At 48.8% G+C, this 126,735-nt stretch overlaps 1 protein-coding gene and 1 long non-coding RNA gene across 2 annotated transcripts; one reads left to right on the top strand and one right to left on the bottom strand.

Moving 5' to 3' along the window:
* Window positions 1-1,012: 1,012 nt before the first annotated feature.
* GRIK3 (glutamate ionotropic receptor kainate type subunit 3) lies at window positions 1,013-106,785 on the top strand. The gene is made up of 16 exons (XM_005529899.3): window positions 1,013-1,391; window positions 57,907-58,083; window positions 58,839-59,096; window positions 60,643-60,824; window positions 64,645-64,698; window positions 68,453-68,626; window positions 70,410-70,553; window positions 73,745-73,852; window positions 77,446-77,559; window positions 81,155-81,358; window positions 89,971-90,194; window positions 95,260-95,378; window positions 97,306-97,523; window positions 104,568-104,790; window positions 105,004-105,254; window positions 106,588-106,785. Exons 1-16 carry the CDS (start codon window positions 1,277-1,279, stop codon window positions 106,780-106,782), a joined length of 2,760 nt encoding a protein of 919 aa, XP_005529956.2. The 5' UTR covers window positions 1,013-1,276; the 3' UTR covers window positions 106,783-106,785.
* LOC106628531 (uncharacterized) lies at window positions 44,520-50,558 on the bottom strand. The gene is made up of 3 exons (XR_001331943.2): window positions 50,342-50,558; window positions 46,440-46,547; window positions 44,520-45,126 (listed from the first exon to the last, which is right to left on the bottom strand). It is a non-coding gene; the product is annotated as an uncharacterized LOC106628531 (long non-coding RNA).
* Window positions 106,786-126,735: the final 19,950 nt, after the last annotated feature.

Below are 126,735 nucleotides of genomic sequence, written 5' to 3' on the forward strand. Positions count from 1 at the left end.
GAGTTGTACATCAATAATGACTCGCAGCGTTCCTCCTCCAGTCCACACCCCCCCGGCTGCTCAGGGATGGGTCTCTGGAGCAGGATGCAGGACGGCGATCAGCATTTCTCCCAGCACGGAGCACGCCGAGCTTGCTGCTGGGGAAAGCGACGGGCAAGGAAAATTAAAAAGATTAACCGATACAGAGTAATAGTATGTTTGTAAGAAAATTAAATATCTGCTCTTCAGCTGTTCCAGGCTGGACTTAGCAGACAGCTGGCAAATGGGAACAATTGGAAATGATGGAATAGATCAAATTATATAAATGAGGGAAAAAAAAGGGAATTCGCCCTAGCCTGGCCCAGCACATTGACAAAGCAGCTCCCAGTCCGCGGCACGGGCAGCCCTTTGTCTCTGTCACCGAGGTCATTAAACTCCCGGCTGCGAAGCGCGGGCCGGGCGCGGTTCCGCCGCTGCAGCGGCCCCTGCCCCAAACCCCCTGCCCCAGAACCCCCTGCCCCAAACTCCCGTGCCCCAGAACCCCCCTGCCCCAAACCCCCCTGCCGCAAACCCTCCTGCCCCGCCTCTCCCGGAGCCCGCCGGTGGCGACACCGGGACCCCCGAGGTCATACAGAACCCCCGAGAGCTTGGGGGACGCCGGGCTCTCCGCGATCTGCGGGATAAGGGCCCGTCAGGGGCAGAGGGAACAGGAACATCCAGCGCTGTCGGGACCCCCGGGACCCCTGCGCCATCTCCCCCGCCCCGCGGTGCCCTTCGAGGGTCCCCTTGGCGTCCCGCCCCGCGCCCGCCGCCGGCGCTGCCCCGGCCCCGGGGGAGCGGGCGGGTGCCGGTGAGTGCCGGGCTGCTTGTCGGGGTGTCGGCAGTGTGTCGGGGTGTGTGTCGGGGGTGTGTGTCAGGGGGTGTGAGCGTGTCGGTGTGTGCACGCTCCACTCCGGGGCTTTGCGCGAGCAGCGCATCAGCGGTAGGAGGGGACAGAGCCGCTCCTGGGGCGCACCGGCAGCCCCGGCTCTGCAGGTGCCGCCCGACCGGCACCAGCACCGCACGGCTCGGCCCGGAGGGGAACGGCCCGGCTCGGCTCGGCTCGGCTCGGCGCTGAAGGGAGCGGCGGGAGCTGTGGCTGCCACGGGACGGGCCGGAGCGGCCGCTCTAAGATGTGCCATGAGCCGCCCGGCCCCGGCGCCGAGCGGCCGCTCCGCCTGAGCCCCGGGCAGCAGCCGCCCGAGTCCCCGCTGCCCCTGGGGCCCTAGGGCCGCGCCGGCCCGCGCCCTCTCCAACGATGCCCCATCTCTGGCCGGCGCTCCGCCGCGTCCTCTGGGAATACTGGGCAGCGCTCCTGGTCGGCGGCTTCTGGGGACAGGGTTCGCACGGGATGCCGCATGGCATCCGGATCGGTAAGGGCCGCCGCCGGCGGCAGAACTTCGGCGCCGGGGCGGAGAACGCGCTGCCCGGGGCAGCGGCGAGGGATGCGGTACCCGGGGCCGCGGGATGCGCTGTCCGATGCCGGGGCGGAGGTTCCCCCGGCGGAGAGTGCCCTGGCCGGGGTTGGGGACGCGCTCCTGCTGCCGGGGAGGAAGGTGCCGGCGGGGCGGTGAGGCGGGGGCTGTGTCCCGGAACGGAGCGGGCAGCACTCTCGGTGCGAGCAGCCGCCCCGGCCGAAGTGCGGTGGGGGTGTCGGGCACCTTACGAAGAGGAGAAGAGAATGTTGTCCCTCTGGAGAGTGGGGTGCTGATTCCCCGGGGAAGGGGAACGTTTTGCTCCCGGAGAGGACGAATGCTTTTGCCTCTGGAGAGGGAGGATGCTGAGCCCCCAGAGACGGGGGTTGCCGAGTACCCAGACAGGGGGGATGTTGATTCCCTGGAGAAGGAAGATTTTTGCTCACAGAGATGGGGGATGCAGAGACCCCGGAGAGGAGGGATGCTGAGCTTGTGACGACGAGGGCTGCGGTACCCAGTGCGAGGAGGGCTGTGGAGCCTGCGGCAATGGGGTGCTTTGCAGAGGTGTTTTGACCCAGGGCTGGATGTGCCCAGCACAAGGGACAGACAGCCCAGGGGGGCCCGCGGCACCGAGTCCCGCTGCCTGGAGGATGCCAGTGGGCTGGCTCTGCTGCAGCTGCTGCTGAGGACCAGGCGTGTTTCATTAAATTGCTGAGGTTCTGGGGAAAATTAATTTTTAATAATGTTACATAAAGTAATTGCACAGATAACATCCTGGGAATGAGTCTGCGATCTTTCTTTTTCTAATTAAATGAGATACTTGTTTTAATCATGTCATGTAAAACGGCGCTGATTTCTGTTACATCCCATGCACTTTGCTATTGGTATATATTTCTAGGGATTTGCTGTCTGCCCACTAAAAATTACAAGGACGGGTTTACCTGCCTTTTAAAGGTTCAAATTTTTACTCAGAGAAACCAGTGAAAACTGAATAGATTTGTGAATAATTTTAGCTGGAAAAAAAATGGGTCTTACTTATGCCAGTGCAACTGCACAGCAGAAATATGAAAGCCAGAAAGAGAAAAATGCTGGTCTTGAGGGACAGGTGCTTTTTGAAGTGAGACATTGTCACCTCCAGCAGGGCTTGGAGTGGCTGCATGGCCCAGATCTTCTCATGGACAAGGGCTTGATTCCTGCAGGGTGAGCATCTGGTCTCCCCCAGACTTCCGTGAATGGGGCGCTCCACGCCTTTGTTATCCCGTGCACATTGTAGTGCCAGAAATATTGGTGGAAAAGGTTAATGGGTCTGCCTCCGGGGCCTGGGGCCCTGGCGGCTGCTGAACTTTCACCAGACCCAAGCTGCTTAGTATGCTCAGCCTCCGCCTGGAACAGCTGGAAATGTTTTGTGCCAAACAAACCCACTCCCAGGAAGGCTCCGTTGCTGCTGACAGGACGCGCTGGGCTCCGCCAGTCCCACTGCAGGAGCTGGGAGGAGGCGTCCTGCTGGTGTGAGCCCCCCCGGCTGTCAGCAGCCTGTGCCCACCGAGAGCACCGCAGCGCTGTGGCGGAGTTTCCCTCCCCGACGGGTCCCAGGGCTCGGATCCCCTTTGGGACCGGCGGCCGTGTGCGGGGGTGCTGTCGCAGCTGGGCGGCCAGGCTGGCAGCTCCTCCTGCCTTCGGCTTGGCAGCAGCGGGCCTGATTCTTGGTGGCCAGAGCCGGCTGCTGCCAGGCTGCCGCTCCGAGGAGGCGGGCGAGGGGCAGCTGCAGCTGTGGCAGATGCTCGTGTGGGGCTGAACCCGCAGGGGATGGCGGGTGCTGAAACTCCAGGGAATACTCGCATGGCTCATGGGGGATATTCAGGCTCAGGAGTATCCCTGGGGGCTCTGTGGAGATGTTTAGTCTCGACTCTCAGTGCCTCAGTTGTCCTGAAAACGGATTTTCTAGGCTCAAAGCAATTGCGCAAAAGGACAGAGGAGGTTTCAATGCAGATACTGCTGCCGGCCCTCCACGAAAGCATTTGGGTCTGCTGCAGCTCTGCTCCCCTTCACCGGGCAGGCGGCTGGGCAGGCAGGGAGGCAGGGATGGAGGCAGGGATGGAGGCAGGGAGGAAGGGATGGAGGGAGGAAGAAGTGATGGAGGCAGGGATGGAGGCAGGGATGGAGGCAGGCAGGGAAGGATGGAGGCAGGCGGGCAGGAAGGGAGTACAGCTGTGCCACTGCCTGCACTGCCGTCCCTTCCATAGGAACAATCCCTCTTTACCTGCTGAGAAATCCTACTACAGTCAGCCCCTCATCAAGCCACCTTTTTGATCAGTAAAATAAAATAAGAAACTTAGAAGATCAGAAAAAGGCTTTAATCGGGGCTGCAGGGAGATCTATGTTTACTTTCTCTCTCAGCTAAAACTGGCATCATTTTGTGACCTCTTTTTCAGCCCACTGGAAAGCTGCAGCTTCTTGCCCTGCATTAATTTGTGCAAAGCTGCCCTGGCTTTCAAGTAATTATTTTAATTATTAGGTTATGCCAAGAAGTGGAGAATACTTAAGTAACTATTGGTTTAGCACTGAAAATCAAACCAGAGAGAAAGCAGGTAACTTCTGAAAGCTCTCATTTATCCCTGTGAAGCTGACTCTTAAAATAAATACAGGGAGAGATACCTAAGAAAGGGAAGGAAAAGCCAAAAGCACCCTTTTTCTCACCAGTAAAATATAAATATTTAATTTACACATCTAAACATAATCTATACATGCACCCATACAAAGAAAATCCGTGCCTTGTTACTGGATGGGGTTTTTGAAGCAGGAGTTTCTATCTGAAGCTTATTCAACAGCTGCTTGGTTATTACGCAATCTGTTAAATATTTGAAAATGCTGTATCAGAAAACACCATCCAGAGCTGCTCCAAGTGCTCAGTTGAGCTCTGAATGACTCTGGAGTGGAGACAGAGAAGGGTGGCAGTGTGAGGAGCTGTCCCGTGTTTAGCCCCGTTGAGGGATGCTGAGCTGCTGCCAGCCCTCACTGCGGTGAGCTGGAGATCCCACCTGGCACCCAGAGCTGCACGGGGCTCCTGCGGCTTTGCAGCACCGTGCCCCTCGTAGCTAAAAGGAGCGAGAGCTCGCTGGTCACGGTACCGTAGAGATCCCATTTGTCTAACCTTTCACTCGGATTAAAAAGCAGTTTGACGCACCAGGCAAGCGCTCGATGCCATTTTAGAACATGATGATGATGATGATGGCACCAGCGCTGACAAAGCCGGGCGGGATAAGCTAAATGGGTGGCGCAGGTGAAGCAGGACTGGCGGCTCCAGCACACCCGTTCCAGCCGCCTGCTTTGCTGAAGCATCATCAGAAATTCCTCGGAGCGATTATTTTGAGGGATGATGTGTTGGTGAGACACACGTGTGGGTCAGATGCCAAAGGGATCGGTAAATTGTAAAGAACAGAGCCCCCAGCACTGGCAGGCAGCGGAAGCTGCATCTGGGGGTTCCTGAGTGGGTTTGCACCGTGGTGCTGCTGAGAAGGTGACACTGTAACCATGCTGCCATCACTGTCCTTGGCCACCCTGCTCCTGCCAGGAGTGCCCTGGCCAGGGGGAAAGGCAGGGTCCCAGCCCATCCTGCCCTTGGGTCACCCCAACCCCAGCTGTGTGCTCACCCTGCCCCTCTGCAAGACGAGGAATGAGGTCATTTTCCCATGGGCCAGGGAATGGGGTCATTTTCCTTGCTACTTTTTAAAAGGCATTACCTCCACTTCTGGGTCCTCACTCTTCTTTTTTGCCAGATTTTTCACTAAGGTTCTATTCCTGCTGATATTTGTGGTAATAATCCCACTTCAAGCATGTCTGACAGTCCCAGTCCTGTATCTCTGAAGTGGCTGTGAGCAGGAACAATCTCCAGCAAAGCTTTTAAACAAACAACCCCACATGAGGAATTTATTGGATTTTTCTTGTAGTGTCTTTCTAAGCTGTGTTTGCATAGAGAAGGGGTCAGGGCATTGATTGTTTGTATGATTTGCAAGTCATACAGAAAATACAATCAAATTTGAGCCCATGTGAGAAAAATATCATTGATTATTTTATACAAATACATAGAAAACAAGTTCTGTGGATAATTATCCTCCTCTGTGTGATTGGCTTTTCTGAGGCTTATTATGCCTGTCAGGAATTTTATTTTGAAACCACCTTCCCACACTCTGCAAATGAAGTTGTATTTTCAAAAATAAAGGCAGAAACAGGCTTTTCCAGGCTGAAACAGCAGCGCCCGAGGGCTGGGAGCTGCACAATCATGGGGGACATGAATGCTGGAGTGGAGTCCTCAGAAAGGCAGCTTGAGGGTTTTTCTGCTCAGCTTGTGTCTGGTGACCAGAGTGGCCGGTGCTCTTTGGTGATGCTGGCAGGGGATGGCACCAGGGTGTTTTTCAATCACTGTTTCCTTTGTGGCTTCTCCCGCATTCCCTTGGGCACTGCTGTGACTGTGCACCCACTGCTCAAGCATTTAATGGTTGATAAAGTTATTTCAGGTCATGAGACACTTTGTGTGTCAGATAACACATTCTGGTAATTTCAGCAGAATAGGAGGGAGGCAGTGTAAATTGTTTGGTGGTAAATGAATTCTGAATACATTTGAATAACAATGTTAACTCTTTATCACAAAATAGTGTAATTATTTGATCTTGGCATTCTCTCGAGAACTTCATACAGGAAATTAAGATCAAACCACATACCAGAAAAGAATAGACTCCCATTTATCACAAGGCAGAAGAGACACCAAAGCAGACAGCTCAGTGCTGGGCTGCTGCCTCGGGGCACTTGGACAGGCTAGGGCTGGAGGCAGCAGGGCGTGGAGAAGCCTTGTGTAGGCACAGAGAGAGGTGGATGCACACAACCTGACACCGGTACACACAGACACACCCCAGGACACACTGACACACACCCCGGGACACACAGACACGCGCCTGTGGCATGACAACTGCCTCTCGTGCTGCAGTGTCACGTCTGGATTTATCAGATTTATCAGCGGCCAATGCAAACCAGCCCCCTCTGAATCCATCTCACCTGTGCTGTGTTTATTGATGACAGGCAGCGATAGAGACAGGCATTGATTGACAGGTTTATTTATGACAGGCAGCGATAGACAGGCATTTATTGACAGGTTTATTGATGACAGGTAGAGGCTGCTGTTAGCAGAAGCTTCCCGTGAAGCCCGCACGGCGCAGCCACGCACGGAGCGACTTTAGATCCGTTCTGTCTCGGGCAAAGCCGGGTCCCTTTTTCCCCGGGTAAATGAAGCGCTCCTGGGGTACGGAGCAGCAGTTCCAGGGAGTTAGCACTCCTAAAGGAAGCCAGCTCCCCGCCTGTCGAGATATGCCCCGCATCGGCAGAGGGCACTGCCCGGCCGCGGCTCCCGCAGCCTCCAGCACGGAGCTCCCGGCGCTGTCTCGGAGCCGCCGCGTTGCTGGAGCGCCAGGAGAGCGGTGCTGGAGCCTCTCGTGGGGGAGACACGGCATCAAAGGCAGCACGAAGCCCCCTAATCCCGTGCAATGTGCGTCTCCACCAGTTTCGCCATCTCCTTCCCCTCCTCTTGGCTGCAGCTTTAGCGCGACGCTGCCTGGGCGGCTTTTCCCTCTGCACAGCAGAGGACGGGCGGGGAAGTCTCTGGGAAAGGCAGATAGCGAGTTGAAAGCACCAGAAGCACGGGCGAGGATGGATAGAGGCAAATGTTGAGATGAACCGAGGGCTGAACGGGAGGATAAGAGCTGCTGGAGGGAATAGGAGTGGAACGGGAGCACTGTGCCCCTTAGAGAATCCAGCCTGGTTCGCCAGGCAGGGATTGGCGCAGTACGGGCCGATGCAGAGTGGATTCATTTGGGATGGGGGTTGATTCGTTGATATGCTGATTCGTGTTATAAACAGTGAAAACAGGGATGATGTGCTGCTATTTACCACTTGTAATAACGACTGAAATAGATGCAGGTCCTTAGCACAAGCGAGAGCTCTTAAAGCAGGTGGAGGGCTCAGCTCATTGCTTTGTCTTTGCTCCTGCACCAGCTTTTCCTTGTGGTTGCATTTGTTAACCCTTTGTGGCTCCTCTCACCCCCTGTTGCTGGGCTGCCCCTGGGGAAGCCACAGCTTCAGTTCTCGGGTTTGCACTGTGAGGCTCTCACCGCGCCAGCGTTACCTGGCTCCTTGTGCCTTCAATCTGCAGTGAGACACAGAGCATAAATGCACAGATACGGATGTGACTGCTCTGTTATTTCTGGCAGGGAGGATCACCAGGAGAACGTGGTTCAGCTGCAAGCGACTGAGGAGAGCGTGGGGTACCCCTGCGTCAGAGGCAACCCCAGCGCTGCTCTGAGCTTCCCCCACGCTGCTCAGCTCTGCAGCACTGGCAGGAGGAGAGGGAAGCAGACACCAGCCTTGGCCACCACACTGTGTCTGTATCATTTAATACTTTAGTCCAGGGACCTTATTAGACTTCAGCTTTTTTTGCTGTGCCCCAGCCAAGAGGCAGCACAGCCCTGCGTGGGGTCAGATTCATAGAATAAAAATCAAAATTGGGAAGTAGTAGGGGAACAGCTGGCACATTCTGTATCAGCTCGTTGTGCCTGGGACATTCAGCACAGCAGTGTGACCTGGAAAGCAGTAGGAAGGGTTGGGCTTCCAAAGGCACGGACCATGTGGGTACGTTTGGAGAAGTTTTTAAACAGACAGATAAACCAGCTAATGCCAAAGGCACAAACCAAAGACTTAAAATTATGTACACGTACATAAATTCTTGAATCTGGGCCTTGCCCTTTGCACATTGCTCTGTAAACTGGGCACTGGGGATCCCCTCTAAGTGGTACCCAGCTCGCTGGGACTGGAGCACTCAGTGTTACACAGGCTTTTGAGACAGATTCCAATTTCATCTTGCAAGCAGCAACTTCAGGAGCATCAGTGGTGCCCCTGCAACAGCTGGGTGGAAATGGTGGTTCCCACCTCTAGAAAGGACTGGGATGAGGCCACTGACTGCTCTGACAGAGGCCACTGGGCATTCATTAGCTGGCAATGACATCTGATGGCTACGGCATGTCCTTTGTTCACGCTGGGGACTTGGAGGTGAACAGACCAGATCTCTGAACTCACCAGCTCCCAGGTGAGTAGGAACGTACGTCATTCCTAAAATAACAGAGCTGGTACTGCAGAATCCAAACTTGATTAGAGCCGTGGAAGTGTACGGGGAAAGAACCAGCGTTGCCGTGGGCGGCTTCCCCCCACTCTAATGAATAGACGGCTGTCAGCTCGCACTTTTCTCCCAGGATGAAGCAGTAAATAAAATCTGGTATAACCCACAAATTTAGCTGAGTTACGGCTGTCTATTGGGACTGAAGTGTTAGACTTGTTGGTTAGTTTTGCAGTGAATTCAGAGCACTCTGAGGAAAGTCACTGCAGTGATTTTAAATTCCACCCCCTGTGAGATACCATGCCTGCCCAGGCACTTGGGCTGAGGGGGCTTTTTCCTGGCTGCAGCAGAAGTTCTGTGTTGGGAACAGGGTGGATTTTGTTCTGAACGGAACAAACAGCCACAGCACCTTCTCAGCAGAGGATACAAGGCTGGATGTCATAGAATCTCAGAGTGGTGTGGGTTGGAAGGGACATCAAAGCTCATCTCATTCCACCCCTCCTGTCACAAGCAGGGACAACTTCCACTAACCCAGGTTGCTCCAAGCCCTGTCCAACCTGGCCTTGAACACTCCCAGGGATGGAGCTGCTGTAGCCCGGGGGCTCTGTCAGGTCTCCCTGCCCGCTACTGGCACGCAGGAACAGCCCCTCAGCCACTCCAGGGAGGGGACAGACACCAGTCCTTTAGCAGTGCACAACTCCAAGGTGTTCTTTTATCAGATGTGCAGCAAAAGTTACATCATGATTAACCTTAAAAGCTTAAGCTTTTTCTTTGCCTGTGTGAGACAGATTTATAATATTTTCTCTTTCTTTTTTAACACTGGATTCTTAGTGCAGACAGTGATTTATTGAATAATCAATTTCCTTATCTACGTAACACATTCAGGTGATCCATCAGTGCCAGGTAATCAATCCAGCTCAGGATTTTAAGTGTATATATGTATACTTGTATATATATTTTCCTCCTGTACTGTTGTCAGGCCAAGTAACATCTCCCTTTCTTTGCTCCTTTCCCAGTGACTTTTGTTTATGGTGTGTAAAAGAAACCCCCGACGTTATATTACACCTTGTAAGTTTTACGGTACTTGAGAGGTTTATGTGCTATGAATGTAAAGGGCAATGCAATAATGCAAAGGGCAGTGAGACATTTTTAAGCGCAGAAGGATATACACGGAGCTGAGGAGATAAATCTGGGCGGATAATCGTCCCACTGTGTCTTTCCTATTTATGAGAGGAAAAGACATTCATTGCAAATCATGGTTCAGGTCACTCGTGCCCTGGTCTCTGCTCCGTGCTGCATTATTGGCTGCTTTAACTGCTCTTAATCTGCTTTGGGATCCCTGTCCTGGTTTGGAGCCATGGCTGGGCCCAACAGAGGGGGCTCAGCCCATGTGGGATGTGATTCCCCATCACTGGGGTGGTGCATTGGTCCTGTGCAGCTCAAGGACTGCGCTACGTGGAATTTGACGTGTCTGTTGGTGAGTTGGGAAAGGGCTTAGCTAGGGAATGAACCGTAGGAGGAAGTAAGAGGAGTCACAGTTGCCAAGCCTGAAGCTTGTGGGTGATTTAGCTGGGAAAGAGGAGGCTGGGTTCAGCCTCCCACAGTCTGGGTGTTTGCTGCTGGAGTTTGGGCTGGGCAGGAAACTGTTCTGAGAATAGGTCTGGGAACTTCAGCAAACACTTCATATGTGGAGAGAAACTTCTTGGGGGCACTCAGATTTTTGAAACAATCAAGCCATGAATCCTTCTCAAATGTGAATATTCAGAATTCAGCATTTGCAATTAGCAGTAGAATTGGAGACAAAATGCCATTACTTTCAGAGGTCAAGATAAGTTGTATACAAAGGCCATTGTTCCATGTGCTTCGTTCAAAATCCAATTTGTTTTGTGGGCTTATGATGGCAGAAACTCTGATGATTTTTCTATTGCCACATGTTAGGTACTTTATGTGCAGGAAAAGATTTTGCCTTAATTACTTTCAGATTTAACTGTCTGGCACAAAGACAGGATTTTCCTGATTTGAACCATCTCATCAAAAGTTGAGAACTTAACTGGCACTGAAAACCTCGTGATGTGGCAGAGCCCCATGGATTTCCCAGGAGCAGGAGCTGATGGCCAGAGTCCTGCTTCCTGTCGTGACAGCAGCTCTCCAGAATATCCCTGGGATGGGAAGAGGGGAGAAGAAGCTGCAGGAGAATCCTCTGAATCCATGTCCCTCCCATCCAAACAGTTCTGCAGAGCCCAGCACCTCCTACAGCTCCAGGTGCCATTTGTTTCAGCAGTAATGCCATTACCATTTTAAGCTGAACCAGGGACCTGTAAAAAGGAGGTTCTTGGTTTAAATCTCTGATCCATAAAATCTTAAGGACTTGCTCTTTCTTTATAGGGAAAGAAAACCATTTTCTTCCTCATTTTATGCACTTTTCTTCTTGTAAATTCTTATTTCTGCAAAAGCAGCTTTTGTCCTCTTTGCTTAGACAAATTCAAACAAGACCCTGGATGTTTTGCTTCAGGGTGGCATCTCAGCTTGGCTCATAATATTTGAATGGAAATAGGATCTGTAATTTTCTTTCCTATTCATCTACATCATGGCAAAAGGGTTGTCCAGAGCAGGTGTTGCAAGATCTTAGATGAAGCTGATAATATTTTTTAAAATGTAGGGCTTGTTCCTGCACAGTTTATCAAATTCCCTTTAGGTTAAAGTTACAAATAAAGTGTTGAATATGAGAAATGCTCAGTTCTTTGAGCAGCTACCTTCTACCCTGTGGTGTATTCCAATAGCCAGAACTGACTTTGGATGTGTGCCCATAAAGGATCTATAAAAAAAAATAGTTAGAGCCATCTTTACTTAATTTTCTTAGACATTAATGCAGTGGTTTCTATTTGAGTGGTTTTCTTTCCTGCAGTGTAACTTCATCTATGAAATGTGGCAATTTCAGCTGCTGGTTCCATTTCCTCCAGGGAAGGGAGAGCAATGGCACCCAGAATCCAGCCTGAGCTGCAGATCCCCCTCTTTATACTTTGGATTTGCATTTATTTTAGAATTTTTCGGAGGCAATTCTCACCTAGTTGACTGTCACTCTCTTTCCTTCTCTCTCTTACTCCAAGGATCACACACTTGGTGTGAAGAAACAGCTCATCCTTATGGATGAGCCACAGCCAAAGCCCGTGATCCTTCCCCAGGACTGATCCTGGCAGCTGTGACCTGCCCTGGGCTCCCGCCCAAACCCCAGCCCCTGGCACTGCCACTCCCTCTGTGACTTCCATCTCAAATGCTGAACTCCCCTCCTCATCCCCAGGGATCTTCCCATCCAAAGGGAGGGAAGAGATGAACAGAGTTGAAATCCTGAACAAGCTGTACTTCCTGGTATTTTAAGAAAATGCTGAATTTTAAGAAAATTCAGAGTTTCCTCAGCAGCTGGATGGGATTTTTGTTTATCCCCAGTGCTTGGGAGCAGAACTCTCAGAATATTCTTGGCTTCCTAAAGATCCTGTAGGTTCCACACTGACCTCACCACCACATGAGTTAAATGGAAGATTCCGCCCAACCTGGTGACCATCGATATTTAGTGTTGGCCCAGGCACCTGGTCTCTATATTCTGTGTTATTAAGGTCATTCTGTGGGGTTACACGACTCTTTGTGCTTTGTGAATGTTTGTGGGGAAACCAATTTCCATATGAATTATGGAAGTTGATACCAACAGAGCTGTAATTCGTAAATTGTTCTGACAGCAACATTTTGTAACAGAACACAGAGAAACCAGGGTAATAAAACTTGCCATTAAGGGAGTGGACTTGCGAGTCCTAGAAAGAAATCTTGTCCAAAGATTATTTATGATCATTGAACACCGAAATGTGTTTTTTGCATTTTTATTGCTAGCAAATTACTTGTAAACCCACCAGGGAGCTAATGATTTTTCCTCTGAGGCCATGCAACTTTGTTTTTGTTTATATATATCCATTTCTGCAACCAGTTAAGCTGTCACTTTTGATTTATATTGACAATAATTATTTCAAACCAGCCTGGGTGGTAAAGGGTTACCTGTCCTTTGCCTCCAGCTAACAAAATCCACAGGACAGTGATTCCAAAGGAGAAGAGAGGTGCCTGGGCAGGTTTTCCCTGGATCATTGTAGTGGTGCTAACTACCTCTAATGGGGAGCACGGATTATTTATGTTCTTCTGCAGCTTCTCATTAATTTTTCAGAGCACTTGCTTGAAGAGTTCCAACTTCTTGGCTCCTTCATTAGTGTTACCTGTTCAACAGTGTGGAGCACTGGAGGTGACACTTCAGAATGGAGCATTTCAGTTCAGGCTTCTTTACAGGGAGACAAGAGGAGCCAAGTAGCTGCTGGCTTGGCTGCAGCCTGAGTGATTGGGGTAGCTGCTGATTTATCTCCCTGCCCCCCTGCCTCTATCTACAGTATCCAGCTGTGTGTGATAAGCATGCCAGGGCCCGGCTTATTGCAATGATCTTCTCTTTAGAGTCATCATGGCACTTCTCTTTCAGGTATTTCCCCACCTCAGCTGGGTTCTGAATTTGTTTACATTAAAATTCCCAGGCTGGGGGATCAGAAAATTCCTTCAGGGTCCAGCCCATTGTCTCCCATTCTCTGCACGACTCAGAAGCTGCAGACCATATAAAAGAATTACCAGATTAAATACCAGGGTGATGGTATTTAATTCAGGGGAAACTGAACATTCTCCAAAAGTGACATAGCAGGTTCAAAGGAGGAGAAGGAAAGGAAAGGCTGAAAAGCCTCATCCCCTGCTCCTCCCCTGACAAACTGCAATTGGTGCAATTACCAATAAACCCCCCAAACACGCTACTGGGACTGGGATGCAGGGTAGGACGAAGAAACCATAAACCAAACATACCTGGCACAAACTCAAGAGCAGGAAGCTCTGGACAAGAAGATGGGATCAGGGGTAAGATTTTAGCGAAGTTTTCATCTCCCAGCAAGCCTGGCTGGCGCAGGGACTCAGTGGCCTGAGCCTGCCTGGCAGCTCCCATCACCCAGGGACGGTTGCCCATGCTGAGCCATCCAGGACACCCTCCAGGGCAGTGCAGCTGTCCTAGCCCTGCACATGGTGGCTTTTCTAGCATCACTGAGGGGTCCCTGTGCCTGGGTGCAGCCATCCTCCTCCCACCCTGTCAGCTGGACTGAGTTCAGCTGTGCCCCCAAATGGCACAAGGGCCTCTTTGCCACTCTGCAGGACAGCAGCCCTTGGCCACTCGCTCCTCAGGATGCTGCAGTCATTCACAGCAGAAACACCCTGGCTGCAGGGAGCAGTAGGGAGTTCCAGATCAGCCTTACAAAGGTTAAGGGAGCACTAAATTATTCCTTGCCATGTCTCCCAGGGTGATGGCACCTCTTTTTTTGTGATGTGCAACCTTGGATAGATTTTCCTGGTGCAACAGAGGCAAGAGCTGTCTCCAGGCATCACTCAGTGGTGCCCATCCACTGTTGTCAGTCCAGCTGGCGTTCCCCGGTCAAAAGCAGCAAATGGATAGAGATGTTTATTAGGTTCTGGGGGTCATGGGACATTTGTACATTCATTACCAAAATCAGTAATGACTAATTGCGGTTTTGAACGTAACGGAACATTTTGTTAGAGCCACATTTCCTTTACGGATTTTCAAAGCCTTATTTTTAGAGAAATATTTTTTGATCTGTTGTTGGCTCCTGTTCTGCTCTATTACAGACTCCCTGCATGGCTTTGAACAAATGACTTTGCTCTTCTGTGCCTTAATTCTGTACTTGTAAAATAGGGCTGAGCACACTACCAGCTCCTCTGGGCTGTGGGAATGGGAAAGGTTTAAAGCTTGCAGATGTCAGTAGCCAAGCTTGCCACACCCAGCAGGATCTTTGAGGCAGAACAAACAGATATGAGCAGGCACAACCCTATTACCAGTGAAATACTGAGATTATAACCCAGGACTCTCTGACTGGAGCAATTCTGGGGGAAAAAAAAGAGACTATCCTAAATACACTTAACTGCTTATTTAATGTAGATTTTAAAAGTTATTTATCGAAATTTAGCAACTATTTACTCAATCCAGGACTGGAAAGCCTTTAAAACATACTCTTAATAATCCCTTCATATTTAACTAATGTACAATAGTGTGTGCTATTACATTGCAATTACATCCTATTTGAGACACTTAATTAAAAGGGAGGCTGTAATAAGCTCCCAATTGTTTGGCTCCTCAGCCAGACCCACACGATGGAGGATTCTGCCTGTCAGCGGGTGCCAAGCACATCCTGGAATGACACAGTGGCAGCATGGCAGTGTCCATGTGGGGCTGGTTCTGTGTGGGGCTGGGTTTATGTAGGGCTGGGTCTGTGTGGGGCTGGGTCTGTATGGGGCTGGGTTCATGTAGGGCTGGGTCTGTGTGGGGCTGGGTTCATGTAGGGCTGGGTCTGTGTGGGGCTGGGTCTGTGTGGGGCTGGGTTCATGTGGAGCCAGTTCTGTGTGGGCCTGGGTTCATGTAGGGCTGGTTCTGTGTGGGTCTGGGTTCATGTGGGGCTGGGTCTGTGTGGGGCTGGGTTCATGTGGGGCCGGGTCTGTGTGGGGCTGGGTTCATGTGGAGCCAGTTTTGTGTGGGGCTGGGTTCATGTAGGGCTGGTTCTGTGTGGGTCTGGGTTCATGTGGGACCGGGTCTGTGTGGGGCTGGGTTCATGTGGGGCCGGGTCTGTGTGGGGCTGGGTCTGTGTGGGGCTGGGTTCATGTGGGGCCGGGTCTGTGTGGGGCCGGGTCTGTGTGGGGCTGGGTCTGTGTGGGGCTGGGTCTGTGTAGGGCTGGGTTCATGTGGGGCTGGGTCTGTGTGGGGCTGGGTTCATGTGGGGCTGGATGTGTGTGAGGCTGGGGCTGGGTCAGGCTCTGTCTGGGGCTGGGTTCATATGGGGCTGGTTCTGTGTGGGGCTGGGTTCATGTGGGGCTGGGTCTGTGTGGGGCTGGGTCTGTATGAAGCTGGGTCCAAGTGGGGCTGGGACCATGCTAGGCTTGTTCTGTGTGGGCCTGTGTGGGGCTGGTCCATGTGTGGGTCTGTGTGGGGCTGGATCAGCTGGGCCATGACCCTGCAGGGCTCTCAGGCCTTGGGGGTTGCTCCCACTCCGCACGGGATGGCTGCAATCCCGGGATGCTCGGGGAGAGAGCTTGGAGCACGGCAGCTTTGTGCTCCTGTATTCAGAGCTGAATCTCACAGGTCAGAGGTGCTCTTCAGGAGCCCCATCACAGCAGCTCTGGCTTCCTCACTGCCCCAGGACTCAGCACCAGCCCTTTACCTGAAGGAGCACATCCAGCTTTGCCCAGAAGTCCTGGTGTGGAAAAGCAGCCTCGGGAGGTGCACCAAGGCCAAAATGCTGTGTGGTGTTTGTGGGAACCTTGGGAACCCTGCTCTGCTGCCTCCCTGCTGGGTGCCTGAGCAGCCCACGGTCCGTCCTGCTCTCCCTTGGCCTCTCCCACAGCTGGGATCATAAATCTGCCGCACAGTGCTGGTGTGGTTACCCTGTGCCAGGCTGTCACAGGCAGGCTCCCTGGAAGAGCTCTCAGACATCTGTCTGCAGCCAGCTGCTTGCCATCCCACCAAGTGACTGCTCTGCTTCTCTCAAATAAAAAATAATAATCCAAGCCCCCTTTAATTCAAGCCTGATTGAAATCAGAAGTGACAACAGCTTTGTGCTCGCTCCGTGGCAGGATATTAAGTTAATTTGTATAAGTGATTCTTTTGCTTTTAATTTATCAGCCTGAGATTCAAAACTGAGGAACACAGGGACCCCACGAGACATGCCTGAATCTTTCAGGAGTGGAGCTTGTTTATTCAAGTGCTTAAATATAGCTCTTAATTCTGTGGCTGATCCAACAGCACAGTGCAAGGAAGGCAGGATAAGAGATCCCTTTGCTCCCTGGGTCACTGTCCAGGCCCTCATTGTGGTGCCTGTGCAGCCCCTTGGGGTCAAACACAAACCCCAGAGCAAACCAAACGCTTCTACAGAGAACTGATAAAACATGTAGAGAGGGATCTGTGTGTGGCAGCTCTTTGGGTTTTGTACGGGATTTCGAGGCCAGCCTGGGTTCATGAGCTGCTCACGAGCCCAGTGCACAGTGTCTCATAAAAATCCTTTTTCCCCTCTCAGCTCTGCAGTTTTATTGTGTTTGCAGTCTAAATCTAATAAGAGGATCAATGGAGATTTTGGGAATGGTCCCAGTCCCGGGAGTGGTGACTGATGCAGCCACGTCTTGGAAATCCAGATAGCAGCACTTCCCTCCCAGGCATGAGCTGGAGGAGGCTGTTCCCTGGGATTATGGTTAGGAAAGGAAGGATGCTTCAAAGTGAAAGGGAAACAGAAACCTCCAGGTGTTTTTTGTTGTTCCAAGTGCTTTAAAATGATGTTTAGATTTCATGTATCAGTAATTACATATACTTGGGCGGTATTTAATGCCAGGCACTGATGGATGCTCGGTAATCCCATAGAGAGAGAACACATTTGTTTTATGGGGCTAATTGCACACAATCTGTTATTGTGTGGTGTTGAATACTTTGAGGGTTAGTGCCTTTCAGCATTGAGCATAAAAGCCAGGCCTCCCCGACAATAACCTCCATTAATGAGGCTTCCCCAGTCCGCAAACCTCGGAGACCACAACGTCTTCTTTGTAAACCGAAGCTTGCCAGGATTCCACAGTGAAAAACCTCCCACCGATCTCCCACTCTTTCATTTTTTTCTTTATTTGGTTTAAACGGGAAAATAGCTGCCCAGTACAGCTCCCACTCCTTTAGCTGCATCTCCACACATTTCTTTTAAACTAACCAACAGCTTATGGTGGGAAGGAGAAGCAGCTGCAACTTGCTGAGAGCGGGGGAACTTCACTTCCAGAGGATTCAGCTCCTTTTGTTTTCCACAAGAGCTGTTGAGTGCTGGGAGCTTTAAAAAATACAGGCACTCCTTCAGGCTCCTGAAATGTGGATTCAGGGGAGGTGTTCTGCAGGCTCTCCGGAGAGCTGGAAGCAGGAATGAAGATCTCCCAGAGCCACACTGGCTGCTGTGCTTGGCTACACTTCCACTAACTCCCATGGGAACTGAAATTTTGGTGCTTCAGCTCAAGTTTCCATCACTGTTGGAGTCCTCAGCTGTGCTGTTGATATGTCCCAGACTCCTTGACTCCTCTGAGTGGATGGGAATGACAGAGGGAGAGGACACAGTCTTAATCTGCTCCAAGGGAAGTTTAGGTTGGAAAAAAATTCTTCTCTGAAAGAGTGATTGGGCAATGGAATTGTCTGCCCAGGGAGGGATGGAGTCACCATCCCTGGAGATGTTTAAAAACAGACTGGACATGTCAGTGCCATGGCTTAGTTGATGAGGAGGTGTCAGACCATGGGCTGGACTAGGTGATCTCAAAGGTCTGTTGCAACATAGTTTATTCTGTAATTCTGTGATTCTGTGATTCTGTGATTCTGTGATTCTGTGATGCAGGACCACTCCAAAGTGAGCCTGCTTTTCTCGAGGTGCTGAAGTGTGCCAGGGCTTTCAGAGCCACATCCTGAGTGGAATCACTGCAGGGGCAGGGCCGGGCTGAGCTGTGGCACTGAAGGGAACGGGAATTCTGGGCCAGAGGAAACATGACCAGGGGCTGGGGAAGGAGGTGTCGGTCACCTGGCTGAGGAAGGGGGTTTGAGGAGATGGGTGTTCCGGGGTGGCTCATCCTTTTCCTCGAGGGCAGCCCCAATGGGGACGTGCAGCATCCCAGCTGGGCCAACGCAGCACAGCTGAGCCACTGCAGTCAGCCAGCTGGCCAGATGCCCTCAGGGCAGGAGAGGCCACAGGTTTGTGGTGTTCCTTGGGGAGAAGGGCCCTCCACAACAATTTATAGCACTTTGGAAAAAGCCAAAACATGCAAGAAAAGCCAACCAAACTTGGACTGCAGCTGGACACTTTGGTCTTGAGCAGTGTGTAACCCTGACCTCATCCAAGCTGTATTTTCTTCCTGATGTCAGTCCCTGCCTGTCCTTGAGGGAAATTTCTCAATGGAGAAAAGACTCCCCTTAGCTGCCAGCCAAAATAAACCTAATTGTTGCATTGTGTCTGAGCAACTTTGAAAGTTGCCAGTAACAGCTATCTCAGACCATGACAATCAACATAATTTTAGTCTTAATTGCTAAGTATTGCTGTAGAAAGACTGGTTGTCTTTCTGCTCCAAGTCCTCACAGTTGCTCTCCCAGGTTTCAAGATGCAGCGAAAGTTTTTGGGTTGGTTTTATTTTTTTTCACACTACGTTTCAAATGCTTCATTGTCAAACTGGTTAAAAGGCCTTATTTATAAAACGTGTGCGTCTCTTTCAGCTTAACTGAAAAGGCATTAAAATAACTGCAGCTGTGGAAAGAATAATTACAGCGAGATTTTGTCAAGGACTCTCTTGTCTGATGTTGCCATCTGTGACATGGTGAATGCAAAGATCATTTGAAACATAGGCGGTTAATGTAGAGAATAATTTCAGAGCTTTCGATATTTATGGTAAATTATTTAACTTTATTGTTTGGTTTTATGGCCTCATTATTCTGTGTCATAAGGATCTCTGCTTTTTGTGTTGTTCTGCACTTCGATTTCCACTTTGTGAAGAAAAGAACCCTGCACTAAAAGTAACACTTCACACATTTCAGAAATGTTTCAAGGAGACATCATATTAATCAGATTATTTTCATGCACCTCAATATTATCCTTGATGCCTTTTAAAAAAAAATCTGCACAGAAAGATCTTCTTATTGGCTAGGTGTTAATAGTCAGTCCTTCAGGCATGGGCAGTAACAGGGGCTGGTAAACATTACCTCGTTGCATTAATTTTCTCTTGTCTCCTGGAATATTGTTTCTGAGACTCCCTCTGAGAGGACATTGTTGCATTATTTCCTTCAACAAGCCTTGACCGGCCAAATTAGGAGCAGACTGTCGCACTGGAAATGAGTAATTGGCTGCCAGAGACACAGAAAAGGGGACTTGGCTTCCCCGAGACTGGCGGCTCTGTATGCAGGGCTCGTGCTGGAGCCAAGTTCATGAGCTCCTTAATCGAATGAGGGCATGGCCAGGCTATGGGGCAACTCCTGTGTGAGCACTGCCAGGCTCCCCACGCTCCTCCAGATCAGGTTGTCTGTGTCCCATGTCACCTGCACTCCTGCCCCAGAGCAGGATGGGGAAAACACCCCTGGGAGGTTTCCCTCATGTGCCCAGGGTGCAGCTCTTCCACCTGGCTCTGAGCAAGGTGTGAGCAGCTGTGTCCAGGGGGGTAACTCTGATGGGGTGAGGGTTCTGCCTTTCTGGAACTATCTAAAAACAGAGGCCAGACAAAATTCAGGGAATAAAAAGCAGTTCTATTTATTGAAAGGCCTCCAGGGAGATTTCAGGCAGAAAAAGTCCCCCAGGGGCTGCACCCAAAATGGACCACGGGTCAAGGGTTTCACACTTTTATAAGTTTGGGCCATTTGCATATTGGGGTGAATCTCCCAATTCCTGCTTCAGGTAATGAAGTCATTTACCCCAAGTTTGCTGCCCCAACTCACTTTTGTTTCCATCTCTGAGGGCCTGAGGCAGTGAGGTGTCCTTGATTGCCAGGGCTGGAGAGGAATTGCTGTGTCTGACCCAAATGGGAAAGCAGCAGCTCACACTGTGTATAGAGTTTGGAGTTACACACTGAAGAACTGCAAGGTTACAAATAGATGAAAAATAGAAAAGCTAAAATCCTAAGGCATCAGGGTCACCGTGGGTACAGCACTCTCTGTTCCTGTTCCTCACTGTGGCTACTCACTGCAAACCATCCCACAGCCTTACTGTGTAGTCCAGGGGATGGTGCTGCTCACAGAGGATGAGGTTTGCTCTTTCTGGGGAACTTTATGTGGCTCCATCTGAAAAGCATCAATCAGCATTTTCCTTGGAGGTGCTGCACAGCACATCCCTAATGCACTGTGAAGTGCAGCCTGTGCCTCCACCAGCCTTCCCTGCTCCTGCAGTGCTTCCAGAAGCCCAAGGGAGCTGAAATGCTGCAGGAGGTGGGAGAGGAGGGTCAGGAGCTCACGGTATGCAGATGTGCAGCAGCAAGTGTGCAGAAACCTGGGCTTAGTGCAGCCAGCAGGGCAGAGGTGGAAAATCCAGTTGCTGTGGGCTTACTACAAGAGAAACTAAACTGGGAGAAATGTGTGGGTCAGGGACTAGTAGAGAAGAACGAGGTAACATTTATTTTCCTATCTATAATACAGCCCTGGGGCAATTCCCTGTTTGCCATCCAGGGGCAAAAGAATCCCTCAGGAGGTTCTCCTGAGCCTCACTTCCCACCTCAGGCTGTGCAGGAGGCTTTGCCACATTTAGCTCAATCTTTCACATTTCTGTACCTAAAATTAGACACTGTGCTCTGTCCCTGCACTCCTGGAGTTCCCAGCTCAAGGGAGGTCGGTGTGCAAACGTCTGCAAGCACATGAAGAAATATTTAAAGAACAACATTTGCAGACCCCTGGAAGCCAGACATTGCCAGGTGTTCCTTTATTTAAAGGAAAAATAACTTTGTGTACGCAGGTGGTTTATGCTACTTAGTAAATTTTGGTAATTTGTCTGTCCCTGGTAACTTGCTTTGCAAAACAATGCAGCTCATTCTGGAAACAAAGGATGCAAATGGATTCAGAACTGTGCACCTGATGAAGCACAGGCAGTAGTCAGGACAAAACAGTTCCCCACTAGCAACTTTTCCTTCTCCCTGAGCAGTGATGGTTTCTAAACAGTAGCATGTCAGAGAGTGAGAGCTCCCTGTCCAGCTCAGCCCCAGGTGGAGCAGGAACTTGGTCCTGCAGGGCTCACGTCTCACCAGGCTGTGGGGTGGAAGCCAAAAAAGTACCAGTGGGAAAAAACACAAGCCAGCCTCAGGTACTGACAGTAGGAGCATCACCTCTGGGATTCCTGATTCCTCAAAGACTGCTTTAGTGATGGGAATGTAAAGGCCCCAGAAATCTCTCATGCAGTGATGTGCTCATCCAATTTGGATTTTTCTTGCTCTGCATTGTTCAGGACATGTGAGGTGAAAGCCTTCCCCATTTGCAAGCAGTTCTCTGAACAGATGGGCACAGGAGCCAGGAGTCAGCCATGGTTCCTCACCCTGAAAGGCTCTTTCCTGCAGCCTCATGGTCTGTGTATATAAGAAAACTCCTGTGCAGCGTTTGCTTTGGCCCTGACGAGGTGGAGCAGGAGGGACTGTGGTGAATGCAGGCATCAGGTGAAGCTCGTGGTTGCAAGGGCCAGGTTGGCTCTGTCCAACTCCCACACGTAGGAGACAAGGTGGGAAACTTTCCTACACCCTCATTTTGCACCTGAGCTGAGCTTTGTTTACAACCCCTGCCTCAGCCCATGAGGCACCACTGGCTGGTTTTACAGGATGCTGATAAAGCTCTGAGAGGCAAAGCCTTTCCCCAGGGATCCAGAGCCTCCCCTGCCGGTCTCTGCCAGCAGCATCTACTCCCTTTGTCCACACGTTTCTTTTCCCTGTGCATAAAGGCACAGATGGCCAAGCCCTGGAGACGGGCTCCTGAGGTTTGTGAGGGCACGTGTGAGCTGGGTGTGAGTGCACACTTGTCTGAGCACAGCCCCGAGCCTGCGCTAGCTGCTACCCCTGCAGGAGGTTCTACCCAAAGTGCGAGACCTGGGCTAGCCCACAGGGAGCTTTTCAGCTCAGGCTACCCCTGCAGCAGGAGCTGCCCAAAGTGCCAGTGCTGGGCTGGCGCTGACCCACAGCTCAGTACAGCTGCAGTGGAAGGTGTGCGCAGAAATCTCTGTGTATGTAGCCAATACTTATCTCACTCATGGAGGTCCTTGGACCTGAGGGACAGATATGAGGAAAAAGCTACTGCTCTGCAATTCCTGGCTGTGTGCTCTGCCATTCCTGGCTGTGGCTACACACCAGACCTGCTGAAAACAACACTGAAGGAAGTTAAAACTTTCAGGTATTTCACATCTCACATCTCTCGGGGTGTAATGTTGTAGTTTGACAAAATGGGAGCTGTTAGGGCGATGGGATCAGCTCTGAAACAGCCCTTGAAGTACCAGCTGGCCAAAATGAAGCTCTGCACCATATCTATCTGCAGTGGAACACGGAGGTGAAGGAGGACATTTGTGCCACTCGTGGGCTCAGGCTCTGCCCAAGGACATTCACAGCAGGAGCGCAGGGGATGAGCAGAGACATGGGACTGTCAGAAGCCTGTGCCATCTCTGCCTCCCTGCCCCAGCTGCTGCTCAGCCCTCACACACAGACAGAATTCCCAATGCTACACCACAGTCAGGGAATCCATGCCAGCAGAAACTGGGGCTGCTGGCCCAGTTACCACCAAAAACAGGCAGGAAAAGCCCTGCACTCGCTTGTAAGCAAGGAGTCCTCATGCTCTTTGGTTTCTTTTCTTCTGGCTCTCATACTTGTTAACTCAAATTAACATTCATAATGCAGAAGCCATTGGAACATGCCTTCCAGACTCACAGACATTCCTGTTATGGTCAGGATTAATCACAAGGGATAATTAGAGTATTAAATGAAATAATTATAACATTATGACTCTAATAACTAAATTCATGGATATTAGCTTCTGAGAAAAGACAAATAGAGGAACCAGAGAAGTTTTGATGGATGCCTCTGGCTTCATTTTTTCATTTGGCATTTTTGATTTAAAACTCCCAAACATCTCCCACACTGAGACAACTCCCGGTAATCTGAAAGGGTGAGGTAGGGTTGGAGCCATGGGGCTGGTGGCAAGAGGGGCTCCTGCAGAATGTCCACAATGTTTGCAGCGGCAGAAAGCTGAGCATCCCAGGACTGGGGAGTGGTGAGGACCCTGATTGCTCCTGCACCAAAAAGCTCCAGGGCTGGGCATCCTGGAGAGGAGACAGGGCTGCTGCAGTGGTGGAGCTGGTACTCACAGAGTGATTTGCTTGTGTGGCAGTGCCAGTGCTTCTGCTCTGCTTTCCAGGTTCACCACCTCCTGCCAGCTAGGAAATACCTGGCAGGTCCAGCTGGAGGCCAGGTCCAAGCTCAGCCAGCTCAGCTCCGTGGGATACCAGGCTCTGGCAGCATCTCCTGGCCCCAGGCGTTACCTCCTCTGAGAAAATGGAGATTTTCTCTGCCTCAAGGATGTGATTATTGTATCTGACAGAGCCCTGAGTGCAGCCAAGCTTAGCTTCTCCTACAGGACAGCTGCTGTTCTCCAGGGATCCAAACCCTGGTGGTCAGGAGCCCAGGAGGTTTCTGTGGCACTAATGTATGCTCAGCCAATCTCCTGTATTCTGTGTCGTGCTACAGAGGAATAAATGAATTCATTAAAGAATTATGCAATTGCAAATGTTTAAAAATACCAAGTACGTACATTTCTGGGAGCCTACACAGCACAGCCTTGTGAGGGGCTGGATGGGGACTGGCACATGTTCTCAGGGAAAGGAACGGAAAGTGCTGCTGGGAATGCAAACTTGGGTACTCAGAGCTCTGCACACACTCAGCACAGGCAAGGCACTAAAAATGCAGTGAAATCTAAAATACACAGATTAAGCAATTTCATCTTTCCAACAAGCAATATTAATTCTATATAATAAATTGGGATTTTTATCATATGATCCCTGGATGATTTAGAGTACAGCCAGATTTATATTAATATTGAATATTTATATCAATATTGAATATTTTCTCTCTCAGGCAACAAAAGAGAGAGTTCCTTTTGGTACCTGGAATCAGTTCCCATGATCTGGGGAAGGAATAACCCCAGTGTGAACTACTAATGTGCCATACTCCATATGTAACCTGGTATCTGCACTTGCAGTCTACATATGCTAGTCAAAGTTTTAGTATCACTCAGTTCCAAAAAGAGATGAGGTTTGGGGAGCAGTTACACATCCAGGCATGCTGCACAAGTCTGGGCTCCCATGGGCCACACACCCCATGTCCCTGCACACACACAGGCTCAGTGCACACCCCTGCAACAGTGATGTGCCATTCTTGAGACCCCTGCCTGAAGAATACATTACACCACTTTAATTCCAGAATTTCTTGGTAATATTAAATGATAATTTTTTTTTTTTTTGGCAGAGTTCTGACAAAGCAGTCAAAATCCAGTTGCAAATGCTCTGCTGTTTATTGATAGCTCCATAATACAAGCGAGGTAGGATGCCAGACAGCTGCATTTCCTGGCATTTAAAAAGAATTTACTGTAATGTATTGTAATGCATTAGCATAATAATTGGTAAGCATTCGCAGATGAATAGTTTACTGACTGATAGATTTTGTACAGAAACTGTGAAGGTTACACGGAGGGTGAAAACATTCCACTGTGTCAATGAACATACTTAATTTTTCTGGAAGTGCTATTTAAATTGTGCGGCGCTGGGGCATTAGCATAACAAAGACACAACGCGCGAGTTTGTGCCGTAATAGGGAACACTGCCCTGCCGGGCTCCGGCAGGTGACCCGTGAAAGATGCGGCTCGGAGCCTTCCCAAACCTGGCCACCGAAACGGGCAGAGGCTCGGCTGGAGCTGCGGCTCCTCCTGTCCTTGTTCTTCTCCCTCCCGTTCCTGCGCGGGCCCTCTTCTGTCCCTGTCCTTCATTCTCCTGTCCCCGCCCTTCCCACTCCTGTCCCTGCCCTTCCCTCTCCTGTCCCTGTCCTTCCTTCTCCTGTCCCTGCCCTTGTCCCTCTTGTCCCGGTCCTTCCCTCTTCTGTCCCTGCCCTTCCCCCTCCTGTCCCTGCCCTTGTCCCTCCTGTCCCTGTCCTTCCCTCTCCTGTCCCTGCTCTTCCCTCTCCTGTCCCTGCCCTTGTCCCTCCTGTCTCTGCGCGGTTGCTTTCCCCGCCAGCACGGGCCAGCTCCCCTGCCTGCTCTGCTTGCCCGGGTGATAGGGTTTGGATCCTCTGGTTTGCTCTAAGTCTGATGAGCAGCACCGGAGGGAGCTGGGGGGGGCTCAGCCTGGAGAAGAAGAGGCTCAGGGAGTACCTTCCTTCTGTCTAAAACTCCCTGGCAGGAGGGTGGGGCCAGGTGGGGATCAGTCTCTTCTCCAAAGGGACAAGAGACAGGACAAGTGGAAAGGGCCTCAAGCTGCTCCAGGGGAGGGTCAGGTTGAGCATCAGGAAGAATTCCTTCATGGAAAGGGTGATCAAGCATTGGAAGGGGCTGCCCAGGGAAGTGGTGGAGTCCCCATCCCTGGAGGTGTCCAAGAAATGACTGGACATGGCCCTCAGTGCTCTGGGCTGGGTGACAAAGTGGGGATCGGTCACTCGGTGGACTCGAGGTTGGACTTGACACTCTTGGAGGGCTTTTCTACCCTCAGTGATTCTGGGATTCTGTACTGTGGCAGTGGCTGGGCAGTGTCCTGTGCTCAGTGGCAACCTGTGGTCCTGACCCCGTGGGTCACCACAGCTCTTGTCCCGTGTCCCCAGAGCCACCAATACTTGTTCTTCAGAGCTGAGCTGTGGAGCCCTGAAGCAGGGCGGGTGCAGGGCCAGAGTGAGCAGGAGAAGGTGGGCAGCACCAGGAGAGTTTGGGCTCAGGGGAAGAGGAAAGATGCAGAGAAGCAGCTTTTAAATATACACAAGTGCTGTGTGTGCATCCGGCCATTCCTGTCAGGGCACAGGTACAGGGACCTGCTAATGGACAGAATGTCATCTCACACTGGGGCACCTTGGAAGGCTTGCACTGACTCCCAAGTTTTCTCTGGGTCTTCTGAGGTCTTGGGCATGAACAGACGTCACCTGGGTGCCCTGGAGAAATGCACATTTCTGAATAATTCACAGCCTTTGGCCTGCTGCCTCGGTCTCGTCCCTGTTGGACCACGGACTATCACAGTGACAACTCTGTGATTAACTCAGAGAAAACCAAAAAGCCAATTGGAAGGGACAGAGCTGAATTTTTTGGACAGGAAGTTTATGGAAAGCATTTTAAATCAGATTTTCACTTTATTTATAGTTATGCCTTTATTTATAGTTAATCCCACTGTCATTTAGAATACATTGAGGAAAACAGATGGGAGGAGGAATGAGATATTTCAGCATGGGAGAAGACAAAGATTTCATCTCCACTGGTACCAGGTGGCGGGACATCAGACACACATACAGACCTTGCCGGCTGGGGGATCCCAAATTGTTTTACCACAAAGTTAATGTTCATCTCCAGAGCAGTAATATGAAATTTTCTTAGAATCAAAGGAGCTTTTTGTCCAGGTGATAAACCCAAAAAATCTTCTTCATCATAACCATATCACCTGTAGTTTCTACCAGAAATAAACAGATTTTTAAGTGTTTTAGGATTTCATCCGAAAGCCTCGTGGACAGGTACAGTTGTACAGGTACCTCATAAACTGTAGTACAGTTAATTTCTTCCAGAAATGATAGAAAGATGAATCAAACTTTATTTATAGGGATATTTTCTCTTAACATTTGTGGCTTTCATTTTTCCTCCCCAGGAAGTTCCTGTGGCATAAGGGGGGAAGCAGCAAACAGGATTTGTACTTAACTTCAACATTTGCCATCAACAAGATGCCCTTCTGTAGATTTTTAAAACCACCTTAAAACATAAAACACATGGGTTATAAATAATGGATTAAGGAAATCTTCCTAGAGGTAAGAATTTTTAATTTCTAGAAGAGAAAATTACAAGAACAGGAATATTTAGCATTTTGGGGAAAGAAATTATGAGGAGTCTACAGACAGACAGACAGACAAATCCATCCCAACCAGACCCTTCTGTGTCTTCCCTCCAAAAGTCACATTAAACAATTAAACAACTCTTCCTCTTGGTATTTTAACTGGGAATCTTCTTCTTCATGAGCCATACACAAACATGACTTGTTTGACTCCTTGAGTCTAACTCGAAATAAGGAAATGGAAACGCAGTTTATAGTAACAGATTTATTCTGACTTTACAGCTGCAATGTGTTTCATTAACACTTCTGCAGCAATTTGCACTATTAGGGACACATTCGTTTCCAGTAAGAGGAGAGGAAATGTACCGGTGTGGGCTGTAAGGATGGTGTCAGCAGCCACTGCCTCCCACGGGCTGCAGCGGGCCTGGGGAGCTGTGGGATGGAGGCCTCTTGGCAGACACGTCATCACTGTGATCCCTCTGATGCTTTGATATTTTTCATCTGTTTGTAACCCTGCAATTCTTTAGTGTGTAACTCCAAACTCCACACACAGTGTGAGCTGCTGCTTTCCCATTTGGGTCAGACACAGCAATTCCTCTCCAGGCCTGGCAATCAAGGATACCTCACTGCCTCAGGCTCTGAGAGATGGAAACAAAAGTGAGTTGGGGCAGCAAACTTGGGGGAAATTACTTCATTACCTGAAGCTGGAATTGGGAGATTAACCCCCAATATGCAAATGGCCCAAACTTATAAAAGTGTGAAACCTGTGACCCATAGTCCATTTTTGGGTGCAGCCCCTTTGGGGGGTACTTTGTCTGCCTGAAGGCCCCTCAATAAATAGAACTGCTTTTTATTCCTTAAATTTTGTCTGGTCTCTATTTTTTGGTAGTCCCTATCACCAAAAAGGGCAAGAACCTGACAAAATCGGCATGACACTTGCAGGCCAGGTGCAGGATGGAGGTGACACTGAGTCCCACAGGCACACGCCTCAGCAGAGTTATTTTCAGGCAACATTTCTAGGGGCCTGCCAATAATTACTCTGAGGGAAAATGGAATTATTCTCATTCTTTCTTCCACATTTTCTGTATCTGTTGTATAGCACTGTCATTCCTTCATGTTTCTAAATAGTATCACTACATTTTTGATGTGAGGGAAGGAAAGAAAACACCTTCCCCAGAACACTCCAGAGGAGCTCTGCTCCCAGTCCCATCTCTCACAAGACCCAACACTGTTGTGCTTTTACCAGGGCAGCACCAGAGGAACTTCAGGCTCCTTGTGCTCAGTAAAGATTTCCAAGGAGTTCAGACACTAGTAGGAATGAGGCCAGGATCTTTTGGGCTGTTTGGAGCTGCTGCCTTGGCCTTGGCCCTGCCTGTGGCATTAAGTGATGCAATATAAATAATTATACTTAATGCTGCACATCACATTTTGAAAGAAAGGGCATAATATTGTAAGATGATTTGTAACAGAAACACTCCCTTATTCCTGGATATAGCTTCCAGTGAAAGCATGGAATTCATTCACCAGGAAGGGAAATGAGGGAAGCAACTGGAGCTCTTCCAGTCTGGGTTTGCTGAGGCTCTGGGGGGAACTGGGGCCTTCCCAAGGGACAGGAGGGTTTACAGTTTGCTTGAGAATAGCTATAAAATGACATTTTTTAGCTGAGGACTGCCTTTGGGAAAGGGCTTGATGGCAAATGGAAAAGGAACAAAAGCACAGGGCCAAAGGTGTGCTGGAAGCTCAGGATGGCTCAGGATGTGTTCAGGGAACTTCAGAGGGAAAAACACATCCTGACACCAAACACTCATTAAATTTTACTTCTGTTTCTTTAAAGGAAATCTATTATTTATTTCTGTTCAGATATATTTAATAATTAGCTGAAGAGAAAGCTAGCAGCAGATGGAGACATTCCTGGGGACAATTTCAGTGCTGAATGTTTCATGATGTACAAATGGAATTCGCAGCCCTTTGCTTCAGACAGAAGGGGGTTTGCAGAAAATGTGGGAGGTGGCAATATTTTTTTTAAATGCTGTTTGTTTAGCAAATAAATTGTACTTTATTAAAAACACAAATTTTTAAGTCGTTCTGAGGAGTACGCTAAAATCCATGTTAACATCTTCATGTTTTATACCAGATGAAAGCAGATCATTCCAACAAATGAAAATGATGCTAATCCCTGGATAATGCAGACAAAATCCCGAGTGCAGCTGCGAGTGGGCTTGCCTATGACAGCAGCCCTTCCTCCTCGCAGGAAATCCCTGCAATTTCAGAGGAGTTGACACTTCTGCTAATTTTAAACACAAAGCTCATGATATTTTTCACTCAGATAAAGACCCCTGGTGGGGTGGTCTTTGCTCCAGGCTGGACTCATCATTCCTGAACAGAAAATATGATTCCAATTATTTTTTATTAGAGGAGGGTGGACTTTGCACAAGCAAGCCTTAGTAAAGATGTCCCCAAATGTCCTCAAACCTAGAAAAAACCCACTATTTTCAGTTCATTGCTTCAGAGTTACTGGGGAATGATATGAAGAGGGAGCTCAGCCTCCTGCAAACTCCCCTCCACACTTTTTCATGAAAATACATGCTTTCTCCCTCAAAATTTAACAGACTTTCCTTCCTCCCCTGTAGCATTAAAATCCCCTCAAATCTGAATTTTTAAAGCTTGAATTCTGTCAATGTTGTAAACATACTTTGCCAAACCCACTGATGGTCTGTAAATAATACACATAATACGTATATAATATATAATATATAATATAAAATATATAATATATAATATATAATAAAATAGAAATATATTGAGAATAAATAAATACATAAATAAATAATGAAATATAATATCTATGTATAATAAAGTATAAATAAAAGTGAATTGGGGAGGAGGGAGAAAACTGGGGGTATATGACTTCATTACCTGAAGCTGTAATTGGAGGATTAACCCCTGATATGCAAATGGACCAAATTTCTATCTGTGTGAAAAACTTGTGACCATTGTCAATTTTGGGTGTAGCCCCTTGGGGAGGCTCTGTCTGCCCTTAATGTACTTGAAGGCCCTTCATTAAATATATCTGCTTTTATTCTATTAACTTTGTCTGGCCTCTGTTCTAGGTAAACCCCAACAAGGCATCAGCACCATCCTCTCCCCAACACATGCCACACTGGCTGGGGATGAGTTAGTGCCCTCAGCCCTGAGAACATCCTAGAATGGCAGAGTGTGGACTCTGGGAAGCCGTATCGATGCTGGATGCTCCACACAGCACACTTCGTTGCCCCCATATAAACTGGGTAATAAATGCCCCCTTGGTAGGAGGAGATGGTATTTCATTGCAAAAGTTAAAAATAATAACAAGGGAAAGTGCTATCTCAGCTTGCTGCATAAACAGCTCAAATAAGCAATATGCAGGCATATCATTTGGAACCCAGATTAGTAATTTCTGTTCTGAGTGGTGGTAGCTGGCCTGATTTATCATGGTGATGGTGTTACGGCCTCAGACTTTATTGTCCTTTAAATTATACTGCAGTCTATACAGAAGGCAGACAGGGATCTAAATCAAGTGTTATTGCCTGTAAATTTGGAAACAAATAGTAGTTTTTCCCCCTTTAAATCACAGAGTTTGTGTGTTTTATAAAGTGAACGTTACGACTTTTTATGGGACCAAAGTTTTTGTTTCCCTGCCTCTCCCTCCTGGAGCGTGGAGCCCATCCCTGGCTCTGGGGGATTTGCAGCCACTGCAACTCTGCCTCCTCTGCATTTCTCTGCACAGCTCTGAGAGGGGCTGAGTTCTGCATTTTTGGGATTTCTGCTAGAGGAGGTGCTTTTCTTCCAGCTCAAAGCCACACACCCACCATGGGCTGGTCGGGTGCTCACTGTGGCTCTCCTGCTGGCAGGTGGCAGAGACCCAGCCTCAGCAGCCAGGCATATTAATATTAACACTGATTTTGCATAAAGCAGACCAACTGTGGGTGCCTGCTGGCAGCATGGGCTCGGGGTGCTTGGGGATGCAGCAGCCCAATGAGGAGGTAACTGGGAAGCAGGTGGGTGAAGCTGAGCCCCCTCAAGCCCCACAATTCTCTCCCAGGCACTGCTGGATGGTTTTGTCACCTCACAGCTGGATGTCAGATCAGACTGTTTCTGCCATGCCTTTGGTCCTGCTAGGTGCACTCAGTGTCCCTGTCTGTTTGCTCCCTGGGAGCACAGAGCAGGGGGGACAGACAGGGACCACCACAGAGACAGTCACTACTCCCAGCACAGGGACCGTGGGAGGCTCTGACAGCAAAAGGACCCTGTCACAGAGGGGCTCTACAAACCCAGGCAAAAGGCAGCCATGGCTGTGAAGAGCTTCTTCTGTGAGTAGCTGAGAGAGAGGAAGGAGGGACAGGCAAGGAGAGGGAGGGTGGGAGCCTGGTGATGCAGATGAAGAGTGGCTGGAGTGTGGTTACCAAGGGACAGCATATGGCACATTACAAATCCCTGCTTCCCAAAGCACAGCATCCCAGCTCTCAGTTCAGCACAGAAGGAACTGGGCAGATCCATCCTTTCTCACCAAGGGACTGAGAGCCCTCTGCTCTGTCCTGTGTGGCAGGAGCCTTGGACAGTTACAGGAACAGGCAAGGCAGGGACACTCGTAGTCCCCAGCCTGTGGCTGGAGCCATGGGCAGAGGATTAAGAGCATTTTCACACATCATTTATGGCTGTGATGCTGCTTGCAGACCTGGTGATGATGTATTGGCCTGGTCTCCTCTCAGGCAAGAAGAAAAATGGAGTAGGCAAAATGTTTCTGTATCTGTAGGCTTGGAACAAATCACTTTAATGTTACCAGAGCAGCTGTAACCATTAGGGAATCCTGGTGGCCTGAAAGAGCCGCTAAAGGGAAACCTTCCCAAGATCCCGTGACACCTTGGTGGAGGTGCTGGGTCTGGCCACGGGCTGGCTGGAGTGTTGGGGTCTATCCAGTGGCTATCCTGTAGGGTCACTGCCAGGCACTGGCACTGCAGGAGACGAGGAGAGAATCCTCCCTTTCCTCGTGCACTGCTTTCATTAACAAACAGATTTGTAGTAATGCCTCACCTGTTCAGTGTAGCACAAGCCAAAGCCTTGCATGTAAATAAACATGAGAAAAGACTTTACTATCACATCTGCATATTTCAGTTGAGCAAAGATCTGAGTTACACACAGAGTGAAATGGCCTTAAACTGCAACAAGCAGGTGAAAACCCTGCTCAGTGACCCTTCCTGATCTCTTCAGTGCCCTCATGGAAGAGAAACAGCTCTACCTTAACATGTAAAGTTCCTGAGACTTCTGGTATTCGTTGCTCCTGCCATACTTTCAGGCAGTTCAGCAGCTTCTCACCCCTGCTGAGCTCTAGCTGAGAAGCAGCTCCAGAGAGCTGAGCAGCCCCCGTGAGCTCAGCCACATGCAGAGGCAGCACAGGCAGCTGGCCTACACTTCTCTGTGTTCTGAAGTAGAGATCTCTACTCAAGAGCTGCAAAAAAAAAGGTGTAAGATGCCACCTTTCCAAGGAGTCAGTGTCCTAAGCTGTCCTTACACAGGTAAAAACAACGCTAAGAGGCCCCAGCCTTGGATGTGGCTGCCGGTGCTTCGCCTCCCCTCATCTGCCTCTTTGTTCAGGCTCTCAGAACAATGACACAGACGCTATCAAGGCTGAACTTGAGGTGACAGCCAAGTTTGGAGCCCCTGCTTTTTGAGTGGGTTCATAAATTCAGCGTCACATGATTTACTTTTTCCTTTTGAGATCTATAAAAAACAGAGTGCACCGTGCCCTAGCGGGGCATTGGCACCAGAATGGTGCCATTGTGAGAGCAATCTCCCCTTGCTCCTATTTTTAAACAACCTCCTGGAGTCCCTCTGCCCACGTTCTGGTGAAAGCACTCCACAGCTTAACAGGTTTGACATTTTCTTTTCTGTTTTCCTTGAAATCCTTAACATCATCTGATTGAGCATTACAGCTTGTTTGCATCCTGTTGCCTGCGAATATCTATCACAAGCCCTCACACTGGAAGCACGAGGCGTGAGGCTGTGACAGAGATGTCCTGATGAAGTGAATGATGGCAGATGAGCTGCTGCACCCCCTCTCCGAGCTGTGCTCTCCTCACAGACCATTCTGTAGATCATTTTCTCTCTGGCTAATGGCTCCTGGCAGGTAGCACAAAAGCCTGTTTTTATTTCATGAGCTCTGCGAGGCTGCTGCCAGGGCTCCTGGGCTCTGTTCTGCCAAGAACACAACTTTGCACTTTTATTCCATCAGCTGCTGCTTCAAGGGCATTACAGACCCTGTGCTGCTCCGTGTTACCCCTCAGCATCTCATCCGTGGGTACAAGCAGCTGGGGAGTGAAACGCAGCCGAGTCCCCACTGCAGCATCAGGACATGGAGCCCATCCCAGGCTGCTGCCAGCTCCCAGTTAAAGAGCTGCTGTTCTGTTATTAATACCCCACACATCTACATACTCAGACATTAGCAACCTGCTTCTCACAGCTCTTCTCAGGCCTTGTCCCATGGCTCTGAAACATCCTGTTCCACAAGAGTCCGCAGATGTAGCAGAGCCAGCTGTGGGCTGAGGGATGCTCCTGTGCCACCAGAGACCCACATGGCAGGCACAGCACTGCTCCTGCGCCTCTCCAGCCCCGCACTGCCCACAAGGGCTGCCAGAATGGGAACCAGGACAGCACCCAGGTGCCTTCAGAGCTGCACCTTGTACCCCAGCCCTAGCGTCCCCCGTAAATCCTGTTCTGCTCCCCCTCTGCCCTTGGCTTCAGCAAATCTGTCCCAGACAAAGCCAAGGCCACAGAGCCCCCAGCAAGCAAGAAGCTTTTCCAAGCCCCATTATGTGTTCAAAGGTGCTGAACAACAGGACTGTGTGTCCCTTTCATTGCATAGCAACTAATCCAGCCAAAATTATGGTGATGATTGCCCCGATTTCAGAGCTGTGGGTGCTTCCCCTGGAACAGCAGCACAGCAGAAGAGCAAACAGACCAGGCTGTGTCACCAGGGACAGGGCAGTGCTCCCTTCATGGGATGTCTGGTCTGTGTGCCAACACATCCGAAGGATCCATACACCTTTGATCTCTGTTTTAACTCCACGTCTTATGAGCAGAGATTCAGGTCTGGGTGTCCTGCCAGGCTTTGCCTGGGTGACACACTGTGCCCTCAGCGCAGGGGTTTGTAAATGGGCAGCCCCAGCAGGTATGGCACCTCAATGGCTGTTCTCCCTTTTTCTTCCATTTCCTTGGGGGTCCAAAGCATGGCAGGGTTCAAAGGATCCCCAGTGTCACGGCAGCACGCCATCATCTCTGGGAGCATGATTATAGCCAGGACTGAAAATTTCACAAAATACCTCCCCAATGATGAAGATTGCAGGGAGGCTGGAAAATTACCTTTTTCATTATGTCTTAAAAACACTGCAATCTCAGCCTGTGTCTGAGATTCCAGGAACTGGTGTGTTGTTCAGAACAGTGCTGCTGGAGTGGGCTTGCAGAGAGCAAAGCAAATGGAGCCTTCTCTCAGCCAGGTACACCAGGACCCCTGTGACCGCTGTTTTTAAATCGCAATACTCTGAATTTTCCATGGCTGTTGAAAGCTTTCTGCAGCTCCCACTAAACAGCAGGAAATGTTGGAGGAGGTTTAAAAGAGGAGAAATTGGAATCCAACAGATGCTTCTGCAGGCTCTCAGAGGTGTTCCACTGCCCCAGGCTAACCCAGGACTGGGGCTGGAGAGGACCCAGGAGAAAGGATTCCTTTGGAGAAAGAACAGGGAAGAGTCTCACAGCTGGTGGCTCCTTGCTGGGCCCATGTCCCCTCCGGGGTGCAGAGCACTGGGAATCCTGCAGCGTGGTGGGATCGTGCAGCAGTTCCTGCAGCAGTGCAGATGAAACGACCCATAATTCCCACCAGCGAAAAGCATCTTGTGCCCAGTGGCAGGAGGACACACACTGAGGGGGGAGCACTGTGCTGCCAGACCATGGGTGCTCCCTGCACCATCCCTGGTCCCCTGAGTCAGGATCTGGCAGCAGCTCTGCCAGCTGCCTCCTCCAAATCCACATATTGATGCCTTGGGATTTTAGCTTTTCTATATTCTTTATATATTTGTAACCCTGCAATTCTTTAGTGTATAACTCCAAACTCCACACACAGTGTGAGCTGCTGCTTTCCCATTTGGGTCAGACACAGCAATTCCTCTCCAGGCCTGGCAATCAAGGACACTTCACTGCCTCAGGCTCTGAGAGATGGAAACAAAAGTGAGTTGGGGGCAGCAAACTTGGGGTAAATGACTTCATTACCTGAAGCTGGAACTGGGAGATTCACCCCAATATGCAAATGGCCCAAACTTATAAAAGTGTGAAACCCTTGACCCGTGGTCCATTTTGGGTGCAGCCCCTGGTGGGCTTTGTCTGCCCTAAATGTCCCTGAAGACCCCTCAATAAATGGAACTGCTTTTTATTCTCTTGATTTTGTCTGGCCTCTGTTTTTAGGTAACCCAAACAAAGGCATCAAGGGCTGCCTGCTCCATGGGCAAGGGGCAGATGTGCTCTGTGGGTTCCACCCAGGCACAGGCAGAGCACAGAGGTGGGCTGATGAGGGCATGGCCAGGTGATAATGGCCAGGGCTCAATCCCTGTCTGCCTAAAGGAAGAACCTGCTCAGAACTGCCTGGATACAGTGCTTCAGAGCCACAGAGACAGCTACTCCTTTGTGCCAGCCAAAGAGCATCTCTCCACTGCCCTAAGCTGTGTTTGGGCTCTGGAGTGAGGGATGGGCACACCAGGAGGAGACCTTGCCCACAAGGAATTGGAAAGCTTGTCCCTGCAGATTGTCCCAGATCCCCCAGATTCCCCCGTTTCAACATCGCTGTGCTGCCACAGTGGCTCCGGGGGCTGAGGTGCAGCTCATCAAGCTGGAGAATCTTTCTGAGTTAACTTTCTGGTCCTGCACAGCTGCTCGTGCAGCACTGGCGGCACAACCCCGGCCAGGAACTCCCAGACACTGCAGCCCCCCAGCCTAGGGGAATGTACCAGAATATGGAGATAAATTTTCTTGGGCAAATCAGAGAGGAAGAGAGCTTTGGCTGAGAGCCCACCCTGGCTCGTGGCTGAATGGGAGCCAGCAATGAAATAAAAAGGCAGAAACAAACCACAAAAAAGCGTTCTTGAGGAAAAGGAAAAGTAGCAAATTGGTAACAATAAAGATAAATGAGAAGTAAAAAATTGGTAAGAAAATCTAAAGGCATCCCAATAGAATATCCAAGGTCAGCAAGGTAGAGGAGAATAGGTGAAACCCTATGAAACTTCCTTGAACTGATAGGACATTATGAGAGGAATATGATGTAATTGTTACCAGTGCAGAGGGAACCAGAATATTCAACCAGATTTCCTGATCTTTACATGGAAAGAAAAGTGGCATCTGGTGCCACTAAGGGAAGCTGAAGTGCATTTCTCCCTGTGGGTATTGGAGAGAGAGCCCAGACTGAGGTTTTAAGGAGAGACTAAAAGCCCAACAGCTGCCTGGAGGCCTGGGTGATAGCCAGGAGCAGCTCTGGGTGCAAGGGCTGACTTCAACAAAATGTGTAAGATCCAGGGAGCTCAAGGAGCTGGGAGAGAGTGCGGTGAAGGAGAGGACAGTGGAATGAACCCGTTCATGTAGGCTCGGCAGAGCTGAAAGGAAAGTCAATTACTGCAGCATTTAGCAGTAGTGTAATGCTGCTGCACACATTTCCATGGAAAACAGTTGTCAAATAAATGTGACTTCACTCTCTGATGAGGTATGGGAGTTGGGTGATGCAGCCTTTCTTATCTAGTGCTGGAGTTTAGCATTAGAATGAGCCTGGCACAGGTGAGTGGTAGAAATTAGTGTAAGGAGCTGTCTGGGAGATGCTGAAAGGCACAGAAACTGGTGAGGTGCATCTGGACCAGCCTGCATGGCCAGGCCAGGGGTCTGAACAGGCACTTCAGCATTTCTTGCTTTCATGTCTAATTTTAAGGGAAAAAAAAAATAAAAATCACTGTACCACTATCTCTGAAGCCTCCTTAGAAATGACATCACCTTGGAGCAGTTCAGGTGGAGAGCTCACACAATTCTGGGAGCAAGGGGTGATGTCTCCAGATTTTAGAGTGGGAAGAAAGTGACAGCACCAACCATGGCTCTGGACAGCAGAACAAGAAATTGTATTAGGGCAGAAAAGGCACTCAAAGGCTATTTCTTCTCCACTTTATGTGGTTTAATCATTCTTCCCCCCACCCCAACCGGGAAGTAGCACGTCCCCTGCACCAAACAATGTGCAGTCTTCAATAGACTGTGAACAAAACAGGAGCAGCACATTTGTGGGGCACTTATTGGTGCTGCTATAAAAAGCACTTCCCATGAAGTGTGCTAGTGTGGCACAGCTGCTTGGGTCACCACTGGTGCTCCAGACACACTTCCTCTGCCTGAATCAATTTTTTGTGTCATTTTTAGCATGCAGTGACTCTTATTTCTTGCAACAGTATAATAGTAGGGCACTAAATAATCACATTAGGGGAGGTGAGAACAGATGCATCTTGTTTTTGAAAACATTATTTCCAATTGAATCAGCCTGGTGAATTCATGCTCAGATATTCTGAGCTGAAAGGACACTTAATAATAAAAAAACACTTGCTTTTCCAGGGCATAAATCTAACATATAACTGTCAAACTCTGGTCACTATTGAATTTACACTGGCTTTTTTCCTGGCTATCAAAAGCAACAAAGTGGCCCAACTTGAGCGATTCCTGGATGTTTGGAGGAGCTGGAGTTCCCCTCTCAGCCAGACACAGCCATGCACATCTGCACTTTGTTTAGAAGGCTTCAGTTTGGTTTATGGATGTCAAATTCTTTCAGGCCAAGGGCAAGAACACAGGAGCTGGTTGCTGCCAGACCTCCCAAGGGATGAGGGTCCTAGCTGGAGGAAGGAATGATCAGGGGAGGCCCTTGGCTGGGCAGCACCGGGCAGGACCTGGCGCTGCTCACCAGGCTGCCCACTGGGCTGCTGCTGCCTGGGACCAGTCTCTGCAGGGCAAAGTGGTTTTTCCCTCTGTCAGAATGAAGTAAATACCATCCCCCTGGCTGAAGGCACAAGTGGAAAGGCCCATCTCAGACTAACAGGCATAAAAAGCCTTTTTTAGCTGAGTTTCTGAAGACGCGGCATTTGAAATTGGTGTCTCCGATTAGTCCCGTGGCAGATGAGCACCTGTGATTACGTGCTTTCATTAGATTTTTGTGTTAATTGAAAATGCTTTTGAAAGCCATGGAGTGTTGTTGTGCCACAGCCTCAGTGACCTCAGCGAGGTCTGAAAAAAGGAGCTCTTTCCTTTGAAGCACCCAGGGAAGAGAAGTCTGGCGCCAAGATGCTCAGAAAATTTGTTCTATTATTATTTTAGAAGCAGAACAAACAGAGAGCCTGGCCCAGGTCAATGTTTCTTGCCTGGGCTTTTTCAATTCCCACAGGATCCTGCACAGGCTCTCCCAGCATTGCCAAGTGCTCAGGGGCTCCAGGTACCCAGAGAGGCACCATAGCCGCCCCCATTCAGGACAAGTTCTGACTGGAGCTGAAAGAACTTTAGAAAGATTTCCTTCCTCTTTTTCCCTGCCTGCAGAGCTGCAGTGGGTCCAGCTTACTGAGAATGATTCAAACCTGGGTTTTACCCTTTCAAACACCTGCATTTCTTTCTTATATAGTGGAATCCACCCAAAAAGAACTCAACAAAGACATGGGGTTTCATGAAGAAATCAACTAAAAGCTATCATACAATTTTGCTCTGATGGGAGGCAAATATAGAGTAATTTGGGCTGAATTTTCCTTTAAGTTTCTTTGGAAATGAAACCTGAAATGGCGAGGAGCATGAGGGAAATTGCTCCTCTATATCCCTGGGAGCTGAAATTGCTGAGTACTGCAGAGCTTCACCAAATCCCCTTATTCAGGACACACTTTTGCAACACTGGTAGACAGGACAGGGCTGAGATTTGAAAATGTCACAAGCAGCACCATGAGCAGGCAGGGGCTCTTTTCTATCCACCATGTGCAAAACAGCCCTGATAGGCAAAACATTTTTGAATAATCTCAATGTAAAACTTTTTTTTTTTTTTAAATGAATCTTCTTACCACGTATATGCCGTGCAGATAGATAAGGGATAATGTGTTCAAGGTAATTCTTCATCATGTGAGCTTCTATATTCACAGACAGCCTGCAGCTGAGCAAATGAAGTCTATCAGAAATTTCAGATATCAGATTTTCAGAAAATCAGACCTAGTTGGTCATTCAGCAGAGCAGAGAACATGCACAGGGCAATTTCCAAAGAGTTCAGCCCAGAAGGCTGTGAGGTGACATGATCAGGGGTCAGTGACCATTCCTTCAGCACATTTCCACACTGCCTAGCAGAAAACTGACTCCAGGTCAGCACAGCCAAGTTTCTTCTTCCTTAAGATGAGCCCCTGAGCACCAGTGTGGGAAGGTTGTGGTAGATACCCACACGCTTCCTCTAGGTCAAGGCTGTGGTGAGATCCATGGCTCTGATAGGGTTGGGAAACAAAGCCTTGGGTGCTGGCTGCACCTTCCTGGGGCACAAGGTCACTCAAACACACAATATGCATCTGCAGGGCATTTTAAAGAATGCTCATTAAAAATTAAGACACAAAAGTGCCTGCAAATCTAAGATACGTGTCAGTGGAGTTTGAGAACAGGCTTCACAAATAATGGAGCATCTGTTTGCAAAAAGCAGACAAAGGGAATAATCAGGCCTGTGCTTATTTTTATATCATAATTCACTGCTGGAGTGTGAGTGTCTGTGGCTGGACTCCTGATAAGCAGCAGCCAGGCAGGACATGGTGACCAGCTGGTGCTGCTGGCAGGGCTGCCTGCACTGCATCAGGGCTGGAGCCTGGCAGCACGGAGCGGGACGGGAGGGGAAACCACAGCAATTCCGTGGCAGAGGAGGGAAGGGGCAGGCACTGAGTCACAGCCCTGGAGCACAGCTGGTGTCACTGTGACACTCTATGGGTGGTGGTGGAGCCCACAGTGCTGCACCACACAATGCCATGGCAATTTTTGCCTTTTCTTTGATATACCTTTGATGAATTCTCAGTGCCCTTAATGTGCATACTTGTAATTCCTTAAGTCTAATAACTTAACAGAGTCCTAATTTTCTGTTGGGCCTGAAACATCCTAAAAGCCTCAGAGCTGGAGGCTGGAAAGCTCTACATTATCTTGAAAAACCAAAGCCCCCTCTAAAATACATCTTATAAACTAGGATTAGGCCCATCCAGGGAGGAATACTCGGAAATAGGAGGACATCACGCTATTCATTCAAGCCTTTCATTGGGGCATCTTTGTTAGATATGCTAATTTACAAAGTCTATAAAATTATGTACGCGATCTAGCGCGTGTGTGCATTTCAGAGTGCTCCACCTTGTTGAAGTGGTGCACCCTAAAGATCCTTATTAGACACCAAGAGAAAAAAACCCTTTATCCCTTTACTGTGTCTGGCTCTTAATTTTAGGGCCAAGGGAAAGGTATGACCCACACTGCTGTGCCCCACACTGGGCCTGAGCTGTGCCAGGCCCCTCCATGCTGAGGGCACACAGGAAACTAAAGAGCCAGAAAAGCAAAGTACTGCCAGAGAGAAGAAAAACGACCCAAATGTAAGTGACAAGTGTTGTTTGAATAGGAAACAATGTCTCGCTGAACTCTGCACATAAAATGAGTGGAGAGAGCGGAAAATGTCTGAAGCAATTTGCAGGAGTTTATTGAATCCCCACAGGGAGCTCCAGATGGTTTGTGTGGCCAGCGTGGCTTTTGTTGCTCATGCAAAAGCTGCCCTGAGTTTTTGGGAGCATTTGTGATGGCAATAGTGCTTGCTTTCCTCTCCCTCTCCTGGCACAGACACGGGAATTCTCTCCCCACTGAAGCTCTAGGGGGGTCCCCTCTGTCCCCCCTACTCCCACCACCAGCACCGGACAAGAGGGACAAGGGTTGTCCCTGTGCAGCACTTTGGTGTTACTCCCCTTTTTCCATGTTCTTTGCGAGTCAGAGGCTCGTCCTCAGATCTGCACTTCTGTTTTTTATGATGCTTAAAGATGGTTTTGTGGGTTCTGTAATGAAACAATCTGTTGTCATCAGGCTGTTCCAACGGGTTTGTAGGCACGATAATGTTCTGGCACAGCATTTCCCTGGGAGATGAGATCCATAGGGCTGCTCCTGACTCCTGCTACAGCTTCCTGTGACAACCCCACTTCAGGTACAAGCCTCCCCCCTGTCCCCCTGTTGCATCTCCCACGAGTTTAAAGGCATCAGGTTTAAACTGACAAGATTCCCACACAGTGCTGTCATGTAAAGCACAGCCATCCCCTGCTTAACCCTTCCCTGGGCTCCATTTCCCCTGTCCCTGAACTTCAGGCTGGAGCACCAGAGCCAGACATTCATGGTGGAGAGCAAATGACTCCCAAGACTGGGGGAGGCAGAGCTCTGGGGCAGCCTGTGACTTTGCAAGCCGCCTCCAAGCAGAGAGAAGTCCTGAATCAATTATACATCCAAGCTATTCTTTCCTTCCAGTCTCTGACTGGCCCCACCATATGCTGTGCTCTCACTGCATTCTACCTAAAGGAGGAAGAAAAGTATTTGAGGTTTGGGTTTTTTTCAGTCATGCATTTTTAATTGGACTATAAATTTCTCTTTGTTGTGTTCTATAATGTTATTTTTATTTTCCAATACAACTGTCTCTTCTTTGATGAGAGCAGAGATTTATTACCCAATTTCCAGCTTTATGTCTCCCTTTTGGTCTGTGGTTTTAGCTGTTTCCTAGTTATACAGACAATCCCTTTTCCCCATCTTTTTATAGCTGAATTTCCTCAAGTCCTTGTTTCTGCACCACTCATTAATGCCTACTTCTTTTACTCAGTCTCCTCAGGATTCATCCTGGATCCATCCACAGACCTACATTTCCATTTTATATCTTCTTGAGGATGTCTCTGAGCCTCCCATAATTAGACAAGATATTGTCATTGAGCAGTGTGATGTTACAGTGATTTTATGGCTGTGTTTATGCTCTGTCCCCCTGCCCAAGTCCTGCACAGAATTACTGAAAGGCCATTGCATGTGTTTATTTTTATACACCCACAGAGAATGTCACATCACAACCTTCAGTCCTCTGGTTGTTGGTAGGTGAAGCCACAGCCTCTCTTGCCCAGGATCCTGCCAGGAGGCTGCACCAGGTGTTTTACCCGAGTTTGTGCAATGGAAGGAAAATGAAGCCAAAGTTAATTTAAGCACAAATACCCTGTAACCTGCTAATTAAAACAACTCCCTGGCGCTCTGCCCTAAAATACCTCCTCATTAATAGGCACGGGCAGCAGGGACATGAGTAGGACACAGCTGTGCCTTGGCAGAGGGGTCTCCTGCCTTGGGCACTCCCAGCCCAGTGTGGGGCGGGCATGGGGACCTCGAGTACCTGCTGGGCACACCTGGAGAGCTGAAGTACCCCTGCACCATGGGCACAGCTCTGCCTCGTCCCCAGGAGCCACAGCAAAGCCCAACCAGAGACAAAGCCCAGCAGATATTGGGTGCTGGCCACACTGCAGCTAAAATCCAGCCCAGGGCTGGTCTGGTGTGGTGAGGTGACTCCAAGGGGCAATTCAGGTTTTAATTCCAATGCCTGCACTGGCTATGGGGCTCAGATTCTGACCTTTCTGTGTGTGATAGCTGTGTTTATCTAAGCAAAGCCTTCTTTGCTTCTAAACTAAAGAACCAACACACATCCTTCACTATTATTTCAGTCTATTTATACGAAGTGTAGTTCTGTGCAGACTTGAAAGGTCACAGGAAAACCCAGGGAGTGAATTGGCCCCATTGGTTCTAATACTGCTTTGACATTGAGAAGATTCCTTGTATTAAGCCAGGAAAAGGCACAGATTACTGTCTGATTCCACTTTAAAAATGAAAATTTGCAGAAAGATTCATAGAAGTCTCCCCTTTCCTGTGGAAAAGTGCTTCCAGTGGGGGCGGGTGAGCAGCAAGAGGAGGAGAAAAGTTCAGAAAGGCATTTGGGTTTATCCCTTTAGCTCCACAGACAGCCCCTATGCTCCTCTGTGACCTTTCACTTGCACTCATCCTGCAGAGCCAGACCTTTGTGTATCTTTGTTTCAGCATTTCAAAGGAGGGATTATTTGAAGAACGCTCAAGGAAAAAAATAAGTTTCTAATATTCATGCAGTATACCCTGTAAGAATATGTTTCAAAATATGCTTGAGCAAGTTGAACAATCCCTGTTTTGATGAGCTCTGGGACAGAAACCTAAAAATAACATTATTAACAGTAAAATCTGTGAAGGACAAAGCAACACCTCAGCACACACATGGCTGATGACCGTGGCCCTCCCTCAGCTCACAGCCCATTGCTGGGACTGCCACCCCTCTGAGCAGAGCCAACAGCCCATGGGGACATGTCTTGGTGTCCCCAGCACAGCCAGGAGTGGGACAGGAGAGCCACAACATCCTCAGCAGCCAAAGCCATGTGTGACACAGGAGCTGCAGCACCCTTGACAGCCAAAGCCACCTGTCCCCAAACCCCCAAGATGAGCTGTGGGTGCTGCCAGCCATCCCTTCCCTGAGGGGCAAAGGAATGAGGGTGGGGTCATCTCTGACCAACTCAAATATTCACACTCCCAATGCATTCTATTGACTGCACTTGCCAAAGAGATTAACCTGGCTGCCCCTGGGGTTTGTGTCTGGACTACTCTACTGGTGGAAATAGAGTTGTGGGTTTCCTTAGGTGAGGGGAGAAGGGAAAGACGAAACTCAGGTGCGAAGCCCTTCAGTTTTTTAGCAGCACATTGATGAATGAAGTTCAGAGCAGCTCTAGCAAGCAGAGGAAGCCCAGTTGGAATAAACAGTTCCACATGCTAATACAGTCAGGGTTTCTGTCTTCACCTCCAAGGGGGCTGTGGGACCATTACTGCATTAAGGCTCAGCTAAACAAAGAAGGAGGAACAGAGGTTGAAGCTGTGGGATTTTTGGTTTCATCAAGCCTGACATCTCTGAGATAACACTTCATTTTCATCTCCATTTGAAAACATTAATAAAAATTTGTTAGTTCAGCATAAATGTTTTGGGAAGAACCTTCCAAATCCACAAAACTGAACAAAGAGCTAAAATGCACTGAAATTAACTATTGTTTATTGGGGTAAAAGCATTTTTTGCTTCAAGATGGGAAAGGATCATGCCTGGAGCTCCAGCCAGCACTGGAGAGGCTGTAGACAGGAGAGAGAGGATCCACATTGAGCCAGGGTACCCAAGATCACTGCTGATCTTGAGTAGAGAATTATCTTCCTGGGCCTTAATCCTACTGCCTGCAAGCTCTAAAAGTCACATCCCTTCTCCCCTTGCCTTCTAGCTGGTGTCTGGTTTTTCTCTTTGCACTATAAAGCTGGAGGATTCTCTTTCTATTACAAAGCTGAGCAAAGCACCAAGCGGGCTGGGTTATACCAAGTCGTTGTCTGGTGAGACGTGACTTAGGTCAGGCCTTGAAGTATTTCCATAAATTGTATTTAAGAAGTGAAATAATTCACACTGCACTTCTTGCAAATGTTTGCCAGAGAGGGGCCTGAGCAAAGCCTGGATATGCACAGTGCTCCCTGCTCGGGGAAGGCAAAGTCACCTCCATGACTGGGGCACCCCCGGAGCTGCTGCTCACCTGCTCCAAGGACAAGGCTGGCAGTGAGGGCTGCGAGGACAAACCCTGTCTCACCTCATGGTTTAGTTTCAGATCTTTTCTGCATTGTTGCTACATTTCAGCAGCAAGGCCCACCACAGGAGCAGGAATACCAGCACTGATTCCCAGCGCTGCCTCATGCATCCTCATCATTACTGATGCCTTTTCACGCTTACCTAAAAACAGAAAGACAGAATTAAGAGAATAAAAGCAGATATATTTAATGAAGGGCCTTCAGGTACATTTAGGGAAGATGAAGCCTCCATGAGAGGCTACACCCAAGATGGACAATGGTCACAAGTTTTTCACACAGATAGAAATTTGGTCCATTTGCATATCAGGGGTTAATTCTCCAATTACAACTTCAGGTAATGAAGTCACATACCCCCAGTTTGCTCCCACCTCAATTCACTTTTGTTTATACTTTTAGGGTCTGAGGCTGTAGGGTGTCCTTGGATTTCAGTCATGAAGGGATTGTTTTGTCTGACCAAAATGTGAAGATAATAGCTAACTCTATATGGAGTTTAGAGTTATGCACTAGTGCAGTGGATTGAAAAATATAGGATTTGCAAATACAGGATTTGAAAAATATAAAACCTAAAATCCTAAGGCATCATTACAGCCCCAATATGTTACCAGTGGATTTTAGCTAAGGGAATCCCACAAAGTGGGGGAGCTATACATGCTCACCCTGGCAGATTGGCTGAGGTCAAGAGCAGCTGTAGGAGGATGTAGCATGGATCAGGGCAAGAGGATGCAACCTGTGCCCCCTGTCCAGCCCCCTTGCTGGGATTTTCCTGGGACTCGTGTTTGCAGCAGCTTAATTCTGGATGTTGCAGAGGACAAGTGGCAGTGACCCGACACTTCATCTAATCAGATTCACATGCTGCTGCCCAGCACAGTCCCATTTGCTGCTGGCCCAGAAGATGCTAGAAGCATCTTTTCCAAATAGCCTTTAAATATATTACACACCTCAAGAAGAAAGTGCTGCATGAACCAGCAACTCAGTGTTGCAGCAGGGGGTGTCTGCAGCACCCTCTCTGCATTTGCTTTCACATGGACAGCTCCACTTATTAATCTTGGGTTTTGTCACTTAACTCAGAAACTGAAGATATTACTCAAGTTCTGCAGCAGTTCCCAGTAAATGAGAGGAAATTCAGGGACACTGTCCCTGATTCCAATCCACGGTCCAGGCATGGAGCAGTGACCCCTATGGGGCTGTTCCCTGGCTGCTCATCCCACACGTGGGAGGAAGAGGAGGATTGTTTTGCCCAACTTCATGTGGTTTCCCCCAGACAATCTGCTTACTGTACAGCCCTTGTGAGAGGAGGATGCCAGCTTGTGTTCACTGATTTATAAATAGGGTGGGAAATAGGAACCCTTCGCTCCTCAGTTTTCCTGTCAGAAATCTCTTCCTTCAATATGCTTTTTAATTAAAGTCAAATTCAGCTCAACTGCATACTCAGCTCCTTTTGCAGCTCCCACTCACCAGTATCCCATTTTCTTAAGCTGCTTCAAACCATTTTTCCATTGAATCCATGCTGCCCCCAGTTTACAGCTCCCGGTTTACACCATTACGAAGGAGATACTGACGCACCTAAAATGTAAGAAATGGCAGGAAAAACAAAGAAGTTTCACTTCAATCAGTAGATCCATTAACCCTTCCAGAGACCTGCCTGCTCCCTGGAGCAGTTTGCTCGTTGGTGCTAACAAGGCATGAGTTATTGCTCATGTTTATGATAGGTTGATGTATCCCATTAATTAGCTTGCATGAATCAATAGAAACCACTGAACACATAATCCTTGGTAATTCATAACACTGGAGTAGCGGAAACAGTGTCCTTAGCATTAAATAAACAGTGATTATGATGATGAATCTCAGAATTCCACAAAACAGCAAGGCTCCGGTCTTGGTGTGAACAGTTCCAGGGTGAGGTCAGTGCTGAGCTGCCAGGGGCACGGTGACATCCACTGTCACCAGTTACAAAGGGCTGTGTGAAGCGCTGAACAATGACTAACACTCCATTTTAGCTGCATTTGGGTCTCTTAATAAAGCTTTCCTCTTCCACCTCCTCTAGAATTGGAACGTTTTTCTAATTCCCCCCTTTTCTCATCTACCAACTAATAATTTACCCATTTAAATTTATGATTCACTATGTTTAGTCATAATAATGAATATTCAGCTTCATTAGCAGATACTTGGTTCAGTTCCTACTGAGACACTCAGCTCTGCCAGTGTAGCAGCTGATCCCTCTGGCAGCGGGGTCACTGGCAGTGGATCCCTTTGGCAGTGGAACCCTCTTGCAGTGGATTCCTGTAATAGTGGATCCCTGTGGCAGTGTGACCGCTGGCAGTGGATCCCTGTGACAGTAGGATCTCCCTTTGGAGCAATGGCCCCCAGTCCTATGCAGGATTGCGGTGCCGATGGCACTGTCACCATGCCCATGGCACTGTTGCAGTACTGGTGGCACTGTCGTGGTGCTGATGGCACTGTCACCGTGCCCATGGCACTGTCACCATGCCCGTGGCACTGTTGCGGTGCTGATGGCACTGTCACCGTGCCCATGGCACTGTTGCAGTACTGGTGGCACTGTCACTGTGTCCCTGGCACTGTCACTGGGCCCATGGCACATGTGCTGGTCCCCTCCCTGGAGCAGGGTGCCCACAGCAGGGCCCTGCCCTCCCCCATAGCCTAGCGTGGGGCAGCTGTAGTCCCGTAGGGTGTCTGGCTCCGGGTCCCTCCCGTGGCACAATCCAAAGGCCTTTTCCCCGGGGAGCAGAGCTCAGCAGGGGTGGGACTAGGGCCTTGTTCTGCTGTGAACACCCAGCTCTGCAAGGGCATGTGCCAAGCCTCAACCCTGGGCAGAGAGGCAAGAGAACTCAGGGGCAGGCTGGCAGCGTGGCTGGGAGCAGGCAGGGCACCCACCATGGTGACAGGGACCCCCAGCCCTGAGCTCGGCCCATGGCACCAGCACAGCCCCATGCCAGCTGCTCCTCCGTGGGCAGCTGCTCCTCTGTGACACAGAATAGGTTTTTAAAAGCTGATTTTGATCATTTAGAGAATGTGGAATTCCTTTGGAGCCCGGCTGCCGGGCAGGTCCAGCACGTCCCTTCGCATCCTGTGCTCTGTGTGTGGCTGTTTGTAAACCAAGAATACAGATGACAGGAAAATAATGAAAGCATTTTTCAGAGCAGATCCTTTTGTCATTCCCCCCCTTTTTTTTTCTTTCATTCTCAGGAATAAAGTGCTGCTTTTAAGCCAGAAAATCTTTCAGCTGTAATTACCCTGGGCATTCAGAATTGAAAATTAAGAATTGGGGGGAAGGATTAAAACAAAGGGAGGGAAAATAACCATTCATAAAATATATTGAAGATTGTAGGTTTCAAAAATGTCCTCCCCAGGCAGATCTTTCCCACCATAAAAGATTTCAGTCAAGCTATATTGGGAAAGAATTTGTAAAAAATGGTGAGCTTTTATTCTCACAGGTCCCAGAGTGGGCTCCTGTGTTGCCCCCACCTCCCATGCCCAGCAAGTGCCACATGCTAGCAAAGTCTGTTTTTTCCCTCTGCTTAACAACACTAAAACATTAAAATAGGAAGAAGAGAAGGCAAAATCAGTCTCTGAATCTCCAAATTGCACCTTTGGCTGCCCCAAGCACCAGCAGGTTTGACCAAGGGCAGGTTAATCCCACAGAACCCCACATTCCCTCTGCATTCTGCTCTTCCTGGAGACCTGTTACAGGTCCTGGAAATCTATTACAGACCTTTGATCTCTTCCTATTAAAAGACTTTTCTGAGGAGAGGAGATGGGATTAAGCAGAAACGATTTTCCCAGGGCACTCTGTGTTTGGGTTTTTCCCCCTTCCCTGCTTTCTTTTAAACAGAAGATGCCAACAGCAAAGATCCTCACAAGGCTTTGGGACTGTCAGCTCCTGAATGGAATCCATTTCATCTATCAAATTTAGCATCTATCAGGAGCAAATATTCAGCATGTGGCACAAAAATCTTGTAAAATGGAACTGTTAAATATTTAGGGCAGACGACAAACAATGTGTCATAATATTTGCAGAACTGCATTTGCCATTCAATGCCTTGTCGCAGTCAAGGCCCCAGTTTTTGGAAGCATCAATGCAAGAGTGAGAAGCAAGTTGACTGTTGGTGTTTGGCTACACTGTGGATGGAAAACAGGATTTAATGTAGGTTTCTTAAGTCTAATATATGCTATATGCCAGGTGGGTATTAACACTTATTAGCTGCGTCTTAGCAATGAATATTGGAGAAGAATTTAATTAACATGCAATAATTGGAATTTTAATTCAGCTTGGCAGGTCTGTGTGTGGCCAATGGGCACTCCCAGTACAGAGCTCAAAGATTTGTTGAATCCAGTTTACCTGGGAAGACAATTTCTTTTTCCCCAAATAAGTGGTTTTGGTTTCCAACACCCTGCATTCTGTTTACAGTGAATTTTCACGAATGAACCAGCCAGACCCAGTTTGCACTGGGATAAATGGGAAGAACAGTCACCTGCTCTGCTGTGTGGGGAGCTCCAAACTGGGGAATGGTGCAGGGAGACACAGCCCTCAGCTTTTCAGCACACGGTAAAGAGAAATCCAGAGTATTTTATCACCCTGCAGGTTTGTTAGGAGCCTGGTCAGTCCTGGCACGAGGTGGGATTTATGTTTCAGTGTGGCCTCACTCCCTGCTCCGTGCCTCACCTGAGCCTTGCCCCAATGGACACTCCAGACCCCTCCACAGGGCAATAAAACACCACAGAAAATACACTTCCATCTGCACCCTGAACCCTGTACTACACATCTGCAATAATTCAAAGCTTTCAAACCCCTTTTTCCCCCCATATATTACAGTGTAACATGTGATCTCAGCCCAAAGCACTGCCATAAAAGTGATTCGAGTGTGCCTGAGTCATGCAGCCATCGGTGATTCCCAGGACTCATCTGCTGAGTTTAGGCTGCTTCAGTGAGGTTTTGGGGAGGGGGAGCAGGGATGGGCATGGGGGGGACTGTCCAGTCCAGCTCAGCTGGCAGTGCAGTGGCCGAGAGTGGAGGCTGGAATTTGACACCATGGTTTCATTCAGCCCACACACAAATGTGAGCTGGTAAATAATCCCAGGGAGCCCAGATACCTGCTGAGGTGTCTCATAGTGAGAACAAGACAAGCACAAGTAGCCCAAAGCTGCCAGATCTCCCTTTTGCAGAGAAATGAACCACTTAGAGCCTGTGGGAGCCTTTCCCAGCTAGGGTGGAGGGCAGTGGTGGGACTGGGTGTCCCCCTAGGGTCCTCAGGGTGCAGCCCCACACTCACTTTGGGAGATTTGCATTTCCTGTGCGCTGAACACTGAGCAAATTGAAAGTTTAGCAGTATTTTCCTTACCTTTATCTTGATGGGAATCTGTCCCTCTGAGATTATGATGCTGCTTTCTTTTCTTTTTTTTTTAATTAATTGAGACTGCTTAAAAAAAAAAAAAAAGCCCATTTCATTTTAATCATGTATTATGCAAATTAGAAATTTAAATATCATTAAGAAATCTGTTGCTAACTTAATTTATTTCTGCTGTAGCACCACTGAAGGCTTTTGATCTCAGATTAGTGCTTTGATCTGCTCCCTTGGTCGGGGTTATGCTCTGCCGCTGCGGTAAATGCTCTTCCTCAGATGTCAAACGTGCAACACCAGAACAGCTTGTTCAAAGCATGGCAGAGGAAACGCAGCCAATTAGGCCAGATGACGAGGGTTTGCAATGAGGAGAAGTTTGTTTCTAAGAGCCACAGCCTGTTGTGCTGTGCCCTGGACATGCCCCAGCCCGTGGGGACAAGCTGTGCCGGCGTCCAGCCAAGGATGCAACAGGTCATCCCTAGGAGCAGTGGCAAACCTTTCCAGACCTTCTCCATCTACTGTTCATTAAAAACACAACCTGCCATGTTCTATTTATTCCTCATTTAGTGCAAGTAAAGTGCTGATACATACGTTTTAGCTCCAGTGGTTTTAATCAGTTAATTTAACCAGAAGCATTAATAATGTATTGCTTTGCCACTTGACTGCTCATCTGTTAAGCAGCTTATACATAGAAGAATGTCACCCCCTGTGACATGAAGTGCCTAATTCAGAGCAAATGAAATAGGATTTTGCATATTCAATACCAAAATGAGAAAAGAGGGAGACACCCTCTCCTGGGAATGGATCAACCTGCTGTGATGGGACTTCTGTCCTGGCAGGCAGGAAATCCCTCCTTGTGGGACACACTCACACTTTCTGTATCTGATTTTATGGTTGAATTAATTTTCTTGGCATTACTCAGCACATACCTGGCTCTGCCTCCTGCTGCACCTTGTGGTGGAATCAGAGGCACTGGGAATGCATCTCTGTCCATCAGCTCCTCTACCAGCCACCATGGGGCCCCAGGGACACCCCCAGAGTGACCAGTGTGGGGGGCTGTGGCAGGGAGGTGACAGTAGCACTGTTCCCACTCAGGTTTGGCTCCACGGTGCAGGGTCACAGCAGCTGAAATAGAAATGTTCCTGGTCACGTTTGAGGTGTTGGGGACAGCGAGCTCCTGGAGACTGGGGGGAATCAGCCACTCCACTGTGCTTGTCTCTCCTCTGAGCTCACAGGGTATTCAAGCTCCATGTCCTGCCTCTTCCCAAGGATGTCAGACAGCAAATCCAGTCAGATGTGTTGGGGAGTTCAGGAACACCCAAACCCAAGTCCAGAGGAGCTACACTCACCACATTTCCCTGTAGGGTATCGTGGACATGGGGAAAACTCCTGGGTGGGCAGGTATGTCATGGGCTTCATCAGGCCCATGAAACTGGGGTCCTCAGCAAAAGCAGGTGGAAATGCCTTGGACCTGAGAGCCAGGGAAGCTGCCAGGGTGGGAGCAGCTCAGGGGACAGGCTGGTGCCTTTTTACACAAAAGAGATGCACAGTGAGCACAGGCAGAGTGTGAGCGTAAGTGATGCAGACACACTGGCTCTGAGGTTAATCCTCTCCCCACGTTCCAGGCAGATCCTGCTCCTGAGTTTTTAGCAATCAGCATCCAGAGTGAGGAGCTTCCGTGGGCAGGGGCAGCTCGGCTCCTGAGCCGCCAAGCCCTGCACAGGGGCTCTCTTGCGTGATGCATGTTGATGGAGCCTGAAATTGCTTTGGATCTGTGGCTGTGCTGCATCACATTAAGCAGTGCCACGCTGAAGTGACAGGGCCAGTGCATGATCAGCAGCAGTTGAAGGGGACAGGGACTCAGATCCTGCCGCTCTGTCAAAACCAAAAGCCCACTGACAGAGCACGGAAATTATTTTCAGCTCCTTCCCAGAAGGTTTGTTTCAATCAGTTTGCAAGTTGTGCTCGCTGCCTTGGCGTGAAGCGGCTCTGTGGTGCTGCCACAGGGCACATCCCAGGATGCTGCCATCTGACACAAGGCTGGGTGGGAGCCTGTGGAGGGCTGGGGGGATCCACTGCACCTCTCTGGCAGCAAGGGCTTCCCAGGGGTAACAAGGGCTCTGGAAGGGTGGGAGCCCCCAGCGCTCCTGGCACTGCTTTCCTCACTCATCCCTTTATAGGGTGGGTTTGTTTCTGTTAGGGGACCAGCTGGCATCAGCAGCAGATCTGGGGGTTCTGCTCCATGGCAAGCTGAGCACAGGACCAGCTCCTTGGAGCACACTCGTGGATCATTTCACAGTAGCAGCTCCTTGGGGGAAGGTGCAAGGAGAGATTTCTCGTGAATAAATCTGTCACTGTTTTCCCTTTTTGTTTTCTTGATATTTATTGCCTTCTGGATTTCCCTGCTCTCTCTACATCCTTATTATTACACCTGAGACTGCCACAGTCCCCCAGGATGGGCAGACTCTGGGAGTTGAAGCCCCATTCCCAGCCACAACCTCATGCTCCAGGGAACTTTCTTTCACTTCCCAACAGTGTTATCTCATTTCTCTATATAATGCTGCTGTATAAACAGCAGCTCTCAGGGGACCTTGGCCATGACAGTGAGATTCTCCCCACTGGCCTTGTCAGCCAAGCAGCAGTGTCAGGTTCTCCAAGCCTCTGCGAGGAAGCCTCTCCCCAGACTCTCCATTCTCTGCCTCAGGGACCTGTGGAGCAGCATCCCACAGGAAAAGTCACTAAATTCTGTGTACCTGTCCTCAACAACCCATTTGCTAGTACTGTTCCCAAAACAGAGTGATTTGTCCTCAGAAAATGGCAAATCCCATGCCTCAGAAGGCAACAGCAAAAACATTTTATAACCTCAGAGAAAAAAATCCACAAGAAATACAGCTCTGGGCATGGAAGGGCTGTGAGAGGGAACAGGAGCTCCCATGTCCCTGAGGAGCTCTGCTGGCTCCATCCTTGGTAAGAGCTGTCTCAAACCAGGTGTTTCTTCCTGGATGTCACATGGAAAGAGGCTGTCAGAGCTGTCTAAATGTGTGAACAACACTGTCAGCGGGGGAGAGAAAAGTGTTATCAGAAATAGTTGTTCTTCAAAGCTAAATAACTCCGTGATTTATAAGGAGTAAAAGATAAGAGATCACGCCACACGCAGAGGGCTGTTGGAATTTTCTTTCTGAGAATGAAGCTGTTTGTTTTGGTAAAAAGGAAAAGAGGGGAGAAATGAAAACCTCCTAAGACTTTTTTGACTTGGCTCTTGACAAAGCTAAAAATAACTACAATGGCACTGAGCCCAAGTTCCAGGATCACTGGGGTAGTGGAGGAGGGTTCCCAGCCCATGGTCCAGGTGTCTTTCCAGCTCCATCCTGGGACCATTCCCAACATCTTCCCACACCATCCCTTGGGACAGAAGGATGCAGTGCAGTCTTGCTGGATGCAGACAGACCTGGGCTTGTTCTGATTGCCATCAATGGGATTTTAGGTGTTCTGTGTGATGCAGGTTTTGCCCTGAAGAGAGGCTCAAGTTCTGCTACTCCGAGTGAAACTCTCTCTGTGGTTTTCAGCCAAACTTTCCCTTGTTCCAGGGAGGCTCCTCCTGCCTGCCCAGCCCCACTATTGCTCCTCTGGTCTAGACCCAAAGGGAGTTTCAGGCATTTGTTCTGGAATCTCATTTCAGATGTTGAAAACTCCTCACCTTAGCAGAAATGTCAAGGTCATCAAATAAAACAACATAAAGCAGTCAGACATGAAGTTGATTGTAATTAGTGTGTTTTCCCATACACTGGCTGACATTCTCCAGAGAGCAATTAGTCTGCTTTAAGAGTAAAAGACAACTGAATAATTCTTTAACTTGCCTGGGATTGATTTTAAAATCCAAGAAGTCAGATCTAATAATGGATTACTTCATCAAAAAATATGTAAAATAAGTGATAAGTGTTGAAAGCCTTCATCAACAGCTTGTGTGAGGCATCTCCTACAAGGCTGACTCCCAGTCCCAGATCGCACTGCACCAAAGGTAGCCCCAGCATGGCATAAAAAGGTTTCCAGGGAAAAATATCTATGCAAACAAAGTCAACCCGAATTGATAAACTTCAGCACGTGTTGAGTGGTGCATGGCTCCGCAGTGGGGAGTCCTCAGACTCTATTGACTGGCCAAGGAACGGCACACAAAAATCAGGGAGCAAATCCTCTCACCAACCTCAGGAGGATGTCACAAAGCATGACAGACCTTGCCACAACCATCTTTTATCTCTCTACCAAGCCACAGGAGGGGAAGAAAGAAGGAATGAGGAGCTGAGACCTGCACAGACAGGAAATAGAGGGAAAGGCCACAAGCACCACAGAGCATCCAGTGATCTCCAAGACATTTGAACTAGCTCCCAAAGCAGGGCAGAGGTTTAGAGAGTGACAGCAACCCTAAAGGAGCTTCAGTTTTACTCTCTTGGGCGGGATTTGTCGATAGGTGGTGTACAAAACTGGAGACTGATTTGTTGTGGACTTTTCACACCCATGGACTCTTGTCTCTGAGAGTGATGAGGTTTCTGCCCAAGGCCTCTGTGGGATCACTTGCAGAGGAGCTGCCCACAACTGTCCCAACAACTCCCCAGCAGGAGATTGCCCACCCCTGTTCTTTCATGTCTCCTGCTGAGGCTTGAAGGGAACCCCTGGGACCCCCCAGCCTGGCCATCAGCCAGCTGATGTCACATCCCTTGTGCTCTCAAAGCCACGAGCTGAGCATCTCCACTTTGCTCAAATGGAAGAACTGCAACAATTATTTTCATAATTAGCTGGCTTTGCAAATTAATGCCAGTTATGCTGTGTAATCATGATGAAGATTATGCATTAATCAGCTGTTTCAAGCCAGTTATTAGGCTCTTTAAATAATGATGGGAATGAACATCTCTGAAGGAGCAGCACACAGCCAAGAGGGATGTAAAGATCCAACAGGATGTGCCATGTATCCATGCACAGATCTGATACCAGGTGCTCCCAGGCTCTCCAGTTTCTGAGCAGAGACCAGCCTGGGGCACGTCGTGGCTGCCCTCAGCACCTCAGCAGCCAGTGTCCCAGAGTATTCCAGGTGTGATGCTAACTCTGAAACAGAGAGCTTGTGAAACTGCAGGCCATACAGCTTCTCAGTCCTGCCTGGGAAATTCATGGGAGGATTCAAAACAATCCTCAAAGACAGAAAACAGCCTTGCAGGTGCTGCCTGTCTGTCTCTTGTTTTCTTTGCAGGAGAAGGTCAGGGGGTGTGTGCCCCACTGACCAATGATGGTAATGTAGTGGTTTGCTGGCCAATAGGAGTTTCCTTTCTGTACTTTCCACGTATCAGTCTATAAAACAAACCTGAAGTAATAAACTACAAGACATTCTCCTAATTGACTCCTAGAGAGTCTATGTCACTCTTCTCGCCGTTCCTAATAGAGCGACACAGGTGTGTTCCCAGCAATGGGAAATACATGGAAATCCATCCCTGCTGCTGTCAGCTCCCTCATCGCCTGGCCCTGAGCCCAAGGTACTGGGTGGCTGCACAGAAAAGTCTTCCCTGTCAAAAAAACTTGTTATATCCAGTTGGATGTCTGGAATGGGAATTTATTTAGGATCAAGCACCAGTAATCCACATAGCCAGCCCTTCTATATCCTCTCATAGTAAGATGTGCTCCAACACAACCCTGAAAGTGTTCGGCTGAGAGAAAACCTAGTGGATAATCAATGTAATATTAACCAGTTATCACTTCAGGATGATGCTAGAGAACAAAAAATACCTGGCTAAACAGTCTGGACAGTGAAGCTTTGAACAGAAAGGTAGGATGAATCTCACGCTCACTTTAGTTTTGTTTATTGTGTCTGATGTAATATTGTAGATGAACTTTCTTCTGCCCTAAGAAACTTAAATTGAGCTGCCAGTATATGCAAATTTTGATGTGGATGAATAATTTTCTTTGCACCAGTCAAAACCCAAATGTTTTGGCATAATCCAGTAAGAATGAGGCATGTGGACAATTCTGCTACATTCCTGCCTACACTGCTCAGCATTCTAGATTGAAAACCTGCCCATGAGTGACTGGCTGAAAATCATGTGAGACTGAAATGACACTCCAGAATGAGCATTCAGCTTCTTTTTTTCTTTATTCTTCTGTCTATTGCCAAGATTAGCACTGAGTTCAGTGGTTTTTTCTAGCAGAGACATACAGGGAACAGCTCAAACTTTTTTCATGTCTGTGAATGTAAATGAATTCCCACATTCATTTGTGGATGTGGATGCACAAAGACTGCAGAGGAAGAGGAGGAAAGGGACTTGTCACAATCAGGGGGAGCAGAAAGTCAGAGGCCTTTTGCAAGTCCTTCTGCTTCCTTGCTGAGAACATCTCCAAACATCACTCCTGTGCTTCACCCAGTCCATGGCTCTGGTTGCGTTCCCAGGAGGACACCCAGAGCATGGCCATCAGCAAAGCTGTCAGCTTGGCTCTGGCCAAACTGGAACTCCTGGCTAACACCAAACTGCCACAGAACTATAGAAAATGTGCTCTGGCTGCTGGAGAAGGATTCCTGGCATTGCCTGAAAGCCAGGAGGGCTGAGCAGACATCTGTTGTCTACAACAAAACATTTGAGGACTATCTTAAATTGAAGAGGAAGATTTTCTTTCTGCTAATGAACCTTGAGACCATCTGTTACCAATTGTACTTGCTTATTTCGCTCATCCATTAATTATTTTGGTTTACTTTTGAATAAGTAAGAGCAAGGTTTGTGTCTTTCCATGGTTCTGCGGGGGCATAGAGTGGCTCCTGCATCTTGGAGACAAGGACACATCATTACATAACCCATGCCCTGCACCAAGTCACTCCAATTAGAGTGGCTGTCAGTGGGAGCTGAGGACAAGACTCACAGACACAGAGCCAAGAAACCCAGCCATGCTGTGACATGAGCTTGTTGCCCTTGGGGAGGTGTAATGGCATTAACAACTTCTGAACACAGGAAAGCTGCATCAGAGATGTGCATTACTGAGCAGAGGAGCTGTAGGGTAGGCAAATCCAGAAATCTCTGCTGGTCTGAATTAAAAACTTGGAGAACTAAACCTGAGGAGCAATAAAAAAGGAGAAGGGGACTGAAAATGGCACTGAAAATAGCCAGCAGCAGCACTGGCCTGCCTGACTCCTGTGCGAGGACCAGAGGTGGGTGATGAGGCAGGAGGATTTTGAGAGGACAGTGCCAGTTTTGTACCCAGTTACTCCTCAGAGCACAGACCTGGAGCCTCCCTGCACTTCCTGTCCACTTCCCATGGTCTGGTCCTAAAGTTTTATGGGAAGCCACTTATCTGGCTCATAAAAATATTCCAAGACTTTAAAACACCTCTTACTGCCCCACAAAGCTGCCACCCTGAACATTCTCATAGACCAGGATATAAGAAAAATGCAAATCTTCATGTCTTCATTTCAGTACAGGACAGGTCCTCGAGCAAACCCTGCTCCACCTGCAAACGTTCCAAGAGTTTCCTCATCCTTGCTGCATAAGTTTGTGAAACAAACTGTGGCTCAGAGGTGGAATTTTTTTGTCTTGCAGGGGGAATCTTTGAGTACGCAGATGGCCCCAACACGCAGGTGATGAGTGCTGAGGAACAAGCCTTCCGCTTCTCCGCCAACATCATTAACAGGAACAGAACTTTGTTGCCCAACACAACCCTAACCTATGACATCCAGAGGATACACTTCCATGACAGCTTTGAAGCAACTAAGAAAGGTAAGAGCAGAGCAAACTTCTGAGCAGCTTTGTGGCCATTTATTCAGCGTAAGAAAGGTCTGGTTTCCAGACCAGCAGCTTGTTCTGTCCTGCTCTCACCAGTGATCTGGATGAGAGCTCCTGCCAGAGCTGACCTTCCAGAGGCATTTTAATACAAGGGGAACAACTACCTTTTTTCCTTCTGAAACCTCACAAAACTCCTTTCAGTGTTTGCTCTAATCCTGAGCGGAGGTCTGGAGGCCATGCCTGTGTTTGTGTCACTGCATCCCTGGTAGTGTTCACATCCATCACATGGATGTTCTGCTCTCTTAATAACAGTCACTTTTGATTACCGGATAACAGCAGCACACTTGAAGTGCTGAAAGGAAGGGACTGCACAGCAAAGGCTGTGAGCTGGTGACCCACAGGCTCGTGCAGTTTGATTCTGGCTGTGGAGAAAGGAAACCTGATGCCTGACCTGGTGGCTATTGGAGAGACATCACCAGGAGGGAGCTATCTGCTCCCAGCCAGCCCAGTGACCCCCTGTCCCTTTTCAGATGGTTTTGTGGTAGAGGCTCCCTCAGAGGAGCTTGGCACTCCTCTGTGCCTCAGACCCACCTGGCATAACTCGTGCTCTCTCTGTGCCTCATCACTGTTGTAATTACCCAATATCAGAGCTGGGTCAGTGCCCAGAAGTGTCTGGGCTGTGCCCAGGGATGCCCCACGCTTATCCCCTGTCCAAGGCTTTGCTGACATCCCTCCCTTTCCCCCTCCAGCCTGTGACCAGCTCGCTCTGGGGGTTGTTGCAATATTTGGACCTTCCCAAGGCTCTTGCACCAACGCTGTCCAGTCTATCTGCAACGCCCTGGAAGTCCCCCACATACAGCTCCGATGGAAGCATCACCCTTTGGATAACAAGGACACTTTCTATGTCAACCTGTATCCTGACTATGCTTCCCTGAGCCATGCCATCCTGGACCTTGTGCAGTACCTGAAGTGGAGGTCAGCCACAGTGGTGTATGATGACAGCACAGGTGGGTAAAGGAGGGGCTCAGAGAAGGAATCCCGCAGATTTTCTATCCTGGGTCTCTTCAGGAACTTTTCCATGAACCCTCTCGAGAGCCAAATGGTGCCCTGTGCCATGACAGATTCCCAGGAGTTGTAGACAGTGCTGTGGGAGGCCCTGTGAGCTTTCTAAGCATTTCATTTACAAAACACTCAGCAAGTGGGGCCGTGAGCTGGCAAAGGGTCATGGGGGGGTTCATTGACATGGGGTGACCATCTCAGCCTGGCTCTTTTGGCATTGTGGTTCCCTTTGCAACAGAAGAGCCCCTGTCCACAGCTGCTGTGGAGGAAGCAGTTCCCAGCTAAAACCAAAAGCAGTTCTGGAAAGTTTTTTGTTTTCTGGGGAATTCTGTAACACTGAGCTGGCAAAGTTCTTCATGTAAGGAAAGCTGCTGATGGTTAAACAAAGCAAAGCGCTGCACAGCTCTAGATATAGACCCCCCAAAAAACAAAAGCCACATTGGATAGCCTGTCCAACCTAATTTCACTAAACCAAATGGTTTCTTTAGGGGAGGGCTGATGAGAACACAGTTTGACATTCCTGTTTTGCAAATGTGGGTCACAGTATGTTCCCTTCGTGGCATATTCTAATGTGTTCCTTCTATGCAGAGGGACACGCTTCTCTCTTCCCCCTTGCAATAGTCATCTGCTAAAATTCTCCTTGCAACACCAGATTCCAGTCATTCCCATTCAGCTGTATTGACCATAGCTCTTTGCTTTTTGCAGTGTCAAAACCAGAAATTAATTCTGAGGGTAGTAGGAAGTTACGAGTTGTGATTAAGTGACCATTACAATGTACAATGACTCATAAATCCAAGTGCATATTCATTTTTTCCTTTTGCTGCTGTGCATGGTAAATATGCAGATTTTCATTTGTTGTGTAGCTGATTGTCACATCCTGTCCTTTCTCAAGGGCACATCTGCTTAAGGAAAATTTTTGTGATCCCAGAGGTGTCTGAGGTTAGGGCCAACCTGCTGTTCTCCCCTTCCTACTGGATGCAGGGACCCCCTCCAGCTCTACTGGCTGCAGTGGTGGCAGAGAACCACCAGGAAAAGCCATCCTGTCTTAGAACAGCTCCTCTGGGGTTAATGGCAGGCATGTGACACCTTGGCCTTGATAACCTTTAGCAATGGCCATTTGAGAGAGGGAGGGATGGATGGATGGATGGATGGATGGATGGATGGATGGATGGATGGACAGACGATGAATGGATGGATGTGGGATGGATGGATGGATGGATGGATGATGGATGGATGAATGGATGGATGGATGATGGATGGATGGATGGATGGATGGATGGATGGATGGATGGATGGAGGATGGATGGATGGATGGATGGATGGATGATGGATGGATAGATGGATGCATGGATGGATGGATGGATGATGGATGGATGTGGGATGAATGGATGGATGGAGGTTCTGATCTCATTCCATGGAGGACAGGGGAAGCACTGAGCCCGTGGGGAAGGCAGACCTGTAACGCTGTGGGTTTGTCTCTGTGTAACCCTAAAGGCCTCATACGGCTGCAGGAGCTCATCATGGCCCCATCCCGCTACAACATCCGCCTGAAGATCCGCCAGCTCCCACTGGACACCGACGATGCCCGGCCGCTACTCAAGGAGATGAAGCGGGGCAGGGAATTTCGCATCATCTTTGACTGCAGCCACCTGATGGCAGCTCAGATCCTCAAGCAGGTGAGAGGGGGGAGAGCAGGAAAACAAAGTGACTGCTGAGGACCCCAGGGGTCTGGGGTGGCTGTAAAGAGTGACCCCGCTCTGAGGTGCAGCTTTGCCTTGGGCCACAATCCACAGCCACACTAAAAGCTACAGCATGTCCATCCTTCAAGGATGCTGCTGGATTTCTACAGAAAATGACATTTTCACAGCTTTTTGGAAGTATCAAAAAGTGGCCGTGGGTGAGAACAAACAAATGTTACAGGAGGAGAAGGGGCTGCGTTGAATGCAGCACCGGGCTCAGGCTGGTGCGGGACAGTTCTGTGGCTCTCCCTGCAGCTGCACAGCCCCAGCCTTCTTCCCTCTTCCCCTTTTTCCCTCCATCCAGACTGGCTCTCCCAGCCAGGCCCAGCCAGGAGGGATGACATTCTCTGTCCCTTTCCCAGCACCATCTGCAATTCTTGGACTTTAAGCCAAATGTCAGAGATTTTCCATTCATTTGGGCTCCCTCTTTTCTTCCTCCACAAGTTCCTCCACTGGCATTCTTGCTGCTCACCCCAGCTCCTCATTCCTGAGTGTCTTTGGGTTTCAGGGTCAATATGAGGCAGAGGAAAAGGCTCTCACAGAGATGCTAAAAAACAGCCAGTGGAAGTGTTGCTCCTATCAGCATGACACCACCACACAGATTAAATAAATCCCCAAAGGGATGAGAAAGTGAGCACAAGGCAAGAGACCTCTCCTGCAGCCTGCTTGATGCAAAATGAAGGGAAGTGCTCAGAGAACTTTTAAAGCCTGGGAGGGATTATTATGGGAAGCAGTAGAAGGGGCTCATTGTCTCTTGCCAGTTATTTTCCTGTGCTGGTTGTGTTTGGTGCTGCTCACTTATTATGCAGTTTATTATAGTTTATTGTGCCATCTGCTATGCTCATCATCGCCAGTGCAGAGTGAGGAAGATGGAGGAGAGGGGGGACTAGGGGAGACAAGTCTCTCTAAGTCCTTCTGGCTGGGTTTGTGTGTGTGTGTCAGGGTTTTGTCAGGACCTGAAGCCATGGATTTCAGCTTAGCAATTGTATTTTTACTCAACAAAATACTGAAGCATTTTCAGAGTCTGGGAAGTTGCACAAACCCAAACCACAGTCTGACTGGTCTCTGCATGCCAGGCCACTCTGGCTTGTAACATCAGGCAGGTCCAGAGCAGTGCACCACAACCTGCAGGTCACCCGCATCTGCTGAAGATTAGGAGGCTTAGAAACTTCATATTTTCCTCACTTTTCTACCTGTAGCAAGAAATGCATGTCTAGAGGTGCCACTTTCATTTGGGAAACAGATCTTTTCCACTGAAAGTAGGAGCCAGGCAAAGCCATCTCCTGGAGGAGGGGAATCTGCTTCCCTTTGTAGCAGTAAAAGAAAAATGCACAGAACAAATAATGGACTGCAAAAAAAAAAACCCAGGGAGGAAGCCCCAACATTCTGTTTATGCCAGAATCAGTAATAATCATATTTTATTGCTATTATGTGCCTTTTGTAACATTTTGATCACTACACCAGTCAGCTCTGCAGACATTTGGCTGAATGGAGTCTCCACAGTCTCGGCCCTGCTGCACCCTCATGGATGGCAACAAGGCAAGACTTGTGCTAAAATTTCCACTCCTTGAGGTTGATTTTCCTTGCACATTTTCAGAAAACAAAGAAGGCTGGAGCACCTACAGCCTGTTCTGGCTGAGGCAGCTCTGACTGAGCAGTCCACACATCATCGTGCCAGTCGGGAATCTCCCCAGAGATTCAAGGCTCCCTGCTCGCACAGCATTGATCATCTGGGCAGTTTCTTAAACTGGAGAAGTAAAAAACCCTATGGATTAGTAATCCATGAGTAACACCACATGAGCCAGCACTGTACAGATGAGACTGTCACCTGCTGCTCCAGCCTGGGTCACTTGGGATGACCACACATCAAACCACCCATTATTTTGCCCTTTTGGAAAACAAATAGTTGTAAAAACCTATCAGAGAGTGAGTCCTCCCTGTGAGGCTTTCCCGTTCTACCCCAGATTCTCCAGCCTTCCTCAGTTTTGGTCCCTTGTTATCACTCCAGGTCTGTTCCCAGGGCTCCCCGCGCTGTCCCGAGCAGACGCTGAGCTCCACAGGGCACAGCTGTGCCTGTCAGCTCTGACAGAGCTCCTGCACTCATCCTGCCCACTGCCTTTGGCTTATCCACCAGGATCATCATTTATTCATTTCCCCACAAACCCAGATGCATCCAGCCCCAGGCTGCCAGTGCTGGGAACCTGGAACTTCCTTCTGACAGCAGGTCTGGGCTCCTCAGCTATGGCCAGAATGATCCAGCTATAGAACATGAACTGGGATCTCATTATTTGCTCCAGACTGGCTCGCCATCACTAACTGATGCTTCCCATGCTGAGGTACCATTCCCTGCTTCAGCTCTTTGAACCAGGGTGTGCAGGAGGGAGAGAACTACACTGCAGCCCCTGGACCCACTGACTAGGCAGGGACTGGGGGACAGTGTGGTAAATGGCCACAGGGACACCCCCCAGACTTTCTAAAAGCTACTTCCAGAGCAGGGAACCTGAGGTGAAATCACACTCTAGAGTCACAATAGCTTGCAATCCAGATTCTTTCTTTTTCTCTTGTTTTTTGACATCTCACTTCTTTTCAGACTGTCACTTCCTTCCTCGGAGGTAAATTCCGCCCTAGTAATTTTAGCAAAAAAACAAGGGAAGCAAACATTTCCTGGGGGAGACTTGAAGTTGCTTTTCCATCAGTGGGGATTTTAAAGTGCTCTTGCATGTGTTTTCTCCAGAAAACACACTCACACAGCCAGCATCCCAGCCAAACCCACAGGAAGCTTCCTGTCACGAGGCACCAGCTCCAAGGTGACCTTTCTCATAGATTGAAATGTGCTCCCTCCATGTTGTGAAGGGCCTGGACATGCTCATCCAGCCAAGGCCCCTTCAGCCCATGGCTGTCCTCTGAAAGGGCTTCCAGGACAGCCTGTTCTTTCAGTGCTCAGTTATGCAAATCCCAGCAATCTGCAGGAGCCATCCTCCGTGTAGGGGCTGGCAGGGAATCTCAAGCTGGGCCGGCCAAGGGCTCTCAGGACTGTGATCTCCAAAAGCTGAGGGACAGGGGATATTCCCACTCCCCATCCTTGTGCCTCCACCTTTACTGATCCACTTGTAAACCAGGCCCTATGTTAGGATCTGATTGTTGTGCTCAGGAAGGAGGGACAGAGGCAGGAGCTTCATGAACTCACTGCACAAATGGGACTGAAGGTGGGGATGCAGAGCCCCAGAATAACACATGTCAGAAATCAAAACCCTTTCAGCTGGCCTCTTCGCCACTACATAGCTGTGTAACTGTAAGACCAGGCCATTTACAGTCAATCTGCACAGGTTTATGTGAGGTTGCTCATTGTTTGGTATTGAAGAAGGAAAGGTGACCCCTTTCCCACAGCTGTGCCCACAGAGCCTGTGGCCCTGGAGGATCCTGCACCCATGAGCGGAGTGCCACAGTACCCTGACACACCCAGGCACACCCAGCATCACCCAGAAATTCCACCAGACCTCATGGGAGCTGGACACTGAGGCTTTGCCACAGTTTCAGGATGGTTTGAGGACCACAGCTCCTCTAAGCTCAGCACTTGAGCATGTGCCTCTTGCTGACTGAGCCTGGCTTAACTGCTCCATGACCTCAATCCTGAATCCAGCCCCAGCGTTTCAGGGTCTCTCCTGCCACATTTACCTATGAGCTCTGAGTTTTTTGTTGCATGGCTGCTGATATATTCTTGTATCCCATTACTAACCCCTTTTCCCTACTCTTTAAGGCTATGGCAATGGGGATGATGACAGAATATTACCACTTCATCTTCACCACTCTGGTAAAGTATCTGCCTGTGCTCTCCCCTTGCACACTTACTGATGGGGGTGGGATGTGAGGGGGCAGCTGGAGCCCAGGTGGGATGGGTGTCTGATCCTGGTGTGCACTGCCCTACCATGGGATGGGAAATCCAAGGAAATGGGAGACCTGGCACCCTACCAGGAGGGGAGGGCAGGGCTTGGCTGCAGGTCAGGGTCGGAGCCCGGGGACGTGGCTCTAACTCCTCTGCTCTGCAGCACTGCCCAGGTGCTCACCCTGAGAGATGTCAATTCTTCCTTCCCCTGCCCTTGGACAGGTCACTGCTTTGGGGTGCACAGATGTGGGTTCTGGTTTTGTTTTCCCTCCCAGTCATTTTGATTTCAGTGGAGCTTCCCACTGACAATGAGCACAGGGTGAGTGCAAGGCTGCAGCCCCCATCCAGGACTTGGTGGGATCCTGATTCAGCAGGAGCTGGGGATGAGCACCCAGAACCCCCTCTGGAGCCAGGAGCAGCTCTGCAGGTTTATTTTGCAGGAGGGGAGCTCAGCTTGACATTATTTCCCCTCTGTTAAACATGGGCCAGTTCCTCTCTGACTCTGGGAGGTGTTTGACTTTCCTGGCAGGGTCACTTTTGTCTCCATTTAAGATGCTATTGTCTAGTCTACTGTTGAATTTTGTGTGATTTTGAAAATCCATTTTTTCTTTTTGCCTTTAGGAAAGAAACAGACTAAACTAACCCTTAAAAACTACAAAATTTATTTTTCAAATGCAAAAGACATTTTAATTACCCCTGCTGCCATTATCTATTCCAGGCAGCTTTAAGCATTTCCCAGATAACCTCCTATTAATCAGCCCCAGCTGAGCCTGGAGTACATTTCATGTGTAGGTACAGCCTGGAGGTGGGAAAAGAGGAATTATAATAAATTAATAGATAAGCAATCACAATTAATGCCATTTTCCTGAAATAACAGTTATATCATGGGAAAGATATTTTAATCTGTCATTCCTTAAGGCAATGTTTTCCTAGCTTGCAATGCCTGTGCTTCAGCTTCCCCAGTACGAGACCCATGGGGTGCTAATGAATTAGTCTATTATGTTATACTGAATGTTTCTAAAAGGTCCCCAGTCAATACTGAGCACAGTGTATCAACACTTGGCATGAAATGCTTCAACATTTTGCTCAGCAGCATGACTACAGTTCACTGACTCCAGCATGAAGAGCCCCATCAGCCTTTTCCACTGCAGGAGGAGGAGGAGGAGCAGGAGGAGGATCTCTGATGAGTGCTGCTCCTCTCTGTCACATGCAGATTTTACAACCAAAGCCCCTGCAAGGAGAACCCCAGAGCTCCATTCCTGTGGGGGTGTCTCAGCAGTCTGTAAAACGGGGCTCTGCAGACATGGCCAAGCCCTGCCAGATCCCAGGGCATAGCTGTGGACACACCTCACGCATGGGCAGCAGAAGACAGGGATGCCCTTCCTGGACCTTTCCAGTTTCCCACTGAGGATGTGGGATGCACTGAGGATCAGTCCTCAGCATTGCTGCCACCACTGAGGAGCCCAAGCTGGTTGAACTGAGGAAGGGGGAGAGTGTCACGAGAACGCTGAGAATAAAATTGAGGATGGAGGGGAGAATTAATCTGCAGTACAGAAAATAATGAGTGAAAGGGAATGTAGATGAGGTGGAAAATAGAACCAGATGTTTCAATTTGTGGCTGTGCAGGAGCAGAAAATCCAGAAGAAACTGATCTGATGATTCCCATCCACACCTCCCTGCGTCCTGACACTCAGCTGGTGTTCTGAATTATCCTCTGATTCCAGGAGGTGATAAATCAGGCTGCAGCTGAGATTTAAACTGGAACCAAGGAGGGGGCCTGATGGGAGGTTGGTTTCTATAGGAACCTGGTGAAAGGAAGGGTCAATGGGGAGCAGCACGGCAGGGACAACACCCAAAATACCTGTGGGATGTGAGAGGTGGCCAGGGCTGGTAGTTTGACAGATGGGCAACAGAGACCATGGGTTCTGGAGCCTAGGGGATCTGATTTGTCACACCCGGTCACATTCTGAGGGGGAAATCATCGGCTTTTGCAACCAAAAATTATTTCCTCACAACAATTTCTGGAATACAAACTGAAGTGTCTGATTAAAAATGAATCTTGAAAAAGCAGTCCCATTCCAGCAGGTCAGGCACAGAACTGCTGTCCCCCACTCCAGCAAGGGACATGAGCACCTGTCTGAGGTCAAACCACTGTATTTGCCCTCAGCTTCCTCAAGTAACTTAAAAGTCTGGTGGTTAAAGGGCCTGGTTTTCACAGTGCCCTTTAACACAACGTGCAGGTTTGCACTTGCAGTTTTGCAGGGTTAAAAAACAACCCAAAAACCCAAGTCCTGACTGCCATTGTAAGGTGATTAATGATTTGGTCCCTGCTGCACCTGCAGATTTGAGCACTGCATCCATCAGCAGTGAGCCCTGGGGGTGCAGAGGCCGGGCCAAGGCTGAAAAGATCAAACCCCCAAAGCTTATTAAAGCAAAACAGCCATAAGAACCCTCATTCCCCCACAGAGAATGATGTCTCAGTTGCTGGGAAGTGCTGCTGCTGTTCTGCTTTGCTTAGGGCAGCATGTGTGAGGCTTTGCCAGCCCCCTGTAGGCAGATGGATGCTGTAGCTGGGTGTAGCTGTGTCCCACCAGCACAGACCCATCACACAGCACAGAACAGCCCCAGCACAGCCCCAGCCACAGCATCTCATCCCATATTGAACCTCTTTCTGGTAAGCCCTTGTGAGAGCAGTAAATGTCACATGTTCACCCCCACGCTCCATTATAGAAGACTTGTGGTGTTGCCTTTCCTCCTCCCCGCATTTATACTGCCACGAAACACTGGTGCAAATCGTTCAGGATAAAGGCTGATGAGATATGTCCCACCCAACAAATGGTTCCCATTAACCAGGGCACCCCTGGCTGCCATCTCACCCCGCTCCCTCACTCATCCCTCGGGTGAGCTGCTTGGCTTCGGGGAACAGAGCAGCTGCCGCATGCTCCTGACATCCTGTCTAACCCCAAACTCATATCATGAAGCTGATATTCAGGCACATGGAGAGCCAAGAGCTGCACACAGCACTGCCCCCAGTGCCCCTCGCTGCCTGCTAAGCGATGCTTGCAGGCTGGCAGCCAGCAGAGCTGAGCACTGCTTTCCACATCATATAAAGGGCACCCTCATTCATCTGCAGACTGTATAGGCTGGTCCGAATGTCAAGAAATGTGTCTTAGTTTCTCTTTGATAATCTGCAAATTGGTGTTTTGCATTCAGAGTGACTCTGTCATCCGCAGTGCCCTGTGGGGCCCAGCACTGCCAGCAAATCCTCAGTGGAAAGGCCCATGGGAGCTTCAGATACAGAAACTCTGCCTTGTCCCCCCTCCTGGGTTGCAAGTCTCTTTTTTCAGGGTCACAGGCGGTGATTCTGTTTTTCTTCCCACAATTTACTCGCCTGTTTCATGCTGAGAGCAAGTTCTTTGGCTCTTTGGTAGGAGCTCCCTTCTGCTGCGTGTGGGGGAACCTGCACATACGGCACCCAAATTCCACCAACACCTACAGACCTCTGCAAGCAGCAACTGACGGCAGCAGACAGCACAATCCTCTCAATTCCTGAGGGATAAGTACTCCCTCCCACCTTCTGTGGGCTCTGCTGTCTCACTCCAAACACAGACATGAACCAATGCAGAAAACTCAAACAAAACAAAGCTAAGCAAAATGTTTAAACCGGTTTCTCTCTTTTAAGGATCTTTATGCATTAGACCTAGAACCATATCGCTACTCTGGGGTGAACCTGACGGGCTTCCGGATCCTCAACGTGGAGAACCCACACGTGTCCTCCATCATTGAAAAGTGGTCCATGGAGCGGCTGCAGTCAGCACCCAAGGCAGAGCTGGGGCTCCTTGATGGTGTGATGATGGTACGGGCAGTTTAAACAGGACACAGGGGTCCGGGGAGCAGGACAGGCTGGTGAGGAAGGCAGGAGCAGTCACTGAGGCCTAAATGTTACTTTTACTGCTTCTTGTACCACAACAGGAGTAAAAACTCATCCCAGGTATCTGCTCTGATTCTGCTTGCATTCTTTAACAGCTCTCCCTCAAAATCTGGGGTGAAGCCCACGCCCTGCTGCTGTGGTGATGCTCCTGCTCGGGCCCAGCTGCCAGCAGATCTGCCAGCAGACAAGGCTGGTACCAGGATGTGTCCCAAAGGGCTCCAGCTGCCCCAAGAGCAGTGGGACGCTGGCTCCCATGGCTGGGAGCACACGGCCGGGCTGGGCCAGGCACTTTGCCAAGATTGAGGCAGGGGGAGAGCGCCAAAGGAATGCCCAGAGATGGGCAATGCTGCAGCTTTGATGACTCCTTTTAGGGTCTGATGGCAGCTCTGCTCTGCTGAGTTACTGCTCGGAAGGTACAGCACCTGCTCGCCCATCTGTCTTCCCTGCAAGGCTGTCTCCGACCCCCGGAATTGCTGACTGGCTCCCTCCTTCCCTCTCCCTTTAGATCTGCCAGAACCAGCCTGCAAAATGGCAAAGCCTCCCAGACTCTCACCTTGAAAAGGCTCCTCGGATCCCTCCTGTTGTGTTTGTTGTTAGGGGAGAAACTCCCACTCTCTTGCAGGCTCTTGCCTGTCCCCAGGCTGCCCACAGCTGAGCTCTGTCCCCAGCGCTGCCTCTCCTCCCAGTCCCTCTTTGCTTTCTCAGAGGGATCCTGCCTTTGATTCCTGTTTGCCAGGTCTCTATCCAGTGGGGCCCTGGACTCAGCTGGGCATTGCAGTCTGTAATTCACCATGAAATTGCATAGACATATCCTTGCCCCCCTTTCCTCCAGCCCCAAACTCACAAACCTGTCACTGCTGTGGTCCATACCCGCCCACAGATGCAGGTAGGGCTCCTGTTCTTCATGCTTGGTTGCTGAGGCAAGGGAAGGTCACAGGGATGGCTGCCAAGGCTGGAGGATTTTCTCCATGGCTACGTCCTGTTAGATGTTTGCTCAGTTATTTGCTGTATTATTTTGTTTTATTGTGGTTTATTACGCTGCTGCTACACTCACATCTGTTTTGTGACTCTGTCAAGCCAGCAAATAACGTATTTTCACTAGGAGGTCTTACCACATCAGAGTGAAAAATAAATCCAATTCTCTTGATCAGTGTTTGGATGTGAGATGGGGCATCTCAAATTGAATCTAAAATCATCTCATTATATGGGGAAAAAAAGTTCTCCCTAGTTCAGATCACTGAAATGCTAGAATATGTTACCAAGCCATGAGGTCCTGATTTTGGTGACAGCTTTTGTGTAGTTTTTGGAAAACTGTGGGCCCACAAACATTTCTGTTACTTATTTTCCCATGTATAAAATAGTGTGGGAAATATGTTCTCGTATAGTTTTTTTTCTTTACACTCAGACAAAACAGACTCAATAAGAAAACTCTGTTACTACCTTCTACATTTAGAAGTCGTTGCCTCCCTCTTTGACACCACAGCAGGAAATGTGCAAGAAACAACCCGAGTAGTCACTCACAGACAAATGACACTCCCAGAATGACTGATTTCACACAGAACCCCGAGCTTTCAGTTGAAAGAGCCAAGGAACGCTCAGCAGGGAACGTGGACAGACAAACCCTGAGGCTGGCAGGGGGAGCTCAGGGTGGGTTCCACCATTTCCTACAACTCCCCAGGGCCACCAACACTGTCCCCCTTCCCTTTAGACAGACGCTGCCCTGTTGTACGACGCAGTGCACGTCGTGTCCGTGTGCTACCAGCGCGCACCACAGATGACTGTGAACTCCCTGCAGTGCCACCGCCACAAGGCCTGGAGGTTCGGCGGCCGCTTCATGAACTTCATTAAAGAGGTAAATTAAAGAGGTTATGTTGACCATAAACATTCCCCAGGAGGAGCAGGTTCCTGGGGGCAAGGGGTGGAGGCTTGGCAGGTCCAGGTTTAGAAGTCATCCCCTTGTACAGGCAGGTACAACTGGAGAGAAGCACAGACACACACCAGGCTGGGAGTGCACACAGAAAGGGAAAATCCCACTTTTGCCTTCAAAATAACACCTGTGCAGCCAAGCGAGGACATCCATGAGGAGCTGAAACCTCCCATGTGTCCCTAAGACTGGCCTCTCCAAAAGCTGGACCACTCCACCCAAGGTCATTCCATACCTGAGCAACAGCCATTTGTCTCCTATTGAAGCAATTTTTGGGGTCCACAAAGGACACTCGGTGCCTCAACCGATGGCTGAGCTGGGGTTGTCCCTGCCTGAGTGCCAGGGAATGGCATTGGCCAAGGGGCGGTTCAGCAGGTGGGGGCCAGGGAATGAGGGGGCAGCTTCTCCCCCTCTCTGATTTCAGGCATTACCACTTCTCTGTTCAGCCCATGGAGTTGTTGGCTTAGAGCCCCAAGCTGGCTCAGAGCGGAGTGTCAGGAGCAGTGGGTGGTCCAAGGGAGCACGGCACAGGGACCAGCCCTCCCAAAGAGCCCCCAGCCCCCAGCCCTGCACCCACCCTAGGGTTTTATTGTCTGCAAAAAGGAGCCATTCCCAAGGAAAAACTGAAGCACAGCTGCAGGGAGACTCTGCACTCTTTATCTTTGTGACAAACCTCTTACTTGCCCCAAGTCCCTGTGGCTCTTCCTATAGCAAGTCATGGAAGAGCCATGTTTAATGTTGGTTATAAAATCCCCAAAAGTTTTCAAGCAGAGGTGTAGAGCACGTTGTTAATTGCTACTATGGTCAGTGCTGCTGTGTCACATGCTGACCCCAGCAGATCCATCCATGAGATGAGGCTGTGCCCACCTGGCAATGCCCGAGCTGCATGGAGCATGTGGATCCGCAGGAGGAGAGTGGGACAGTGATTTCCACTGCAAACAGAGAATGAACTTTTCTCTCTGCTCCGAGGATGTAATCTCTCCCCTCTCTGCCTCTCTCTCCTTCCTCATGCTTTGTTCCCTTCTGCAGAGCACCGCTCCAGCTGATTGCCAAAACAGAGTGTAAATAATTTGTTTGCTTGGCTCCTTCTGCACATTACCCTGTGCCTCACACCCCAGCTCCTCTGCCCGTTGTTTTGCTCTGGCAGCACTGTGTTAACCCAGTGGAGGGATCAGCTTCTCTGTGCTGCAACTAGAACAGAGGAATTGCTCTCTCCAAACTCCTGTAAACTCAGAGCAGCACCAAGGGATGTGCTGTCCCCCCGGACAGGGAGCTGTGCAGCCCCTTGGTGTTCCCACTGATGCCTTGGGATTTTAGCTTTTATATTCTTCATTTGATTGTAACCCTGCAATTCTTTAGTGTATAACTCCAAACTCCACACACAGTGTGAGCTGCTGCTTTCCCATTTGGGTCAGACACAGCAATTCCTCTCCAGGCCTGGCAATCAAGGACACCTCACTGCCTCAGGCCCCCAGAGATGGAAACAAAAGGGAGCTGGGGAGGAACAAACTTGGGGTAAAGGGTTTCTGTCATTCTTCTGACTTCTGACTTCTGAAAGCTGTAATTGGAAGATTAACCCTCAATATGCAAATAGACCAAACTTATAAAAGTTTATGAAAACCCGTGACCTGTTGTCCATTTTGGGTACAGGCCCTGGGGGTCTTCATCTGCCTGAAATGTACCCGAAGGCCCCTCAACACATAACTGCTTTTTATTCCCTGAATTCTGTCTGGCCTGTTTTTAGGTATCCCAAAAAGGCATCAGCACCACAGCCCGCAGGAGCTGCAGGGCTCAGCACGCAGCTGTGTTTGCTCCGGCTGGGCACATCAAACATTCTGTGTTTTCCCTGGTTCCCAGGGGGCTCCACGGGCTGCGCGTCCCACAGGCAAACCACCTGCATGCCCAAATGAGCAAACACCAGCCTCCCCAGGACTCCAGGGTGGTGAGGCTGGAATCAGGCTGTCACTGCTCCTCAGGAATTAATGAGGGAGAGGCAGAGGAGCATATTTACCAGGAGAAATGCCAGTTATTCCCCCCGAGAATACATTATGCCACCTTGATCACACTGGAATATTTCAAGCTCCCCCACCCATAAAGGAAACACATTTCCCCTGTGAGCAGCCTGCATGGAGCTGCTCAGGAGAGAGAGCCCAAGGCTCAGCTCCCCAGTGCTGGGATGTGATTGCTGAGCAGCAAACTTTGGCAGCAGCCTGGCATTCCTGCTGGAGCATCCTCCTCAAGACAGTGCCACAGCACATCCAGCCCTGTCCCAGGCACCAGACACCTCGCTGTCCCCCAGCTCCTGCTCTGCTGGCACAGAGCACCTGGCACTGGAGCGTCTGTCACCTCCTAAATCAGAGAGATTCATTCTAGGGGTGCTGCAAAGTGAACAGTGGGAGAGAAATTGAATTACAGGGGCTTTTTTTGTGGAATTGAATTGAGGCATCTCTAGCCCAAGCTCCTGGTTGCAGTCAGACCAGGCTGTTCAGGACCTCACTCAGCCAACCACTGAAAAATCTCTGGGAATGGGATGTCCCTAGTCCCAGTGAGCACCTGCGCCATCCTTATGCTGCCAGAAACTGAAGCAGGGCTCCAGCAGCACCCAGTGCCCCCAGACTCCTGTGCCTGTTCCCAAACCTCAGATCTTGCTTGCATGAACACATTCTTGGCCTCTTCTGCTCCACTTTCCCTCTGGAAGGACGGAGGGAAGCATTTCCGACATTTAATCTTCCATTTAATCTTGGAAGCACCAGGAAGTTCGTGCACAAAGGGATTCCTTGTGACCAGAGCTGTCCCAGAGCCGGCTCCCTGCAGCCGGCGTTTATCAGCACTACAAGGATAAACGCAGCACACAAGGATGTCGTGATAAATGCAGGTCGTTTTCTACTGAGTCATCACATCCTGCAACAGCTGGTGAACACAAAAGGTGTGAACAGATATTGTAGCAAGGACTGCAAGAGAGTCTGCAGTCTGAGCAGTGGCGGAGGGATTATTAATTAATCAGGCTCTTAAGGGAGAAAGAACCAGCATAAGGACTAATTAAAAGAACATACAGTGGAGGGCAAAAGATTATTTATGATACTAAGTAACAGCCCTGCTACTTTTTCTCCCTTGCACAGGCCCAGTGGGAAGGATTAACGGGACGCATTGTCTTTAATAAAACCAGTGGTTTACGGACGGATTTTGATTTGGATATCATCAGTCTCAAAGAAGATGGCCTTGAAAAGGTAGGCAGGGTTTGTTTTATCTGCATGTGGCTGAGGATAACGCTGGTGCTCAGCAACAGAGAAGTGGTTGCTGTTGTATTGACTACAGGTTTCTGGGGTTTATATAAAAGGATATTCACTTTGTGGGATTTCTCAGATCCTTTTCCATGCTCAACCATGACTCACTCGCCCTGAAGCCAGTGCGTGGGATTACAGATTGCAGAAGTGCTCGAGGCACTTTCCTGGGATAGTGGAGGCAAAAGAAACTTTCTGAGCATCCATTAACCCCTCCGTGCCCTAAGCAGACAGGAATGATGCCTGCCCCACTCACTCATGCTGGCCTAGCTCACAAACCCTCAGTTCTTCTCTGAGGAGAGCGTAGCTCTGAGATCACCATCTGGAGTCATTTCCCACTATGAAATTGCCCAAGGCTGGGAACAGCCCCAGTTTATTACAGCCTGGAATTTGCAGGAGGATGCACTGGGTATTTTGTTTATTATCTAAGGAACAATAAGGAAAAAAGCAAAGTGTGGCCTTGCCTGCCTGGCTGGGGGTGTCATGAGGGTCAAGGGCTTGAAAGCTGCAGCTTTGGGTCCTCCAAATTAGTGCAGATCTCCTCTGGGCACATTAACACCATGCTGATGTGCAAATCTGATCCCAGGTGTGCCTGGGGACTTAATTTCCTTCTCTTCAATTACTTAAAAAACCCAAACTTAAAATAAAAAGGCAATACATGCAGCCTTAAAGCCCTTAGAATGCAAGTTTCAAGGTGAGATCAGTTGATGACAAACAGAGCAGCAAGTGGCTGGAGCACAGGGAGCTGTGATTTCCAAAAAATTCCATGATCCTGACTACTCTGTGAGCAGCTCTGTGTCCCTGCTCTGCTACAGGTGTCTATCACCTGTACAGGAGGAATTTGGCAGGACAGCAAGGCCCTTTCTAGAGCAGAGTCTGCTTTCCGACAGGTACCAGGTGCCCGTGGCAGCCAGGCACGGTGCTGGCTCTGTCCCTCTGGGCAGGGTGACAGGTTCAGAGCCCACGGGACACCCAGCTGCCAGCAGGGAGGGATTTCAATTCCCAGTGCATGGCCCCAGAGCACGGGAGACTCGTCCAGGGATCACTTGGCAGAGGGAGGCAGCCCCAGGGCCGGAGGCAGCTGTGGATCAATGCTCCGTTTGGAGGGGATGGATCCTGCACTGTGAGGTTCCTGGGATCTGCCAGCCCATGCCCCATCCCCCTTCCTCACCGTCTGTTTTTCCTGGTTTTGTTTGTTTGAAACGAATGGCTGCCACACTTCCCCACTGCAGCAGCAGCTTGGTGCCTCAGGTAACACAGCTCAAGGTCAGCACAGCCCTCTCCTGCTGGGGAGGTTTCGGTGTCAAGTACAGAATAAAGAAAACATTTCAAATCAACCCAGGGACCTCCAGTCTCGTTGCGGTCCAGAAAGGAGGCAGGACGGAGCTGGGCAAGGTGCTGGTGCCTCTCAAGAACTGAGCAGCAGCTGACCTGTGTAGCCTTACTTTTTTACAAAATATTTTGTTTACAGAGCCTGACCCAAAAATAACAACACGTCTTTTTGAAGTTCAGCAGTGCCAACACACTCCTGGAGAGCTGCGTTGGGCAGGTAATAGAAAATGTGCCAGCCTTTGATAGCACATGAATCCAAATGTTTAAGCACAGCCACAGCATCACCTGTCAAACCAACACCCCTCAGGTGTGCTGAGCAGAGCTGGCACCAGCTGCAGTTATCGCAGCTCTCTGTCACATCAAGCCCACTGGAAGCTGCCAAACCTCGGCACGTCCCCTGTACACCCCATCAACTTTTGTCTCCAATAATTCAGAGATTTCACAGTTCCCACCATTATTCTTCTTAAAGCTTCATGTCAGCTCCAGAGGGGTTTTAACGTATCGATGTCAAATCTCTGTTGAAGCCGGAATTCTGTCAATAGTTAATCTGAAGCAACAAAATGCCAAACTACAAGCAAATCCCAGCTGGATTGTGCATTATGTATCACAGCTTATGTTTGTTGAGCTTTAGGATTGAACCCCTGATCCTCATACCTCCTGGATGTTCCAGGGATTACAGGAGTATTACCAAATTCTAATTACATATAGTTTGACTATCTGACTCACACAGTTCTCTTAAAGCACTTTTTCCTTTTTCTTCCTTTTTTAATATTTTAAACTGATTAATTCAGTCTTAAGTGCCATGCATTTAATTTTCTTAAAGAAAATGTAGCAAGGCTCCAATTTGATTGGAGCTGCAGTGCAGCAAACTGGGGCCTCTCGGACTTGCTTTTTCCCCATCCACAATAATAATAATTTTTGACATTACAGCTGTTGTGTGATCCAAGGCAGAGATGGGCGATCGCTTCGGTTTTACCTGAAATATTTAAAACCTTTCACAAAGTTCATGGAAACTCTTCTAGAATTTATGACAATTTTTTTGCCAGGCAGCACTGCTCATTACAAAGTCTCTTTTTGGAGATGCAGTAAAACCAAGTTCTCCCCTTGGACTGCTGAAGAGACTGAAGAATCTTAAAAACAGCAATAAATAAAAGATGGGAAGCTGCTGGCTCCCTGGTGGATTGAGCTGGCTGCCTTTGGCTTCTCTCTGAGTCCCACCTTGTAGTTTGACCCTAGAGATGGATCATTCTGTTCCCATTTCCAGGTGGGGCTTGTTTTTTTCTCACTGTCAAGCTGGCTCCGTGGCCACCCTGCTCCATTTGCTAGCAGTACTCCCATTTCCCTCCAGCTTTCCTGACATTTTATCTCAGTGTCACAGTCCTTTAGCCACTCCTGCCTTCAAAGTTAGTCCCAAAGCCTCCCCTGCACTGTGGAGATCAGGTTAACAGGCTTAGCCTCGCCCAGATGACTTTCTTAAATAGAGACATGCTTTGCCATTTCTGGATCAATAGACTTCATTAAAGTCTAATAATTTATTAAATTTGACAGCTTGAGAAAACAGAGCACCTGAAATAGAGCTGATGTGCCTGTGCCACCCCCTCCTTCAGGTTTGCAGACTGGACTGAGATCCTCCCACTGCAGGGATTTCCCAAAGGGGGGCCCAGGGCCCTCCCAAGAGATGTGTTAGAAACCTCCAGCTGATTTCCCACAGCACAGAGAGCAGGAATGGTCCCTATCGGGGATCTGCAGAGCTGGTCGAGCCATTTTTAATCCTCCCCACCAAAGCAAATTGGTGGGGAAATGGAAAAGAAATAAAACGGGCTCAGATTTGTGGTTATTTTTTTTGTATTGCGCTTTATCCTTGCCCAGATTTGACTCTTTAGCATGGTTTGATTGTTGCTCTATGTGGTGCCTTTGCAAATTGTTCATTCATTCAGTCCCTAAATCCCAGTCCCCACGGTCTTCATCCAGTGCAGCATCACAGGGACAGTGGGACTGTGCCATGGAGTGACCTGCAGATGAAGAGTTAGTACATGGTAATTCCAGTTTTGCTGCTGTTTGCTGCAGACAAGAGAAGGAAGTTCCCATTTTCCAGGCCAGTAGGATGCTGGAAGCAAGTGAGGAATGCAAGGAAGGTATTAAGGAATGCAGGTAGGGATTGAGGAATTTGAGATGGGGGTTCACTGTGTTACTTTGCTTCCTTTCAGGTTGGAGCATGGAGCCCCTCTGATGGTTTGAACATCACAGAAATCTCCAAAGGACGAGGGCCCAACGTCACAGACTCTCTGAGCAACAGATCTCTGATTGTCACCACCGTGCTGGTAGGAAACTGCCAGCCTGTCATTGTCCTTCCCCACGAATCCCAGGGATATCCCAGGGGTATCCAATATCTCTGACAGCTCACAGCACCCCGGTGTAGGCCTGCTGGAAGAGGCCCTGTGTCGCTGTTGGACACGATGTAGAAGTGTGGGTTCACAGCATGCACTAGAAAGAGTTGTTAGGAAAAGGGGTTTTTATTTTCTGAACTTGTCAGTTCTTACAGGGTTTTATGCTACAGGGTTAACATGATTGGTTAAAGGAACACTACCTCTTGTCCCATTGGTGGGATAAGAGAAAAACACGCTATCTACAGTTATGCAAAACTGTTTTGAGAAAGCAAGATGATTTACAAATTTTGTCCTTGAGTGTGAGATCTCTCAAGAAACTTTCCCTTGGGAACAGATCAGCCACTGATGGGCTGTAATTCTCTCAGGTTCAGAGAAAATCAGGTCCACAGCCCTGTACATGGGCAGGCTCATGGGGCACACAGTGCCCGTGTCCCTGCACAGAGGTGAACTGCAGCATCGCCGATGCCACCGCCCCTGAGCAGGCTGCCAGCCCCCATGTGGTGGCCAGCGAGGCTGGCATGGGCCAGTGTGAGCCACAGCTGCTGGTCCTGGCTGAGCTCCTCCACTTCAGCTGCCCAGCCCTGCCCTGTCCTCCTCCCCCTGGCTGCTCCTCCTGCCCAGGAAGCTGCTGCTCATCCTGGCTGAGCTCTTCTGCTTCCTCTGCCAGGCCAGGTCCCTGTTCTTTGTCTATCCCCACATGCTGGAGAGTCCCCTGTGTGTCCCCCTCCTGACCACACACTGCTGAAGTTTGGACTGGTGCTGTTACCCAGCTCTGCTCCCAAGTGTCGTGCTGCATTTCATTCTCCTGTTCACTCTGGGATCTGACAGCAGGTGTTGGATCCTGATGAGTTTTTATGGTCTGGTCCATTGATCTGGTGGCATTGGTTCCTGCATGGCTCCACAGCACAGGCTCGTGGCATGGCACTGGGAAGCAACAAAACAAATCAGCCCTTGGCCAACCTGCCCCAAACTGGGCCCGAGTTATGGGTTTGCCATGGGGAATTTCCTGGCCCTTTTGTGTTCTGTGTTTTCAGGGAATGTAAAGGTGCAGATGGAGAAGAGCCAGCTGGGGAGTCCCCAGTCTGGAGCAGTGGGAACCCTTGTGATGTTCTTCCCTTCCCAAAAGGGTGTGACTTGATGTAGTGTGGGTTTGTATCATAAAAGGTATGGGACCAAGGTGTCCAGAGGGGAGCAGAGAAAGGGGACACTTGGTCTAGGGCAGAAGAGGGGCTGCCATCAAAGGTCTTGTACCCCTCAGCAAGGGTTAGCAGGGTGGAAGCAGAACATAAGCCACAGACAGATGCTGCAGCAGCTTTCCTTGCAAATCAGCCACCCCTCCTAACGAATTTCCCATCCACCACATGACATTTTTTCCCATTAATAATTTCCAAGGCTGTGGAATTGTCTGGGTCCAGTCCATGGTACCCACCATACCTCAAAGGCCATGGTGTAATGCAGAATGATGGAGCCAGGAGGGGACTGTCAGCCATCTGCTGTTGACAGGGTTTTTTCAGGCAACATTTCCATCCCATGCTCTGCGAGCATGTAGGAATTACATAATGCACAGGGTGATATCAGTTCCCATTAATTGTGCCACTTCACAGGCCTGCACACGTGCCATGGGGTTTCTACCTTGGAGCCGAGGCAGTGCTTGATCCCTGTGCCCAGGGGAGGAGGGAATGTGCTCAGACCTGAGTTCTTCAGTAATTGCACTGCGTATGCTGGAGTCTAAAACATAAAACACAACCCTAGATGTTATTTGCATTTGCAACACCCCTTTGTAGTTCTGCACTGCTGTAAATGATGAGAGAAGAGCCATAGGAGGAGCCTTTAAAAGAAAAAGCATGAAGGGGTTTTTTTTTCCTCCCCTTTTGCTCATATTGCAGTGACTTGTTGGAAGAGAAATATTACCCCAGCAGCCAGTGCCGCTCTCCCCAAGCAATATGGAAGCTGTGAAGTTATGAAATTGAGGGCACCTTCACTGAGAAATCGATTAGCAAACTGAGAGAGCTTGTGAATTGGATGTCTGGCTATTTTCAGTAATAAATTGTGAAATAGTCCATGAATAAGTGGTTCACAGAGTTCAGAATTACCCCCTAGGAAATGTTTGAGACCTGGAGATACATTACTGAAGCGAGTGGCATCCTAATGTTCAGTGCTTCAGCTGTTAAATATGTATGTAATCCCTACAGCGCTTCCCAAAATTAATAGTGCTTTATGGCTGCTTTGGAGCTGGTGTATTTATATGGAGATCCATAGATTCAGTTGATTCACAAACAAAGCACTAATTCCAGAGCAGAAAGCCGAGGAGGCGTTGGGGGAGCTCAGGATTGAGCCGAGCCAAGTTAAACTCCATGGGCGTGATGTGATCAGCTGGGCATTGGAGCTCTGCAAATGGGGCTTCATGTGCTGCCACATCCCCACCTGATCCTGCTGCTGGGCCAAAGGAGCACCCCCTGCCCCCCTGTGTGAGCAAAGAGCCCCAGGGCAGAGCTGGGGGCTGGTAGGTGGGCACAGACCAGGCTGGTACAGATCCACCTGAGCCCCCTCCTCAGAGCACCAATGCCCTGCCAAACCAGACACAGGGCTCTAATGAGGGCTCCAGACCTGCCCTCCCACCTCTTCAAGCCCCCCTTGCACCTGAGCAAAATCACAGAGGGTGTTTGCCAGCACAAAGCATAGCCTGCTCTCACCCTCCCTTGCTGGCCACCCCACAGTGAGGACAGGAGCCCTGCAGACACCCCCAGTGTGAGCCAGGGACTCGCTGTAGAAACCTCACCCTCCTCTTGCCCTCCAGCTCTTGCCTGCTGCCCACCACCTTTTTTCCATTTGCCTCCACACGTTTTTCCCTCAGGCTCCCCAGTGTTCCTCATCCTCGGTGGCTGCCCAAGCCTGAGAGGCACCAACGGATGCTGGACTTTGCTGTGTGACTTCACCTGCCAGCCCCTGCTCAATGAGAGGGATACACAGGTCACTGCATTAGCTGCTGTCCCCTGTGCTGCTGCTCAGCTCTGCTATGGCTCAGCCAGAAGAGCAGCACAAAGTTTCCCTGGACAGTATCAGGGCCCCTTGTCCATAAGGTAGTGCCAGCACAGAGGAGAGCCACTGAGCTGAATGGGGAGGTTTTGAGGTGACCCCAGCCACTTTCAGCTCCCTCGCCCTGAATTTCACCCCCCAGCTTGCTGCTGGCTGTGCTGAATGGCAGGTTCCAGGGCTCGGGGGTGAGTTCTTCCTCCCTCTCTTTTACTGTGTCTAACACTTCATTTTCAGAGCATGAAACGGTTATTTTTCTCCCTGAAATCCTACCAAATGGAAAACAGTTGGCTGCTCAGAAGAGACAAAATTAAATTTTGTGGGGTAAACAAGGTTGCTAATTAGCTGATGTGCTGTGCAAAGTTAATTTATTCCCAACATGTCACAGTGCCAGCCCTGCCTGGAGAGCCGGTGCCTGGCGGCTCAGGCTGACCCGCAGAGGTGGCCCTGCCTCCAAGCTGACCCTGAACAAGGACTTTTTGCTTTCCCTGTGCAGGAGGAGCCCTTTGTCATGTTCCGTAAGTCCGACACCGCCCTGTTTGGGAATGACCGCTTTGAGGGCTACTGCATAGACCTCCTGAAGGAGCTGGCCATCATCCTGGGCTTCTCCTACGAGATCCGTCTGGTGGAGGACGGCAAATACGGGGCACAGGATGAGAAGGGGCAGTGGAATGGCATGATCAAGGAGCTCATCGACCATGTAAGTGAGCCTGTGGGTGGCTGCTGAGGGTTGACTGTGCCAGGCCGTGCCAGGCTATCCCTGGAGTTGTCCTGGAGCTGTCCCTGGACCTGCCCCTGGAGCTGTCCCTAGAGCTGTCCCTGGGCTGGCTCTCTGGGGTGGGACAGGTTCCATTTCTGTGGGCTCACAATACCCACAGCGAGCTCCTGACCCCACCTGGCTCCTTGTCACACGGGTTGCCAGAAAAATATCCCTGTTTCTGGCTCTTGCAAATATTCATTTGAAATTCCTGAAAGTGACCGTTCTCCCAGCACAGCAACGGACGCTGGCTGCAGGCACAGCCTCTCCCACACTGCAACAGACTGGGGCACACTGGCTGTCCTGGGCTGGCAGCACAAGCTGCTCTCACCCCCAGGGACAAACATGGGCAAGGGCACAACAGCCTGGGGATCCCAGGCATGTCCCAGACATGGCCCAGGCCAGAGGAGCTATCCAGACTGAGGGAGCAGGTGTGCAATGGACAGTTTTATTTTTTATTTTCTGTAAGAGCAACTTATTTTCTAAAATCTCCTGGGACACAGAGCTCCCTCTGTCACTCAGCAGCTGTGCTTCTCCTTCCATGGCCACTTCCAGAAGCCCATTAAAGCCCAGGGAACCCATTGCAGCAGCTTTGCTCCCGCAGCTGCCAAAGCGTCACCGAGTCTGAAACTGCCACTTGCGGCCAGAGGTTGCTCAGTTTCCTAATTAGATATCTTGCCTCCAGCACATCCTGTGATCCCAAGGGCCCAGTTATGGAGGTGAGGAAAGCTGGTGTTTTTATGAATATCTGATTCCCAGAGAAGGCCTCTGGAAGAAAAGCTAAGGACAAAAAGAATCCCTGCTCTCTGCAGCATAGGCAGCAGTGCAGGCAGTGCAGAGCACTCTCCTCCTGAGTGTCCTGCTCAAGTGGGGCAGCCCTTGATCACCTCCAGGTCCTGGCTGCATTCTGAATCCACGGCCTAAGCAGGAAAGACATCAAAAAATCCCCTGTAGAGCTGTGATGCTCTTACCATTCATGGGAGAAGAATGAGTTTGCTGGGTGAGTCACTGTGGTGTGTGGAGAGTCAAGCACTGGCTGGGACTGATGAGTGGCTCAGGAGCTGGGCTGGGCTTCCAGATCTGCCTTCTCCCCCCTAAATGACATTGGACATTGCTTCTGTGCACTCTTCCTGCATCTCTGAAATGCAGATGATAATGATTATGTCCCTTATAAGGACAAAGTGAAGCTTAATCAGTTTGCAGCAAGCGCTGCAGCCCTCGGCTGCCTTGGCCCAGGGAGCAGGAGAGCAGCAAGGGCAGGCCAGGACAGCTCTGGGGAGGAGGACACCATCTCATGGGGGAACATACCACCAGCTCCACAAACCTGCCTTGGTGCTTTTCCTTCTGGAAAACTCCATGCAGCTCAAAATACAGATTTTAGAGCCTCTTACACAACAGCCTTGCCAAGTTAGATGAGTGGCAGTGTCCCAGTGGAACAGGCTTCCCAGCAGAAAGCACCAGTGCTTTGCTGCTCTGAGTGATATGTGTGACACAGATCAGAACTGACACCAAGTGGCAGCTGTGCCCCTTGGCACAGCCCCCTGGGATACGGCTCCTCTGCCCAGCCCCGCTGCTGGGAACGGGCTCTGGGGCTCACCCACTGCTGGGAACGGGCTCTGGAGCTCACCCACTGCTGGGAACGGGCTCTGGAGCTCACCCACTGCTGGGAATGGGCTCTGGAGCTCACCCACTGCTGGGAATGGGCTCTGGAGCTCACTCACTGCTGGGAAAGGCTCTGGAGCTCACCCACTGCTGGGAATGGGCTCTGGAGCTCACCCACTGCTGGGAATGGGCTCTGGAGCTCACTCACTGCTGGGAATGGGCTCTGGAGCTCACCCACTGCTGGGAATGGGCTCTGGAGCTCACTCACTGCTGGGAATGGGCTCTGGAGCTCACCCACTGCTGGGAATGGGCTCTGGAGCTCACCCACTGCTGGGAATGGGCTCTGGAGCTCACCCACTGCTGGGAACAGGCTCTGGAGCTCACCCACTGCTGGGAACAGGCTCTGGAGCTCACCTGCTGCTGGGAAAGGGCTCCGGAGCTCACCCACTGCTGGGAAGAGGGTCTGGAGCCCTCCCACTGATGGAAATGGGCTCTGGAGCTCTCCCACTGATGGGAAGAGGGTCTGGAGCTCTCACTGCACTGCAGGGCTCACAGGGAGCAAATCCCTTCAAAGGGAATAGAGGCCAGACAGTCATTCAGCCCAAACCACGTCACTTCCTGTGTCCTGCAAGACACCACAGGGCTCCCAGGAGGATTCAGCCATTCCCAAAGCTGTAGTCGGCTAACTGAGATAGACAAGAAGGAGATTTGGGGAGCATCCTCATTAAATAACACAAAATTCATGGTCAAACCTGCATTGTAGTATTTCTTCAATAACTATTTAAAATTTAACTATTAAATGAACACACAGCAGCAGGAAAGGGCCAAACCTCCTCTTCTTGCAAGTTGTGTTCTTAACACTGAGGTGCAGCTCTGTGCTCTGTCCTGCATGGCTGGACTTGTGCCTGCCCAGGCCCCACGTGAAGCCATGAGCTCCTTTATCTGTATCCTTTATAAGTGTTTGCATAAAGCCTCAGAAAGTGAAATTACAATCAGATGGGCCCTTCCTCGGCAGCATCTTTCCATGGTGTGGGGAAAGGCACAACCCATGGACACTGCAACAGGCAAGATCAAGCTTATTTCACACCCAGGAGGAAAAGCGTTAGAGACAGCATTCAAATCAAGTTGTAGTGCTGAAAACAGGGATGCCCACATCCAGAGTTTGATATCTGAGTTGGCTTTCCTCTGTGTTCAGTGTCTCCTTCTCATAAACAAATGGAATCATTCAGGTGGGAGCATGAAGCAGACAGGATTTTGCGATGTCCAAATACCCAGGCCAGGATTAATTCAGTGCAGAAAGTCATTGCATTGCTCAAGACCCCCTTAGCTCAGGAGCTGGAGCCCCCCAGGGTGCTGTGACACAGGTGGGCTGAGCTGGTGTGGCCTCCCTGACTGACCTGTGCAGAGCAGGGGGTGGTCCTGGGGTGAAGTGAGAGGCTAAAATGGTAATTACTGTAGCTCAGAGGGCTCGGGAGCTGTGGAAGCGGCAGATTCTGCACCAGGAATTGGCCAACTCAGCCTGAGCTGGGGCTGAAATTTGGAGAGGAGGAGATGGGCTTTCAAGGGGCACCTGTCCCTTGGGATGGCCTTCACTGGGCTGGAGATGCCCCTCAGAGGAGCTGGGTGAGGGTGGCCCAGGTGGGTGCCTGTCAGCAGTGTCTGGGGACAAAGGTGCTGTCACCAAAGGGATAAATCCCCAAAAGTCAGCTCCCCAAAGGTGAATCAGGTGCCAGGACAGGTGTTTAAACAGTGAGCACTCTGGGCCTGATGCAGTCACGAATCCTCCCCCTCCACTCTCTCTGATCCAGACACGTCTGGCCACAGGCAGGGATGCCTCGGGCTATAATCCTTTGTAAAATCCCTGTGTTTCTAGTCTGGCCTTAAGCATAAACAGGAAAAGCGACAGCAATCAGAGAAGCCACAGCACGACCCTGTCCGCCAGGTCCCCAGTAGCAGATCCAGAGACAACAGCCTCATGCAGCTGAATGCAACAGCCCTGCCCTGCTGCCTTTCATCTGCTGCTCATCCTCAGCACAAATAGTCCCTGTTTGGAGGAGTTCAGTTCATTCCCTGGAGAAGTAGCCTCTCTCCTCACCACAGTCCACTGCTTATCATCACCCCTCTGGCCCTTCCCGCAGAGGAGCCTTGATCAGAAGGGCCATGAGAGCTGAACTCAGGTATTCAGGGAGGTCTGGGGAACCCAGGTGATGCAGAGAAGCTCCTGAGCCCATTATTCATAACAAACAGGGAACCTGACAACTGGCAAACCTCCTCCTTTCAGCAGCAGTGAACTGCTATTGATGTTTATTCATAGAAATTATTACTGATACAAGCAAAGCTCCACTGCACACCATGGACCATCCGTTCTGATTTATAAATTCCAGTTGTCTGGCAAAGCAATGCCTGCAAATCTTCCCTATTGTTTGTGGGCAGAATCCCATAAAACCAGCAGAATGAATTGTTCTGGACATTTTGCACAAGCTTGTTCACAAATAAAACTTGTCTTCTGCTGCGACAGTGCACATCACATTGCCATTCAATCTGCAGCTTCAGGTGTGAATAAAAGATGTGGCAAATACCAGGGTTTCTAATGGAAATCCCTGCCAATGGTAACTGTAGAGGAGTTGTAATATCCATCCTTAGGGACGATTCCTGACAGTTGATTTTACAATTCCACAATAAGTGGGCATTTACTGACAGTATATTCTGGCAGAAATACATATTGCACTGCACTGCCAGCTCCCCATTAATGCTCCTGCACTGCTGGATATTTTATCTCAAGCGTCATGAACTGGGGCTAAACAATTTCATTGGATGAAATGTCCTCTACCTTTTGGTGAGACACTCAGTGCTAGGAATGGGATGGAAATAAGCCAGAATGAAAAGAAAAGCTTTTCTTTTTGTGCTCAGATCATTACTGGATGGATGGTGGATTCATAACTGGGTGGCACTCAGGGATCCAGGTGAAGGATGTGTATATTAGGAGCCCCAAGTTCTTTGTGTGCCTCAGCAGGTGTCTTTGCCCCTTGCTGGCAGGTTCACCTGCCAGAAATCCATAGGATAGGGCTTGTCTCTCAAAGTAGTGCCAGTCTCACACTGGAATCCTCCAGCCTTCACATCCCTCAGGTACAATTAATGGCAGTTCCAACACTGGAGATCTCCCTTAAAGTGAAAATTATAAAAGCCCCAACGGGACCTCATGGCCCTCATTCCTCCCTTTCAGCTCACAGCTAGGTTTTTCCTGCTGACATCTGTTCTTAATTCACCCCAGATATTGAATAAATCCATTGACAAAAATTATGTCTAAATTAGGAGTGAGATTAGAAGAGCAGCCGTTAAGAGCTGGAGTCAGACAGTTAGCACTGAACCTACCCGCCCTGAGCATCCCTGCTGCCAGTGAAAGCTCCCCTGCCCCTGGGCAGGCACAGGGCTCTCCCAGAGAGCACTCCCACACCTGCCCCAGCAGCAGCCTCCCCTCTCTGAGCCTTGAGCTGCCTCAGCCATGCCTGGCCCCTCATCCCACACAGGACAATGCTGTACTGCAGGGAAAGGTGTGGGGAGATGCAGGTGTGTGCCAGGCAGACCATGGGGACAGGGAGCGGGAGCAGGGCACAGCAGCCAAGCAAGGAGAGGAGGAAGCAGAGAGAGGAGCCAAGGCAGAAGCCCCAGCATGGCAGTGGCAAGAGAGACCAAGGGATGACAGCACCAGGACTGGGTAACAATTAAATCAGTGAAACACACACACTATTTCTGTCTCTCAGGCAACACACATATGATTATTTTATGTAAATACCTTACTCAGATTGGCAAAATAAGCACAGAGGCAGCTTATTTTTCCCGAATAAATATTTATCTTGGTTCTTATGCTGTTGGTGGGCTCTGCCATGACCAGCCACTGCCCGTGGGTTGGCTCTGGCCGAGGTCAGGCACTGCAGGATTCCCACAGTGCCCATGGCTGCACAAGAGCTGTCCTGACCCACAGGCCACATCTCCCTGATAACTGAGAACTTGGAGAGAAGATTTCTCTCAGAAAATGTAACATTTTCTGATGGAAGCTAAATATCTCTGCAGTGAATACAGTCATCCCTGTGCTGAATGCCCGGTGAACCCACAGCTGCTCCAGCCAAGTTGAATGCTGTAACTGGGTGAACAAGGAGATCCAAACCCTTGGAGGTGTGTTGCAGAAGTGTCTGCATTTGATGTGTAGCTGCCTCGGCAGAATTCATCTTTTTGGCCTCAATTCAGCAGAACACTTAAGAACAGGCACAAGACTTGGAAGACGTGTGAGCGCCAGTAAAACAGAGGCACAGGCTTAAGTGGTTTTGCTGGACAAGGGTCTTTAAGCCACTGGCACTTGCTCTAAATCCTCATCTTTAATAAAACCCACTTGACTGTGCTACAGCACAAGAGTCAGGGCTGAGTAAAGGAAGCAGACAGAGTCTGGTAATTGACTGCCCAGTTTGGAATGTCAGAGCATGACAAATCAAAGCTTCACCCTTGGTGGGTTTGATTTAGATCCTCTCTGTCAGCAAACCCTTAATTAGAAGCCACCTTCAGAAAAATCTGCATTGATAAAAAGGATATGGAAGTGCAGCACTGTGCTGCCTCCAACTGCTCAGGACACACCCCATCCCAGGCTCCTGAATCTGTGCTCTGTCCTGCCTGAATGTGACATTCCCTGGGAGGACACAGGGCTGGGAGCACATCAGCTGCTGGAATGGCACAGTTAAATTTTATTTCTATGCTAAAAGCAGTTGGATCCCTGGGTATCCATGCAGATTTCTCTCTCTTCATTTTCTGTGGCAAAGCACAAGCTCCAGGCCGTTCTTTAGCTCACTGTATCATTCTTACAAATTTGGCTGAGGATGCCTCATCATGGCCATTGCCAGCGAGCTCTGACCACAGAACATTTGCTCTCTCCTTCAGAAAAACCCATAGCCAAATCCTTCAACATCTTCTTTGCTTTTCCCTGGTGAGTCAGGACACCCACACAGAAGTGATGGAGAAGGGAAAATGCTGCATTTCTTTTGCCATTTCTGCCTTGTAACTGTGGGGAGCACTCAGCCAAAATTTCCAGGTGTGCTGTAAGGTGGTGGGAACAGCCAAGCTCCAAACCTGCCAGGAAGGTCCCAAGGATGCAGAACATCCCCACTTCAGGCTGGGCAGCCACCAATGCCCTTCCACTTCCAACCCCCTTCAGCTTCTGTCCATGTCACCACAGCCACAGCTGGCACAATGGGCTCCCTGGGAAAATATTGTTCCCATTTTCCACAAGTTTTGACAAATGTCAGTGACTGAAATGGGCTCTTCCTGTACCAGGCTGATGTAAAAATGTATTTCCATTTGCAAAGTGAGAAGGAAAAGAAACCAACCAGGGTGCAGCTGGAGAACCACTTTAGAACAAAAAATACATCATTTTTACCCTTGTTATATAATTCCTGAAGGCCTCTGCTCAGGAGCTGTAAGGCTGCACTCATTGGAGGGGTCCCTTACACACACAAACACACACAAACACACACTCGTGTAAACGGAAAAAAGCTCATCTAGAGACTCTTCCTAAAGTAAAAGACTCAGATTTGTAAATATTGCACTGGCTTTCATCAAAGATTGGCAAAGTCAAATGGAACCATTGGTACAAGCTTTACCCCCAGCACAGGCCAGGGATCTGCTCTGGTTCCTACAGTGAACCCCCAGTTCCTGCTGAAGCAAAGTATGTCCCAGCCAGTATTGATTTAAAGTTCATGAATAATGACAAATCTACTGTATCTCTAGGTAATTATCATTCGCGGGTAATTTAGAATTTTAATTTTCAGAACCAGATGTTAAATAAATCTCGCCCAGGCTCCTGGCATGGGGGGAGGTTCTGCTTAACTTCAGAGCTGTAATTTATGTGTCTGTGTTTCCTCAAAAGTTCACAATCCCAAAGAATGATTTGCAAAGCTCAAGCAAGATGATATTGAGGAAACCTTGGATGTATTTATGTGTGGCTTTTAAGAACCTGGATGAATGTGTAGTGAGAGGAATGAATGCAGCTCTTAACCAACAGAAAGAAGGTGTATATATAGTCACTTGTTGAATTAGCACAGAAATTAATAAATAACAGAAATAATAGAAGCAAACACAATTAATATAAGATGTCAGGATAAAGAATATGTTCAGCTGAAATTCTTCATGGAGCTCCGACCACTCCAGCAGGATGGGCTGAGGACTCCATCATTAAATAGTGTTTCCTCAGAGGGTCTCCCCTCCACACAGTGCAGGCACTGAGCATTCTTGCCTCAGACTGAGCCTCTCAAGATGTATCGTGAAACGACTGAGGGAAAAGGAATTGAATTTTTTACTTCACCTCATCTCCATCCAGAGCAGCCTTCCTCCACACCCTCCTATCCTCTTGCATCAGTGTGACAGGCAGAACAAATGAACAGAAGGACAACAACAACAACAACAACAAGAAGTCACCGCTGCCAGTGGCAGGGTCTGCACGCAGCCTACTCACTGTTGTAGAGTCTTGTGGCAAGGAGCAAGCACAAGGGTCACTGACACTTTAGAACACTGTAAAATTGGATTTTTCTGACCATTTCAGAGTAGCTCATTGCATTGGGGCACAAGCTGCAGAGGCTGTAATGCCTCCATTTGGTTGTGCTGTATTTTATGGTGTATTTTATGAATTTTATTTTAACATTATACCCCTAGCATCTGTATTTCACAGCAAACTGTACCCTCAACATCTGTATTTCACAGCAAACTCTGTTCCCCAACATCTGTATTTAACATCAAATGTCAATCATGTGTGCAACAAGAGCGGGGAACCCCAGGGCTGCACTTTAGGGGTTTTTTGGGGTGTCTGTTTCTGCTGTGTGAGAGCTGTGGTGTCTCCAAGGGGATGGAAACACCTGGGTTTGTAACTCCTTCTTTCTCCCTGACTGTGTCCCCTCCCTCTGTGCTGTTTGCAGAAAGCTGACCTGGCCGTGGCTCCTCTGACCATCACTCATGTCCGGGAGAAAGCCATCGACTTCTCCAAGCCCTTCATGACCCTGGGGGTCAGCATCCTGTACAGGAAGCCCAATGGGACCAACCCTAGCGTGTTCTCCTTCCTCAACCCTCTCTCTCCCGACATCTGGATGTACATTCTCCTCGCCTACCTGGGGGTCAGCTGTGTGCTCTTTGTCATAGCCAGGTAAGGGGATGCTGGTCCTTGCTGGGAGCTGCGGCATCAAACCCTTGTCCCCACTGGATCCCCTCTGCTCCATCACCATGGGCTGCCTGCTCACTTTCACGCACTCACAGTCTGAAAGAATTTTAAAATGGACTTTCTTCCATGGTTTTAGAAATTTTGCAGCCTTTCCATCCCGTCAGCATCTCCTGGTGTATGAAGAGTAGTTCTGCCCTCCTATCATTGTCCATTCATGCACTGCTCACACCCTTCCCCAGACTCTCCTGGCTCCTGAGCTCCCACCTCCTGCTCCATTTTCCACTGATGTCTCTGATCCCTCCACTCACACAAACCCCTCCCTATATCAAAAGAATGGAGAAGCCGTTGCTATGGATCAGACAATGTGTCTGTTTACAAAATTAATATGCATCTAATTAGCATGTTTAAATCCTCCATGTTTAAATGCAAAATTTGCATACATTTGCATGGCTTGTTAATTCCACAGGGCCTTTGATGAGATACAGTCCAGGGTTGCTCTCAATACATGATCTCACCTTTCCAAATCAAAACAAAGCACTTGCCCTCTCCTGCAGGCAGATGCCCTCCATGACCACACACAGCCCTCAATGGAGTATTTTGCATAAACACCATATCCAGGAAAGATTCTGCAGTTTGATGCTCATTTCTCATTTTTTCCTGTTGAATTTATACCAGTGGGGATTTCAGAACCCTCCCTGCTGCCTGGGTCCATGCAGACCCTCTTCCCCAAGCTCTGCTGTGCTTCCTTCCCGGGAGCATCCAGCACAAACCTTCCTCCCTCATCCACTGACACTAGAGAGTCAAAGGAAAGATCAGACACAGAACTGGAGCAAGCAGATTCCATTGACCCTCATCATACAACAAATCTACAATTTTCAGCATCCCTCAGATCCAGGGGAGCATTTAGAGCAGATTTCCTGCACTCACTCTGTCATATCCTAATTACACAGAGCAGCAGAGTGAGCTGGGCACCTGCAGTGCTTACATTAGGAGTTTGTTTTATCCAGCTCATATTGGCCAGATCCAGCCCGAATTGTCCAGACCCCATTTCCAAAGCACATTAAATGTGCATGGCAAGGCAGGTACATCCTCTGGTCCCTCCTCTGCACAGGGGCAGAGCTGGGCATTGTGTTTTCCTCTCAGAGGACATGATCCAGGTTCCAGCTGCAATTGCAATTCCTCCCTTGTCTCTGCCATGCTTCCTCACCCAAGGGTGCCAGAGAGAACCAGGTGCTCTCAGCAGCACGAGACTCTTCCCCAGGAAAATGAACCCAAGGTAACCACGAGCAGGAAAATGCTGTGAAAGCTGCTAGAAAGCCCTTCCGAGCTATCCCTGTCATGCAGGCAGGGCACAGCTTGAGTGGGCTCTGCTCCCACAGCACTGCTGCCTTCCATGGCACCAGCACCAGACTGCTCGTGTGGCCTACAGTGACAATTCATACACAATTTTACATTTATGAGCTTATTTTTCCCAGCTCGTAATGACCAGATCCAGCCCAAATTGTCCAGATCCCATTTTCAAAGCATGTTAAATGTGAAAATTGTATCTGCACATGAAACTCTGCAAAAAGGCTGAAGGAAATGCTGAGACAATCTCTGATGTGAAGTCTCTCAGTCACTACTTTATACAAACAGGGATTTCTGTCCTAGCACAGCAGTGTTGCCTGACCTGGGCTTTTGGCTGATGCTGAGGGATGAAAACCTGAAGAGCTGTGGCTTATGTCTCAGGTTTTATTCTCAAATGAGCCTCAGCATGTCCCTGCATCACATCATGATATAATAGAACAATTTTTCCCTATCAGGCTAGTTTTTGGACTAAATTTGACACATAAAATATTGCAATTTCAGCTTCATTTTCATGTTTTGCTCCTGATATTTTTTATGTCATTCCATTTTTTCAAAGAACACCACATATTTGGGGTAATTAAAATTCTTCAGGAATGGTCTTTTAACACATAGAGATGGAAAGCAAGAGATTTCACAGGGAAAATATTTATTGCATTCAGAAGTAATGGAAACAATATCTGCTTTTGACCCCTGCAAGGCCTCTGAAATCCAATTTTCAGAAGAAAACCACAATCAAAATAGAAAAGCCTTAATTCACAGACATGAGTCTTCTGAACTAGGCACCAGAGCCCTCTGCTCATGTTATAACCATAGGTTAATGCCATTTAAAACAGATTCAGGAACCATTTAGAGGCAGGCAGAGGATGGATTTGGCCCATCTGTCATTTTAATCAGTCTTTCTTCACTATTGATGGAGCCCCTGCTCCCACCCCCAGTCCCCAGAGAGCCTCCAACACTGGCTGTGCCCACAGCTCTGTGGGATGATGTGTCTGGGAGCTGTGGTGCCAGGCTGGCCTGAACTGCCACCTGTCCTCAGGCTCCCACAGCCTCCAAATTACACCAAACCCCTCTGGCTGCGTGGCAGGGTGGGTGGGTTTAATCTTCATCCTAACCACAGCGAGGACTGAATCGTCCATTGAAAATTTATCTGGGGACTCCATTTAGACTCAAAGGTATCTTGTGTTAGATCTTTTAAACTTCTTCAAAATGCTTCAATTTCTCTGCCAAAAAACTGAAAGGAGATTGATCCTAGTTTTTGATGAAATATTTCTCAGAGCCCACTGTGCACATGAGGATGAGGGAAGCCAGCCACAGAGAATCCTGAGTTCCCCCATTGATTTGAGCTCTGGCTGTATGGGGTCAATGAGCTCCTCTCCCTCCTTCCTTCATTACCTCCTGCTTCCACTAATGGTTTCTCTGCTGAAGCACTGGAGGCTGTTGCTGCTTTGCAGATTTCTGAATATTTCTCTGTCATTTTAGCTGCACCAGTGGGTTTTTGCTCAGACCTTGAAGCTCTCCAGCGTGTCATCTTGCCAGGCTCATTGATCTTACCCATTCCCTTTCTTTTTCTCAGTCTTTCATTGGCAGCCCAAGAAAGTTTTAATCTAATTCCTGAACTTTGGCTTTATCCAACAGAAAGGACCAAGACACCATCCTTTATCCACCTCTGGTGTGAATCCATAGCCAGGAATATGCAGCATACAAAGCCAGGTCTGAGTTCAGCCTGGTTCTTGTTTCCTTGCTGATTTCCACTGATTTAGAGAGCAGAGGAGGGTGAGCAGCAAGGACAGCCCAGCCATCCCCTGGATGAACAAGCAGCAATGTCAGGATGCAGCCTGAGCAGAACCTGTGGTTCCACACCCCAAACCCAGCCTAGGGAACAGCCCCCACTGCAGGAAGGTGAGATAAACCAGGGAGGAAGGGAGAGGTCATCAGGCTGTACCTTGAAGGTGGAAAACAGAAGCAAAAAGTAGGACAGCTGTGCCCAGGGTAATCTCTAAAGCCACGAGAGCTGTGCCTTGCCCATCCTCAGTGATGGTTTTACCCACAGACCGCCGCGTGCCAGGACCACGGCCTCGCACCGACATGTGCCCAGGGCAGGTTTCAGTGCCAGGAGAGTCCTGGCAGAGAGCTGGGGCCCGTCTCCAAACACATCCAACTGTCTGAGCAAAGGCACCCCTGGAACTGAGCCATGAGCCGTCTCCTTGGGTGGTGGCGCATCTGGTGGAGAACGACAGAGGGAAACATCTCCTGATACAGGCTGTGGGCTGGGCTTTGAGAAGGGGCTGTTGTGAATCTCCAGGGATTCCAGAAGGAAGCGGAGATGATAATTAATGCCTGGTTCAAAAGCAATTATACCAATTACGTTTTTAATTTAATCTCTGCAAAATTTGGGACTCTCAGAAAATGTAAATAAACAGCTCTAAAAATATTAACATCTCTCCTGTTGAGCATCCTCCCCAGATTCTAGCTGAATGAGCTCATTCCCAGTGGTGCTTTCCTGACAATCTTAGGCAGAATTTGCAAAGATATTCCTAGAAAATTCCCTCATTTTTACTCAAGAACTGCAGGACTATCCATGAAAATACATCCCCACAGGGAGTAAGTTTCTCCCACTACCCACCACAGGGCCGAGTGACACAGCAATCCACAGCAAACTATCACCACATTCTGCCAGTGCCCTGGCTGGGCCAAATTCCTGCTTGTCAGGATGGTGGAAGGTTCTACTTTCTCAGTGACCTAAATCCCACCCTGATTCCCATGTGCATTGGTGGGAGAATCTCCTGAAACACCAGTTTGTCCCTGTTGCTGCTGCAGAATGACTGAGGCTCCTCCCCTCAGTCAATCAAAAATGCCATTTTCCCCCCTGTTTTCAAACTGTTACACACAAGAGGTTACATGTCTGGACCCCATCCCATCCCACCCCACCCCATCCCACTCCACCCCACCATCACATGCTCCTAGTGCTGTTGTAGGACACAGTACTGAAGAGAAGATCCAAAGTGACCAAAGGCTCTGGGGAAGCCACCTGAGACACCCCAGGATGACTTGGCTTCCCAGGTCTCTGCTTTCCAGAATGCAGGACACAGACTTAGAGCTGTCTGAAGCTGAATTTGCCTTTTTCTCTATAAAGCTGTGCACCAGAGGGTTGGCAGCCCCTGCACAGCAGCACCAGAGGCATTTAGACTCCTTTTTTCCAGTTCCTTTAGGGTCTTGTCCTGCCATCTATCTAACTGATGCCTTAAGATTTTAGCCTTTATATTGGTCAGATCCTGTACTGCATTAGTGCACAGCTTTAAACTCCATATAAAGTGTTAGTTACTGTCTTCACATTTTGGTCAGACTGAACAATTCCTCTGGGCCTGAGATCCAAGGACACCCTACAGCCTCAGACCCTAAAAGTATAAACAAAAGTGAATCAGGGAGTGGGGAGCAAACTGAGGGTATGTGACTTCATTACCTGAAGCTGTAATTGGACAATTAACCCCTGATAAGCAAATAGACCAAACTTAATCTGTCTGAAAATTTCCTGACCATTGTCCAGCTTGGGTGCAGCCTCTGCGAGGCTTCTGACTGCCCAAGGTGTATCTATGGAAGACCTTTAATAAATACCCACTTTTATTCTCTTATTCTTGTCTAGGCTCTGTTTCAGGCAGCCACTCCAAGGCACCATAACAAGCTCTCATTTCCATGTGTGCTGCAGGTTCAGCCCCTATGAGTGGTACGACGCCCACCCCTGCAACCCGGGCTCGGACATTGTGGAGAACAACTTCACCCTCTTGAACAGCTTCTGGTTTGGGATGGGAGCGCTGATGCAGCAAGGTAGGGCAGCAGGGTAACCTGCTGTTAGGGTTTTTTAAATCGAAAATTGGGTTTGGTTGCAACCTCCCAGCACCTCCTGGCCCCTGCAGTGCTGAGCACACACCCACTGTGCTCCAAGGAGGAGTCTTCATCTCCCTCTGCTGCTTCATTCACCCACATCCCACAGACTCTGCAAATTCCTGTTTCTGTTAATTCAAACCATTTGTTCAGTTCCAGGATCTCTGACCTGGCTCTCTCTCTGTTCTAAATCAACTTACACAGCAGACAGGGTGTCTTGCCCTCCACTCCATCCCCATTTTCCCCCTCCCTGGTGGTCCTTGGTAGCATGAGATGTCCTGAAGCTCCCCCAGCCCAGGGCAAAGCTGAGGAGCTGCCATGGGAGCCTCTGCCCAGCCCCTCAGGAGAGCTATCAGTGGCACTGGTGTGAGCCACCACAGTCACAGGGACCTCAGAAATGGGATATGGATGGGATTACATTCCTGTGTATGAATGGAATAGAGAGATGAAATGAATAGAATAAATCTATTCAGAAGGCAGCGGGGGGGACCTTGGGAGCAGCTCTGAATAAGGAACAAAATTCAGCTGTGATCTAATTGCAGAAAATCCAGGAATAGAAATAAGTGGAAAATGTCAAACATTTGTCACACTTTAATTTACCGTGTATCAGTGGTTATATCCAGAGAGCAAAAGAAGCACAGCCTCGGCTCAGTGGCAGGCACAGAGCTCCTGCTCCGAGCTCCACTGCTGCCTGTAATAGACATTCCTCCTGGATCTCGGCTGCCCTCATGGACAGTGACAGCTCCCAGCAAGACAGTTTAGCAGGATGAATCATCCCTCTTATCAGATGCTGATAAATGAAAAGAGCTATATTCTTTTTAACTCAATTCTGCATCTGAGAAGAAAAATATTTCAAAGCCAGACTGATGTCACAGCATCCAATGCATCAAAGGGCCGGAGATGGAAGAGAGAAGAAGCAGGATCTTGAGGAGAGCCAAAGCACCCTCAATATCTAGGACTCCTCCTCTTCCTGGTCTCCTTGCTGCACTCTGAAGGGAGGAAAACTACACCCCATGCTCCGCTTTGATGCCAGGCTGCCTAAAATTGCTTTGCGAAGCCCAATCTTTGTTGCACGTTCCAGGCTGATAAATCCTCTGAGCACAGCTGTTTCAAACCCAAAGCTCTTGCCTGGCTTTAAAAGGTGTTTTGGGTGATTACAAAAATAGCACAACCCATTTAGTCCTTCATGTCTTCTCAATAAAAGTCATTCCAGACCCACTACACCTTTTATGCCATAACATCTCCTGCTTCCCCCCTTCTGACTGGCATTCAAAGCCCTGGACCCTGATAGTTCCTTTCTCTCACTGTTTGATTTTTTTTAAAACCTTGTGTATTTGAACACATTCCCCAGAGTGAGTCTTTTGAAAATAATCTGTATAAAAGCAAAGCCCTTTTTAAATGGCAGAACAAAACACTCATAAAAGTTCATAAATAGCTTGCTATTTAAATCTCATAAAAGCAGCCCAGTTAATTACTTCAGTTTGGATGTTTCCTGTAAATTGGGCACTGTACCCAAGGTCAGTAATCAAGGAAGAGTGTTTTTCTGCAAATGCTACAAAAACCCCACTGATGTCTTCACATGCAAGATGTCTGGATAATTTGCCTCAAAACCAGTTGGCTTTAATTGCATGCCTGTAACAGTTTTGACAGTGATACCTGATCTTTTATATATATATATATATATATGTGTATATATATATATATATATATATGTGTGTGTGTGTGTGTGTGTGTGTGTGTGTGTGTATGTATATGTATTTATATATATATATGTATGTATGTATGTATGTATATAAAATGTACATATGGATACACAAAATGGGCTCTTTCCCCCTATTTCCTCTCCCCTCCTTGCCCTCTCCCACACCAGGCTCGGAGCTGATGCCCAAAGCCCTGTCTACACGGATCATTGGTGGCATATGGTGGTTCTTCACCCTAATTATCATCTCATCCTACACGGCCAACCTTGCGGCCTTCCTGACAGTGGAGAGGATGGAATCCCCCATCGACTCGGCAGATGACTTGGCAAAGCAGACAAAAATAGAGTATGGAGCAGTGAAGGATGGAGCTACCATGACCTTCTTCAAGGTGAGACCAGGCAGAGGCTTTCTACCTTCCAGGCAGAGATGCCAACAGGAACCGGGACTAAGATCCAAAGACAGAACGCCTCCCAAGCTGCCCCTGCTGTGCCTTCCACACAGCTTCTTTCAGTCTCACATCTTGCCCAGACTGAGACTGTCGCTCACCTGAGTCCCACCAAGGCTAAATCCCCCTCCCTTTTGTTAACTAAAGTCACATTTACAAAATTAAATTGATTTTACGGTTTTTCAGGCTCTACCTGATATTGGTTCAGACACCCTAAAACGTAGCATGTACCAAAATGCAGCTTTGCACTGCAGAAAAATCTGCATTCCCTAAAACATCTTCCCAATTTCCACATCTGACCCATCCAGCTTCTTCCCTACCTCTGCCAGCACAGCCCCATGGGGCCCCCAGGCTGAACCTTCAGGGACAGAGGAGAGCCCAAATGAAACCCACAGCTGGACAGATGTTGCAAAGTGCCCCCCTGACCAGTATTTTTTACAGCTGAAATACCTTTCTTGTGCTTCAGGTATTCATAACAATGTAATCCAGTTTTATTAACCTCTGAGATCCAGGGCAAGGTAACACTACCAGCACATCACAATTCAATTGCATTAATTTCTTCTATTTAAAGCATAATTAAATTCAGAAGTCTGTCAGATTCCACCGTAGCCTCAAAAATAGAAAGAAACCAAGAGATATAAAATGACCTTTAAAAGCACTGCCGGCCTGTAAGAACCCAGTTTAAAAAGAGAGAGAATAAAGGGATAGAAATGAGGGGTGATTAAGGAATTATCACCCTGGCAAGGAAAGAGGCCCAAGGGAAGATCCCAGGCTTTGGCTCGGGAATGGGAGCTGGCTCCCCTGCACCTCTGGCTCCTTCCCCCTCCACCACCCTAATGCAGAAGGAAATACATGTAACTAACACAGTTCAGGCTTTATCAAGCAGGTTGTGCCTGTTGCTGCAAGATTTGAGCAGGCACAGGCTGATGGTAGCCTGATGAGGCCTCAGCAGTATAATTGGCAAGACTCATTAAAGAAAGCCAATATGCTGGATTTTAATACTAGAGAGAGCATTGCTCCTGTGCAACTTCTCTTGGCTCTGATCTGGCTGAGAAGCCACTGTCCTCCCTGAATCTGTGTCCTGACTCTGACAGGCAGCAGCAGAGGTTGATAAAGAGCCATGGAGGGGTTGGTTTGATCCTTAACGACTCTAGGAATGCCCAGTTTGCCTCCTGCCATGGAGCTGGTCCATGCAGTTCTGTCCATGGCACAGCCAGATGTGTGGTGGTGTCTTCCAAAGCCGTATAAACCCAGAACAGCCAGCAGGGAAAGGCTGGCTGTAACTGTGTGCTCTAACCGCACTCTCCAATATGACTTTTATATGGGAATAAAAGGCAAGTGTCTCTTTTAACAATCATCAGGACACAGCATATTTATTGCTTCATATCATTATCCATCAGAATCTTACTTCAGGTTTCTAACGGCCTTGGCATGGTTTATTGATGCAGCGTATTTTCCTTTTCCTTTATATTATCACTGGTGTATGGAGATGAATTCTCAGGAATGTCCCTTCTGACAAGCATTTCCACTGCTGGAGCAGCAGGAGTGTTCACATGGGATGCTCTGTTCACTTGTCCTTCCTGTACAGAGGGATGTGGGATTTCTCCCAGCTCCCAGCAAGGTCTGTGTCCTTGACTGAGTGGTTTCTGTGCTGGTTTTGGTTCAGCTGCTCTGTCAGTGCCACCTCCATGGGGACAACTGGCACAGCTCCAGGTGCCAGCTGAGGATCCCCACTCCCTCAGATGAGTGGCACTGGAAGAACAGCACATGGTTTCTTTCCCCTTCCTCTGCTCTGCTCTGCTCCAGGGGGCACCAGTAGAGGCAGCCCACGCCAGCCACAGCTCCTGAAGCGCTCCTGCGGCTCCTGAGCACACCAGCAGCTCTGAACACACTGTCACGGTGGGACAAAGCTCTGATGGCAGCACACAAATGAGGATCTCACTGGCTCCGTGGATTATACTTGGCCCAAATTGCTGCTTGGCTCCTTGTATGGCTGCTCCCCAAAGTCCTTCCCCTCACAGCAGGGTCTCACTCCTTCATTCCTCCCTGTGAAATCAGCTGCAAGCTGCACACACGAACCCTGAGCACAGCCCTGCTGTCTGTGCCCATCCTGGCCCATTCCCAGGAATGCAGGAGGAAAGCACCACCCTGGGGCTGATCTTAGGGACCAGTGGATGATGGGAGGAAGGCAGTCGCTTTGCACGCTGTTCCATGAGATGGTTCCATGACCAGTTCTGTGTTCAGGCTGCCTGAGAGTTTGTGCAGAGCTCACCAGGGCCACGGCAGAAGGTCCCAAAAGTCCTAAAGGAACCAAGACACCTCTGGGACAGCCCCACCATGAGGGATGCTGCTCCCACAAAATTTGGCCCCATGCAGCCGAGCAAACCAGCCACAGCAAATGGGAAGGAAAGAGAGCTTTACCAACCATATTGGAAGATTTTGCCTTCATGAAAAGAACTTTTGAGAAGCTGTTTACTCTCTGGCAATGCAGACTGAGTTACAGCAATAAACACAGATCAATTAATTTAGGAACAGCATCTAGAGTTCATTATAACTCATAAATCCTTCCCATCCTGCAGAGGATGCTGCCTCTCTGAATGGGAGGCCAGGTCTGACGTGTAGTTTGGAGTCTGGGTGTGAGTGTGTGTATGTGTGTACACATATACTCACTCATCCAGAAATGTTAAATCCTCAAGACTAAGTATCTTCAGTTGGTGGAAATCAATTTATTTTTTCATACAGGCTGGAATTGAAAATCTTAAGCCTGAAAGTTCCTTTCTTGCCAATTTGGCTGATAAAAAAGCGTATATGTTTTGGCAAGATACCTCGTAGGGGCTCCTCTAAACGATTCCATTAATTGATTTGGGTGACTGGCCCTGCAGAACTGCTTATTAAAGGTGGCTTCTGAGCTGTGACTCTGAAGAATGAACTCGGAGGCGTTCTCGGTGTCGCTGTGATCGCTGCTTTTGGAGGAGCTGGCACTCGGCTTTCACACACACATCTCATTTAACACTATCACGGGGTGATTAAGATGCAGAGCACAGCAGACCAGCTTCTAGTGTTATTTATCCTGAACAAATCAAGGAGAAGCTCCACTCGCATGAGTCGGAGGGAGAGATGTGAGCAGGAGTGAGACTCAACCCTGCCGTGAGAGCCACGGCTGCAGCACCAGCCCTTGATAATTAGCAATATCTCCATCATTCCTAACGTCTCAGGGATTCTGACATGGGAACTGCTCTGCCAGGAAGAAGCCAATGTCAGGCCATTTATCTTAATGCTTCAGAGCACCCAAGCAGCTCCTCCTCATCTACCTTTGGCAGCAAAGTTGTCACTGAGGGGAACCTGGGAACCCTCTGGAGGGTGCGGGGGCACAGGAGGGTCCCTTTACCCACAACCAACAGAGATACACTTCTTTTAAGAAGCCCATAAAAGTAAATGGTGAATTTCTTGAGAAATTAGCACCCAGCCACAGCACAAAAAATACCAGGTCAGACCAGTAACTAACCCCAGCAAGGATTTTTTAAGGTAAACTACGCTCAAATCAGGGATCCAGCATACTAAAATGTACACTCAAATAAAGAACACAGGAAAAACATCAGCAAAATAATCACAATTTAAGGCACTCTTTATTACTTAAGTACTACTAAGATAGTTTTATTTATTTCTGTGGTGCCGTCCTGGCTGATGACATCCAAATTCCCATCAATAAGCAATGCCTTTGCAGTGTGGCCCAAGTATTTGAGAGGAGGAAGTGGAGAAATTATCTTTTCCTTCAACTACAAAACATGTTCTGTGGTTTAATTGGGTGTGAGTTGGAGCAGGGACACTCCTGCCCTCGCTGCTCCTGCGATTTGGGATCGATGACCAACATCACTCTCACAGCTCTAGCAAACTATCAACCTGTGAGGGCTATGCTGGGAATTACAGCTGGGGAATTTTCCCTTGAAAAAGTAGTTTTCTCATTAGGTTTTAGAGCCTGAGACTTGCCTGACCAGGGCTGGGTGTGCCAGCACCAAAGGCCTGACCTCCCTCCTGGAGGGATTCCCAGCTCACCTTGCCTGCCAGGTCTCAGCCCAGCACCCAAATCTTTGTTCAGCTGCTCACTGGGCACAAGTGAGCAGTGACCAGCAGTGACCAGCAGCTCCATCCTTGTGGCCATCCTGTACCCAGGCGTGCCCCAGCTGCAGGAGCCAGCAGGAGCCCTGGCAGGGCTGGAGCTGGGCTCAAAGCAGCACAGTCAGGGCAGACAGATCTGGGCTCTTCCCTGCATCCCAAACACAATTAAGTCCTTTCAAGATGGTCAGGAGCAGTGATTTAAGAGGAGAAGAGAAAAGTGGTTTTTCTCTTCCAGGGAGCCCTGTCTCATGTAATTTCAGTTGCCTGAAGAGGTCCATCCTGAGTGCCTCATGTAAGTCCCATTTGCTTCACTAAATGCAGCTTATTGATTTTTTGCCAGTTTATTTTGCTCTGTGCTCTAAACTGGGAGAACACTGGTGTTAAAAGCTCTGTGTCAACACCCAAGGAGCATTAAATGCAGAAAGAGAAGAGAGAGGGAGAACCTAGGAACCCAGAGGCCTCTGATGTGAACTACATAAATGTTAAACAAGTCCTTATCAGCCAGCCAAGCACATGATTCATTTCAATTACCCATTGTAATGTACAGATATTTAATAATCCTTTTGGAGGCTACATTTCTTGCTGCTCTTTGAGGTTTGATAGATGCCACAAATCTACCTTACAGGCACTGGTCCAGATATTCAAGTGAGGGAGATTATCCTGCCTCTTGAATGAAGCTTGCTCCAGCACATCCACTGCTGTGTATTCATCAAGTGGATTATAACGAGCACGAGCTTTAATGGAGAAGAAATGAATCCCTGAGTATTTCAATCAGGAGAAGGGGCCCACAGGGTTAAAAGAAGAGGAACAACCCTTCTTTGAACAGCACTGCATTACCCATCTTTGGGGTGATGAGCTTATGTTTAACTTTTGCTAAACGTCCTGGAATAAAGAAGGTGGATGAGCAAAGCATTTGAAATACGAAGCATGACAAGGGACTTTCAGCTACCTCACCATTATTTATTATGGTTTTATCAGAAGAACCTATGCTGGCATATTTTGGGTGATGCTGAAAAAATGAGGGGGAGCTGTGGCAGCAGCAGTTGGGCTGGGGCTCCATCTCCTGCTTCCTCATGGAAGGACAGAAACCTGTGGAGAGATAAATGACAGCTGAAGTCACAGCTCTGCCGCAGCCACTCCTCGTGCAGCAGCTGCTGAGAGGCCACCCTTATTCCAGGCACAGCACTGGGTCTTATCTGCCCTCTGAGTTATCTGCCAGCTCCAGGCTCGCCGAGGAGCACAGTGTGGGAGGAGGTTTGGCTGACTAAGCTGCCTCTTATGAAATAAGAAGGCAAAAACAGATCTAGGAAAAACAAGAAATTGAGCAGAAAAGATGAATGGTGCATAAAGGAGCTGGCAGCAGTGGGAACACAAGCCTCAGTGTCCAAGTGCTGCTCCAGGGCTGGTCTGAGGGAGAAGCACTGACCCACAGCAGCACCGGGACCAGCAAAGGGGCAAGAGGACACTGCTCTGCTTGGCTGGGAAATCCTCCTAAACTAAAGCCAGTTCTGACCAGCAGTCTGGTCTAGTGGAAGGTTTCCCTGCATATGGCAGGGGTGGGAGGGAACAGGATGAGCTTCAAGGTCTTTTCCAACCCAGACCACTCTGGGATTCTGTGACTTTTGTGATGACTGACAGAGACAACTCAGAAGGTGCTCGTAGATAAACGGTACTTTTCAAATGTTATGGCAAGACATAAAATAACCATATTTTTTCTCACTCAACACATTTTCTAGAAGGAAAAAAAACGTTCACATGAATAACAAGCTAGAAAACATATTCCTTCCTTTGCAACAGAATGTCTGCTGATAGTGAAAGAATATCCATGTTTATTTTTAGCCGAAAGACAATCTTCTTGAATATCTCTATGCTTCTGTTTACGTGGGTACGTTAAATCTGTTTGGCAGTTGCACATATCTCAGAGGAGACATGTTTCCTTGCCATGCTTGAGGAAAGACAAAAATATCATAAAGTGTGTGTAGAGACAACCACGTCCTCCAAAACTCTCTCTGTTCTCTCTGCATGCAGAAACATTACGGGGTAAACAAATCCTGGGTAGGAAGTGAACACATTTAAGCAGATCTGCCAATGGCTTGGGAGAGGAGAGGGCTTGCAGGTCTTTGGCAGGGTCTCAGTTCCACCTCAGGACCTGAAGCACATGCACAGTGGGATGTTTGCTGCAACCCTTGTTTCTCTTCAGGGCAACATAAATCCAAATGATATTGTGAAGGCATTTAAGACAAAGTCAAATTCTTGGTTGCTCCATTGTGTGATCTGTTCTCAACTATTATTATTATTGTCAGGAAAATTAATCCATAAACACCAGAGGTTCATGTCCAAAAAGGAGACAGAGGAGTCCTTTTACTTTATTCCAATAAAGGGAGAAGCCATGGGGCATTCCCCTGGGGTATCTCCAATTTTTTGGAGGATGCACCCTCCTTTTTATCCTAATTTTCCTCTCTTTCCCCACTGGCTGAGCTACTTGAGAGGTACAAACTATCCCAGAGTGCCTGATACCTAAGATTCCCCTCTAATGTATAACCCCCCACTTTCAATTTTTAATTCTTATGGAATTTATGGTGTTTCCCCATTGTCTCTTTCATCTTTCAATATCCAATTTCATTTACCAGCAAACCTACCATTTGTTTGTAAAGGCTTTGTAATCTTTTTCCATTCATCAATCAGTGGAATTAATCTCATTGTTTCTTTTATCTCTCAGTGCTAGTTTTATTTACCAGCAGACCCACAGCTTGTTTGTAGAGACAAATCTGTCATTCCTCTCGTTATTAACTGAAAAGATACCAGCTTTCAGCAAATGGAGAATTCATTCTTATTTTGGGGCTGGGGGCGGGGTGGGTATCGTTTTTCCAGAAATCAAAAATTTCCACATTTGAAAAAATGTGGGCTTTCATGAGCAGCAAACCCACAGCACTGGTTAAAAACAACGAGGAGGGGATCCAGAGAACCCTGACAGCTGATTACGCACTGCTGATGGAGTCCACCACCATCGAGTACATCACCCAGAGGAACTGCAACCTCACCCAGATCGGGGGGCTCATCGACACCAAAGGCTATGGGATTGGGACGCCCATGGGTAAGTGACACTTCTGCAGGTACCTCGAGAGGGGCTGGTTGCCACAAACACAGCACAGAGGTGATTAAGATAATCCACTCCCAGCAGCAAATTTCCAAATACCAAACTTCACACTGTTGCAGAAAAGTCTGAACTGCTCTGCTTAACACCTTCCCTGCTTGGTGGGATTTTGTCCCACTTTCCCTCTGTGTATAACAGTGTTCCCATCCCCAGGGTCACCGTACAGGGACAAGATCACCATCGCCATCCTGCAGCTCCAGGAGGAGGACAAGCTCCACGTCATGAAGGAGAAGTGGTGGCGGGGGAATGGCTGCCCTGAGGATGAGAACAAGGAGGCCAGTGCCCTGGGCATCCAGAACATTGGAGGGATCTTCATTGTCCTGGCAGCAGGCCTGGTGCTATCCGTCTTTGTGGCCATGGTGGAATTCATCTACAAGCTGCGCAAAACGGCGGAGCGCGAGCAGGTACTGACTGATTCCCTCTGAGCCTCTGCACTGCCCTTAACCCAGCCATGGAGGGCTGTGCATGTTGACCCCAGGGACGGGCAGGGAGGGGACAGAGGGATCCAGCCTGGCAGCCCTCAAACACCATCCCCAGAGGCTCACTGGTCTGTCCCTCTGACGGCCTCCACTCTGGGCGAAGTCACGTCTGCTCTGATCAGGGTCCTCTGCTGCTGCAGCAGCCAGACCAGGACACACCGGAATGGTAGTTTAGAGCAAGCTGATGAATAAATCATTAAAATATAGACAGAAGTCTCTAGGAGGGGCCTTTCTCAGCTGTTACATCCACTTGAAATCACCTGTCACATTCCAGGTGTGACTATCCATGCCTTCTCCCCAGTCCCATTCAAAGAGGAACAAGTCAGGGCCCAGCAGGAAGCCTCACACTCTTATCAACCCTGCCACACTCATAGGCTGATCAGTGCCTGATCAGTGTTCAGGAAAGATCAGAACTGCTTTTTTGTTTCTCCTCCTCCGTGGGTGTCCCGGTACAGTAAGTGGAACGTGCACTTGTGTGCATGACCAGAAATCAAAGTGAGCTGCCCTCACGAAGGACTAGACAGAGAAAGGAAAGCTGCCCAGGAACAGGAGGGTCAGACCCGTCCAAGCCTCCCCACAGGGATCACACAACACCAGACGTCCAGCTCTGCCTTTGTGCAGGATTGTCACAGGTACAGTCCTTGCAGGGGAGAGGGGTCAGCCAGATGCCCACACAGCCTCACAGAGCACAGCTGATGCCTGAAACAGCCCCAAACCTTGTGCTCACCCTCTGCTGAGCCCTTCCAGCCCTGCTGTTCCCCACTGGAGGAGCAGAACCCTGCAGCAGTAACAGAGCATTTTGTCCCTGATGCCTTGGAGTGGCTACCTGAAACAGAGACTAGACAAGAATAAGAGAATGAAAGCAGGTTTTTATTGAAGGTCTTCAATAGATTCACCTTGCGCAGTCAAAAGCTTCCCAGGGGCTACACCAGTGGTCATGAGTTTTTTACATAGATATAAATTTGGGCCATTTACATATCAGGGGTTAATCATCCAATTTCAGCTTCAGGCAATGAAGTAATTTACCCCCAGTTTGCTCCCCCCCAATTCACTTCTGTTTTTAGTTTTTGGGGCCTGAGACAGTGAGGTGTCCTTGAGTCCCAGGCCTAGACAGGAATTGTTTTGTCTCAATAAAATGGGAGAACAGTAGCTGACAGGCTATGGAGCTTTACAGTGAAACACTAAAGAACTGCAGGATTACAAATATATGAAAAATATAAAAGCTAAAATCCTAAGGCATCATCCCCGCTGTCTCCAGCGCTCCTTCTGCAGCGCCATGGCTGACGAGATCCGGCTGTCGCTCACCTGCCAGCGCCGGGTCAAGCACAAGCCCCAGCCCCCCGTGATGGTGAAGACGGATGCGGTGATCAACATGCACACCTTCAACGACCGACGGCTGCCCGGCAAGGACAACATGACCTGCAACACCGGATTGGCACCTGTGTTTCCCTAGGGAATGGCAGTGGGGGGGGGTGGGAGGGAAGGAATTGCGGCAGACAAGGCTGGATGCACCCTTAACTAGGGAAGGATGGATTAAACAAATGAGAAAAAAAAAAGAAAAAAAAAAAAGCCTGGTTTGTTCATTTCAAGAACAAGGCCTTTGCAACCCAGCTGAATCCATCAACGCAGTGGAGCCAGAACTTCCAACCACGGACAGTAACGTGGGTCTTGGGGCTTTTTGCATTTGTTTTGTTACTTTTCATTCCTTTTTTTTTTAATGCTTCGATCCTCCAGGCCTCATGGAGTCCAACCACAGGAGTCTGATGTTTACACACTGAAAACACGCGGAGGTGAAGCAGAATTGAGCCAACCCCAAGCGGCTGAGGAGGAGCCCCAAGTGTAGCTCCATCAGCAAGGCAATAAACAGGAACACTGGGTCAGGTGTGAGCACCTGATCCACACCGACACACAGAGCACATTTTGGATACACTGCCCGGAAAAGGTACCTGGGAAGCAGCGGGACAGTTGAGGCCATGCCTGTCCTCAGAGCAGCTCATGGTGGCCCTCACTCGCGGCTGTGCTGGCTGCAGCCATGCGGAGCGCGATGTCCACGTGGGAGTGCGGTGGCAGAAGGTGACACATGTTCCTCAGCAGATCCAGGGCACTGGGAAGGGGAAGGTGAGTCTGAAATGGAGCCAAGCTGTGGGCCAGGAAGGGCACAGCATGACATGCACAGGATCTTCTGCACCTCCGAGTGACAGCACCCACACTCCCCGTGCCAAGCCCCAGCCTGAGCCCCAAGGGTGATCTCCAGGTCCTCAGCTCTGTCTCTGCTCTTCCTGCAAAGCTCAGTCTCTCCTGCAGTGAAGCATGGGAAGCAACCAGGTCCACAAGCTCCAGCAGGAGCAAAGCTGCTTCCAAGAGCCAGAAGTACCAATCTCCATGAAATTCAGCAGTGCTGAACTGCAACTCCACACTGGGAAGGGACTGTGGGCCTGGTTTAGGACTAAGTGTTCTCAATGGCATCAAGGACCTGAAGGATTAATCTCAGCCAGGGCTGACCTGGGAGGAGCAAAGCCAAGCCTGCTCTGACCACAAACTGCCACCCCTCAGGCAGCCTCTCTGTGGGATTTAAGCAAAAAACTAAAAATGTTTTGAGGAAATCTTCCATGAATTGTCTTCTTATTTTCAGGTTGCTTAACCCAGAAAGTTGGTCCTGCAGATGAATTTAGGCAGAATTACCAAAGAACCCTCTGCTGACCTAAGGTAACACTTGAGTAACGTTCCTCAGCTCCATCCCTGCCAGGGGACCTGCAGGCAGTCAGAGGGACATTGTGGATTCAGTCATAAAATTAAATAAATGGAAATTTCTCCACTCGCTGTAACCCATAATGTCACATACATGATGCAAAGGTGCTTAAAAGCTCTGATTTAAACACCAGTGATGTAGAAAACAGCAACTCCCATCCCCTGCAGGGGGAGGAGGGACAGGACCCCACCTGTGCCCACCTGTGTGGATGGGGCAGAGATGGAGCAGGCAGTGCCCAGGCTCTGCAGCCCCAGCCTCACTCTGTGCCATGTGCTGAGGCCACCACACCAAACGGCCACTGAACTGACCCCATTCACCCTCCTGAGCTGCACAGCCATGCTGGAAAGGTTATCCTTGCCCAAAGGAACAAACCTGTCTCTAGCTGATTTCAGGTTTTTCCCCACCTGTTCCTCCCCGTGCTCAGTCGGGAAGGCTGTCTCGAGCTGAGCAGAATTAGCAGATTAGCTCAGGGGAGAAGAGCTGTTCCCCAACCCCATCGTGGAACACAGTTTGTCCTTATTTTGCTTTTTACATGATGTACAGAAACAACAGAGAGACCCCAAACAAAATCAGGTGATTTGTCACACTTTGACTCAAGCAAAGATATGCAAGGAATTTACATTCATTTTCACCTTTTCACAGAAACCATGAAAAATTAGGGATGAAAGCTGCCAATGCAATGGGCATCAGATTCTTAATAATTTGCTGCCCAAATACCTTGAGCAAAGGACAGACTGAAGTGTGGGGCAGCTTCCCAAAGCTAATGACATGCTTTCTGTATTCCTTTGCAAATCCTTAGGCTTGTTAGAGTAGTAGATTTTATGTTTTCCTTGCAGATTTCTAAGCTCTAAAAAAAAAAAAAAAGCAGAGATGAAAACAAAGCCTGAAACCAGCTTTAAATGTCCAGAGAGTAAAATGCCACAGAAATCAGCATTCATTTTGCTTCTTGGCAGATTTTTTAAAAGTAAATAAATATTGCTAATACCACAAACCCCATTTATTTATTGATACCAGACTGATTTGATTTTACTCACAAATGTGAGAGATGAACATCTCGAATTACTGGTGCACTGCCAGCCAGGTCACACCCTGCAGATGAACCTTTTCCTTCCATCCCTACACCCCTAAATCAGCCACGAGGTGCAGACAAATTCCTGCGTCTACAAATTCCTGCATCCGTGATGGCTTTGTGTTTAAGTTTTGATCATTGGAATGCTTGACATCCAATAAGAGAATGTTCTACAGCCCCCAAAACAATTCAGAGGAGCTGCAGGGACCCCAGCCCGGCATGGACCCTTCCCCCTGGCTCCCGCTCACTGTGACCTGAGTGGACAATGTCAGCCCTCAGCCTTCCTGCGGGGCCAGGGGCAGCTCACCTAGGAGAGCTCCCAGAGCCTCTCTTATGCCTCCCTGTGTGCTTCTGGCCCCGAAGTCCAAAGCCATGTGTGTTCATGCCTGAGGAGGAGCAGCCAGCCCAACGCCTCACAGCCCTGTGTTGGGAGACTTGGGAGGGACAGACCTGATGACAAAGCCTCAAAGCCTTCGTAAGCGCATCTGTGACCTGGTTGGGACTAGTGACAACTCACATCTGAATTTGTCTGACTTCCAACGCTGTTCGACTCCATTCTTTTAGAAAAGTGAGGAGGAAATACAAAAAAAGCAGGTTTGGGTTATTAAACTGTATCTAAACTGTTGTCACCTCAGCTCGCTGTCCCCTTAGCACTTGCTTTTTTCCTCCAAGTCTCCCGTGAGGCAGAGCAGGGACAACCAGCAGCTTCCCTGGGGTGGATTTTCTGTTTGGAGTCAACCAACAGCACATGTCAGGTCTGATGCCAAGGGGACAGACCCACAGAGAGGTGGAATATGCAAAGAGGAACCAGCTCCAGCTCTGGGCACCCACTGCTCCACCTTGGTGCTGGGAGCAGGACTTGGCTGGGTGCCGAGCAGATGCTCTCTGGGCAGGTCACAACAAAGGGACATGTTGGATCCTTGGTGGCTTTACCCGGTGTTCACCCCAGCACCCAGTGCCCGTGGGGTACAACAATCCCCAGAGCACTCTGAGCTGGCAGGGCAGGGGCGTTCCCAGGCATTGGCATCATGAGCCCTCTGCTCTGTACCTTACTTTGACATGTTTCTCAAAAAAAAAAAAAAAATAAATAAATAAATAAATAAATAAATTTAAAAAAACCAGAAAAGAGTGGGAAAAAGGAAAAAATAGTCTCCGTGACATTCAGGGGATTTTCCTTTGTGGACATGCAGAATTTCTATGAATATAGTTTTTTGTAAACATTTTGTAACAATTTTGGTTTCATAGTAACTGTGTTACTTGCTGATCATTCTAGGCTGATGTAAATACAATTTCCAAAAAATAAAAAAAAAAGAAAAAAATCTGATTATTTTACTTTTACTTTTTAAGACACTGTGATATATCAAAGTGCACAGTTTGCTGTATGAAGTAATATGGTTTTAAATTTTAAATAAATAATTTCTAGAAAATAATGAAGTTTATGCCTGTTTATACTCAACATCTCCCTTCCTTCTTGCTCAGATTCTGCTCCAAACTCACACTGTTTAACAACATCCCATCTTTATCAGCCATAAAACCAAAGTGATGATAAAGCCAGTTCCCAGCTGAACCCAAACACCTGGGAGATGCTGCTGGTGCTGCTCACCAAGGGGGGTGTGGCACATTTGGGGCAATGGTGATGGTCTCAAGCACCTGGAGAGGAAAGGGAAGGTCCCAGTTTTGGCCAGAGGGAGGGAAGACACAATGAGTCTCAGACTGTGCAGTTCTCCCTGCTCTCACATACCTCCCACAGCTTGATATCAGACATGTAATTAAACCTGGATATTCCATGAAGAGCCATCCACAGGAGCTCTCTCCCATTATGGTTTGCCTGGAGCTTTTCATCACAGAGAGGTGCTGGAGCCTGAGAGCCCCGACAAGGCCATCAGATTCATAAAAGCTCTGTTTGCCTCTTCCCTTCCATGTAAGTCAAAAATCTTATTAGCCCAATAAAAGCTGAGAGCACCCTAAAGGCCAGTGTTTATTAGTTGAAATCTTTATGACTCTGCTTTATTATATCAAGGCAGGGGGGAAACCTCTGCGTTCTCTGGGATGGGAGCAGCAAGCGTGGTTGAAGCTGTGCCCTTCCTGCAGAGATAAAACAAAACCCAAAAGTAGAGGCACAGCCCTGGGGGTGCCTCTGGGCTTCAGTGGCACAGCCCACCCTGCACACTGAGAAATAAAGACAATTCCTTCCCATTTTAATTATTTTTAAGGGTCACCCTCAAAAATTTTTCACATCTCTATTTGCTGGAGTCCCCAGAAAACCAAAGCTTTGACACTGGCGCCAAGGGGGGATTGGCAGAGCAGAGCCCAGCCTCACTTTTATGCTCTTAACCCTGATCAATATGCAGAGAATATAGCAAAAAGAAGTAGGAAAAAAGGCAAAAGCGACAAAGCTGCTTCTGCATCACTTAGCATGAGAGATCTTCTCTGGGAAAAAAATCCCTTCCCACATGCCGAGGGAACGGCCGCTCCCAGCTGCCGAGCTGCAGGGCAGGAGGGGACAGCACTGGCTGACCCTGCATGACAAACCTCCAGCTGCACCAGGAACACTAGGAATTGTCAACATAAATCGTTATCAGCAATAACACGAGGCAGCAATTAACCTTGTCAGTCAGCATCTCACCCTTTACTGACTGTGACCCACTGCCTTGAAGCTGCCAATCACCTCTGAATGAATAATGAATGAGACAACAAATTTCACTCATAAAACAGAAGTTCAGTTCCATTTAAGCACCAGTTAATCCCTCTGGGCAAAATCTGGAGAAAATCGGGAAATGGTGAGAGGTGTCTGCTCACCCTCCCATCTCCCGGTCCCAGCCAGGCACCTTCAGACATTTTAGATTTTCAGCTCAGCAGAGAACAATTTTTAACCTGGATTTCTTCCAGCAAAATCCCATTTCAAAGCAGTAATTGCACATCTGTGAGCAGGTGTTTTGCTGACCCTGGGTGTCAGTGCTCTGATACATCCCTGTGCCCTCTCACAGGGACATGCAGCTGACATGGGCCACCATGACCCCTCCATGCAATCTGTGAACACCAACTCCTTCCTTCTCCCCAAACTAAACCACACAAAATCTCTGCCCCTCGGGGAGGACTCAGGTAAGTTTGGACCTGAATGTTTTCACAGGTAAAATACACTGGATTTCCTTAATGGAAAAATGCATGGGGATGGAACAGAGGGAACGATGGCAGCAGGAAATCCATTGTCTTCTCTAGTGCCTGCCAGAGTGGGTTGGGCAGGACAGTCCCTGCACGGTACAAGAAATGTGTTTGTATCACTATTACGAGGCCCAAACAACCATGGAATAAAAACCTGCATATAATAACTTTTCATTTAATAATACTCTGTCTGTCTGGCACCAGAAGCCTTTCAGGATCTTCCTGAGATCTTCACAAGTGGTGTTATCTCATCCCAACCCAGCTTACTGAGCATGACAGGTTGATCCCAGCTCATGCCACTTCCATCTCCGGCTCCACAGATGAAATTGAAGTGACTTGCAGCACAACACCAGGAGCTGTGGAGCCTCCTCCAGAGACCCCTCCATTACTCCCCCTTCCAGGAGGAACAGAACAGGGTCAGCTGGGCCCTGCAGAACCTGGGCATGATGCCACTGAGAAGTGGAGCCCAGCAGAAAGGTGAATAGCACAAAAAACCCCTGCCCTGAGCCTCCAGATACACAGCCTGAACCCAAACTGGATTGTGACATTTTGAAGAATTTGGAGACATCTCCCTTCAAGAATTTCTGTGCAACTTCTGCATCTGATATTTTCCACCAGAAACTGAAATACCTAATGAACCATGGGGCTTTGTTGTGCTCTATTAGGAACGGCAGAAGCACAGCACAGACTCTCTAGCTGGGTTGCACAACAGAGCAAGTTTTAGTATTCCAGATCTTCTTTTATAGACAGTTACAAGAAGGTCCAAGAAGTAAAACCCTTATTGGTCGTTACACCAACACATCACCATCATTGGACAAGTAGGAACACCACCCCTTGACCTTTTCTTCCAAGTAAACAACAAGGATCCAAACAACACCTGCAGAGGTTGTTTTCCCTCTCCAAGGACTGTTTGGATTCCTCTTTATGATTTCCCAGGCCACACTTCTCGGGCCAGTCTGAGAAAGTTGTGTGGCTTGGTTTCACACAGGCTCAAGCTCATGCCTGAAGCCGAAAATATCTTATTTGACCTTTGTCAGTTCCCATAGGACTGGAGTTGTGCACTAATTTTATGTTTTTAACTAGAAAAGGGAGAGCCTCTGGCTTAGACAGCTGTGCCCAGGTAAACAGCAAAAGATACAAAACACCAAGAAACTGAAAGATTTGTCCAGCACAGAGAGGCAAGGAAAGGGAGGAGAGCAAGAGCCTGGTCCATCAGCAAAAGGGTCCTGTCAGCTCAGTACAGTGATGGGAACATCCCGGAGGTGCAGCTGCCCTGGGGGACAGGAATGGGCTCTCTGTGGGCTCTGCATGCCCCAGGAGCTGCTCCTCACACAGCTGGGTGGCGCCAGCAGCTGCAGACAGGCACCCCCAGCTTTCCTTGGGAACCCCAGACATTAAGAGCATTAAAAACCCTAAAAGTGTGTCATCCTTCTCCAAACCAAGAAGTGCCTTGCTGTCGCAGCCCCAAGAGCTGCTCGTGGGGAGACGGGGCACAGGAGAGTGGCAGGGATGGAGCAGAGCAGGAGCAGGCAGTGGCAGGAGCAGCTCAGCCCGAGGTGTCAGTGCTGAGGGACATTTCAGAGCTGAGAGCGCTGAGCAACCTGCAGGGGCAGACAAGGTGCTGACACCTTTTATTTTAAGTAGTATCGATGGTGCTATTTAGCACACTCTGAGCACGCTGAAAGCATCAGCTTAGTAAACAAGAACTCTTTTGGCAGCGGTGAGGTGACATATGGGCTCTGGCTATAATGTGCCTTGAAATGGTTGTCATAAATTAGCAAAGTGACGGTGACACAGGTAACACCTCGCAGCCCAGAGACTGCACGGGCTGAGGGGGGAGCAGATCTGAAGAGGTTTCTTTCCATGGGCTTGAAAGGGAAGCAGCAGGAACCAGAGCAGGTCCCCAGCAGAAGGGCAAAGGGCACCATCAGAGGAGGGAAGGGGGCAGAGGACAGGGTCGGAGAATCACTGCAGAAAATACAACAGCGTGCTGCAGAAAGATTTCAGTCACAGACCATTTCAGTCTCTGAGGCTCTTTACCCTTCAGCACTAGTTGTCTTATTTCCATCCTCCCCTGCTGCCCACAATCTCTCTCCCTGTTCTCCATGCACGCTGTGCGCTCACATAATGGCTTTTTTTCCATTAATGTGTTTATCTTGCTCCCTGTGCTTTGTTGGATGTGCCATTTGCTGCTTTTTTATAGCAAAGTGTCTGCAGCACCTCGGGAGCCAGTTTTGCTCAGGGAAGTTGAGGCTGGTACCGACACTGTGTCACTAAAGGGCCGTTAACCATGGAAATTGGCACCATTTTTACAACTCCCATAGGACAGCACAAGGAAAGGTGGCTTCCCGCACCCCAGGGCCTACAGCCCACACCACCCCACCTCCAGGAGGGTGACCTGCCTGGCAGCACTCACCTGTCCCCTCTCAGGATCTGAAACAGGCAAGATTTGTGCCAGGAAAAAGCCAAATGCTTTCATTTGAACAAAGTAGAAAGGCTTTCACTTAGAGATGTTGTGGAAAAAGAATGAGTTTTATTCCAAGTATTTCAGGAATACTGCTCTCCCTTTCTGTGGCCTTGGAGAGACATAATTGAAGTGTTTAAGAAGCATCTGTCATTATTAAAACAAAGTTGCTTTGCAATTTTACTATTTCACTGCAGTTTCATTATCTCATGCAAATGAGCTGCTCTTCCCCTCTGTGGCAGGGCTAGAGGGAGAGTAGCTCCAGTGAGGGAATTTATTACCAGTTTCTCACTCTTGAGATTATCAATTGAAAATGAAGGAGCATAAATACATCTTCTTTAGCTGCTTATGCCACATTAGGAAATGTGCTCCAAGCTAATGGCTATGCCACTTTTGTATCCTCATTCAGGAGCAGAGCATGGGGACACACACGATTCCTTTGGCTCACAGCAGCATTAGAGAAACTGGAGGAACCAGGGGTTGCTCAGCAGGTTGTTACTACACCACTAATCCAAATCCATCCTGCATATCATGCAGCTACAATAGGTAATACAACTGGGATAGCTGGGATAATACAGGGATTCTGATCCTCTGATGATCAGCAATATAACCACCCCTCCAGCCCTGCTCACACTTCAGGCTTCGAAGTCTATCCATACACACGTGTCTACTTTCCAGCTTCCCTTGCTGTACCAGTGTGTCCATGACACAGAACTCTACCCTCAAACCTCCCTGAAGCTGTCCCTGGATGGCAAGAGACTCCCAAGCTCATGGAGCAAGCCTGTGGGGAGCAGAAAGAGGCCCTGCTCCCCTCCTGGCTGGGAATGCGGTGGCAGCGTCCCTGTGTGCCTGGGGCTGGCAGAGTCCAGCAGCTCTGGCCAGGAACCCTCGGGCACCCTCGGGATCATCACCCAGCCTGCTGCTGGGCTGAGCAGCCCTAGGGAAGCTGGAACAAGGAGGTGTGGCTGCTGCAGACACAGAGCCACACAAGAGCACCAATTACCCACTTCAGGGAGCCTTCACAGGGCTGGGCTCAGGCATAACACGACTGAGCCATACCCTACATTCACACCCTCAAACCACAGCCACTACTCGTCATTCCCCAGCCTCCCCCTGGAGAACCAGGTGGGGAGCTGTCATTGTCAGACAGGAAATGTTTATTTTTTCTTTCAGTTTATTTGTTCTTTCAGTATGTATAGGTTTTTGACAATGACCAGGGATTGGATAGTCAAGTTAACACCTTCCCAACCACACTGGCCGTGAGAGATGTCCATCAAAAGGCATATCTTTAATGGAATGTATAAACACCTATGTTTATAGTTACTTTCTTGGGAAAATGGCTAAAAATTATGAAAACTATATCAAAAGGCTTGATTCTCAGAGCTACAGGGAACAGCCCCTGAGGTGTTGCACAAGCCAGTACAGGAGCTCCTGTTGCTGTTACCATGTCTCTGGCAGGGCCCGGCTCCAGCAATCCCCATTTAACACCGGCGAAGAGGCAATTCCCAAGTGGCCTGACACAGCAGAATGCTCTCACCAGTGGGGCTTTGGCCAGACTGCCACTGCCCAGGGCCCACAGGGGCTGCCAGGCTTGTCCCCAGCATCACTGTGGGTTCCCTCCATGTGCATAGCTCTCCACCAACGCTGGAATTGCATTTTCTTCAGAGCATTTCTATCAGAGTGGCTGATCCCATGCAATCCAGAGCTGGCAGCCTGCACTCAGCCATCCATCAGGAGTGGGTAATTGATGCTATCAAGGGCCAGTTTATTCCAATCCATGCAGCACTTGGCACATCGGCATTCACCGCGGCCTGCTCCCCTGCCAGAGGGTGAGAAAACGTTATTATCTAGACAAACCGCTAATTCCAACAAATTTGATTACCCAGGCAAATGGAAATAACACAAACAAAACCATCTGAGGTTCTGAGGGCTGAATCACTAGTTTGTGGGCTCAGTTATTTATTTTCAATAGGATTTACAGCACACGGTGGTCTGGGTTAGGGGCAGTTTGGACAGAGCAGCCTTTGGCACCTCCTCACCCAAACACGAGCCCTAATTATCCTAAAGCCTGTTCTCCAAATGCTCCTCAGAGGACCTGTCCCTTCCAGACTGGCTGCAAGAGGCTTTTCCTCTCACTCCCATCTCCTCCAGCTTGGCTGCAAAGACAGAGCAGTTGTGTGGGTCCGAGTGTGACAGCTGGGACTGAAAGAACTATTAAAATGATCATGAATGTTAAATACAGGATTTAGAAACCTTTTGAGTTTATTCTTGCTCCTTTGAGGCTTTTTTCCCAGGAGATGCTGATCACTAGACAGGCCCTGTAAACAAGTGCAATCCTGAATGTTTTCTATCACATTGTGATTGAGGCGGCTGCTGCAGAACAGTCTCAGAAAATAAAGCTGGAATTTTTATTCCCCTGAAAGTCTTGGTCTGATGAGGCAGTCTAGACCAGCTCACTGATGGACACAGGCCAGGTGACTTCTGTAGACAAGGACAAGAACTGAAATTTCAATTTTCTTTCCCAAGCAAGCAGTCAGGGCACTCCTATGAATTGAACTCCTGAGCAAGGATGATGGATGAAGTAAACAACAGAGCTGTGTGGAAAGGGCAATGTTCTTGCTTGGGGTGGGAATCACTTTCATTACAAGCCCTCCAAAGAAAATTTAAAAACAATCTCAAATTGTTTAGATTTTCTACAAATGTAGTAGTTAGAGAAGTTCCACTTTCCCTGGCAGGGCTGTGTGGACTCACAGCCTCTCAATGCAATCTCCTACCCCAAAAAGACACAGATCCCACAGGAAACCGTGGAACAGCATTCCTGCTGGCCATCTGGGGCTTGGCACACTGCCTCTGCCCTCTGGCTTTCCCTGCACTCACCAGTTCCATGTCCCCAGCTCCCTGGCTGGGCTCCTGCAATCCCAGCTATCAGTCCCAGCCACCGGGGCTCCCAGCCTTCCAGCAGGATCATCTGGAAATGCCCAGTTTACGTTCCACGCTGGGATATGTACGAAGTCCCTCCTGGGCCAGTGGCAGTGCTGTAATGAGCCCATCAATAAACCAGAGCAGCTGCTCTAAAAGAATTCAGCTGTTCCAAGATGGAAAAGTCCATTAAGTTTATTGCACAAAATGCTGGACAGGGTTTAGACAGAGGATCACTGCCAGATTATATAAGCTCCCAAAGATCTGCCAAAGGAAGTGGAGGCCGGACAGGGAGTTTCAACCCATCATTACCCGCAGAGGGAAGGGAACATGCATTTACCTCCAGTTGCTACCAATAAGCAGCAAGTTGGATGAGATTTGTGGAGCCAGTGCTGCCATTCTTTGGCTGGGTTTGAAGAGTGGAGCTTTGAGGGGAGAAGGGAAGGGTTAGTGACCTTCTTAAAAGGTCACTCATATGGGCAAAGGGACCTCAGAGAGCAGCCTCACAGGGACCATGGCTCTGAAAGTGTTCAGAGAAAAAGATGGAAATTGGGGTTAATTTGAAATATGACATGAAAATACACAAAGTGAAGCAGGACTAGAAAACCAACATCCAGTTAGCTTGTACCACAGGGATATCAATTAATTACTGACTACTTTGGTAACTGGGAAGTTTGAAATGTGATGATTTACATTTCATACATTAAGCCACACAAAAGGCTTAAATGTTCTCAAGACGTCAATGAGGGAAAGTTCTACTTCATCTGCTCATAAACATGAGAAATCATACAGAGGATTAATTAGCAACAATTAGGAATTAATGAGTTTGTCTCTTAATGCTTCAGGAAAGGAACAGGTGCATTTACAGGATCTCAGCCCATAGCTGGCTTGGAGTGGAACAGCCCAAACCACTGTCCCAGGAATAATTCCCCCAATTTGCCTTAGTGCCTCAATCCTTCAGGAGAGCAGTGAGCAGGAGACATGCTGAGAGATGCTCGATTAAATAAAAAACAAGTGGAAAATTCCATGGGGTAAGTTGATACACATTCCAAGCTTAGAGACAGAGCTGGCCCAACAGTGGGGATCGCCCAGACACCCCCAAATTGGTTCTGGCCTGGAGCAGGAGCACAGCGTGCACTGGACAATGTCTGCTCTCACCTTCAGCCTCCCCAGCCTCACCGAGGCAATTCCTAGAAATCCTGCTGCCTGAAATCTGGCACCACAGGGAACATGGTGCAGTGAGCCAAGAGAGTGCCTGGGGCAAGGAAGAGGAGGAGGAAGAGGGTAAAAAGGAGGAGAGTGAAGAGGAAATTGTTCCAGCCACTGAGGCACATCATCCATCTGCAGGAACAGAGGAGCTGCAGGGATCCAGGAAGCTGCAGGGAGGTACCCGAGCATAATTCAGCTGCCCCAGCAGCTGCTTGATGGTGGAATAAAGGCAGGAAAAAAGGAAAAGAAACTTAAAATGCCTCAAAGACGTCCTCTTTTTAGAAAAAGCTGAGCCCTCGCCCTTGGAGCTGTCTGTCTGGTGATGCTGGTGGCTGGGCACTCAGACCACCAGGTGTTTCAGCTCCAGAACAGCCCTTCCTGTGCTGGGAAACCCTGCACTGGCAGCTCCAGCTCCACTGCAGGAAGGAGCCAGTCATTTTCAGCAACTACTTTTTATAACTAGCAAGATTTATCCATGGGGTAAAGATTCCCATCAAAACTAATAAATAAAATCAAGCCTACATCTTATCAAAAAATCCTTTTCTTTCCTCTCTGGGCCTGTAAATTCCCACAAAGCCAAGAAAAGAGAGAGCAATTTTTAAATGCTGCTCTGGCAATAAAATCCTGATCTCTCACAAATGGAATTCGGAACACACAACATGGGGCTATACATTATCCTGCCCGAAAACTCCCTCAGGGGAAATGAGGTTATCAAAATTTGGAGAACCTAATGCAAACGCTGATCCTTCTCCAGTGCAAATGAACACGACGGCAGGTACTGGAATGGTATTTTCCTCTACTGAAAGGAGGTTGGTTGGAATTTGAACTTGCTGAAATAGCCCATCGCCTCTGATTTTTCATTCCTGCTGCAGGTGCTCCCCAGCATACAGCATTTATGGAAAGGTTCTTTCCATGTCGTGCTGCCCTTCCCATTACAACACAAATTACTGCAGAGTTCATGGGCAAGGTTCACAGAAACACTCAAGTTAAATTTGAAAATAATTCATAATACTGCAGAGGATTGGGAAAGATAATCCAAAACCTGGAGGCTTGCAAATGAAATTCCCTCTCAAAGGGAATGTGTTTTCAGGAGCGTGGCAGGGAGGAAAGTAGCAGCCGGGGGATGCCCTGTGTTATAAATGCAAAGGCAAATTTGGGTTAAATAAAAAACAATTTATTATAAAACAATTTTTATAATAAAAATAAACAATGAGGAAAAACCACAATAAAACAAACAGCGCAGCGCTGGGTGGACAGGGGTCTATACCCAAAGGTATAGGTGTTCCCAAATCCACGAAGGAGGGTAGACTGTCCGGGGTTTTTATAGGGATTTTGTGCCTTGAGGCCAAATTCCAGGCAGGCACCATTCACCAAGGGTCTTTGATTGTTGGATGAATTGATTTCCTGGCGTTGGAGAATAGAGTCAAATAGACGTCCGGACAGAGTCTCCTCATATGTAAAGAAGTTCTGGGTGTTCCTTGATTTCATTTTGGTTCAGGCTATCTGGATGGGATGGTTGGATCCGGGTTGGAGTTGATGGATATCTCGGCTGGACTTTTTTTTCCCTTTGTCTGCCTGATTGCTTCCCCCAACGGTGGCCTGCAAGGCGGGGTGTTCAGGTCCGGTGATGAGTATCTCGGAGCCTTTCCCTGTCAGCCTGATGGTTCATGTCCTGTCCATTCTTTTCTGTTGGTGGGTGCCGAGCCTGTCCCTGTCAGCCTGATGGTCCATGTCCTGTTCATTCTTTTCCGTTGATGGGCGCCGGCTAGGGTCGTTATCTCTTGAGTGGGAATTCGCGACTAGATCTGGGAAGGACTTGTGGGCCACACTGTACTTTATATTTTATATTATTATTGCTACAAATATATTTATTTAGATTTCTACGAATTTTTACAAGTTCACTTATCACAGATTTCTACGAATTTTTACAAGTTCATTTATCACACCCTGGATCCATATCCAGTGGAAGATGAGCTGGCAATGCATGGGCAGGATGCTCTCAAGAGCCACAGCCAGTCCAGCAACATTGCAAAGCGACAATTTAATACATTTTAAGATTAGAATTTAGAATTATGCTTTTTCTGCAGGTTTTTATCTGGTTTCCCACTGGAGGCTGACCTTGGTCTGACCAGAGTCTCTCCAGAGGACACCCAAGGCCTGACATATACCATCACTCCTGCCTGTGCCCATGCAGCCACTGACCCTCTGCATTTCCATGTCTCCGGTGGCTGCCAGGACCACGTCAGGACTGTCCTTAAGCAGCTGTATTTTCAATTAGGGTCTGTTTTGCTTCTCCCTGCTCAGATGTCTGCTGGAAATGCCATGTCTCCCTCCAGGGTGCCACAGCCAACTGACACAGCACTGGAATATTTATTTTCATCAGCCAGGACACAATTTTACCGCATTCAGCAAGAGGAAACTCAGAGAAACACAACGGAATGAGCAGGACCCTAGCTGCAATTCGAGAAGGAGGTTTCACCTCACTACCCAGCCCTGGGTGCACCCAGGGTTTCACTGACAGGGACTGCTGGATTTGCACCAAATCACTCAGAACTTCCCTGAGCTCTGCCTTGAGCAAAGGGAAAGACCCAGCAATCAGAGGTAATTGTCATGGAAATCAACAGTTATAAGACACTCAAATGATTTTTTTTTTCCACTAAAATCTGCTGAGGAGAAAATTTGAGAATGCTAGGAACACTAGAAAAATGAGAAGGAATGAAAAATACTTATCAATGTGTTGAGGGTTAGGTGTCCTTTTTTTTGTTTTGTTTTGTTTTGTTTTGTTTTGTTTTGTTTTGTTTTGTTTTGTTTTGTTTTGTTTTGTTTTGTTTTGTTTTGTGTTCTGGCCTGCCCGTGGAATTTTTACCCATTATGTGCTGGGACAACCTAACTACCGGTACTTAGGGGTGACTGACAACGGACAGAGAGTGGCCGGGCCCGGGGGTGGGGTGGGAAGGGGGCAGAAAAGGAGGGTGGGGACAGTTTTTTAGCTGGTTTTCTTCGGCTTCGGGGAAGGACGTTCGTGTGCTGGGTCACGGAGCTGCTGCGGTGGAGAGAAGGGAATTTCGCCATCACCCAGACGGAGCTGCGGTTTCTTCTCCTTCTTCCCTCTTTGTTGGTGGCCTCGCAACCCCTGTCCTGCTGGGACGTGTGGCAGCCACCGCCGCTGAGCTGCTGATACACCTCAGCCACCGGCCCAGGATCTCAGCTCGTCCCTGCTGTTTCCAGCCGACTGTTCCTCGGAGCCCTGCAGGAGCACCGGGACTGACTGCCCGAGGGGGTTTGTGAAAACAAAACCTCTCCTCCATCCCATCTCAGCCGAGAAAGCTGTCCCGGGGTCCCCGGTTCTGTGTTCTTGTTATTGCTGTAGTTATTGTTTGTTTGTTTGTTTGCCTGGTTATACTAGTAAAGAACTGTTATTCCTATCCCCAGATCTCTGCCTGAAAGCCCCTTGATTTCAAATTTATAATAATTCGGAGGAAGGGGGTCTACATTCTTTCATCCCAAGGGAGGCTCCTGCTCTCCCTAGCAGACACCTGTCTTCTAGAACCAAGACACAGTTGAAAATATTAATTCCTCATATTCTGCAGCAAAAGGATACCAAAGATTTGTCTGACGTGACATTTCTAGACTGAAACATTATCAGGATGTTTCCCAGGTTCAAAGACTGGTTACAGCATTAAGCCTGTCTGGATTTAATCAGAGAAAACTGAGAACCCCCCCATAAATGGGTTCCCGTGAGCAAAGGGATTCAGTAACTCCTCCACCCCAGTAATTATTTTGTAGATTGACTTGTCAACAGTTTGTAACTCAACCAAAAACCCAGAGAGTATTTACGTGCCTTCCGTTCCAAACATCATGCTAAATATCTGCTTTAAATTATTATGAAGTGCAGTAAAGCACCATAAAACCATCAGTCACCAGTGGGAAATGAACTAAATTAAAGCTGGTTACGATTTACAGTCCAAGTTCCTGTCCAGCTGTTAAGGGTTTGTTGTATCCCAAAATTAACTGTGGAGGAAAGCCAAATTTCAGGTGTAAGACAAGGAATACCAGTAGCACAGATTTCTTGAGCAACAGAAACAGCACAAGGGAGTCCCCATAATAGTGCCAGGGGGGAAAAAATGCAGATGAGAGAGGGGTTTTAAAAGCCAGTCCATTCCTAAACCTTTCTTGAATTTATTTTAGCCAGGAAACATACACAGATTTTTTTTAGGATCTCCATGAAAACACTCATGAAAATCTGTGTTTCAGAGAAAATTAATAGCAAATTACATTTGTCAGGTTTTACTTCTTTGTGTTGTTCACAATTAATGAGGCCTCGTGTTAGCCCTAAAATGTGGAATGATTTCTTCTGAGATCTCATGGGACATGTGAGACTTTTGGAATATCAGTCTAATTCCTGCCTTCCTGAGACTTTAAATTAATCACACTGATTACAGCTTTATTTACTCACCAAGGCCTGCTTAGTCCCTCCTTTGTTGCTGCAAAAAGCTTGTTACTCTCTTTAATTAAGCTGCTTTAGTAAGCCACAAGCATTCACACTAATTTTTTTCCTTGATGAGAGTGGAGTTCCTAATTACTAAAGCTCCCCAAAATCTGTCATCTGACAAGGAACATTACAGTGGCACGTGGGGCAGTTCTGGGGTAGGAGACACGGAGCAGATGGTGCAGAAGGGAACAAGGAGCCAGCCCAGAGCTACGTGGAACCAGGAACAAGAACTCCACCAAACCCCCTGCATTTCCAGAATACACAAATGTGAATGTTGCTATATTTATAGTCTTCAAATGGAAGACTAATTTGATAAAGTGATTCATGTATATTGAAATTATTTAATCACTCACGTTGCTTTGTTGAAGACATTTGCCTTTTAAATTTAAATTTAGAGTAAAAACTTCTTCGATTAACATTTTTTTATTTCAATGAGATACTTTTGAGCTAATTTCTCTCAACCCAATTCTAATGCAGCATTAAAAGAAAAAATCAGAAACATTTGTTTTAACTAACAGAAAATAAAGTGCCATTTGGTCAAAAAGTCTGGGCTAGAAATAAGTGGAACATTCCAAGTGGATACACATAGTTTTTAAGTTCAACTAGTAAAATAGATAAACTTATTTGCATGAAAATAATTGTATTAAAACCAGATTTAACAGGAATCTGTTTCCTGTTGGACATCCCACAGCCCAAGAATGAGGTGGTGGACAGACAGAAGGACATCAGGAAGAACCCTGGGCATGGAACTCTCATCAATCTGGAGGCACGAAAAAACTCCCCAATAGTTTGTAAATCAAGCTTGTAACAAGTAAATCCAGGGAGCAGAGGGAAGGTGCACTGGGGCCTGACATGACAGCGATACAGGCAGGGCAAGAATTAGGAGCTCTAGGAGCTCCTGGATTTCTCATCCAGGTACAGACTCAGCCCAGTCTTGTTTAACTCAGGAGAACAGGCAAGTTCCCAGTTTGCAGCCACTCCGAGGCACTGTCAGGAGCTGTGAATACATTGTTCTTGCTTGTTCACATTATTTGTGTGTTTATTCTTCTTCCTGGCAGTTACACAGGTTTTGGGTCAGTCAGAGTGCTGTAAGTGCTTGGTGAATGGGATAAAACAGCCTCTGCCGCTAGTCACACATGCATAAAATACCAATATCTCATTTTTAGCTGAACACATTAGCCAGGTCTCTCACAGAATGGATCTGCTAACCAGATTAGATGCCATTTGAAATCTCTGGAGAGCACTCCTAAATACATTACAGGATTTGCATAACAACAGCCAATTTAAGTAGTACACAGAAGGAACAGATGATGATCCACAAAACAAATCTGTATGTCTGAAAACTCCCTGCTAGCTGGCATTCATCCTGCACAGCATCACCCTCAAATTCTGCACGACGCCATCCCACATCCCAGCAAGCTAGCAGCATCCTCTGACTTCATCTCAGTGGTGCAACAATAATCTTAAATAATGGCTCTTCCGGATTAATCAGCAGGGATGGGAGCCCACACCTCCTCTGCACAGCCCAGGCTGACACCACGAGCATCTGCAGCGTTTGGTGGTGGACAAGGAAGTGGGATCCATCAGCATGACACACTGCCCTGTGTTGATGGAGAGGGCAGAGGTGCAGGCAACAGCAGAACAGCACAGCTCGTGGGTGCCTCTGAAAAACTGATGCCTTTGGAGGATCCTAGGATAGTTGACGTGACCAGGCTGTAACAGACTGGAGGCTCAGGAGGAGCTCATCATGCCCTGTGAGATGCAGAGATGCGTCAGGTCCATTCTGCATCTTCTCTCAGTGTTAAATGCCTTCAAGAACCTTATGGAAGGTTCATTTTGTTGGTGCAGAGAATGCTGTGATCCCCTGACAGTCACTTAAAAAAAACCTTTGTTGGTTCTGGAGGCAGACCCTGAGCGTTGTGCCATGGACAAGTGCCAAGGTGCAGAAGGTCCTGAGCCAGCAGCAGGTCCCAGCACAGAGCAGTAGGTGAGCAGCAGAGCTGGAAAATGCATGGGGAAACAAGGGTCAGGCATCAGAGAGTGGCAAGGGGCCCCAGAGCAGCTGCACGGTGTGCTGAGACAGCAGAATTTGAACAGAGCTGGGGAAAGTGCCCCAGATTTTATCTGACTGTCACAGTTCCACAAACACTACAATTATCTCCTCATCCTAAAGTACAGCCTTCTTTTCAAGGGTAATCCTACTAGGGAAGACAGTTTCACTGTGACAAATGACCATTTGCATGCAATTGCACATCTGCCCCTTTCCAGATGTGGCTGGGAAATGATACACTCAGCTCAGGGCCACAGCTGGGTGCCATCTCCAGCCCCACATCCTCCAGGACTAACGAGAGCTGTGAAGAGTGAGGCTTTGATAGTTCAGAGCATCCCACAAAGAGGCTCAGGTCGTGCCTACAGCCGGGAACATTTAAATGAGACGAGTCCCGTTTCAGCACACGGCTGCCTAAGTGGAGAGCTGCTATTTTGGGTAGACCCAGAGGAGTCCCCGGTGTATGGAGAGCATTAAGAGGGCTGTGGTGACGGGGAGTTCAGCTGCAGAGCTCTTTACACAGATGTTTCACCAGCACAGAGAGCTGCAGGCTCCACATCAGGACCTTCTGATGAATGCAGGCCCAATTATCTGCGAAATGCTCTTCAGCTTTCCTCTGACCAGAGCTAATGGACCCACCTACAGCTACACATAAAAACTGGTCAGCGTTAAACTGGAAAAAATACTTCTCACTGCATTCGAGTGTGGGGGCAGGGCTGGGCTGGAAGACCAGAGGGGCAAAAGGAGCAGCAGGACTCGGCTGGATTGGCAGGGCATAAAGGAATGAAATGTGAGAGCACTGCAAAAGCCACACTTGAAGTGACTATCAAACCGTGTTTACCAAGAAAACTGTGCAAGAGCTCCGGAACGCCCTTCCCCAACAAGCACCCACGCAGCGCTGCAGGCGAACAAAGCAGAGACAGAAAACAGATGGAGAAATCAGCAATGAAAGCGAGCGTTTCCATCTCCCCCTCACAGCCTGAATAAGCACGTACAGAGACACGGTTCATTGTGCCAAACAGCCCAAACCGAAGCTAAAGCCTGCTAGAGCTCTCTGTGGTTATTCCAGCACTGCCTCGGGCTAGAACAGCGAGCAGCGTTGTTGGATAACGTAGGATGCATTCACAGCCCACTGCGGGAAGGTTCCTGCTGGCAGCGTGGCCTTCCCTGTTGCAGGTACCTGTGCCCAGGCGACACAGGGCACACCACATCCCCCCACGCATCTCGGTCCAGAGGGCAGGGCCCTGACCGAACCTTTCTTTTTCTTTCTCTGAATTTTGTTTGGGATATTCTTT

This window comes from Pseudopodoces humilis, chromosome 27 (genome assembly GCF_049639895.1).
Source record: "Pseudopodoces humilis isolate 2021_Gansu_Grassland_sample_001 chromosome 27, ASM4963989v1, whole genome shotgun sequence".
NCBI lineage: Eukaryota > Metazoa > Chordata > Aves > Passeriformes > Paridae > Pseudopodoces > Pseudopodoces humilis.

Coding starts and splice junctions, on each gene's coding strand:
- GRIK3 (XM_005529899.3), top strand. CDS start 1,277: ATGCCCCATCTCTGGCCGGCGCTCCGCCGCGTCCTCTGGGAATACTGG. Junction 60,825..64,644: donor CAGCTCAGATCCTCAAGCAG/GTGAGAGGGGGG, acceptor CTACTCTTTAAG/GCTATGGCAATGGGGATGAT. Junction 95,379..97,305: donor GGGAGCGCTGATGCAGCAAG/GTAGGGCAGCAG, acceptor CTCCCACACCAG/GCTCGGAGCTGATGCCCAAA.